We start from the raw sequence: 144,179 nt of genomic DNA, 5'->3' as shown, positions 1-144,179 counted from the left end.
AGCTGAGTGTGCAGCAGGGTTCAGCGCACACTCAGCTCTGCTTCATCTCCGGTGTAGCAGTGCTGAGTGCACAGCCAGCACTGCTACATCTCGGCATAGGAATGCATTGACCAGCATTGATTGGCTGAATGCTATAGCATTTGGCCAATCAACACTGGTTCTACCGGTGGAGGCGGAGTCTAAGAGCTGTCCACAGCAGTCTCCATTCTGGTTCGATCTTAGACTCCGCCTCCTCACAGACGAACCTCCGGCAGAACCAGCATTGATTGGCCGAATGCCATACAGAGTACGGCATTCGGCCAATCAACGCTGGTCAATGCATTCCTATGGGAAAAAGTCAGCTCCCTCATATCGCAAGCTGACAGGGATCCCGACGTAATACAGTGACTTGGGCATGTTAGATGCCCCCAGGCATGCTTCCCCTGCTTGTCCCAGTTGCATTCCAGAGGTGTTGGCATCAGTTCCTGGGGTGTCATAGTGGACTTGGTAACCCTCCTGAGACGGATTTGGGTTTCCCTCTAAACGAGTATTTATTCCCCATAGACTATAATGAGGTTCGATGTTCGATCGAACAGTCGAGTATTGTGCAGCTACTCGAATCGAACATTTCACTGTTCGCTCATCTCTAGTTAAGACCCTTATGTTCTTCACCCATAACTTGGGCTTGCATGGATAGATACCCAGGTAAGGATCCTTGGAGGGGTCATTAATTAGCAGCAGAAGTGATGCTGAAGATGTCACGTGTGGTGAGAATTAACCCCTGTGATGACATCATTAGTTCATGGTGATCTTCATGGTAACCACATGTGATGAGTAGCAAAGAGCAGAGAGACAAGGTGAGTAATATACTAATACTTTTCCCCTAGGCTTAAAAACAACATTTGTATTTGCTTATGAAATATTTTTTTTCAGTTTTTTTTCTAATTTCAGATTTAGCTCTACACGGGTCTAATTAAAGAAACAACCTTTATAGAGTCTTGATAGAGTCAAGTCTTTGGAGACTGTAACATGCAATATACAAGAGATTTAGGAGTGATGTTCAATTTTATCTGAACACAACACCATCTGTTCCTGCATGGTCTCTCCCACTGCCGCATACAGACACCGGCCCGTTGGCATGAAAAGTCTTTCACACATTGATGTAATTAATCAGCTTTGTGGATCATCATATACATATAACACAAATAAGCAGCTTAGTAAAAAGCAGACTGACGCAAGGAGTGAGTCACACAGTGCGACACAGGCCCAAAGGCAGGGGTATAGCTAGAGAGCAGTAATCTCCAATGTGTTGCTCTCCTGCTATTGTGAAACTACATCTTCCAGCATGCTTTGGCTGGTACAGTTTTATAAGATTATTATTATTATTATTATTCGCCACTATGATCTACTCCTTTAAAGGCATTGTCGCACTATAGACATTTTGGAACCCCTTCAGAAATTTTGAGAATGTGGACAACTTCCCCTGAGTGCATCATGTGAATAAAAAAAGTGATGTTTGGCCACCTTTCCATTTATTTCTCTGGTATCCACATAAAAGTGAATTTATCGCCATGTCTAGAGGAAGTTGTCCCACCTTTCTCCTGCAACAAAAAAAGCTGCGTTTCTGCAATGTGGGGTCCCAGCCTAAGGCTGGGGCCCCACGGGACGTAAACGCCGTGGCTTGCCAGTGACGGAAACGCTGTGGGAAAAATCACAGAGTTTTACAGTGCAAGAAAAGGGGATGGGATTCATGCGAACCCCATGCCCACTTTGCGGAATAAAACGCAGTGCGGGCACGCTGCGATTTTCAAAACCATTGCGGTTTTGAAAATCGCAGCATGTCAATTATATCTACGGAAACGCCGGCGGCTTTCCGATAGATATAATTGTAACAGAGAGTCCACGGAGGAAAACTCTGCAAATTTTCTGTTGAAAGCGCTGCAGAAAGAACTGCAGTGCGTTCACGTCGTGGTTCTTTACGCAGCGCTTTAGCGCTGCGATTACGGTCCGTGGGGCCTTAGCCTAAGGGAGCCTTCACACAGAGTAAACGCTCGCTCATTCTGAACGTAAAACTTGTTCAGAGTGAGCGGCGTTAAAACAAATCCCATTGATTTCTTTTTTTTGTAGATTGTGCCCCATATAGGAATCACAATGTACTTTTTTTTTCATTTAAGTATGTCTTTGTAGAATGGGAGGAAATGCACGCAAACGCGGGGAGAACATACAAACTCCTTGCAGATGTTGTTCCTGGCGGGATTCGAACCCAGGACTCCAGCGCTGCAAGGCTAACCACTGAGCCACCATGTTGCCCCCCTGATCCCATTGATTTATATGGGTGCAAGCATACGCGCGCTCCCCATTGAAATCAACATTGAAAGCAATAGGTAAAAAAGTCTCCCATTGATTTCAGTGGGGAGGTCACGTATGCAGGCACCCATAGAAATCAATTTGCTCTGCTTTAACGCCGCTCACTCTGAACGAGTTTTACATTCAGCATGAGCGAGCGTTTACTCTGTGTGAACGCTCCCTAAGGCTGAGGCCCTACGTTGCGGAAATACAGCTATTTTTGTTGCAGATTTTGTTGCGTCTTTTTGAGCCAAAGCCAGGAATGGTTACAAATGGAATCTGAAATATATAGGAAGCACTTATACTTCTAACTTCTGCTCAGTCTAACCTTGGCTTTGGCTTAAAAAAAGCTGTGTTTCCACAATGTGAGGCCTCAGCCTGAAGCTAATTTTTCAGCTTAGAACAAAACTATGAAATAATGTACTGTAGGTTACCCTTCTGACAGCTGACACCTTTAACTGGAAATAGATTACATTTGCAGCTTTACTGGGGTAGTTGTTGTGGGTTTAACATACACTTGGCATTTCACTTCCAATATTCCTTATCAGAATTCAGTTTCATGCTCTGTGCAGTTACAGCTATAAAGCCACATATTTTTCTCAGAATTGGTTCAATTTCATGCTTGGTGAGGGAATTAACCAACGCACTAGTCTCAGAGAAGTCTCGCTCTTCTTATAGCAAGTCAGTAATGGGATGATATTTTAGTGTGTTAAATATACAAAGAGATAGGTAATTAGACTGTGTAAGCCAAGGGTTTTGCTGTAGAGCCATGATCTCCAAACTGTGGCTCTCTAGCTGTTGCAATGGCTCCCAGCATTCAGGGAGCTGAAATTTTGCAATACAGGTTGTAAATCATTACTATAAAGGGAGAAAAGATATCAGATACAGTGGTCATGGTTGCTCACGTACCTTACTTGCCCACAAGAGGCTATTCTAATATGTCTAGGCACTGACACCTCATAAGCCCTCACAGATCCCGGAAAAGATAACCCTAGTCAGAATGCCAAAGACACTTGGTTACTAAGAGTTGCAGTGTACACATGTTAAAACTGAGCTACATGAGCAGGAGGTTCTGCCATCGTGGGCACATGGATATTGCATATATATGGGAATCATAAATGCAATAGTAACCTACATAATTAGGCAACCAGAGAGGTAGGGGCCCCATCAATTCAAATTGTTACACTTTACACTAGGAGTGATGGGATCCTCTAAGCCTATTCTTGAAAGTTCTAGTGGAGCCTGAAGTAATATAGTAGTATAGGATGCTGAGTTAGATGTGGCAGATGGGGCAATGGGGTAGTCAATATGAGTTTGTAGTGTAGTAAACCCGTGGTGTAATAGAACTGAATCAGAATGCAAAGGTTGACCTGTGGCACATCAGAGGTAAACCAGAGAAGTAGGAGTAGTAAAATAGCAGAGAGTAGCAAAATGGCTACGAGGAGTAGCAAAATACCAAGAGCATAATACCAAGAGGTAAAGTTGATCTGGTTCAGTGATGTAGCGGAGTGAGTGGAGACTGGAAATGAGGACTGGATTGCTGAATGCTGAAGATTGGCAACACTAGCAGAGCTGGCCACTGGACTATCAAGGAGGTTAAGAGGTATGTTGGGCAGACAACAAACCAGTCAACAAGAAGAGATGCAATCTGTATAATGTGGCAATATCCTGCCACCTGAGCTATGGTTTACAAAGTTTGATGCATAAAATCATCTGAGGGCACCCAAGGCTCCACCCAGCAGGTCATACAATGGGGCTGCTTTTTTGCAAAAGTCCTTTAGAAGTGCCTTTTATAGCTCATTAGTAGAGATGAGCGAGTAGTACTCGATCGAGTAGGTATTCAATCGAATACTACGGTATTCGAAATACTTACACTCGATCGAGTACTACTAGCTGTTCGAAGTTAAGATTCGATGCAGAACCAACATTGATTGGCAGAATGCTATACATTGCCAATCAACACTGGTTCTTCTCTTACCTTTAGAAGTCTTCTCCCTGTGCAGCGTCCCCGCGTCCTCTTCCGGCTCTGAATTCACTCTGCCAGGCATCGGGCCTGAGCAGAGCTGACTGTGCATTTCGAACCCTGAACATTTTAGTGTTCGCTCATCTCTACTCATTAGCCCCAGGAACAAACAGAGCTCACTGGTTTTGACACAGGCCACTGTTGAACATCCTGTAACTTTGTATCCATGTGCTGCACTCCTTCCCTAGATACTACCATGCCCAAGAGAGTCTATACTTTTACAGAGTAAATTATACTTCTTTGGTTTCAACTTCAACGTGGTCTTCTCCAGCCTTTTTATGTGTGCGACCACCCTGGGAGAACCGTACCGGAATCTGGACTGTCACGGTGACCTTATAGGCACCAGAACTCCCAGGAGAGGTGCACAGGGTAATAGGCAGAGTCAGTTAGATGTGATGCCAGTTGGAGTATTGAGACACTTGTTGGTCCCTGGGCTGAGATGGTGATGTGGGTGCCAGTGCTCCACTCCAACAAACAGCATTTGCCCAGGGCTTAGCTGCAAGAAAGGCAATGTCCAGGCCAGGATCAGTAGAAGTATTCACTGCTTTATTGTAACAGGCATCTGCTGGTTCACTTGTCCTGTAGCAGTGAGCTGTGGCACAGTGGCTTGTAGCTGGCCGACACCTTCTCATGTATTAGCAGAGAGTCTAAGATGTCTGCAGGTCCAGCTTCTGGAACTTCTGCAGGAGTTCAGTTACCTTGTAGAGGTAGGTGCAGGCTGCCAGGGTTATAGCTCTGCTTAGCCTGATATAATCCTGTCCTCTTACTGATGGTGATGGGGGCGCTGTCACACAGCTTCTCTGCCCTGCTGCTGCTGTGGCAATCCTCACAGCACCCAGTGTCTGAAACACAAGATGGCCACTGCCACACTTCTCCTTCCCTGGCTGCTTACAGGATACTACTTCCTCTCCCTGCTATGACTATTTCCTGTTCCAGCTACAGATCCACTCACTATAGTGTGTATTGCTATGGAGACCACAGCTCACTAGGACAAGTGAAACCAGAGAACAACAGCTTGAAAACATGTCACAAATGAATACATGAACATGGCAACATACAGTCCTATGAAAAAGTTTGGGCACCCCTATTAATTTTAATAATTTTTTGTTCTAAATATTTTGGTGTTTATAACAGCCATTTCAGTTTGATATATCTAATAACTGATGGACACAGTAATATTTCAGGATTGAAATGAGGTTTATTGTACTAACAGAAAATGTGCAATATGCATTAAACCAAAATTTGACCGGTGCAAAAGTATGGGCACCCTTATCATTTTATTGATTTGAATTCCCCTAACTACTTTTTACTGACTTACTGAAGCACAAAATTGGTTTTGTAACCTCAGTGAGCTTTGAACTTCATAGCCAGATGTATCCAATCATAAGAAAAGGTATTTAAGGTGGCCAATTGCAAGTTGATCTCCTATTTGAATCTCCTCTGAAGAGTGGCATCATGGGCTACTCAAAACAACTCTCAAATGATCTGAAAACAAAGATTGTTCAACATAGTTGTTCAGGGGAAGGATACAAAAAGTTGTCTCAGAGATTTAACCTGTCAGTTTCCACTGTGAGGAACATAGTAAGGAAATGGAAGACCACAGGGACAGTTCTTGTTAAGCCCAGAAGTGGCAGGCCAAGAAAAATATCAGAAAGGCAGAGAAGAAGAATGGTGAGAACAGTCAAGGACAATCCACAGACCACCTCCAAAGAGCTGCAGCATCATCTTGCTGCAGATGGTGTCACTGTGCATCGGTCAACTATACAGCGCACTTTGCACAAATAGAAGCTGTATGGGAGAGTGATGAGAAAGAAGCCGTTTCTGCACGTACGCCACAAATAGAGTTGCCTGAGGTATGAAAAAGCACATTTGGACAAGGCAGCTTCATTTTGGAAACAAAAATTGAGTTGTTTGGTTATAAAAAAAAAGGCGTTATGCATGGCGTCCAAAAAGAAACAGCATTCCAAGAAAAACACATGCTACCCACTGTAAAATTTGGTGGAGGTTCCATCATGCTTTGGGGCTGTGTGGCCAATGCTGGCATCGGGAATCTTGTTAAAGTTGAGAGTCGCATGGATTCCACTCAGTATCAGCAGATTCTTGAGAATAATGTTCAAGAATCAGTGACGAAGTTGAAGTTACGCCGGGGATGGATATTTCAGCAAGACAATGATCCAAAACACCGCTCCAAATCCTCAGGCATTCATGCAGAGGAACAATTACAATGTTCTGGAATGGCCATCCCAGTCCCCAGACCTGAATATCATTGAACATCTGTGGGATGATTTGAAGCGGGCTGTCCATGCTCGGCGACCATCTAACTTAACTGAACTTGAATTGTTTGTCCAAAATACCTTTATCCAGGATCCAGGAACTGATTAAAAGCTACAGGAAGCGACTAGAGGCTGTTATCTTTGCAAAAGGAGGATCTACTAAATATTAATGTCACTTTTCTGTTGAGGTGCCCATACTTTTGCACCGGTCAAATTTTGGTTTAATGCATATTGCGCATTTTCTGTTAGTACAATAAACCTCATTTCAATCCTGAAATATTACTGTGTCCATCAGTTATTAGATATATCAAACTGAAATGGCTGTTATAAACACCAAAATATTTAGAACTAAAAATGATTAAGATTAATAGGGGTGCCCAAACTTTTTCATAGGACTGTATACAAACAATAATAACATGTAAGGCACTTGTATGGCCAATTAACCATTAGTAACACCTGTGAGGGGGTTACATGTGCCACTCAAACATGGAGAAAAAGATGATGATGTCCGGCAGTTAGATCATTAAACATTCTTGGTTCAATTCTCTTAGGCACTGGTTCATCAGCCTCTGGAACATGGTTGTTCAGCCCAAACCATACTCCCACTGGCATGATGAAGGCATTTTTTGTTGATCCCACTCAATGACAGGTACTTGCCATTAACACTAGCTAAGTCCAACATAGAAAAGTATTGGGCCTAACCCAGGGCTGTCAGCAATTCTTCAATTCTCGGTTGATTGTAAACATCTTGAATAGTGCAGGCATGTCCACTCACACTGGGAAAGGTGGGCCTTTTCCACAGAACTTCCACCAGTATACACTTAGATGTGGCCAAAAACTCTTCCATTTCAATGGGCTTAAGGTCAGCAGATTCCATACACCATCAAGGTTCTTGTGGAATCTGTACATACTGGGCAGTGTGCACGTTTGCCACAATCTTCCCAGGGACGACATCACTTTGTGATCATTAAAATTCATCATGTGCACCATATGTAACCTCCTTGCACTGCACAACATATATATATTTTAACGTAGATTGTGAGCCCCACATAGAAATCCATGCAAACACGGGGAGAACATACAAACTCCTTGCAGATGGTTTTATGCCCTTGGCGGGATTTGAACACCAAGACTTCAGCGCAGCTAGGCTGCAGTGCTAACCACTGAGCCACTGTGTGGCTCCTCCCTGCACAATATATGTTCTAACATGTTCTCTGCAATCTCAAGCTGGCGCCTACTAACAAAGCAAGACTTGTAGCAAGTGAGTAACTTTTAAGGTGTGGTAGAAGGTATGTTTACTTCATCCACTGTCTATCTCCATTTGGGGCTCTGGTGTAAAAAGTTCCAGTTCTTTGTGCTTAATTCTGGTAGCATCAACCCATCCAACTCATTCAAGACATTCATCCATAGTTTTACTGGTACTGGTACTCCAAGGGTCTAAGGAAACTTCTACCACTACTTCACCCTAGGTACCTAGAGTTTGCTCCCACATTTAGATATAGTTAAGGGGGTATCGTCACTCCATAGGGAGAGAACACCATATAGGTGTGTGGAGTCTTATTAAGCCATGAGTGCTGCAAAGGAACATGAGAAGAATATGCAAATCTGACTTCCATGATGTAATTAGGATGCCAGTGCCTCAAGTATGCACACCAATAGAGGGCGCTGACTGAGAATGTGCAAGTCTTCCATGATGTAATTAGGAAGACAGAGTCTCAGTCAAGCAAGCCTATAGAGGGCGCTCCCTTTAACATCATGTCCAGATCAGTCCTCTCTGCGCCAAGCTGACGAGATGCAAGTACATCAAAACAGCTGTCCTTGGCTGAGAAGACTGTATCTGGTTAAATCCCAACATCATTGCAAACAAAGGCCTCTGAGAAGGTCGGCATGATGTTAAAGGGAGCGCGCTCTATAGGCTTGCTTAACTGAGACTCTGTCTTCCTAATTATATCATGGAAGACTTGCACATTCTCAGTCAGTGCCCTCTATTGGTGTGCATACTTGAGGCACTGGCATCCTAATTACATCATGGAAGTCAGATTTGCATATTCTTCCCACATTTAGATATATGCACAGATCACCCCCCCTTTCTGGATTAGCAAGTTGTTGGCTCCCTTTAAATTCAGCCACTGGGTGGTTCCCAATCATGTCACATTTTCTACGCACTGGATGAGCAACGGTGGTGAACTAAGACCCAGTATCAACTAGGCGAGAGTTTCTGGGAGTCTCCGGGTTTCCAGCCCCCTCACACAGTCAATAGTCACTATCATTTGGCTGCTGGCTTATTAATATTCACTGCACAGTGACATTACCTCAGTGTGAATACTAATGAGGAGGTTGCCATGAGATCTGTATATCTATATGTGCCAGGAAATCCTCTATGAATTTAAAGTTTACTTGATTGGGAGTAAAGAGAGACTGAACCTAGAACATGGTGCACACAAACATACAATGCTAAGACCCCACTGACTGAGGCACAAACTCCATTAATTTAAATAGTAGTAATTTTTCATTTACCTCTTGTCTTTTTATTTCTTTCCCTACATAATGTATTGGTATAAAGAGAAATATCTATATGTACCAGTACATAGTATATTTTTTATATATTTTTAAGCATACAATGTACTGGCACATATGTTTCTCTATATTCCAATACATTACATTGGGAATAAATAAGAAGTGTAGAGATAAGAGAAAAAAAATCCCATTGCAACTAATGGAGCTTCTGGGTCTTGCTTTGTTTAGACTAGTTGTGGCTCTCCATTGTTTGGGTCCATTGGGGGATCTGGGCAACAAAAAGACAAACTACTAAAACAGCATACAGGTGGATCCCATTGACTATAGTAGAATCCATTTGGAGTCCAGTGTTTGTAAACTGAAGGCGTCATTGGAAAAAATTCTCTGTACAGGACATTTTCCTTTGCTGATTTTCTTCAGACTCTGGCACAAAGTCTCCAATGGATACTACAATGCAGATGTGAACCTAGCCTCATGCAGTAGGGTGACAGTTTTGTATGCACTGTGATGTGGGTTTGAGCTCTGGCTAATATCTAGTAAAACAATAAAGATGTAAATAGATAGAGAGATCTACTCAGTGATTTACTGCCTGAAACGATTACTGTACATTTTCCTTTACTGGGTTACCCCTTTGTGAATTAACAATGACTAAGTGCAATAATAGAGCTGCTTCAAACAATTGTATGGATACAATAGATGGATAACAATATATCTTAAGAGTATATGAAAGACCCCTGTCATGTCAGTAAATTGAATGTATAATAGAATATTAAGGTATCATATAGAAAGTTCAGATGCAAAGACCGCAGAACAACTGACAGAAATGAGAAAAGAAGATGGGTTGATATAATGGGATTAGACTATAGGCTAGAAGCAATTGTATGTGGAGTTGCAAGACGCAATTGGGGTCAAATGGCATGGAAATGGATGTTTGATCAGAGCTGTACATTCCGAAAAGCAATTCATCATGTGCAATGTAATCGCATTTACTTAGAACAGTATCAAAGATAAACTCAATGTTTCAAGGTCAAACAGGTGAACTATAGCTCTTAAGCTTTTTGAAAGGCAACAATGGAGTTGTACAGGTGGAGCAGTGCTCACAACCAACCACAGCACCGGCCATAAGGCACAGTACCAGCTATAGTGCCCTCAGTGGCAGCAACGTTGCCTGAAGGAACAATAACATTTTAATGTTAGAAACAGTTCCCCTAGTGGCAGCCAAAGTGCTCCAGAGCCTGCAAAGTGGCGCCTAGTTTCAGTAACAGTGCTTCCAATGGCACTCAGTGCTTGAAACATGGTCTCCAGTAACAGCCTTATGTTTTTAGCCTTCACAAATGTAGTGACTGGAAAGCACATCACACAGGTGTGTACCTTTCATTTTGGTTGCACTTGGCCAGATGTCCCAGGATACCCAGCTTTTCAAAACAACATGATTTCACAATACTCTGTTTTTTGTATGTGTAGCCACTCAACGTAGCAGTCTGTATAAAAGGGAGTCTGTCAGCAGTAAGATGGTTATAAGGTTAATCGAGGTACCTTTTAGAGATTATTCTACAGTTTCCAAATATGCCTGTTTTTTACCAGTGCAATGACCGGCATGTAAATTATCAAGCTGATCTGTAAGGGTTGGACCCGCGGCAATCTAAAATTAATAACAATCTTAGGGCGGGTTCACACCTGCGCCCGATCTCCATTTTCAGGTTTCCACCTTCTGCCGACAGGAGATGGAAACCTGGCAGACAGTGTCTTGCTGTGAGCGCCTGTGAGCATTTTGTGCTCTCCGTGGTGAAACCATTTTTTTTTAACCGGACACAAAGTCGGGCATGCAAAAAAAACGGTTTTGCCGCGGAGAGCACAAAACGCTCACAGGTGCTCACAGCCAGACACTTTCCAAACCCATTGAAATGAATGGGTTTCAAAAGTGACTGCAGGTTTCCATCTCCTGTCCAGTTTTGGGTAGGAAACGGAAACCTGCATAACAGAGACTGGGGCGCAGATGTGAACCCGCCCTTTAGAATAGGCCATCATTTTTTTTTTTTAAATGGATAACCCCTTTAACCAAAACCAAATGAAGGGTACCCTTAGTTTACATCTGCGTTTGGTAATCTGTTTGGGAAGTCCGCATGGGGTCTGTGTGATCACAAAGTACTTTTCTGTCCACATGTTCCATGCGGACATCGGGCGGAGAGCACACGGACCCCATTATAGTCTGTGCTTGGATTGACAAACGCAGATGTGAACAATGGGTGAGGGTGAACACATCTATATCCCAGGGAATGAACTGACTTATGATTTCACTTTAATCTGGGACCACTGTTTATGATCTGCAAAGCATATTCCTGTAAAAATGAATGAAACTATAAAGAAACTCTTTATGTAAGCTTACACCCAGTGGACCACTTGCAGTTACAAATTTTACACCACGGAGTAAATGAATAAAAAAAATAAATCAGCCATGTAGCTTTGATATAGTCCATGGAAACAGAAGGCTTCACAGGTTGGATCCCTCCTTTAATCACCTTTAAATACAATGCTAAATACTTCTCTGATCTAGGCCTGTAAGTATATAAGGTATATTACAAGTTCAATCTTTTTGCCACTGCTGGATATAATGATTCTCTGCCGTTGTTAACTTTGGGCAGGCGATCCTTATCTATCTGCAGATATACTCTAATATGATAAATTACACACTTTCCAAGAGCTGCATATTGTGAAGGCACAAAGGTCGCAAATGTAGACAATGCTCTTGTTATTGAATCTCTTCTCTCGCATTCATAGCCCACACCATAAAATTGTTCAGTATCACACCAAAAGTGGTAAGTGCTGCAGAGAGTTCTGAATAGATCCCTAAGTAATGTCACAGCAGATTGAAGTCATATAAGGTAGTGTAGGTTTATTAAAATATTATCCATTCCAGAAATTGTAGTCTATAGTCCGTATATGGTATTGCATCTAGTCAGTATATACTGTATATTGCAAGTTTATGTATCCCTGGGCATTATTACCGGTAATTCTCTTTTTGTTTTGCACTCTGTCTATATTATAAAAATGAATTTCTGTCTGTCTGTCTGTTCTCTATTGCAAACCAAACGACTGTACCGATCTTCACCAAATTTGGTACAGAGCTACTTCAGGTATCCGGGAAGGTTTAAGATGAGACTCCAACTTGCTCGGACGTACCGTTGCTGAGATACAGCATTCCAAATACAATGCCCCCCCCTTAGCCAATACAAGCCTGCAAGTCTTTCACTCATATTCCAACTGCAATACACACGGTCACTCCACATGCACAATACAACACTGATATCCAAACTGAGATACACGCATCAGAGGATTAGATACACAGATCAGCACACAGTATCACACGCCATAGGATTAGATACACACATCTGCACACAGTACCACACATCTACACACAGTTCCACACGCTGTAGGATTAGATATGCGCCTCTTCACACAATACCACACAGGGGAGGATTAGATACGTGCGTCTGCACACAGTACCACATGACCGAGGGTTAGATATGCGCGTCTGTACACAGTTCCACACGCTGAAGGATTAGATACGTGTGTCTGCACAAAATACCACACAGGGGAGGATTAGATATGTACCTCTTCACACAATACCACACAGGGGAGGATTAGGTACGCACATCTGCACACAGTTCAACACGCTGGAGGATTAGATACGCATGTCTTCACATAGTACCACCGCCAGAGGATTAGATATATGCATCTACACACAGTACCACATGGGGGAGGATTAGATACGCGCATCTGCACACAGTACAACACGCCAGAGGATTGGATATGCACATCTGCACACAGTTCCACACGTCAGAGGATTAGAAATGCACGTCTGCACACAGTACCACATGCCGTAATATTAGATACGCGCATCTGCACACAGTTTCACAAGCTGGAGGATTAGATACGCGCGTCTGCACATAGTACCAAACGCCGTGGGATTGGATACATGTGTCTGCACACAGTATCACATGCCAGAGGATTGGATATGCGCATCTGTACACAGTTCCACACACCAGAGGATTAGATAAGTCTACACAGTACTACATGCCGTGGGTTTAGATACGCCCATCTGCTTACAGTTCCACATGCCAGAGGATTAGATACGCGCATCTGCACACAGTTGTACACGCCATAGGATTAGATACACGCATCTGCACACAGTACCACATGCCGTAGGATTAGATACGCGTGTCTACACACATTTCCACACACCTTAGGATTAGATAAGCACCTCTTCACACAATACCACACAGGGGAGGATTAGATACGTGCGTCTGCACACAGTACCACACTTTGGAGGATTAGATACATGCCTCTGCACACAGTACCACATGCCAGAGAATTAGATATGCATCTCAGCACACAGTACCACACGGGGGAGGATTACATACGCGATCTGCACACAGTACCACATGCCAGAGGATTAAATACATTCATCTTCACACAATACCACACACTCGAGTCAAGCTGCAATAGTAATGTATAGAATCTCCCATCAAATAGTGAAAAAAGAAAAAAAAAAAGCTTAAAAAAAATATAATAATAAAATAAATAAAAGTTCTAAATCACTCCTTTCCCTAGAATGCATATAAAAGTAGAAAATGACTGTGAAAAACATACACATTAAGTATCCCTGTGTCTGAAAGTGCCCGGTCTACTGAATATAGGTTATCTGCAGTGCTCCTGTTCCGTCGGGAAGGGGTTAATAGGAGCACTGCAGATCCCCTATATTCAGCCAGACTGAATTCCAAGTGGGGGAAAAAAAAGCAGTCCTCAAGCTCAGGGAAGGGGCAGACAGACAACCAAAACACCCCCGCCCCTTCCCCAGCATCTACTGCACTCAAAAACTCATTAAAAGCCATTTTAATTTTTGAAATTTTCCAGGAGCTGCTGCATTTCCCCCGCTCGACTTATACTCGAGTCAATAAGTTTTCCCAGTTTTTTGTGGTAAAATTAGGGGCCTCTGCTTATATTCGGGTCGGCTTATACTCGAGTATATACGGTAGATGTGATATACAGTATTTAATTTCTATTCACTTGGCACGACTGCAAGCTAACTACTAGTACATGTTTATACCCTGATCTAGTTGGGCACCTTCTTGTGTAGTCTTTCTCCTTTTTATCATCTGTCATATATTTATGTATTGATTAATAAAAATGTGTTTCAGACTTTATTGAATGTTCTGTGCACACTTTGTAAATTTCATTGCTCAGACATATTTCAGTTCAGTAACTCGGCCCTTTTTCAATTGATTCTATAAATCCAGTTGCTGTCCTCTGCATTGATCAGCTTGGGGGCTGCTGAACACCTTCTTAGTTTCCCTGTTTATATTTATGGATGCCAGGGATGATCATAATACCTTGTGGTCTGTGCTATGCTTTCTCAACTGTTAATATACATACTGGGATGCAATTATCCCAATTTTTTTGCGAAATTGAAAAATTTGGGATTTGTCTGAGTCAATAGAAAATGGTCACGGTGACATGCATTGCTGTAAATGAGTATATTTATGGGTTCTCTTCAGAGTATTTTTATTCGTGGGGAGGGTGGGTTTGATGGCTGCCGATCCTTTAACAAGCTCTTTGCAAAGGCATAACTACTGCTACGGCTGCTATGGGACTCACGACATCAGGGTACCGAACCTGACCACTTGCTATTTTCTTTTTTGGCAATATATTCACCTTCAGCCTGCAGGGGCACCATATATTATGCCCAAACAGTGAACATTGCGATGTGATGCTTTTAAGTGTTGAAATGCAATATTCAGGAGGAGGCGGAACACAAAGTGGAGGAAGCAGTGGGTAGAAGCATGGATGGGTAAGAGAATATTGTCTGTTACCTACTGAAATAATCCAGAATGGTTTAAAATTACTCTGTAGAGGCCAGTATGGGGTGTATATTGTGCATGTTGGCCTGTAAAGGAGGCACTTATTATATGGTGCTTGCAAAGGGGTAATATATTGTGTGAAGGGGCATTATATCATGAGTGGGCCAGAAAAGGGGGCATTATACTATGTGGAGGCCTGGAAAGGGGGTGTTGTTATACCATGTGGAGGCTAAGAAAGGGGGTGTTATGTCATGTGGCCCAGGGGCTCAGTCAAAATCTTGCTATGGTGTCTGGTCCTTCCTTATGAACTTATGCTCTTTTGCATCTGGCCAGATTTAGACTCAATACCTTAGGAAACCCCAAGGTCTTCTACTGGTTGCACAGAAACCTACAAGAGCTGATCTGAAATCTCTTCAGCAATCTTGGCCAGGTATTTAATGACTCGTACATATATGTGTGACATTTGTCATATACAACTATATTTAATGATGTAACATTATGGAAAGACGTAGCAAAAGCTTAATTTGTCATTATTTCTCCTGCACTTCCTATTTTTGATACATTGACCATAACCTTCAGTGTACCCCTAGTAGGTATCTGCACATCCCTCACATACTGCCAAACAGGTTGTATGTACTTATACATATCATATTGTAATATGGCAGGTTTTGTTTTTTTACTCTATTCTTATTAGTAAAGGACTGAGGTAACTCTGTGATAGTTCTATGACTTTTATGTGCAAGGCTGATTTGTAATACTCTCAAATACATTGTAAATTGTCCGCATTATACAACTGCATTTTATTGCCCCATTGTGTGGATCTATTCATTTGTCTCATTGAAAACACTCTCCAATTCATCTCTTTCAAAAAAAAAAAAGCTTTTTGATGTGTTGAATTAAGCCCTCCTGGGTAACACTGACATAGCAAGTCCATTGTCTCTGTGCACTTAACTGGAATTATTCAGATCTCTTCATAAAACATTTCTGTTTGTGTTGTATAGAAATAGCTGAGCGGATACGCTGCCATGTAAGTATACAAACAGAAGATACATTAACATATCCCAATGACAAAGAAAGGAAATCTGCTGTGTTCTCTATGTAAAATATCCTCACACATGTGCACATTCGAGTTTTAGCCCTCACCCGTGGTCTTAGTTTTAACTCCTTGCCCCCTCTGGCTCCTGATTTACAGTCCCTGCCATCTGTTGTGCTCCTTGTCCTGAGTCCCTACATTCTTCTGGTTCCTGGTTGCTTTTGTGCTCTTGATCCTGGGACCTGGTCCTGGCTTCTGGTTGTTCCTGTGATTCTAAGCCTGAATCCCTAAGCCATTTTCTATGTTCCTGGTTGTTTATATACTTCAGTCCCTGAGTCATGGTCTACTTAACTGCTTTCATGTTACTAGTCTGTCTTAGCCAGCTACTTGTGTTCCTTGTTCTGGACCAGAATCATAGCTGTAGGTCAAACAAAAGCAGAAGTCACACCCATGCCCTGGTGTCTGAGAGGACTCAATGACTCATAAGAAGTCACCAGCATAAATCGAGTCCTGGTTACATACAGATATTGCAGTAGGGCCCAGGAAACTACATCTTTTTTTGACTTGTAGGCCCACATACACGCTTTCCTTTGACAGGTCTTGACTACTGGGCTACCATGATTAGATTTTTGGCCCCACTTTCCTTCATGTTGCATAACGCTGGGAGGCATGGACTTCAAGCATCATAGAAAACTATGATTGTAATGGAATTGCTGAAAGATCAATTCCCCAGAATCTGCTGGTGAACCATGGGAGGAAGGGAACAACGAGACAGTGAGTCTTAAGCTGAATCCCCTGTCCCTGCCTACTTGTCTCACTGCCATATGTGGCAGAGGACAACTGGGCAGCAGTTAATTCTTACTATATAGGTGATAAACAGAACGCAGACAAGACAATCAACGGGGGGGGGGGGGGGTCAGCAGTACAGAATCAAAATCCAAGAAAATAGTCACAAGAAAAGCCAAAGGTCAGAAATTCAAATATAAACAGTAATAGTATAGAGCCAGCATGCACAGAAAGGAAAATAGTAAGCACTACAGTGAGGGTGGGAAAACCATATACAGAAAGAAAGAACCCACCTCAGACTTGATTGGACGGAGAGATGTCAATCACACAATTTAAGCTAAGATTAAATATTTGAGGAGCAGAGGGAAACAAATGTGCAAGAGATGGGTGTGGTGGAAAATCAATTCCAGAGGTGAGGAAATAGAGCAGTGTTCAGACAGAGAACAACAAGAAACTAAAGCAAGGAATCATAGCTGGACTCACCTCCTGAGCCGTAGCATGCAGCAAGGATGTTACAATGATACTAGGAGTCCTGCTCTTGGCATAAAGGACAGCCCAGTAAATCCAATGAACACATGGACCAAGTTTCACGGGTGAAACTTTGTCGTGTTAAGCTAGTCTTACTTGGCTAACAATAAATTCACTGATTAATTTGCTCAAGGTAGAAAGCTAGAAGAATTTTGGATCAATAAAGTATTAAAAAGATATGTAAAAGTTTGTTCCATATTGAAAATAGGAATGCATTTGGAAAGATAAGTTTTACCATCTGACTAAAACCACATAATTATATGTTCATGGTAATCTTTTATTGGGTTGTCTTTGAGGGTGACTCTGGTCAGACTCATTTTTATAATCTGGATGCCATGGTAACCATTCTTCTGACATATGCACATAACTTCCTTTAATTTATAGATGTGCTCTCAAGAGGGTTGTTGACTCAGGTAATGGTTTGCAAGAACTCTGGATCTTTGATCTTGTGCATCGCTACTCTAGTAATTAATATCTTCCACTATAAATGCAGCATTATGAGTGCCTGGCCATTACTTGTAGTGTACCTGCTTTAATTAGTCTGCCATGTAAAATTGCTCAAAGGCGTACATGTAACCCCCCACCCCACAGGTATAAATAGAAGGCAACACAAAGTGTTAATGTTTTTGAACTTTTACTTTTTTTTCACGTGGTATTTCTGATTTCATGCATGTCTAGATATTTTGAGATAGATACAGTCCTATGAAAAAGTTTGGGCACCCCTATTAATCTTAATCATTTTTTGTTCTAAATATTTTGGTGTTTGCAACAGCCATTTCAGTTTGATATATCTAATAACTGATGGACACAGTAATATTTCAGGATTGAAATGAGGTTTATTGTACTAACAGAAAATGTGCAATATGCATTAAACCAAAATTTGACCGGTGCAAAAGTATGGGCACCCTTATCATTTTATTGATTTGAATTCCCCTAACTACTTTTTACTGACTTACTGAAGCACAAAATTGGTTTTGTAACCTCAGTGAGCTTTGAACTTCATAGCCAGATGTATCCAATCATAAGAAAAGGTATTTAAGGTGGCCAATTGCAAGTTGATCTCCTATTTGAATCTCCTCTGAAGAGTGGCATCATGGGCTACTCAAAACAACTCTCAAATGATCTGAAAACAAAGATTGTTCAACATAGTTGTTCAGGGGAAGGATACAAAAAGTTGTCTCAGAGATTTAACCTGTCAGTTTCCACTGTGAGGAACATAGTAAGGAAATGGAAGACCACAGGGACAGTTCTTGTTAAGCCCAGAAGTGGCAGGCCAAGAAAAATATCAGAAAGGCAGAGAAGAAGAATGGTGAGAACAGTCAAGGACAATCCACAGACCACCTCCAAAGAGCTGCAGCATCATCTTGCTGCAGATGGTGTCACTGTGCATCGGTCAACTATACAGCGCACTTTGCACAAATAGAAGCTGTATGGGAGAGTGATGAGAAAGAAGCCGTTTCTGCACGTACGCCACAAATAGAGTTGCCTGAGGTATGAAAAAGCACATTTGGACAAGGCAGCTTCATTTTGGAAACAAAAATTGAGTTATTTGGTTATAAAAAAGGCGTTATGCATGGCGTCCAAAAAGAAACAGCATTCCAAGAAAAACACATTCTACCCACTGTAAAATTTGGTGGGGGTTCCATCATGCTTTGGGGCTGTGTGGCCAATGCCGGCATCAGGAATCTTGTTAAAGTTGAGAGTCGCATGGATTCCACTCAGTATCAGCAGATTCTTGAGAATAATGTTCAAGAATCAGTGACGAAGTTGAAATTACGCCGGGGATGGATATTTCAGCAAGACAATGATCCAAAACACCGCTCCAAATCCTCAGGCATTCATGCAGAGGAACAATTACAATGTTCTGGAATGGCCATCCCAGTCCCCAGACCTGAATATCATTGAACATCTGTGGGATGATTTGAAGCGGGCTGTCCATGCTCGGCGACCATCTAACTTAACTGAACTTGAATTGTTTGTCCAAAATACCTTTATCCAGGATCCAGGAACTGATTAAAAGCTACAGGAAGCGACTAGAGGCTGTTATCTTTGCAAAAGGAGGATCTACTAAATATTAATGTCACTTTTCTGTTGAGGTGCCCATACTTTTGCACCGGTCAAATTTTGGTTTAATGCATATTGCACATTTTCTGTTAGTACAATAAACCTCATTTCAATCCTGAAATATTACTGTGTCCATCAGTTATTAGATATATCAAACTGAAATGGCTGTTATAAACACCAAAATATTTAGAACTAAAAATGATTAAGATTAATAGGGGTGCCCAAACTTTTTCATAGGACTGTATATTTCTACAGACTGAATGACATCTGATGCAAAGTCTTGATGATATCAAGGGTCCATATATTTTGGGACATAAGGTCCTTTCACTGCCTCTGGATTGGTTCTTAAGTGAACATTCTTCTAACTTAAGCTATCATTACATGATGTGATAGATCATTTTGTAGGCTCTCTGCATCTTATACTGTCATTAGGTATGTCAAGAGTGATATGTCACACACAAAGGTTTTTAATATGGAATTTCTATTTATAGTCTCTATGCTATAGAATTCAGCTTCCAGCTTCCATCATGGTAAGTCATAGAAGCATGTACGTGTATTCATTGTAGCAACACTTAGCGTAATCACAAATCTAGCCATGTGTCATCACCAGGAGAGTAGTTTAAGATCCAAACACAGTAACCAGGAATATGGACTGAAGTGTAGACTAGGGTATCTCATTCTCAGGTAGTACCACAAATGTCAGGAACAACTTAGACAAACTAGAAACAGACTTATTGCAGCACAACGTGGCTTGAGGTGAAAAGCCACAAGAAAAAGGACAATGTCATGCCTATAGTAGCATGGGGGAATAGTACAACAATACACGGGTATATGTCATTTTTTGTTTGTGTAGCGGCCCCATAAGTGTTGCCCAGTTTTGCACTGGTATATTTTGTATGTCGTGTGTGTGTGTGTTCGTGTGTGTTCATAATCGTCATGTCATCTTGTGTATTTCAGTTTGGATATCAGTGAAAAATCTGCGATCAGTTGAAGACACCTGGAGTAAAGCTGTGTGAATGTGACCTTGTGTAACAGTGTCATCTATAGTGCCCTACCACTTTAAATATGACCTACAGCAGTGAAGAAAAATGGCTGGGTTGTTATGGAAGCCTTGGGGTAAAGCTCTGATGTGTGATACTTCATACTTCATACTGAGCTGTGCATCTAACTATTTTCTGCTGTGGCCGACTACGTGAAGCTTTAGCCTCAGGTATATATACACAAATAAAAAAACACTTGTGATACTCAAATTAACAAAACATAAAATAGAAAAATATACAAAAATATTTGATTGAATATAAATACAGAAAATACAATTACAGATCAAAAGACTAAATACAATACAGCAAAAAGGTGTATCCCAAAAGAAGGTGTTACACACCGAAACGCACGTCAGGGAGGTGTCAGCGGGCAACGGACTTAGGCATTACACTAGGTGGCAATATGGCTATGATTCTACATTAATTAGTATCTTTACTTATACCTATATGTTGTGTAGGTGGCACCTATTGCCTTTTGTTATACAGTGATTGCACCTGACCACTTGAGTGTGACTTCTATTTGTGAGCATCGGGTGTCTCACATGTACTTCTGTATACAGACATACTTTATATACCCTGGGCTTTCTTGTTAGTAGGTATAATTATATATTTGTAAAATTTTTGACGAATTTTATGATGCAATTTGCCAGTCCATATGCCTGTTTAGCCTGCTGTCGCCTGTCTGACTTCTTTTTGCTGTATTGAATTTAGTCTTTTGATCTTTATTTGTATTTTCTGTATTTATAGTCATTAAAATAGTCTTGTGAATTTTTCTAGTTTATGTTTTGTTACTTTGAGTACCACAGGTGCGTTTTTTGTTTGTGTATATATTCCCTCTTTTGGTATATACGTGGTACAATTTAAGGGTAGGAATTATTACTGATTGATCATTTGACCGTGCCACATTTAGGTTGAATTTTGTGAGGTCATTTCCATTGAATATGCCATATTGTTGTGTGTTCTTAGCCTAAGGTAGTAAAGCCAAATTGCAGTAGAAAAGAATTTGCAGTGAAGACTTGGAACAGAACTTCAGGATCAAAAGGTATCCATTAAATGGAGAAGCAACAATGCCAACAGCTCAGTTTAAGGGCTAAACGATAAAATTCCCTGCCAGAAGCCGCTGATATTGAAAGCTTAGGAGTCTAATATGTACTCTTTTACTATTATGTTCTAGGTAACATAACGTATCCAATGAGTTTATAAGTACTCTACAGTGTTTACTTATGGCAGACAGAATTTTATCATTTAACTGTATGTCTATAAAGGTTATTTTGACCTGTATTTAAAGACTGAGCTTGACTGTTACAGAAGATCAAGCAATATTGCACATAAGTCTAGACATAATTAGATAATGGCATTCAGGTTGTACAGTATATTCACTCAAGAGTTGGATTTATTTTTATTTTCCAAAATAACTTATTTGTCTTAAAGAGGTTGTCCCATCACAAGGATCCTATCTATGCTGCTTGTTAATGTGAATGTAAGGCTTTTCCTAAATACATTGCTTCAGCAAAACTGCTTTGTTTGTCCACTATCTTACTTTATTCAATTCATTGTTGACACATCCCTTGACTTATCTGGTCAAAAGCCAAGTGATGTATCTGCTGCTCTCAGGGGGGAGGGAGGAGGGGCTAAGTGCAGGGAGCGAGCCTGGAGAAGGGGGGGTAGTTTACCCTTAGGGGGGAAGGGGCCGCCAATACAGACCCGGCATCCGTTGTAATAGAGAGGCGGATGCCGGGGAGGGTTAGACGCTGCAACATCGCTACGCTCCTGCCCTGCATAAAGCCAGCAGCGGCAGGAGCGATGCTGCTATTCAGGAGGGGAGGGGGGGGGTCGGAGGAGCGGAATAGCAGCATCATGCAGGGCAGGAGTGTAACGATGTCGCCGGCACCTGTGCCGGCGTCTAACCCTCCCTCCCCCCCAAAGTGTAAACTACCCCCCCTCCTCCAGGCTTGCTCCCGTGCACTTAGCCCCTCCTCCCTCCCCCCTGAGAGCAGGCAGATACATCACTTGACTTTTGACCAGATAAGTCAAGGGATGTGTCAACAATTAATTGAATAAAGTAAGATAGAGCACTCCCAAAATCCGCCTCTCTATTACAGCGGATGCTGGGTCTGTATTGCATTGTGAAGGCTGTACATCCGATGCCTAGCTGCATCGGGAGCGCACACGCAGGGCCAGCGACATAGAAGCAACGTCTTCTCGCCGCTGGCTTTGCATATGTAACCCTGCCCACCAATGACGCAACAAAGCAGGAAGAAAGAACATTTTATAGCAGCGAAGACTGGTGAGTATTAGAGATGAGCGAACAGTGTTCTATCGAACACATGTTCGATCGGATATCAGGGTGTTCGCCATGTTCGAATCGAATCGAACACCGCGTGGTAAAGTGCGACAAAATTCGATTCCCCTCCCACCTTCCCTGGCGCCTTTTTTGCACCAATAACAGCGCAGGGGAGGTGGGACAGGAACTACGACACTGGGGGCATTGAAAAAAATTGGAAAAAGTCATTGGCTGCCGAAATCAGGTGACCTCCATTTTAGACGAATAGTGGATTTCAAATCCGGGTCATATGAGAATGTGAACTTTGTGACTATGAGACAGGGATAGCTGTACAGGCAGGGATAGCTAGGGATAACCTTTATTTAGGGGGGAATGTTATTAAAAATAACTTTTTGGGGCTCTATCGGGTGTGTAATTGTGATTTTTGTGAGATAAACTTTTTCCCATAGGGATGCATTGGCCAGTGCTGATTGGCCGAATTCCGTACTCTGGCCAATCAGTGCTGGCCAATGCATTCTATTAGCTTGATGAAGCAGAGAGTGCACAAGGGTTCAAGCGCACCCTCGGCTCTGATGTAGCAGAGCTGAGGCTGCACAAGGGTTCAAGCGCACCCTCAGCTCTGATGTAGGAGAGCCGAGGGTGCACTTGAACCCTTGTGCACCCTCGGCTCTGCTACATCAGAGCCGAGGGTGCGCTTGAACCCTTGTGCACACTCTGCTTCATCAAGCTAATAGAATGCATTGGCCAGCGCTGATTGGCCAATGCATTCTATTAGCCCGATGAAGTAGAGCTGAATGTGTGTGCTAAGCACACACATTCAGCTCTACTTCATCGGGCTAATAGAATGCATTGGCCAGCGCTGATTGGCCAGAGTACGGAATTCGGCCAATCAGCGCTGGCTCTGCTGGAGGAGGCGGAGTCTAAGATCGCTCCACACCAGTCTCCATTCAGGTCCGACCTTAGACTCCGCCTCCTCCAGCAGAGCCAGCGCTGATTGGCCGAATTCCGTACTCTGGCCAATCAGCACTGGCTAATGCATTGTATTGGCGTGATGAAGCAGTGCTGAATGTGTGTGCTTAGCACACACATTCAGCTCTACTTCATCGGGCTAATAGAATGCATTGGCCAGCGCTGATTGGCCAGAGTACGGAATTCGGCCAATCAGCGCTGGCTCTGCTGGAGGAGGCGGAGTCTAAGATCGCTCCACACCAGTCTCCATTCAGGTCCGACCTTAGACTCCGCCTCCTCCAGCAGAGCCAGCGCTGATTGGCCGAATTCCGTACTCTGGCCAATCAGCACTGGCTAATGCATTGTATTGGCGTGATGAAGCAGTGCTGAATGTGTGTGCTTAACACACACATTCAGCTCTACTTCATCGGGCTAATAGAATGCATTGGCCAATCAGCGCTGGCCAATGCATTCTATTAGCGTGAACTGAGTTTGCACAGGGGTTCTAGTGCACCCTCGGCTCTGCTACATCAGATTGCTACATCTGATGTAGCAGTGCCGAGTGTGCATCAGATGTGTAGTTGAGAAAAACTGACTCAGCACTGCTAAGTCTCTGCATTCGCATAGGAATGCATTGGCCAGCCTTCGGCCAATCAGCGCTGGCTCTGCCGGAGGAGGCGGAGTCTAAGGTCGGACCTGAATGGAGACTGGTGTGGAGCGATCTTAGACTCCGCCTCCTCCAGCAGAGCCAGCACTGATTGGTCGAGTTCCGTACTCTGGCCAATCAGCACTGGCCAATGCATTTCTATGGGGAAAAGTTAGCTTGCGAAAATCGCAAACTGACAGGGATTTCCATGAAATAAAGTGACTTTTATGCCCCCAGACATGCTTCCCCTGCTGTCCCAGTGTCATTCCAGGGTGTTGGTATCATTTCCTGGGGTGTCATAGTGGACTTGGTGACCCTCCAGACACGAATTTGGGTTTCCCCCTTAACGAGTTTATGTTCCCCATAGACTATAATGGGGTTCGAAACCCATTCGAACACTCGAACAGTGAGCGGCTGTTCGAATCGAATTTCGAACCTCGAACATTTTAGTGTTCGCTCATCTCTAGTGAGTATGCGACGTGGGAATACCCCTTTAAGTATTGTAGCTCAGTCTTATTCATGTGAGTACTGCAACACCAGATAAAGCCTTAGCAGAAGTCTGGCACTGATTTCCAGGGGGAAATGTATTTTTCTAAACTTATGCAATCACCTTAATGTTCCATCTGTAGATGGTGTTTCAGATTCTCATTACTATCCCAGAATCTACTTGGTAGTTGTCTCAGAAGTTTTATTTGTGTTCAGGATAAGATTAGGTTTTGAAAAATTTGAAGGATAACTGGTTGGAAATACTTTGCTGTTTGCCATGAACTAGAATGCTTATTAGAACTTAGTTTTCTGAATGATGGGGCAATTTCCTAACAGATATTTTGTTGTATGTTTAAGATGCTTAGAAGTTTGTGGTAGGAAATAGGGGTGCTTAGGAATTTGTAGCAGGATACAGAGGTTCTTAAAGGGATTTTATGTTTGGGAAAACTCATTTTTAACTAAACATATATTTACATAGCCTTTAGAAAGGCTATTCCAGACAAACTTTTCATTCATTAATCCTCCCAGCGAATTAACCCGCTTTTATGCTAATTAGCCAGCATGGAGCACCCGGAAGTTCACTGAGCACTGTCTGATGTGTGTAAACAGGGGGAAGTGAGAGCAGGGAAGGCTGATGAGTCATCATCATCATCATCATCAGCAGCAGCAGCCTCCCTGCTCTCACCTCGCCCTGTTTACATATAGCACACAGTGCTTAGTGAACTTCCAGAGTGCTCTGTGATGGCTAATTAGCATATCAATAAAAGCGGGTTAATTCAAAAACCACTGAGATGATTAACAAATGAAAGGTATGTATGGAATAGCCTTTCTAAAGGCTATGCAAATATATGCTTAGTTAAAAATGAGTTTTCCCAATGACAGAATCCCTTTTTTGATTAGCACAAGTTGGGGCAGTGGAAGTAAAGTTTTGGCTTAGTGGTGAACTCGATGCTACTCCTGGTGATAGGTTGTATCTGGCATTGCATGTTCACTCCATTAAAGTGAATGGAGCTGAGCTACAACACCTCACACAATTAACAGGAATGTGTGGTGCTGTATATGGAAGAAAGCACCCATGGTGAGTTCATACTATACACCCCCTTTAATCTGAATAGACATTCATTGTAGGAAGTTTAGTGGATGATGGCTTTCACTCATTTAAGTTTTCTCCCAGACAGACTCCAAGCTCTAGAGGGAAGAAATAGCTTGAAAGGCTCAATGCTTGTCACAATAGAATATCAGACTTGCCTTAAAGGGTTATTCTTATAGTTGGGTGAACATCTCAAGGTTCATTTGAGATTCAAGTGGTCGGTCCAAAGATTCATTTTGGGTCTTATAACCAAAACTTAAATTAGTTTAAAACATTGTGTATGACAATGTCAGGACTCCTAGGAACCCATCTATTCAATTTCGAGTTCTCTAAGGCAAACATAGCCGAAGTTATATTAAACTGAAAGTGGCACGTATGTCTATGGGAAAACAGATGGTAAGCAGTGGATACAAACTCCTAGTTTAATCATACATTGCACTGCCACTTGCTTTTACGGATTTTAACATTTAAAATGCTCAAAAATTAATCTTTTTTGGGAAAAGGTGTTCACCCAGGTTTTTTTTTTATACACACAAAGTTATTATATTACAAGGTTGTTATATTACAAAAGACGGGCAACCCCCCGCAAGCTACTGCAGAGGTTCCAGTCCTCCGCTTGAGCAACCCAGAAGCACCGAAGTGGGCAGCGCTAGAGGAGAGAGCTGCTAACCTCTGTGCATCGCCGCAGATACTCCGGCCCAACTCTTGACACAAGGTGTGACAATTTGCAGAATTTAAAGAAAAATTTAGGGCATATTATCAGTGTGCCAGCCAGTTGAAAAGTAATAAAGAACTGAGTGCAGAAAAAAATATACACAATGACTCCTTTATAGGTGCAAATGCAGCACCAAGTAGTGACAACTTACAGAATCTCAAGAAAAATTTGTGGCACTCCGTCAGAATAAGATAAGATAAGATAATCCTTTAATAGTCCCACATTGGGGAAAGTTCAGCATGTTACAGCAGCATAGTAATACAGATATAGGATAATACACAGTAATATAATACAGACGTAGGCACGCATATGCTGAGAAGAGAAGATATACTAGGAGTACATAGCAGCTAAGGAAAAACGGAAGAGAAAGAGGAAGACTTCATGGTCATCGTCATAATCATTAGTTCTCTGTGCGGAGTGATCTTCGCTTGGTCTGATGTAGATTATACAGCCTGGTCGCGGTTGGAAGGAAGGACCTGCGATAGCGCTCCTTCTCACACTAGACCTGCCAGGAATATCTAGACCTGCCAGCTGAAAAAGCAGAACAATCTTCCAAAAGGGATCATGATGAGGTAGAAGTTATTCTTCCTCTTTTCAGGCCCCCAAGTATAATAATCAGAGCCCCAGGGGAGGTGAGGGAACATAATAAACAGTGTTACTCACCTCTGCGGGATCCGATGTTAATTCTAGCAGTCTTCGGGCCTATATGGTAAAGTCTGAGATGTCACATGGTCTGGTATATTACCATATAGGTCCGAAGCCTGTGCTAGCAGTACCATACAGGCCCATAGCCTGTGGTAGCAGTAACAGCCTGTGAAGTCAGGCTGTATAATCAACACCAGGCTAAGCAGAGATCATTTCATATAGAAAGCTGAAAGATTCTCAAGTTATGATTTCCCTTCTACTATTTTTTACTTCTACCTTTACCATTTTATCTGTACTTACTGTCACTGTAATGCCTCTGCCATGGAGCTTTTGTATTTGTATTTTGTATTATTCCTGTATTATCTATGCTACTGTAACACACACTATTAAAGGATTCTCTTATCTTATCTTATTTTATCTTATTAAATTTGCCCCATCACCAGTAAAATCACTTCCAAATGTTTTTATCTTCTACAAGACCTGTCAGAGCCTGGACTCACCTGGACTCGCCAGTCTGACACTGGAGATTTATTTTTATGGCGTTTTATAGTTTTAAGTTTGGTGGCTTTTTACAATTCTCTAGATAAAGACATATGAGCATGGAGGAAATTATCTTTGCTGGAGAAATAATGAACACTAACAATACTCAAACTATAGTCACATCCTCCGGAGGGGTTACTCAGATTTCTAAATGATTTCAATATTTTTGTTTTCATGTCTTCTTATTAGAAAATGCCGAGGGCTTTGTATACGAGCAAATGATCATTATGAAGCTGGTAATCAAAAATCGCTGGGAACGGCAAAAGACCAAGTATTAGATATAAGAGGCTGACTGATGATATATCTGGAAAGAATGTACTATAAGACAGTGGTAATATTACCCCAATGTCACAGCTCATTGCTATAGCCATGTCCAATCAGTGCTGAAGGTCAGAGACATCCAACTACGTCTTATTCAATGTACTTTATCCATAGCTACAGAAAGTGCTTGTGTATGGGAGCTATAGGATATTTAGGCTGAGGCCGCACATGGCGGTGTGCTCGTAAAAAAGCACTCCTTCAATTATAATTATTCCATATGTATTATTATATATAATAGAATTATAAATATGGAATATATTGAGGCACATGCGGTTTAACACACCACTAGAATTCAGAGCACTTTTGGCTTTCCCATTCTGAGACCCCGATGAAGAGCTATTGGTGCCGGTACCGTAGCTCTTCATTGTCAGAAGGGCGTTTCTGACAGTCAGTCAGGAATGCCCTTTCTCACAGCAGTGTCTATAGCGCTGGACTGTGAGAGGAGGTGTTCTATACCACCCACCGATGATGTTGAGCGGTGAGGAACGCTCCCCCAATACTCTTCTATGGACGAATACTATTAGGAGGGGAGGGAGGCGTTCCTCCCTGCTCACACAGTACAGCGCAATAGGCGCTACTGTGAGGAAGGGTGTTCTTGACTGACTGTCAGAGAAGGCCTTCTGATGGTGAAGAGCTACGGTACCAGCACCGATAGCTCTTTACCCGGGGTACAGATCATGAAAGCCAATAGTGCACTGAATTCAGCGCACTGTCAGCTTTCTAGTGGTGTATTAAACCACATGTGTCCCAAATGGTGAAAGGTCCTCTTTAAATGGATTTTCCAGGGTTAATTATTGATGACCTTTCCTTAGGATAGGGGTCTGACATCCGGGATGCTCTTCCATCAACTGTTTAAAGAGGCAGCAGCATTCCGGTGAGAGCTTTGTCACATGACATGGCTCACGAGACACAAGCCATGTGGTCCATGAACACAATATCACATGGTTGCTGTAGCTTCAAAAAGCTGATCCATAGGGTTTCCAAGTGTGAGATCCCTTCTGACAAGCCCTCATTTAACAAGTCTCCCAAAAAACCTTTTAGGTTAGGGCCCTATTTGGCACAAACAGTTCCTGCAAAGAGAATGGTATTTTAGCGAATCTCACACGTACCGAATCTCACACATTGTAAAAAAATATCTGCAGTGAAAATGCTGCGATTTCTGAAACAGTTGCGTTTTTGGAAATCGCAACATGTCAATCATACCTACAGAAACACGGGTGGTTTCCTTAGAGGTATAACTGAAGCAGAAAGTTTGCAGAGGAAAACTGTGCAGATTTTCTGTGAAAAGCTTTTCCGCTGCGGTTTTTCCTCCATTGCTTTTTCAATGCAGCCCACTATATGGCTTGTATATTTTTATTTTTATTTTTTTAACAATCCTTTTTTTAACTTGAGGGCTCCCATAAAATAAGCCAACCACGGAGTATCTCACAAATGATCTGCTGGAATTAGTAAGAGAACTCAGCAGCAAGTGTTTAATCCCGCTACTGTATCCCCACAAGTAAAATGGAGCATAGAAAAGTTGCAATAAAAATCAATAGGCTGTACAAACTCAGAGTGCTTTAAAAAGAGACAATCTATGTAGCCATTACAGCTAATTGTGGAAATTCTAAATGAGAGAACTTCCCTTCTATTTAGACAATTTTTCCCGTCCCGTCACTGAGATTTCTAGCAATGGGATTGCCCTGTTATAGATAAATACATATGCTGTGTCCTCTCCCTTATGGTGGGCACAGGTAAGCACTATGATGGGGAGTACTACAGCACTCTCATTGTGAGTGCTTGGCCATATACAGTCCTATGAAAAAGTTTGGGCACCCCTATTAATCTTAATCATTTTTAGTTCTAAATATTTTGGTATTTGCAACAGCCATTTCAGTTTGATATATCTAATAACTGATGGACACAGTAATATTTCAGGATTGAAATGAGGTTTATTGTACTAACAGAAAATGTGCAATATGCATTAAACCAAAATTTGACCAGTGCAAAAGTATGGGCACCCTTATCATTTTATTGATTTGAATACTCCTAACTACTTTTTACTGACTTACTGAAGCACAAAATTGGTTTTGTAAGCTCACTGAGCTTTGAACTTCATAGCCAGATCTATCCAATCATGAGAAAAGGTATTTAAGGTGGCCAATTGCAAGTTGTTCTACTATTTGAATCTCCTCTGAAGAGTGGCATCATGGGCTACTCAAAACAACTCTCAAATGATCTGAAAACAAAGATTGTTCAACATAGTTGTTCAGGGGAAGGATACAAAAAGTTGTCTCAGAGATTTAACCTGTCAGTTTCCACTGTGAGGAACATAGTAAGGAAATGGAAGACCACAGGGACAGTTCTTGTTAAGCCCAGAAGTGGCAGGCCAAGAAAAATATCAGAAAGGCAGGGAAGAAGAATGGTGAGAAGAGTTAAGGACAATCCACAGACCACCTCCAAAGAGCTGCAGCATCATCTTGCTGCAGATGGTGTCACTGTGCATCAGTCAACAATACAGCGCACTTTGCACAAGGAGAAGCTGTATGGGAGAGTGATGAGAAAGAAGCCGTTTCTGCACGTACGCCACAAATAGAGTTGCCTGAGGGATGCAAAAGCACATTTGGAGAAGCCAACTTCATTTTGGAAACAAAGATTGAGTTGTTTGGTTATAAAAAAAGGCGTTATGCATGGCGTCCAAAAAGAAACAGCATTCCAAGAAAAACACTTGCTACCCACTGTAAAATTTGGTGGAGGTTCCATCATGCTTTGGGGCTGTGTGGCCAATGCCGGCACCGGGAATCTTGTTAAAGTTGAGGGTCGCATGGATTCCAGTCAGTATCAGCAGATTCTTGAGAATAATGTTCAAGAATCAGTGACGAAGTTGAAGTTACACCGGGGATGGAGATTTCAGCAATACAATGTCCAAACACCGCTCCAAATCGACTCAGGCATTCATGCAGAGGAACAATTACAATGTTCTGGAATGGCCTTCCCAGTCCCCAGACCTGAATATCATTGAACATCTGTGGGATGATTTGAAGCGGGCTGTCCATGCTCGGCGACCATCTAACTTAACTGAACTTGAATTGTTTGTCCAAAATCCCTTCATCCAGGATCCAGGAACTGATTAAAAGCTACAGGAAGCGACTAGAGGCTGTTATCTTTGCAAAAGGAGGATCTACTAAATATTAATGTCACTTTTCTGTTGAGGTGCCCATACTTTTGCACTGGTCAAATTTTGGTTTAATGCATATTACACATTCTCTGTTAGTACAATAAACCTCATTTCAATCCTGAAATATTACTGTGTCCATCAGTTATTAGTAGAGATGAGCGAACACTAAAATGTTCGAGGTTCGAAATTCGATTCGAACAGCCGCTCAATGTTCGTGTGTTCGAACCCCATTATAGTCTATGGGGAACAGATACTCGTTAAGGGGGAAACCCAAATCCGTGTCTGGAGGGTCACCAAGTCCACTATGACACCCCAGGAAATGATGCCAACACCTCTGGAATGACACTGGGACAGCAGGGGAAGCATGTCTGGGGGCATCTAACACACCAAAGACCCTCTATTACCCCAACATCACAGCCTAACAACTACACACTTTACACACTCAATACCACCTCTCTGACAGTAGGAAAACACCTTGAAACATGTGTATTTGGCACTTGCAGTGAGGAGAGCTTGTCACCAGCAGTGAATTTGGCCCTTGTAGTAAGTTGAGGTTGGCACCAACATTTGTTTTGAAAATCAGGGTGGATTGAGCCTCTAACCAGCAGAGTTGGGGCAAATTCATGGTGGAGGGAGCCTCTAAAAACCCCAGTTTGGACCAATTCATGGTGGAGGGAGCCTCTAAAAACCCCAGTTTGGACCAATTCATGGTGGAGGGAGCCTCTAAAAACCCCAGTTTGGACCAATTCATGATGGAGGGAGCCTCTAAACAGCCCAGTTTGGGAAATTCATGGTGGAGGGAGCCTCTAAAAACCCCCAGTTTGGACCAATTCATGGTGGAGGGAGCCTCTAAAAACCCCAGTTTGGACCAATTCATGGTGGAGGGAGCCTCTAAAAACCCCAGTTTGGACCAATTCATGGTGGAGGGAGCCTCTAAACAGCCCAGTTTGGGCAAATTCATGGTGGAGGGAGCCTCTAAAACCCCCAGTTTGGACCAATTCATGGTGGAGGGAGCCTCTAAAAACCCCAGTTTGGACCAATTCATGGTGGAGGGAGCCTCTAAAAACCCCAGTTTGGACCAATTCATGGTGGAGGGAGCCTCTAAAAACCCCAGTTTGGACCAATTCATGATGGAGGGAGCCTCTAAACAGCCCAGTTTGGGCAAATTCATGGTGGAGGGAGCCTCTAAAAACCCCCAGTTTGGACCAATTCATGGTAGAGGGAGCCTCTAAAAACCCCAGTTTGGACCAATTCATGGTGGAGGGAGCCTCTAAACAGCCCAGTTTGGGCAAATTCATGGTGGAGGGAGCCTCTAAACAGCCCAGTTTGGGCAAATTCATGGTGGAGGGAGCCTCTAAAAACCCCAGTTTGGACCAATTCATGGTGGAGGGAGACTCTAAAAACCCCAGTTTGGACCAATTCATGGTGGAGGGAGCCTCTAAAAACCCCAGTTTGGACCAATTCATGATGGAGGGAGCCTCTAAACAGCCCAGTTTAGGCAAATTCATGGTGGAGGGAGCCTCTAAAAACCCCAGTTTGGACCAATTCATGGTGGAGGGAGCCTCTAAAACCCCCAGTTTGGACCAATTCATGGTGGAGGGAGCCTCTAAAAACCCCAGTTTGGACCAATTCATGGTGGAGGGAGCCTCTAAAAACCCCAGTTTGGGCAAATTCATGGTGGAGGGAGCCTCTAAAAACCCCAGTTTGGACCAATTCATGGTGGAGGGAGCCTCTAAAAACCCCAGTTTGGACCAATTCATGGTGGAGGGAGCCTCTAAAAACCCCAGTTTGGACCAATTCATGGTGGAGGGAGCCTCTAACTAGCCCAGTTTGGGCAAATTCATGGTGGAGGGAACCTCTAAAAACCCCAGTTTGGATCAATTCATGGTGGATGGAGCCTCTAAAAACCCCAGTTTGGACCAATTCATGGTGGAGGGAGCCTCTAAAAACCCCAGTTTGGACCAATTCATGGTGGAGGGAGCCTATAAACAGCCCAGTTTGGACCAATTCATGGTGGAGGGAGCCTCTAAAAACCCCAGTTTGGACCAATTCATGGTGGAGGGAGCCTCTAAACAGCCCAGTTTGGGCAAATTCATGGTGGAGGGAGCCTCTAAACAGCCCAGTTTGGGCAAATTCATGGTGGAGGGAGCCTCTAAAAACCCCAGTTTGGACCAATTCATGGTGGAGGGAGCCTATAAACAGCCCAGTTTGGACCAATTCATGGTGGAGGGAGCCTCTAAAAACCCCAGTTTGGACCAATTCATGGTGGAGGGAGCCTCTAAACAGCCCAGTTTGGACCAATTCATGGTGGAGGGAGCCTCTAAAAACCCCAGTTTGGACCAATTCATGGTGGAGGGAGCCTCTAAACAGCCCAGTTTGGACCAATTCATGGTGGAGGGAGCCTCTAAAAACCCCAGTTTGGACCAATTCATGGTGGAGGGAGCCTCTAACCAGCAGAGTTGGTGGAAATCAGGGTGGAGGGAGCCTCTAACCAGCAGAGTTGTGGGAAAGCAGGGTGGAGGGAGCCTCTAACCAGCAGAGTTGGTGGAAATCAGGGTGGAGGGAGCCTCTAACCAGCAGAGTTGGGGGACATCAGGGTGGAGGGAGCCTAGTATTAGCAGAATTGTGCAACGCTTATGGTGGATGAGTATGAGGATGCGGAGGAATTGGAGAGGTTGAGTACAGACATGGAGTTTCATGTTGGGGTGCTTTACACAGGTGGGCACAAAAATGAAGGCTCTATCCAGTGGTGGTTCATTTTTATCAAAGTGAGCCGGTCGGCACTCTCAGCTGACAGACGGGTGCGCTTGTCAGTGATGATGCCACCGGCTGCACTGAACACCCTCTCAGATAGGACGCTGGCGGCAGGACAGGACAGCACCTCCAAGGCATATAGGGCAAGTTCAAGCCACAGGTCCAACTTTGACACCCAATACGTGTAGGGCGCAGAGGGGTCGGAGAGGACAGGGCTGTGGTTGGAAAGGTATTCCCGCAACATGCGCCTATACTTCTCACGCCTGGTGACACTAGGACCCTCCGTGGCGGCACTTTGGCGAGGGGGTGCCATCAAGGTGTCCCAGACCTTAGACAGTGTGCCCCTCGTTTGTGTGGACCGGTGAGAACTTGGTTGCCTACTGGAGGAACTGCCCTCCCTGCCGCCAACGTCACATGCTGGAAACATCTCCATCATATTCTGCACCAATTGCCTGTGGCAAGCATTGATGCGATTGGCCCTCCCCTCTACCGGAATAAAAGACGAGATGTTGTTTTTATACCGGGGGTCAAGGATAGCAAAGATCCAGTACTGGTTGTCCTCCATGATTTTGACAATACGCTTGTCGGTTGTAAAGCACCCCAACATAAACTCAGCCATGTCTGCCACAGTGTTAGTTGGCATGACTCCTCTGGCCCCACCGGAAAGTTCAATCTCCATTTCCTCCTCATCCTCCATGTCTACCCATCCGCGCTGCAACAATGGGACGATTCGAAGTTGCCCGGAAGCCTCCTGTATCACCATCACATCATCGGACAACTCTTCTTCCTCCTCCTCCTCCTCCTCCTCCTCCTCCTCCATTAAACGCAGTGAAGCGGACAGATGTGTGGACCTACTCTCCAGCTGTGACGGATCGGATGCTATCCCTAACTCCTCTGTGTGATCTGAGTTATCCCTGATGTCAATCAGGGATTCTCTCAGAACACACAAGAGCGGGATTGTAAGGCTCACCATCGCATCCTCAGAGCTCACCCTCCTTGTGGACTCCTCAAAGACCCGTAGGATGTCACAAAGGTCTCTCATCCATGGCCACTCATGGATGTGAAACTGAGGCAGCTGACTTTGTGGCACCCTAGGGTTTTGTAGCTGGTATTCCATCAAAGGTCTCTGCTGCTCAACCACTCTATTCAACATCTGAAACGTTGAGTTCCAGCGTGTGGGGACGTCGCACAAAAGCCGGTGTTGTGGCACATGCAGGCGTTGCTGGAGAGATTTTAAGCTAGCAGCGGCTACTGTCGACTTGCGAAAGTGGGCGCACATGCGCCGCACTTTCACCAGTAGCTCTGGAACATTGGGGTAGCTCTTTAGGAAACGTTGCACCACTAGGTTGAAGACGTGGGCCAGGCATGGAACATGTTGGAGTCCGGCAAGCTCCAGAGCTGCTACCAGGTTCCGGCCGTTATCACAAACGACCATGCCTGGGCCCAGGTGCAGCGGCTCAAACCATATTGCCGTCTCATCGAGGAGGGCATCCCTCACCTCGGAGGCAGTGTGCTTTCTGTCCCCCAAGCTGATCAGCTTCAGCACAGCCTGCTGACGTCTACCAACGCCAGTGCTGCAACGTTTCCAACTCGTAGCTGGGGTCAATCTAACAGCGGAGGAGGAGGCGGTGGCGGAGGAGGAGGCGGTGGCGGAGGAGGAGGCGGTAGAGGAGGAGGAGGGGGGTGTTCTTCTCGTGTCCCTGCCAGGAATGTTAGGCGGGGAGACGAGGTACACCGGGCCAGTTTGGGAAGCAGTCCCAGCCTCAACTACATTCACCCAGTGTGCCGTCAGTGAAATGTAGCATCCCTGTCCGCATGCACTTGTCCACGCGTCGGTGGTCAAGTGGACCTTTGTGCAAAGCGCGGAACTAAGGGCCCACCTGATGTTGAGTGACACGTGCTGGTGCAAGGCGGGGACGGCACACCGGGAGAAGTAGTGACGGCTAGGGACGGCATAGCGAGGTGCCGCAGTTGCCATCAGGTCCAGGAAGGCGGGAGTTTCAACAAGCCGGAACGCCAACATCTCCTGGGCCAGCAGTTTAGCGATGTTGGCGTTCAAGGCTTGCGCGTGTGGGTGGTTAGCAGTGTATTTCTGCTGCCGCTCCAATGTCTGAGAGATGGTGGGTTGTTGTAAAGAAGCGCCTGATGGTGCCTTTGATGGTGCAGGAGAAGGAGATAAGACAGGAACAGGGGAGGATGAGGGAGAAGTCAACAAAGTGGCGGAGGCAGATGAAGTGGTGTCCTGGCTTGTCCTCTGGAGTGCATCGCCAGCACAGTCAGCAGTGGCAGTGGCAGAGGCAGAGGCAGTGGCAGAGGCAGTGGCAGTGGCGTGAACAGCAGGCGGCCTTTGTCCTACCGTTGCTGCCTGCCACTGATTCCAGTGCTTGGATTCCAAATGACGGCGCATTGAAGTGGTGGACAGGTTGCTCTTCTCAGAGCCCCTAATCAATTTCGAGAGGCAAATTGTGCAGACAACACTATATCTGTCCTCGGCGCATTCCTTGAAAAAACTCCACACCTTCGAGAAACGTGCCCTCGAGGTGGGAGTTTTTCGGGGCTGGGTACGAACTGGAACATCTTGGGAGATTACGGGTGTGGCCTGGCTTCGCCTAAGCTGCTGACCTCTGCCTCTGCCTCTAGCTACCCTTTTTGGTGCTGCACCTGCCTCAACATCCACACTACTTTCCCCGCTTGACATCCCCCCTGTCCAGGTCGGGTCAGTGTCCTCATCATCCACCACTTCCTCTTCCAACTCCTGTCTCATCTCCTCCTCCCGCACAATGCGCCGGTCAACTGGATGCCCTGACGGCAACTGCGTCACATCATCGTCGATGAGGGTGGGTTGCTGGTCATCCACCACCAAATCGAACGGAGATGGAGGAGACTCTAGTGTTTGAGCATCTGGACACAGATGCTCCTCTGTTAGGTTCGTGGAATCGTGACGTGGAGAGGCAGGTTGAGGGACAATGAAAGGAGCGGAGAACAGCTCTGGGGAGCAGGGACAGTTGGGGTTATTGTTCTGTGAAGCTTGGGAATTTTGGGAGGAAGGAGGACAAGACTGTTGGGTAATAGGAGGAGAGGAGGCAGAGTCTGACTGGCTGCTGGACAATGTGCTGTAAGCGTTCTCTGACAGCCATTGCAAGACCTGTTCCTGGTTCTCGGGCCTACTAAGGTTTGTACCCTGGAGTTTAGTTAATGTGGCAAGCAACCCTGGCACTGTGGAGTGGCGCAATGCTTGCTGCCCCACAGGAGTAGGCACGGGACGCCCTGTGGCTTCACTGCTACCTTGCTCCCCAGAACCATTCCCCGACCTCGCCCACGGCCTCGTCCACGTCCCTTTCCGGGAGCCTTGCGCATTTTGAATTCCCAGTTAGAAATTGGCACTATATACCAGTAGCAAAAATTGTGGGTGCACGTAACCCCAATATATTCTTTGAATTCCCAGTCAGACAATGGCACTATATACCAGTAGCAAAAATTGTGGGTGCACGTAACCCCAATATATTCTTTGAATTCCCAGTCAATGGCACTATATACCAGTAGCAAGAAATGAGGGTATTTATAACCCCAATATATTCTTTGAATTCCCAGTCAGACAATGGCACTATATACCAGTAGCAAGAAATGAGGGTATTTATAACCCCAATATATTCTTTGAATTCCCAGTCAGACAATGGCACTATATACCAGTAGCAAGAAATGAGGGTATTTGTAACCCCAATATATTCTTTGAATTCCCAGTCAGACAATGGCACTATATACCAGTAGCAAAAATTGTGGGTGCACGTAACCCCAATATATTCTTTGAATTCCCAGTGAGACAATGGCACTATATACCAGTAGCAAAAATTGTGGGTGCACGTAACCCCAATATATTCTTTGAATTACCAGTCAGAAACTGGCACTATATGGCAGTAGCAAGAAATGAGGGTATTTGTAACCCCAATATATTCTTTGAATTCCCAGTCAGACAATGGCACTATATACCAGTAGCAAAAATTGTGGGTGCACGTAACCCCAATATATTCTTTGAATTCCCAGTCAGACAATGGCACTATATACCAGTAGCAAAAATTGTGGGTGCACGTAACCCCAATATATTCTTTGAATTCCCAGTGAGACAATGGCACTATATACCAGTAGCAAGAAATGAGGGTATTTATAACCCCAATATATTCTTTGAATTCCCAGTCAGACAATGGCACTATATACCAGTAGCAAGAAATGAGGGTATTTGTAACCCCAATATATTCTTTGAATTCCCAGTCAGACAATGGCACTATATACCAGTAGCAAAAATTGTGGGTGCACGTAACCCCAATATATTCTTTGAATTCCCAGTGAGACAATGGCACTATATACCAGTAGCAAAAATTGTGGGTGCACGTAACCCTAATATATTCTTTGAATTCCCAGTCAGACAATGGCACTATATACCAGTAGCAAGAAATGAGGGTATTTATAACCCCAATATATTCTTTGAATTCCCAGTCAGACAATGGCACTATATACCAGTAGCAAGAAATGAGGGTATTTGTAACCCCAATATATTCTTTGATTTCCCAGTCAGACAATGGCACTATATACCAGTATCAAGAAATGAGGGTATTTGTAACCCCAATATATTCTTTGAATTCCCAGTCAGACAATGGCACTATATACCAGTAGCAAAAATTGTGGGTGCACGTAACCCCAATATATTCTTTGAATTCCCAGTGAGACAATGGCACTATATACCAGTAGCAAAAATTGTGGGTGCACGTAACCCCAATATATTCTTTGAATTACCAGTCAGAAACTGGCACTATATGGCAGTAGCAAGAAATGAGGGTATTTGTAACCCCAATATATTCTTTGAATTCCCAGTCAGACAATGGCACTATATACCAGTAGCAAAAATTGTGGGTGCACGTAACCCCAATATATTCTTTGAATTCCCAGTGAGACAATGGCACTATATACCAGTAGCAAGAAATGAGGGTATTTATAACCCCAATATATTCTTTGAATTCCCAGTCAGACAATGGCACTATATACCAGTAGCAAGAAATGAGGGTATTTGTAACCCCAATATATTCTTTGAATTCCCAGTCAGACAATGGCACTATATACCAGTAGCAAAAATTGTGGGTGCACGTAACCCCAATATATTCTTTGAATTCCCAGTGAGACAATGGCACTATATACCAGTAGCAAAAATTGTGGGTGCACGTAACCCCAATATATTCTTTGAATTCCCAGTCAGACAATGGCACTATATACCAGTAGCAAAAATAGTGGGTGTATATAGCCCCAATTCTATTGCTAGGGGACTTGCAGGGTATTTCTGAGGTGAAGGTGGGGGGGCACACCGTTGGAACGGGGATTTGGGGTGTATATATGGGGTATACGGGAATACACTGTCAGTGTGTTCCATTCAGGATCCTGGGAAAGCTGGGTTGCGGCGATTGAGCCCGTCAGTGCCACGTTACACTGACAAGCTTCTCCCTGGAATTGAAGTTATATGTAAGCCCAATATATTCTTTGAATTCCCAGTGAGACAATGGCACTATATGGCAGTAGCAAAAATAGTGGGTGTATATAGCCCCAATTCTATTGCTAGGGGACTTTCAGGGTATTTCTGGGGTGAAGGTGGGGGGGCACACCGTTGGAACGGGTATCGGGGGTATATATCGGGTATACGGGAATACACTGACAGTGTGTTCCATTCAGGATCCTGGGAAAGCTGGGTTGCAGCGATTGAGCCCGTCAGTGCCACGTTACACTGACAAGCTTCTCCCTGGAATTTAGCTCTTATAAGAGCTGTTGGTTGTCTTCTCCTTCCTATCCTAGCCTGTCCCTGCCTACCCAGAATCTAACCCCTAGCTAACTGGACGGAAACCTCCGTCCCCGGTGAATTGCAAGCTCAGAATGACGCGAAGCTGGGCGTCGCTGTTCTTTTAAATTAGAGGTCACATGTTTTCGGCAGCCAATGGGTTTTGCCTACTTTTTTCAACGTCACCGGTGTCGTAGTTCCTGTCCCACCTACCCTGCGCTGTTATTGGAGCAAAAAAGGCGCCAGGGAAGGTGGGAGGGGAATCGAGTAATGGCGCACTTTACCACGCGGTGTTCGATTCGATTCGAACATGCCGAACAGCCTAATATCCGATCGAACATGAGTTCGATAGAACACTGTTCGCTCATCTCTAGTTATTAGATATATCAAAATGAAATGGCTGCTGCAAACACCAAAATATTTAGAACTAAAAATGATTAAGATTAATAGGGGTGCCCAAACTTTTTCATAGGACTGTATATATATATATATATATATATATATATATATATATATATACAGTACAGACCAAAAGTTAGGTCACACCTTCTCATTCAAACAGTTTTCTGTATTTTCATGACTATGAAAATTGTAGATTCACACTGAAGGCATCAAAACTATGAATTAACACATGTGGAATTATATACTTAACAAAAAAGTGTGAAACAACGGAAAATCTGTCTAATATTCTCGGTTCTTCAAAGTAGCCACTTTTTGCTTTGATTCCTGCTTTGCACACTCTTGGCATTCTCTTGATGAGCTTCAAGAGGTAGTCACCGGAAATGGTCTTCCAACAGTCTTTAAGGAGTTCCCAGAGATGCTTAGCACTTGTTGACCCTTTTGCCTTCACTCTGCTACCAGGAGACAAAATCAGGTGAAAAGCTACAGGTAAGGTTTAGCCAAGTGAAACACAATCCTTTGTCATACAGGTGTATACACAAATACCACAAAATCTTATTGTCTTAATATGACCCAATTATATTTCGAATAGAAATAAACAGAGAAAAGAAATGACTGAAGTAAGACTTGCCAGATGCTATCACAGGCTGAAGTCATTTAGATTTAGTAAGCAGAGGGGGAGGCACATGGCACATGGGGGAGGCACATGGCACATTAATCAAAGTCTTGTGCTGGTCTTTATAGGAAGGACACAGAGTATATGAATATATTAACTATTGTGGTGCCAGTATTTAAGGCTGGGGCCCCACATTGCAAAAACGTTGCGTTTTACAGTCCCTGCAAAGGGATTCTGGCTAATCTCATCCACACATTGCAGAAAAAAAATGCATTTCACTACGGGGGGCCTTAGCCTAAAGGTGATTTGTAAGACTTTAACCCCTTCAGAACGCAGCTTTTTTTTTTTTTTCATGGTGTTCATCAAGCAGGATAAATATTATGTTACCTTTGTTGTATGGGTTGTCATCATGCAATGATGGAGAGCATGTATTTTATTTCCATATGATAGAGCATTTTAAAATGGATCTGGTTTATGATGAGAGAGAGCTATCTGTAAATTCGGGCACTGATAGAAAGGTATCACTTGTATGTTGCACCAGCTCCTGAGCCAATGCTATCTCTACGCTGTACAATTAGGACATGGTGCTTTAAAGGGGTTGGCTGCTTTCAGGCCAATATTGAGAGATACATGTTAAGGTTTGCATAATAAAATGTACAATTTTCCAATATACTTTCTGTATCAATTCCTCACAGTTTTCTAGATCTCTGCTTGCTGTCATTCATTCTGATCACCTCTAGTGGATAAAGATCTGGCCATGGTCATGTGATTTACGGTCCATGGTCATGTGATGAGTAGAGATGAGCGAGTACTATTCAAAACTCCCGTTTTGAATAGCACGCACCCATAGGAATGAATGGATGCAGCCGGCATGCTGGGGGTTAAGCAGCTGGCCACTGGCAAAGTCTGCGTGCCGGCTGCTTCCATTCATTCTTATGGGTGTGTGCTATTCGAAACGGCCGTTTCGAATAATACTCGCTCATCTCTAGTGATGAGCACATAGGTGAACAGCTGATTACTAGGCAGATGTCTGATTACTGTGCTGTGACTGTGTACATAACAATATAAATTTGGTATCACTGTGATTGTATTGACCCATAGACTATAGATAACATGTCATTGTGGCTGCATAGTAAATGCAGAAGAGAAAAATAGCTTTTTTTTCGAATTTTCCCCATTCTTTTTTTTTATCATCTGGAATATTAAAACAACATTATGAAATACATTTTATGCCACAAAAAATAAACCCTCATAAGGCTCTGTAATGGTAAAATAAAAAAGTTATGGCTTTTGGAAGGAGGAAGAAGAAATAAGTTCTGGAAAACCCCTTCAGCCTGAGGATCCACGTGGTGGGAACGTAGTTTTTTTGTTGTTGCAGATTCTGCTGCGGTTTTCTGAGCCAAAGTCAAGATAGCACTGAGTAGAAAGTAGAAGTATAAGAGATTTCTATATAGTTCTCATTCCTTTCTCATTCTTGGCTTTGGCTCAAAAAAATGCAGCAAAATCAGTAACAAAAAAAGCTGCGTTTCTGTAATGTGAGGACTAAGCCTCAAAGAGGTGTATACATTTCCAACCATTTCATTTACATATAGTCAGGAGTAAATTCTACTTTTGTGTATATAAAGCACTATGTATGGTTAGATAGCAAACCCCCATTCACTTTCAGGACACTGAGAAAGGACAATAAAACAATTAGTGATAGTAAATTAGCAGACCAGCAATTACTGTGTCCTAGTGTCAGGCAATGACGCCTGCAGATAATCCTGTGTCTGTTCCACTACACGCATAGCATATGCTTCCAATCTATGACATCCCCAGAGAAGAAGCAATAGAGCTGATATACAGATGTGAATCCGGAAAAGCTCCATACACTCGGCCCTATATATCCACTGCTGTATTGTGGCATTATCTACACCTGAACGTGGGTTGACACATCAATGTTCCTCGTACCTTATTATTCAGTCCATCCACATTCACACACTACATACAGATAACCGAGGTTGTCAAGTGAATATAGGCTCAGATTTTTTTACATAATTTATCATGGTGGTTTCATAATCAGTTTTTTTATATAGGAATGCAGGAAAATTCATCATAGACATCACAATGCACTAAACAGTAAATGTCTGTCTGTGGTATGTCATTAGGAAAACCCCTGTACATATGTCCTGTACGGACCTTATAACAGAGAACCAAGAGCCAGAACTGCATCTGCAATTCAGTCAGGCACAAGTCTTTGTATGATATGGATACCTATTAATGTAAATGGCCAACATGTAATGCTACATTTCACATGCCGTGTCAACTGCAGGGGGAATGACTTACACTAGGTTCACATTAGGGTTCGCTTTCCCCAAGCGGACCCGAGGAACAGAAACCTAATCCGCTTAAAAGGCACTTACCTGCGGAAACCCATGGACCTCATAAACTAATGGGGTCCGCCAGGTTTTTGCCTGGTTACTACACAAACGTGCATGCAGGACTTTTCTTTCCACATTTTTTAAGCATATTTGGGGACAGAAACCCTGAATGGAGTATGAGTGCTAGTGTTAACCTAGCCTTACTTGTCACTGGTTTCATGATAAAATCATTTGCTTATCTGGGGTCTCAGAAGTGTTTTGAATGAGTTGGTCCATTTCAGACCACCCATTCCTGTAAGAATGGTCATTTACTGCTGTAACCCACAGTGATCAGCTTTAATTTGTGGGGACCCTGAAAGCAAGAAATGACTCCCCTGCAGTGCCACCTCCGTACAAAGAAAGCATTACATAGTTTCTATTTAAAAAAATATATAGGTGGGACCACCAGAGCGTTATGCGGGATTAATATTTTCACTGCTGTCCACCCTTTGGTTTTCCGCCTATATCCCCAGAAAAACTGCATAGGAGATGGCTTTCTGGTGGTCAGTTTAAAAACCCATTCGTTTGAATGGGTTTTTAAAGCAACCCGCCGGTGTCCGTATGCAGCCTCTCCGCAGTGAAACCATTTTTTTGCATGGACACAAAGTCGGGCATGCAGACCTTGTGTCTGTGCAAAAAAAATGGTTTCACTGCAGAGGAGCCGCATACGGACTCCGGCGGTTTGCTGTAAAGAAAACATTCAAATGAATGGGTTTTTAAACTGACCACCAGAAAACTGTCTCCTATGCAGTTTTTTTCCAGAGATTAAAGGGTGGAAAGAGGTGCAAGAGTGAACGCCCACTAAGGTGTCCTTGTGGCCACTCTCTACTGTGTACAACATGTGATCATCCAGTAAGGATGATCAAAGTTTTATAAAGGCAAACGATGGATATTTTGATAACTTTTTAATATGGTAATAAAGGATGAAAAGCTAACTTGTAAAGTAAATCTATACTGTTGGATGTGGATACTGAATTTGTGGTGTAGCCAACGAATTTCTGGTTTTACATAGTATTGTACACTAGCTTAGCTTACAAAAATAACATGGCATAGACGCTGCCTTACATGTTCAGCCCTGCTTCATTTGGTATACTAGAACAAAGGTACATTCATTTTTATAAATTGTTTCTTGGTTGAGAATACTTTCACGACATTCAAGTATAATAGATATATTAGGGTTGAATTTGGTATTTAATAATTTCTGTAGTTCATTGTGGTAATGTCATAAACCACCAGAACATTGTACCAAATGGCAAACTCAGCTCTACTCTATCTACACTCACCGGCCACTTTATTAGGTACACCTGTCCAACTGCTCGTTAACACTTAATTTCTAATCAGCCAATCACATGGCGGCAACTCAGTGCATTTAGGCATGTAGACATGGTCAAGACAATCTCCTGCAGTTCAAACCGAGCATCAGTATGGGGAAGAAAGGTGATTTGAGTGCCTTTGAACGTGGCATGGTTGTTGGTGCCAGAAGGGCTGGTCTGAGTATTTCAGAAACTGCTGATCTACTGGGATTTTCACGCACAACCATCTCTAGGGTTTACAGAGAATGGTCCGAAAAAGAAAAAACATCCAGTGAGCGGCAGTTCTGTGGGTGGAAATGCGTTGTTGATGCCAGAGGTCAGAGGAGAATGACCAGACTGGTTCGAGCTGATAGAAAGGCAACAGTGACTCAAATAGCCACCCGTTACAACCAAGGTAGCCAGAAGAGCATCTCTGAACGCACAGTATGTCCAACTTTGAGGCAGATGGGCTACAGCAGCAGAAGACCACACCGGGTGCCACTCCTTTCAGCTAAGAACAGGAAACTGAGGCTACAATTTGCACAAGCTCATCGAAATTGGACAATTGAAGATTGGAAAAACGTTGCCTGGTCTGATGAGTCTCGATTTCTGCTGCGACATTCGGATGGTAGGGTCAGAATTTGGCGTCAACAACATGAAAGCATGGATCCATCCTGCCTTGTATCAACGGTTCAGGCTGGTGGTGGTGGTGTCATGGTGTGGGGAATATTTTCTTGGCACTCTTTGGGCCCCTTGGTACCAATTGAGCATCGTTGCAACGCCAAAGCCTACCTGAGTATTGTTGCTGACCATGTCCATCCCTTTATGACCACAATGTACCCAACATCTGATGGCTACTTTCAGCAGGATAATGCGCCATGTCATAAAGCTGGAATCATCTCAGACTGGTTTCTTGAACATGACAATGAGTTCACTGTACTCCAATGGCCTCCACAGTCACCAGATCTCAATCCAATAGAGCATCTTTGGGATGTGGTGGAACGGGAGATTCGCATCATGGATGTGCAGCCGACAAATCTGCGGCAACTGTGTGATGCCATCATGTCAATATGGACCAAAATCTCTGAGGAATGCTTCCAGCACCTTGTTGAATCTATGCCACGAAGAATTGAGGCAGTTCTGAAGGGAAAAGGGGGTCCAACCCGTTACTAGCATAGTGTACCTAATAAAGTGGCCGGTGAGTGTATATCACATACATGGAACCATGAATGCATTCTTTACTATTGAGGTACAGCTGCAAACCAAAGCACTGTGTTGAGTTGAATTCAATCTTATGCAATGCAGATGTTAAAATCAACCAGTAGTGCTGCAAAAAGTCTGAGTGTAGCCCTTACCTAAAGGTGCGACACTTAGGGCTCATACACTGCTGAGCTCTGAACACATGATGCTGGTGAGCTACAGTATATGATCCAGCTAATAGCTGTTTGGCACAGGAGACGTGTGTGTGTGGTGTATGGAGGCTGTATATGTTGTGTGCAGCGCAGTACTTTGCATGTCATTTATCCCTCCATTCAGAGGATAGAAGCGGCGAAGACTTGGTCACTGTCTGTGGTGCTGAAACTGCTCTTAGTCACTGTAGACCAGGAACAGCATCTGGAGACAACTGAGCATCACTTCTAGCCACGTCTCATTTAGAGTACACAGCTCTCTCCAAGCAAACGGGACAGAAGCACAAAGGAAATGGTAAAGATTTCTATTATTTTCATGGATGTAGTGGAGTTGAATTTGTCATGTAGCTGTTTCTATTTGTGGCGATTGTCTAGTTAACATAGCGAGCAGGTTTATCCGCCATCCTATGTAAAATCTCAGAAGTTGTGCCAAATGACAAACTAATCTCTACTTCTTGTACAAAACCAGCACTGTAGATCTGTAGATTTGTGATGGCTTTACTTTCTATTATATTGCTTGTACATTCTTATGGATTTAAGAGGAAGACTGGCTAGTTAGCTAAATCTGTAACCTTGTACAATGAATATGTACATCCATTCATATAGATAGATAAACTCATGCTAGATAGATAGATAGATAGATAGATAGATAGATAGATAGATAGAGAGATAGATAGATAGATAGATAGATAGAGTTATTGAAACTTTTATTGATCTTTGCTTTGAATCTATATCAGCATCTATAGATCTACAAGTCTACTGCATCCAGGTTTCTTTAGATCCACAAGTCTTAAAGGAATATTTATATTTGGAGACAATGAATGGTCCCTTGAGTGAAATGGATTACTGGGGGCTTTACTATTCCTAGAACTCACAATTTATAGTTATAGGGCATCTATTGACATTAATATCTGGTTAGTGTATTTAAGGATTGGCTTTTATGTCTTTATCCTCAAGTTTCAGTTGCCCATCCACCAAACTGGGGTTCTAAAAGAGGGTTATGTAACTAAGAAACCGTTTAATACTCCATGGAGCAGGTTACAAGTTAAATTACTGATAGAATTTACATCTTTACAGAGTTTTTTTGAGATAAAATAGTGATCAAGAAGATGGGTCAACTAAAGAATATTACAGTGGTAGAGACCAGGGCACAATAGACTGCCAATGTATTAATATATGAATAGTAAGATGCCAGATGGACCTCTACAATGTGGGTAACATTATGTTTATGTTTCTGCACAGGGTTCTTGGATTTGATTGACGTTTCCTCCTCTTACTTTACACACTTTTAATCCTCATCCTAATCTCTCAGAAGGACCCTGTAAAGTAGAACCATGGATAACTACACACTAACCCTAGATGGGATGAATGACACCAGAATCAACCAGACACTGGACAATATGCCCCAGAATGCCCTAGAAGTCCAGGTAGTCACCATCTTCCTTGTTCTTCTGATCTGTGGAGTTGGCATAGCCGGAAATATCATGGTGGTGTTAGTAGTCCTAAGGACCAAACACATGATGACCCCAACAAACTGCTACCTGGTTAGCTTAGCTATTGCTGACCTAATTGTTCTACTTGCCGCGGGACTACCCAATATTTCAGAAGTGGTTGCCTCTTGGGTTTATGGCTATGTTGGCTGTCTGGTCATTACCTATCTACAATATCTTGGTATCAACATATCAGCTTGTTCTATTACTGCCTTCACTGTGGAAAGGTACATAGCTATCTGCCATTCCATAAAGGCTCAGTTTATCTGCACTGTATCTAGAGCCAAGAAAATCATAGCCTTTGTGTGGCTCTTCACCTCCATGTACTGTGTCATGTGGTTCTTTCTAGTGGATATCACAGAGGTGAAGTTCACAGATGGAGTTCAAGTTAACTGTGGCTACCGGGTGTCCAGGAACTTGTATACTCCTATATACTTTTTGGACTTCACCATTTTCTATGTAATACCTCTGATTCTGGCTACGGTTCTTTATGGCTTGATAGCACGGATCTTGTTTATGAACCCATTACCTTCTAACCCTCAGGATCTGAGCAGAATGAGCTCCAAACATCATGGGAAGCCCTATAATTCCATTAAGCTTTCATGCAAAGGCAACAAAAATACAATGAGTTCCCGAAAGCAAGTGAGTAGAATTTTATTGATCAATTACATATTCACTGAAGAGGTTTCAATGCCCATTGATGGCCAAAGATTGGTAGCAATGATTATACAGGGGTATAATTTTTTTTATAGGTTATAAAATCCATTTCCAACTGGGTTTATTGATTTTGTTTCAGTAGATGGGTACCATCATCTATGATGGTACACATGGTCCCCACAGTGAAGAAGAGCTGCAAAGAGCATCCCACTTTTTGCAGGACCTGGCATGGTACACACATAGCTCATTGATTTCAATGGGAGTTGTTATACTTAATTTCTTCTTTTAGGCCACTGCAGGGAAATTCAACGTCTGATTCCTTTCGGTTATACTGTAGTTTATTTTTAGTGGATACTTTTATCAAAAGTTGAAAGTTTCTTTAACTTAAACTTAGTGGAATAAATTTCCTCAACTACTGAAATGTGGAAAGTGGTTGAAGAGGACCTTCAAGATGACCTATGGTCTCTGGGAACAATGTATAGACAACATCCAGACTGTCAAAAGTACACACAAGACAGGAGGAACGCCCACTCTTTATATAATGAGAACATCTAGAGATCTTCAGGTTACTGGCCAGCCTTATAGTATGTTTTCTTTTCTGTTGGCGATTCGTCTGGATATTTATAATTCATAATAACATTTGTCCCCATCCTATCATATCCATTCATAGAGCGGTATGACCTTACTTGTGTCCCACACAGCAATATCCATAATGTAGATTAAACATGTGATCTACCACAACAACAAAAATAATAGAAACGTTACAAAGCACCAAACAAATGTAATCAAATCCAGTCAGGAGGACTGGTTACATATTATAGTACAGTCGTAATGATCTATATTCAACAGGAGATGACATCTGCCAAAGGAGACGCTCCACCAGAAACAGCTTCATAAATAATACGAAAAGAAATTGTTTTTGCTTTTCGGGTCATATAGGTAATGATTCCTAAAAGTGTGCGGATAACTTCAAGTGGAGAATTAGATAACTGCAGAAGATAACTGGTTGCTCATATTTTGGTCAACAGCTATCTCCTCAAGTTATATCTCTTGTCCTCCAATAGTTCAGTCAACAGCTATCCGTCCCAACTTCCTTTGGTCAACAGCTTTTTCACTGACTTTCTCATGAACAGGCCACTCTTGGCATTTACTATCAGTGGACAATCTGGTGGCCCCAAACATGTTGGACTGGTAGAGGATCCTGATGATCTTGGTGTTAGCCACTCATGTAAATCTCATGTGTCTTGTAATTTCATGAGCAGAAATCTGGTGCGGGAGCAGAGATCTGCCTCCTCCCCTGATGTATTACCCATGAATTACACACAGCACCCATAATCCTTTATGCTCTAACTAATAACGTTTCAGTAGCTTTTAGAAGCACTGGCTTTTTCTTTTTCTTTTCCGCATGTTGCAAATTGAGACGTGAATTAAGAGACAATCCTAAGAAAAGCAGGAGCAAGGTGATGCACATTTCACTTTCATTTCTGCTCTTTCTGCTTTTGTGCTAAATTTATAACTTATTTCTTATCTACAGGTAAGGGGATAAATGGTAGATCATTAGAGGTCCAACCTCTGATACACTCCCTGATTATGAGAATAGTGGTCCCTAGTAACCCCCCCCCCCATCTGAATGGAACAGCAGCTCTATTCAGCTCAAAGAGATTATTTTATTTTGCTAACTTACATAGCACCATCATATTCCGCAGCGCTTTACAGACATTATCAGTCACTGTCTTATATAGGGCTCACAATCTACATTTCCTATCAGTATGCCCTTGGAGTGTGGGAGGAAACCAGAGTACGAATATAACATTCTGTACAAGGAAATGGAGACACCCATTCATGTTTATCTATCTCTCCCTTCACTGTGACCACAAGTGTTGGGTAGGGAACCACTCTTTTTGAGATGGAGTTGGGACCTGCCTCTATTGGATATGGCTATAAATATACAACTGGGAATACCCCTTTAAAAGGTTGGTCTGTTTAAGTAAATCCCATATGTGCTAGAAGACTCTCCAAAAATAAGCAGATCTCAACCCAGGATGAGTGTCAGCACCTCCCTCGGCGCAATTATAAAAAAAAAAAAAATAGTGTAGACAACCCCTTTAACTTATCCATCTTTCGCTAGTCAGTCCTGACTTTGTTTTGATGAATAATTGTATTCTCCATAATGTAACAATTCTGGAGCACATTTTGTTACAACTCAGTGTTGTATATCCCTCTGTTATTCTTCCTAGAAATGTAGTCATGTGGGTTTATATACAACTAGAAAGCCAACAGTGCACTGAATTCAGGACTGGAGAACCCAGGACTGGAGATATCGGTGCCGTTACCGATCTCTGCCCACTGAACACCTCCTTCTGACATTACCTGTCATTAGCTCTGTATTGTCAGAGGGGGCGTTCCTTACCATCCAGCAATGATGCTAAGCTGTGAAGAACACCAATCAGTACTAGTCTATAGGGAATCTTAGTTCCAAATGGTGGGTGACCATCTTATAGATGGTCCAATGGACAGTTTAGTGGGGAGTTTGTGGTGAACTCTTTTGGACAGAGGAAAACTGTAATGGGTTACAAAGAACATAAGTGATATGTGTACAGTATAGGTCAATTATATGAAAACAATTCCAGAATTGTGAACTGGAAAAAAGATAATCACAATTCTAATAATGTTCACAAGCATTAAAAAATATCAATGATCTATCAAATATTTTTATGGACAGTGGAAAAAGTTCCCTCTCCCAAACTTTATGGACTGTCCAGAAATGTACAGACATTTGGCAACCATGCTTATGAGGTATCATGATTGTCTCTTATAAAGGTAATATGGATGACACTATTATTTAAGTATTGGGTACTGTATAGTGGGAGGGCCCATTATGAAGTAATTTGGCATGCTGTAGGTGGCATCATTATACAGGAACTACAACAGTGCTGAGTGGAATTGTGGTGCCACAATACTATACGTGGGTGCAGCATTATATAGTGTGGGGAATCACTCAGGTAGATGCTTGTAGCAGTGCAAGAAACAGGGACACAGACACTGGATTGCACACAAGTTCAGGCTTTGTAGGTTTGGTCTGGTAAGGTCAGCTCTGTCAGTGTGTTGTCACACTCCTAGTCTTCACACACAGACTAATGTCAGCCCTGGATTACCCAGCTGACCTCCCTGGTGTGGGTCTTACCATACACCTTTTAGGTGCCTGGCTTAAATATACCTGTCCTTCCAGACCACACCCTTCACTCTCTCACATACCCCCCTCAGTTCTGACCCCTTGGGGCGAACTCCAGCCACCAAACAATAAGTTCGGGACAAGGCATCCGCATTGCCTTGCAGTTTCCAGGCTCTGTGCTCCACTGTGAACCTAAAGTTCTGAAGTGACAAGAACCACCTAGTCACCCTGGCATTCTTGTCGTTGGTCCTGCTCATCCTAGTGAGGGGTGAGTGGTTGTTCACCAGTTGGAACTGCCTTCCAAGCAGGAAATAATACCTCAGGGCCTCTAATGCCCATTTTATGGCCAGGCACTCTTTCTCCACTATGCTGTGGTTCTTTTCTGCTGGCGTGAGTTTCCAGCTCAGGTAAGTGACTGGATGCTCTTCTCCATTCACCTCCTGAAACAGGACAGCTCCCAGACCTACATTTGATGCGTCTGTCTGGACCACAAACTCTCTGCTGAAGTTGGGCGTAATGAGGACAGGAGATCCACACAGGGCCACCTTTAGTGCCTGAAAAGCACTTTTTGCCTGTTCATTCCACTGCACCATAACGGATCTTTTACCCTTTAGAAGGTCCGTCAGGGGTTCAGATACCGTGGCAAATTTGGGTATAAACTGCCTGTAATTCCCAAGTATGCCCAGGAATGACCTAACTTGTTCTGGTGCTCAGAGGTCGAAGCCACTCCCAGATAGCATCGACCTTGTTGACCTGGGGTTTGATTATACCACGGCCGATCACATACCCCAAATAGCGTGTCTCCTCCATCCCCAATGCACACTTTTTGGGGTTGGCAGTCAGGCTGGCTGCTCTCAAAGAATCCACTACAGCTTGCACCTTGGCCAAATGACTCTCCCAGTCATTGCTGAAAATATTGATGTCATCCAGATATGCCGAGGCGTATTTTCTATGAGGTTTCAACACTATGTCCATTAACCGTTGGAATGTGGCTGGGGACCCATGGAGCCCGAATGGTAACACAACATAATAAAAAAGTTCCTCAGGGGTGATAAAGGCAGTCTTTTCTTTGGCACTATCTGTCAGGGGTACCTGCCAGTATCCATTAGTGAGATCAAGCGTAGAGAAGTACCGGCCCTCCCAGCCTCTCAGTAAGTTTGTTTACCCGTGGCATAGGGTACGCATTAAACTTAGACACCTCGTTTAGCTTTCTGGCTGCATATTGCAGCATTTTTATTGGCCGGGGGTATATCATGAGGTTAAAGTGTTTTGTGAAACATGTCTAGAATGTCAGTTGCATGCCCCCATGGTACATTTTCAAAGCGACCTGGTACCTCTGCCCGCTATTGAGGTGCCCTTTTAAAGAACTGCCATGGACTTGGTAGGGTTGGCCTTTTGCTGAGCAGCCAGCAATATGGACATATGCTTGGCCAAAAGTCGGTTGGTCTCTTGTTGCACTGCAATTGCCTATGTATGTCTCTACTGCTGATTAGCCAGTATCAGCTGTTTCACAATCTCCTCCATAGCTGTGGCTTTCTATTTCAGCTTGTGTATGTCACACTACACTTATGCCCACATCCGAAGCACCATATGTGGCGAATTGCTCACGTAGATGCTTGTAGCAGTGCAGGAAACAGGGACACAGACACTGGGTTGCACACAAGTTCAGGCTTTATTCACTCGCTGTGCAGTCACTGCTTTGGCAAAGGCACAAATAAACAAATACAAAAACCTTCTCGGCTGAGAACTAACTAAACATAGGACAACGTTAAAAGTATTACATACTGTAGTTAATTAGTTACATAGTAGATTAGGTTGCATAAAGACATCAGTCCATCAAGTTCAACCTATAACCCTACAATCCCCCTAGGGGCACATCACATTTAGTCATGTCTGATAATATAGATAGCATGCGTTCTAATTCTCTGCAAATTTCTTCAATTTTATTATCATTTGAATGTAAATATTTCTTATAGACTGCTTCATATATTAGCACTCTATGTTATCAGCCAGAGCTATATGGCTGAACGTCTATACATTGGAATAGCTAGATGGGAAAAGCCCTATGCATTGAAATAATTTCTCTCCCCACCCCCTTCTTATAAATGTGAATATTTTTGTGGCTCTTATATATAAGCAGTTGAAGTTTTAGCTTTTGAGATTATTTAAAGGACCGACGTCAGGGAACAGACAAGTGTTCACTGGGGATAAATCAAGAATGTTACTACTATCTGCCATACTGTGAGAACAGGCTGAATTAAGTAGAGTTTTTTTTTTTCCAGGCAGGCTGCCAGATGCACGACTTATTTGATATGTCGCAGAAGTAGGCACATTAGGAGCTCATTCCTGAATCTCTCTTTGTGTATTGTAGCTGAATACAATAATAGATAAGGCAATCCTCATCTAGTGTTTGCACACAGTAGAAGGGTTTGCTAGAAGCTTTAAAATATTGTGGTCAGATAGTGTCAGACTGGGGCTCCTTGAGCTAAAATATTCTGATGGCTCACCCTCCATCTTCCCTATGAAATAGACCTTAATAGTCTGTAAATTTCGTTGAATTCTGTTGGACTTGTGAATTCCATTTTGATTGCTTTAGAACCTGGGCCAATGGGAGGATCATCTGCTACTTTGGTGGGCTTGTCTGAATCTGGGGTATATATATATATATATATATGTATATATATATATATATATATATATATATGTACAAACACCAAAAATATAAAACTTCAAATAAATACAAAATTATCCTACATGGGAAAAAATTCAAAATACCCAAAACACCCTTTTTTGCCAATTAATGTCTTCCAAAAAAGATTAAAAAAAAAAAAAAAAAAAGCTATAAAAACATCATACAAGTACAACTTGCATGACAAAAATGATCTCTTACATAGCTCTATATAGAGAATATAGAAAAAGTTATGGATGTATGAATATGGAAGTGTATAGTTTTTATGTTTTAATACCTATAAGAAAACTATTAAAAGAATTCTAAGTGAATGTGGTAGCTCTGTGCTCTTATTGAAAAAAAAAAAAACCATCTTCCCATTGCAGAGAATGTTAAAGGGTGTTATTAAAAAGTACATTTTTTCCTGAAAAACAGAGCCCCTCATATGGCTTAAACATAATAAATAGATGAGATAAAAAAGGGGTTAAAAGGAGAGGCCTCCATTTGGGACCTTCAATAATCAGCTATTAAGAAAATCTATAAAGAGATCCCAGAACCAGAAGTGAAATACCTTATTTCCCCTGTAGAGGCGCTTCAGGAAAATGACTTCAGAGGTCATTAAAAAGGACCTTTCACCTCCTGGGGCACATGCGATATAATACACTGCTAGAAAGCTGACAGTGCGCTTAATTCAGTGCACTATCGGCTTTCAAGTTCTGTGCCCCCGGTGAAGAGCTATCAGTGCCGGTACCGTAGCTCTTCACTGTCAGAAGGGCATTTCTGACAGTCAGTAAGGAATGCCCTTCCTTACAGCAGAGTCTTTTGTGCTGTACTGTGAGAGAAGTGAGGAACGTCTCCCTCCCCTCCTGATAGTACTCATCCATAGACTAGTACTGGGGGGGAGTTCCTCACTGCTCAGCGTCATCGCTGGATGATAAGCGACGCCCCCTCTCACAGTACAGCGCTATAGACGCTGCTGTGGAGGATGTTCCTGACTGACTGTCAGAAAAGCACTTCTGACTGTGAAAAGCTATTGTACCGGCATGATAGCTCTTCACCGGGGGCACAGAACATGAAAGCCGATAATACGTTGAATTCAGCGCACTGTCAGCTTTCTAGCGGTATATAAAACTGCATGTGCCCCAGGAGGTGAAAGGTCCTCTTTAAAGATGATCTTGGCATTCTAGGCTTCTCTTTGCTTCGCTTGTGCCTATGACCAGATCTCTTAAATTTCATACACATGTAAGAAAACTTAGGAGTAGGGTTGAGCCGATCTTGAGATTTCAGGATCGATTTTAATATCCGATTTCCGATCATTTTCCAGCCGATCCTGATCGCGATTGTGAAATTTGCTCGAATGCCGATCAGAATTCGATCTTTTCCGATCCTGATCGCTCAACCCTAGTCAATGCTTCTCTATGGGAAAAGTCACTTTTAGGATTGAGCAGATCTTGAGATAACCTCCGATCTCGATCCCACTGGAAAAGATCAGGATCGGAATTCCGATCGCGATTGTGAAATTTACTCGATCGCTGTTCGGAATCCGATCTTTTCCAATCCCAATCGCTCAACTCTACTTAGGAGCTGAAAATAAAGAGGCATTTGAGGAGGACATTTTCAAGCCCCTGACTCCCGTGACTTTCCCTAGGTGATTAGGCTTTGTTAATGAGAACAATGAGTGGGGTGTCCGAATAAGCCACAGAATCTGCAGCAAGATTGAGCAGATACTTATTTCAATGACCTGCTTTGATATCTGTCTCCCAATGAAAACAATAGGAGGCAGAATCAGGATGGAATCTGGCGCCACTATGGGGGCGGAATGAGACCCCAAATCAGTGCCAGATTTCACTATGGGAACATAATAACCTAATAATCTGATTATCACTTCTCGGCCTCCTGCAATAAGCTGACATCTTCTATTCTTGTCTTCAGGCCATAACTATCTCTGGTAATAATTGTTCCCTGCTTTATAATTTCCATAAGTAGCAGATCTGGATCAGTCACTCGTGGTCGGCGTCTTCACAAACCTTGTTATAGTAAGTGGATTGATTGTTTCTGAGGAAATGATGTTGAGGAGTAAAGCGATTTCCTTTGGGGTGTAATGTTTCTCATTTATTCCTGAGTAAATAGAAATCTCCATTTAATATATCTTAATATATCTGTCTTCTGGAAACTCGGGTGACATCTAATGTGCTGTTCTTACACATATCTCTCAATATTTAAATCCACAATAGCACAGAAATGCCCTCAAAATTACACAAACCCCTTCTTATGTTAATATGACCTGTCCATACTTCTTTGTAGCCCAGTTCGGCTAACAGCCCCTAAAACACATGCGCGCTGGGTGCTATCCATTACTATTTTCACTGAGGTTGTCACCCTAAATTGCCATGTAGGATTCTAATAAAGCTGAAATTTTGCTGGACTTTCTTGTAAAGTGGACCTTGAAGAAGTAGGGTTTAGGTCCATTCAGTTTCTGACAGTTTGGGGCATTCCTGTTTGGGAAAGGGATGAGGCTTAAAATGTCGCCTGATTTGGGATTCAGAAGATGGTAAGAATTCACACAGATGTAGCAGAGCTGAATTATTCCTTGTACATCTCAGGGCCCCTTCACACGGCGTAAGCGCGCCGCTCATTTAGACACGTATACACGTGACCGAGCGCGGCGCTTCAAAACAGAGCCCATTGATTTCAATGGGAAGCGCGCGTATATTGGCATATACGCGCACTTCCTATTGAAATCAATGGGCTCTGTTTTGAAGCACCGCGCTCGGACAAGTGTATACATGTCTAAATGAACGGCGCGCTTACACCGTGTGAAGGGGCCCTCATAGTTACACTGTGTGGTCTTCAGTAATACGGGTAAATGGTTGATACATTTAGCCCGGCTACATAGACTGATTTGCTAACTTATCGAGTTATTACATTTTCTTTTGACTCTGGGAAAGCTGGGTGACTGATGATATTTTACAAAAACACTTTAAATTCCCCCTCCCACAATGTCTATATAACAGTCAGAAATGATTCAGAGATTTGATAGATTCCACAATGGTTCTTTATGCTTTTTACATGACTGCTTGGTATATTTAGAAATGTCAGCACTGCAGGGAAAATAGAAAGATGTGCCTGCAATTTTCCATGAAAAAAAAAAAAATCATCTGCCATTTGTAAAGTAACTGGAATGTGCGGCCATCATCACAAAATAACATTTCAGCCCTTCCTTAGAATACGACATGTGTGTCAGGCCAACCACTTATCCCACCTTGCTGTGTTCTTCTAACCAAATGTCAGTGGAATTGAATGTGCTACGAACAGGTGGGGGGCTCATATACAGCACATAGAAATTACATTTTGTAGCTTATTGATGGGCAGCTGTCCATATTTGACAGTTATGGTTTTATACGTAGATGTCATTTATTAATGTTTTTACATGTTGGTGCAAAAAATGTTTTAAAATATTATATATTTATATCAATGTTGTTTTTTTTACATTGTGCAGTAGTTTTAGGAAAGACGACATAGCTTTAGGGTGGAGGAGGCTCACATAGACTGGCAGATTTTCTATAACTTATTTCAGAAACAAGATATTCCATATCTACATAGCTTATAGATTCAGTTTTTCTAGAAGTAGCACTAGATTTTTTTTTTGTTCTGACACACAGATTGCCTTCAGATGTGCCAAATTTATTATGACACTTATAAAACACCAATCTTAATAAATCTGCCCCAAAGTGCCTCAAATTTATATGTAGATTATGGAATTCTATAAGTCAGTCTTAATAAAGGCCCCAATTGGCGCACCGAAAGAGTGATTTATGAAGAGGCATGAGTTATAATAAATATATTGGAATTGTTGCACATTTCCTGCAAGAAAGGGCCCCAAACGTGTGCCACAATACCGTATGTGCCCTCTATGCCAGCAAACTGATGTAGTGGGATTGATAAATTTCCCCTTTGTATATACATTATACATTACCTTACTTTTTCTAGTGTAATCCTGAGTTACAATCTATGTTGTACTCCAGAGCTACTCTATTCTACAATTGGTGTCACTGGGGCAGATTCACTAAGAATCAGCGCCACTTTTCTGGCATTAAAAAGTTGCAAACCATAGGTTTCATCTTTTTAATGCCATTTGCGACAAAACTAGTTGTAAGTCATATTTTAATGCCACTCTCGACCACTTTGCTCAAGGAGGGCGGGGTCTGTGGGGCCATCGGTGTAAATGACAACAGGTATAGATTTCTGCTAAGGTTCATGGCCTGGCTGACACATCCAATTCACGTAATCAAGCAAATTAACCAATGTCGCAAGGATCATCAAGACCGCATATAGTCTTGGTAAATCTGCCCCACTGTGTACATACATTACTTATGTTGTAGAACCCTATGTTACTTCATGTACTGTATTATTCTCTATACCTGTATTATAATGCTGGTAGAGTCACTGTGTACATATATTACATAACTTATCTTGTAATAATCTTGAGTTACAGCCTCTGTTATATTCTAGATCTGTACTCACTATTCTGCTACTAGAGTCATTGTGCACATACATTATGTAGAAGAGAACTGAACTTTACTGGACTTGTATGTACAATGAAAGACAAAGTTTGGCGAACAACATGTTACAGCATGGACTGTAATGACTTTAGTTACCCAAAGTAACACTCCAGTCCTCACAGGAGATACATCCATCCACACTCACAACCTCAGCTCTCCAATGCTTCATGATGCACAAGGCTGATTCCTTGGATGATATGGAGCAGACGGGGGCAACATACAGCTGGACCGCCGTACTTCAGAGCTGAACTCTGCGTATAAAATATTACTTATACAGTACTGTTCCTAAATTACAGTCTGCATTATGCTCCACATCCCCACCTTATGTTATTCACAGTCAGCAAGCTTAATTTTAGACTCGATATCTGAGAAGAGAGTGGTGCAATTTTTTTTTCTACAAACACATTACTCTGTAGTGTCTGGTTTAAAAAACTTACACCACCCCAACACATTTGTATCAGGTCTTTGTTTGCTTTATGTATTTGTATTAGAATATACAGTAATAATGACCTCCTCACATATCTCTCCTAAACTCTATTAATTTCAGATGTGTAATAAGGAGACATCAGGCATGACAGGATAGATATGAATGTCAGGCCTTATGCTATTTGTATTGCATTGCTGCCCTTATGTTCCTATAGCTGATTTTATTGTAGGCAAATCATAATGTACACATCCAGTAAGAGATACTATTGTTTGCACTTTCTAATTGGTGACATGGTCTTCTATGTGCTACATAGGGAACTGTATTTCGTCATTATAATACTGTCTTCATAGTGATGAATGAGACAACATTGACTCTATAGCCTATAGCTCAGCCCCGTGACACCCCTTGTCGATACTATTACGGCTAATAGTTTGAGAGATTTCCTAGTAACTGATTATTGGATACTGGGGCATTAGGGCATTTTGTTTCTCCTTCATGCATTAGTAGGCCAAGTTCAAGCATTTCCTAAGTGGGCCCTCACCCACACATTATTTAATGCCCACTTAGGTAGCCGCCACATAATGCCCCCATCCTTTCAGTCACCATTGATATATAGTACATACAAAAAAAAAAAAGTTGTACCTAACATACTTAACCCTATCCCCAAGGATCTGCCTGCGGGCTCAGGCTGTAAAAATGGCTGTAATGACCACATATCCCTGCATCAGACAGTAAGAACTGAAGCCTGAATGGTGGAGCATAGAGCAGATAGCACTATTTCCATCATTGCATTCAACTCAGTTTGCTTCCTGAAATGTGGGACTGTCCCACTCAATCCAATTTTGCTGAGGGGCTGTAATTATGTCTGCAGCTTGTAGCTTGGTCCTGGTGAGCAGGCTCCCTTGCATCGCACCTCGTAATCTTCCCATGCACCAATTGCTTAATCAGAAATTGACTCTTAGAAGTTCCAACTCCAGGGTTTCATTTCACTCTGGTCATCCGTCTTAGATCATGAATAAGACAATGGTGTGCTTATGGACCAGGACAAGGCTAGTAATGGTGATACATGCTGTACAGTGTTATAGCTGAGTACATTAGTGGTGGTAGGAGGTATCTTCATGTTAATATGGGACCCACTCATAAGAGGATTTTCCTAAACCATTGGGTGAAGCACTTTCTGGAGACACCAGAGACACAAGGGAATCCTAATCCCTCTCGCCTCCACCTTTCTCTTCTTGTCTTCCAGCATCACACAGCTGTTGATGAATCTCCTTCCTATTTGCACAATATTATGTAACTACAATTAAGAAGCTCCCAGCGCAGACCGCATCATGTGATCTGAGACTTGGACTGAATCTCATGAATAAATTGCATTTGTTTTGAGGCAGCTGTGTGGTTACTGTTCTTAGACTTTCATCTCAACCTCCTTAATGTGGAACTGTAAAATAATAAGCAGATTGTATAATCTAAGCCTCGTTCACTTCTGTGTCTCAGTTTACTAAAGTGGAGTGATCACATGAATATGGAGATAATCATTTGATTTGTCATATTCATTGTGTCCCTTTGGCTAAACAAAGGGATGACAGGTTTCATTTGGGCCCATGGTTTCCCAAGTCAGTGTCTGGTAGCTTAACCATATCCTGTTGAATTTTGGACTAAACAGTCAAGGCAGTGGAGCTGGTTGGCCGAACTTCCACTCCTCTATTTTTACACAGCTCAGCTCTGACTCCTGCTCCGACTTCTTCATTGACTCCGACTCAATCATAAATGGCTGATAACCGTGGTCAATCAGAAGCAGTAAAAATCCTCAAATTCTATAAAAAACTTGAAATAGTGAATGAATTCCTATGAAAGTAAATATGTAACAAATTACGCTTCTAATAAAAATGACTAGAGATGAGCGAGTAGTATTCGACGGTATTCTAAATACTCGTACTCGATCGAACACTACTAGCTGTTCGAAGTTAAGATTCGATGCAGAACCAGCATTGATTGGCAGAATGCTATACATTGCCAATCAACGCTGGTTCTTCTCTTACCTTTAGAAGTCTTCTCCCTGCGCAGCGTCCTCGCGTCCTCTTCCGGCGCTGCATTCACTCTGCTTAGGCATCGGGCCTGGGCAGAGCCGACTGCGCACGTCCGCGCTACAAGAAAATGGCCGCTTACACTGTAAGCGGCCATTTTCTTGTAGCGCGGGCATGCGCAGTCAGCTCTGCCTAGGCCCGATGCCTAGCAGAGTAAATTCAAGGCCGGAAGAGGACGTGGGGATGCTGCGCAGGGAGAAGAATCCAGCCTGACCCTCACTCATAGACTTGGTAAGTAGAATTTGATCGAATGTTGCGTACCCCTGAAATGAGCATTTCCCCCCATAGACTATAATGGGGTTCAAAACCCGTTCGAACAGTGTGCAGCTGTTCGAATCGGATTTCAAACCTCGAACATTTTAGTGTTCTCTCATCTCTAAAAATGACTAATAAGACAAATTTTATTTTAAGCCAGAGTTTGAGTCAGTAACTTTTTTCCGACTCTACTTCCACCTAAACTAGGTCTCAACTCTTGACGATGACAGAAGCTCTACTTACTATGTGACTACCTTATTCTCCTTATCTCCAGTTCTGAGACCATCCAGAAGCCCTTATAAATGTAGTAGAATTACATTCATAACATGTTATTTGCATCTTTTCAGAGAACTGTTGATAAACCCTTGTCTACTAGAAAAGTCATTTTTATTTTTAACCCCTATTACTTAGAGCACTTCCAAATATGTATATAATACTGTCAGGGTCTGGGGTTGCTAGGTGGGGTGGCATAGACATACAAGTCCAGTTTCTTTTAGTCCAAAACAAAGATAGAGTTTATTTTCACTCAAAAAGGTAGTGCCGCAACAAAAGGAAACAATACAAAAATAAATTCCTGCCCAGCTAAGGCTCTAACTAAACATAGAATAGGTTACCTCACCTAGAATAACAGAAATCCAAAAAGCCAGTAGAATCACTTAGGACACAGATCCAAAAATATGACCTCTCTGTTTGCTCTCCAGCCAAGCTCTGCCAAAGTGTTGCTGCTGGAGCAACTTCTTAAGCCTCCTTGACGAGGAGACTCTCTGCAGATGAGTCGCTGCCGAATCATCCCCAAAGTGTGGACTGGAGGGGGGTGGAATGACAGGTCCCACTACCAATCCTACCTGTCATTCCTAAAAATCCAGCCCAGTACTGAGCATTTACCAAAATTCTCAGCAGACGAAAGTTGTCTGCTGAGAACAAACATTCTTGGAGTTTTCGCATCTCACCCACCTGAGTAGTCTGGGTGAGATGTACACCCCCTCCATTACCTGACCAGCCATCGGCTTACAATACCCATTGGTAAATATTAACTTAGCCCAAGGACACTGCCCATAATCTGCTGATCATCAGAGAAGTAGGCCTGGATAGGAGTTATACAATATGGACATTTCAATGAAAACTGTATAATACTTATATTTCCCTGTGCACACATTACAGGTGGACTTTGGGGATCCTAGCAGAACTAAGCCCTGTGCCTATTTTATAGAGAGGGCCCCATATAATAGAAAGAGGTTGTCCAAAGTGGACAATCATTTTACATAGCAAGTTCATTTGGATTTAAGTTTACTGATTTTAGGGTTAAATACACTGATGATAACACATTGTTATATCACATATGATGTTGGTCTGAAGTTCATAATAGGCCCGTCTTAATATACATTCAAGCAGGAAGTTCAGATCATGACTTTAACCTTATTATGGCCCATGGTAACATACAGTTAAAGGTAACGCCCTCGCTACCTAATTGAAACCCATCAAAGTTACTCCGGCAAAGAGAATTCAATTTCTGTTTAACATCATTTTTCATTTCCAACATAATCACATTAATTGCTTTGAAGCTGAAATAGCTGAACATACGTCAACACATTTTATGGAAGGAATCGTGCGGAAACAATGTAGAACTCGCAGGTAGGCACGCTATACTGCAGTTAGGAAGAGGCAGGTGCTGTATCTCAGCTCATAGAGACACAAACCAAAGACTTGTGCCTTTCCAGCTCGCCTTATTAAAATGGCTCCATACATTTGAATTTATTTTGAAAACGTATTTTTTCAGGAGTACACACAGTATTTTCTCATGGACATAAATACACATGTGTATTAGACACAAGAGTGCTTGCTATTCACATACATTGGCCTTTAGTGTAGCATCTTGAGTTTTCAATATCAGTGCCAGTCACATTGCTCCATTTCAATACCAGTCTCAGCATCTCATACCAGTACCAGACCCATAACAATTCCGAGTCCATAGTTTCAATTCAGTACTAGCATCAGTGTCCAATAACATTATAACCAGAGGGCTCCATATAAGTACTAGCCTTGTTGTCCCATAATAATACCAATGTGTCCCATTTCAGTTCCAGCCTCACTGCTCCAAAACAAGACCAGTCACTAGTCTACCATGCTCTATGACAAAAAAACAAGCACTTGCCTAAAAGTTGTTTGGTTTTTAACACTGCTAGTAACATGGCCTATGGAAGTGCTTGTCACTTGCCTATAACTTTTTATTTTGAAGGCCTCTAAACTGCCAATATTATACCCAGAGCATGAAAAAACTGGGACGTGTCACTAAAAAAAAAAACATGTACAAGATGCATCTGAATGATAACCCTTCTCAAAAGAGAATAGGCTCCCAACAATCCCCAGACTACTGGACCAAAAGGTACCAAGCAGCCTAAGGGCCCCTTCACACGGCTGAAATGCACGCGTTTTTTGCACGTATTTTTACGCGTGTAAAAATGAAAACGTCGCGTTTACGTGACGTTTTAATAGACGGCGCGTAAACGCGGCGTTTTCTGTGCATCTTTTGACCGCGTAAACACGACGTTTTCAATTTTACACGCGTAAAAAAATGTGCAAAAAACGTGCACGTTTCAGCCGTGTGAAGGGGCCCTAAGGCTACAACTGCCTCCTGCCGGTGCACGGAGGCTACTTGCTTGGTTTTCTCAAGGGCTGCCACCCCAAGAGTTCTCCCAGTGCCTGCAACTATGTCCACCTCCACAAAAGTAGAGGTGAACCAAAAACTCAGGGAGTAGGGAACCTGATGGCCACACCATCCTACCCCTATATGACAGGAGAGACCCAAAAGGGTTATCTGCACCCCTTCATCCTAAAACTAGACACACAGTGATAAAAGGTGACAAAACAGTGATCACATACAAAAAATAATAAATAAGTGGATAGAGTGCCAGTCAAAGTCCAGTCTATGCACTGGATCTATAAAAATTACTCATGCTGGCAAGACCAGGCATAAGGGTGGGTGCTCTGAAAGTGTAAAAAGTGCAGTGTAATGTGCCGTCACTCAGTGAGCTCCCACCCCCAGTGAGTCAGGCACCCTGTGAGCCACCTTATTGCCAGGGCACATGTACTTAGAAGCCTTCAAAGCACTTCCTGGCAAAATTGCCTTGATCCCCATGGATCGTCAATCCCTGATGTTGTTTGCTGCCCTGTTCTGTTGGTTCCCTACAGTGGGCACCACACCCACGGGCAGAGCCATTTACTAGCCAGTACTTGCAAAGCAGTTAATCCAATAAGTGGTTCTCTGTTCCTACCTCCCCAGCTTTCTTGCCAAGTCCCACCAGTAGAGCTTGTCCTACCCCCTGGATAGGAGCCTGTGCTCACTGGTTCTGATAAGAACAGATACTACACTTGATCTTATCCAAAAGATCAAGAAACAGTAAACAGAAAGTACTTACCTTTCTTATAGTGCAAGTCTCTTGTGGCCTCCTTCCAATTGATGCTTGCCTACTTCTTTAAAGGCTGCAGCGACAATTGCCAGTCTCTTCTGGACTGTCACTAAGCAGTAATAGATCTTTTCCTTTATTGAATTATATATATGTATTGTGATGGTGACCAGTAAGAAACCCCTGTATAGTGTAGACAGGTCATAGAATCATTTCCAAGTGAGTATTATGCATATGGCTTTTAGGGGTATTTAGTGGGTGGCACCCCCTAGCATGGCATTATTAGGGCAATCCTATTCTAGTAATGAGTTCCTTTAATTACATTTTTCTCATTTTGGCCGTGGATGTTTTGCTTGGTATTTTTCACATTCACTGAACTAGTATTCGTAAGCTAAGATAGTATTAGACTATCACAAACATTAATATAATATGTGTATTTGAGATCTCGCCCATGCAGCAGGGCTATTTTTTTATCTGCTTGTTAACATGAACTGGGAAGAAACACACTGACATTTTGGCACTTTCAGCATAGATTATATTCAGTACATAAAACTATACAGTACAGTCTTTATTTTATAGTATTCAGTACTTCTATAATGAACTGTGAGGTTCAGGCAGCAGATACTTCTATGCCATTAAAGCTCACTTTCTGATGACTGTCGGAGACAGTGGCATACGAATAAAATAGGAAAATTCTTTGCTCATTTATTTTTTATCTGATTGTCTGAAGAGAGATGTTTTATTCGCTGTGGACACATTCATTAACAGCGGTTACTCTTCCACTGTAACCAACATCTCCCAGGAGTCTGACAATCTAATAGCCTTCCCACAAACAAGGCAATCAGGTCCTACAGGCGGCAGAGATTATTCTTATCATACAGGATGACTGCCGCTGTTGAAATTTATTTTCTTACATTTTTAGGAAATGCCAGTATTACAATAAAAATATAATACTAAAATGAATTCTAAAGATAATAATTACAGATTAAAAATAACAATACGCTTAGTAAAATAATAACCATAATTATAATAAGTGAATAATAATGTAACAACAACAACAAAGTCAAATTATTATCATAGCCACAGTAATTCTAGTAATAGAATAGTAACATTTTTACAACAATAATTATAATATTATTAGTTTACTAACAATAGTAATAATAAAATAACAACATTAGTAGGATAATAATAGAAATTCTAATACAATGTGAACAAGAATAAAACTATTATTTGTTGTTAATATTATTATTTGTGATATAATATTGTTATAATCATTATTTATATTATACTGCTGTAGTTTTTATAATTGTTTTTATTATTATGTTACATTATTAGTTATAATTTATTATTGTTAATGTTTCTCTTTCAATGTTTCATAGGATGATCTTTTACAGGATTAACAGGATTTCAGGGGACATTTTGTTCTGTGTTTCTAAAATATCAACACTATGAGGATTTGCAAATCCTGGTATATAACATATATAAAGGAACAAATAAATAAAATAAAGTCATAAATAGTTACCGTATATACTCGAGTATAAGCCGACCCGAATATAAGCCGAGACCCCTAATTTTACCACAAAAAACTGGGAAAACTTATTGACTCGAGTATAAGGCGAGAGGGGAATCCACCATTGCAGATAAGGAGTCTGTTCATGTGCATTGCAGCTTAGTAACTCCATGGGGATCATAGTAATAGCAGTTAACCGCATCATGTCCCTCACATTAACCCCCTGTGTGCCTCACATAAGAGTTACTGATATGTGGGACATATGGAGGTACTAATTAGGTATCTGCATAATTAAGGTCCTTCATTAGTACCCTCATGTGTCTCACATATTAGTAACCCTTATATAGGGCACATAAGGGTTAATATGAAGGACATGATGGGGTTAACTGCTATTAATGTGAGGCAAATGAAGTTACTGAAACTAAATGAATAACTCCAAATGCCTGACAGTAATAGGCAGAGTAACTAAAGGAAGGTCCCTGTTTGTCACTTTACTGCAGCTTCCTCTCCTCCATACAACAGACATCTCCCATAAGACACAATGTATCCTGGCCACTCATCTGCAGGGTAGATGCTAAATCCTAGTGTGCTAAAGGACCTCTGATGACGTCATGACCATGTGATTGGACTCTGGTGTGGGCGGAGCTACTAGGATTTAGACTTAACCTTATCTGCAGATGTTACATACCAGTGGCTACAGGACCTTTGATGACATCACAGTCACGTTACCTCATGACAAGCCAATCACAGAGCAGTAGCACTAAAGGACCTCCCCCTTCCATTTTTCTGTGCTCCGCGGACCCTGACTCATGTATAAGCCGAGTAGAGCTTTTTCAGCATCAAAAATGTGCTGAAAAAGTCGTCATATACTCGAGTATATACGGTGTGTATATATATATATATATATATATATATATATATATATATTTAGATGAAATTAGCAGTAAAAAAATTACTAAATATTTTATTTCTCGAAATATAATAAATAATAATAGGATAAGAAATGTTGAGCATCTTTTCAAAGAATACTACATTTCATAGTTCCTCTGTTATCCTCCTAGGTATTTATAAATTGATAACATAGGGAAACCTTACCCATAGAGGAGGTTTCCCTATATACTCTCACATTGTCCATTTAATGTTATCAGTGTTAATCTCAATGCTGAGCTGCCAATAGCAGTATGGTGACTTAGTGAAGCACTTGGGGTTCTGGTTTCAAATCCAAGCAAGGACAATATCTGCATGAAATTTGTATGTTCTTCCCATGTTTGTAGGTACTCTGATTTCTTCTCACACTCCAAAGACATAATGATAGATTGTGAGTCATACTTAATTAGTGAGTAATAATAGTTGATTATGAAGATAATCTGTTTTTCCTTAATCCTAACAGTAGCACAATTCGGGGTATTTCTGCCCCTGTGTGCTGGTAGGACAGGCAGAAGTTTTAATCAATATAATGAATATGCATGACTATGACAGGGTACAGAGATCTCCCCCCATGTGTTAATACAAGAGCACAATAAAAGCGTGATTTAGGGAGGGAAGCTTGTGCTGTTGTTAGGGATAAGGGAAAACAGATTATCTTCATAATCACCGATTCCCTTATGTCCTACCGGCAGCACAATGTGGGGCTTTAGCAACTAATCCCCTTAGGGAGGGTTTCCTCGCCTTGCAGAGTTCAACACAAAACGCCAAAAGGCGGTAACATCTGAAGCATGGCAGCTCCACCTGTTAACAAAGATAACAAAGATAAGTTGAGAAGACCAGGAGGCCGCAGAGTAAATCTGATACAAGGGCATAGCTGTATTCTCTTCCCAGGAGGTAGATGCAGCCCTAGTGGAATGGCCCCTAAGAAAATCAGGGGGAGTTAACCTCTGAACTGAAAAAGAGATCTTAATAGCCTCCCTAACCCTCCTGGAAATGGTAGACTTTGAAGCCCTAAGGCCCCTGAGCTTACCAAACATATTTAAAAGGTACTTTCAGACCTCCTGAAAGAATGGGTGCGATCAATATAGATGCAAAGGCACCTTACAAGATCCAAAGTGTAAAAAACTAACATGATATGGGGAAGAAATGTAACATAAGTACCCAGTGGTATATTCCCTGTAAGTAGGTCCAAATAAAGGGCTCTGTAATTCACTATGAAAACACTACCAAACACTAACAACTTGAATAGAGCACAAAGTAATCCAAAATTACAAACAATCTTTGTTTGATTTATTATATGTGAACTGAATAATAACATAAGATAAAAGGCATATGGCCTGGAGCTACCTACAAGTCTGTATAGAACTCATATGGAAGATCTCTATGCTACATAAACATGCAGAAAAGGGTCAAATAGTGACAGAAGGTGGTAAAAGGACATATATTAAATAAGTAAAAAAGACATACCCATAGTGGCAATGTGTCTACGTTACACCAGACAGAGTCGGACTAGCAGAGTCCCCCAGTTCTGTCACAGTATGTTGTCAACAGTTTCCATTAAAAGAATGGCAGCACCCATTTCTGATCTACCACTCCATTCAATCTAGGGTACAAAAGACCCCAGTTCTCGTAATCGTTAGGAGTCCCAGTGGTGAAACCCTCACCTATTAGCAAGTGACCCCTAATCCTTTAGAATACCCCTTTAAGCTTAGTTTAATAATTTCTAAGGCCCTTAAGTAGGAGAGCCCCTATAGGTACTAATGTCCCTAACAAGCATATATCTTTTTTAGGTCCCTGAGAACCATATTAATAAGCACAGACTGACATGTCTAAGTTCAAAGAGGGGTTACAAAATCTGAAAACTCTTTTAACCTTACTATATAAAATAATGTGCACATTTCCTTAATCCCTTGCAAGGATTTTTATTAATATTAGGTTTGTAAAGTGAATTGAGTACGGTACATTGCAGCAAGAGAACTGTGCGTGTCTGATGGGAGTGATACTTCACTGACTCATCTACACTGAAAGAAGATGTCTGTATAAGAGAGGAAGAGCTTAATGTAATTGCATCCAAGGCATCCTCCTTCCCTCAGATAAACCCATCTCTCCCTATTCACAGCACAGTGGCAGGCAATTGCTTCTTTCTGCTAGAATAACAGATGTGTGAAACGCGTGGTACCAGAATTGACTACATAGCCCACCTTCTGCCAATGCTTCATAAATTATCCATGTGATAAGTAGATGAATATTAAACAGCTCAGTTCTTTTCCCTGGTATAGTAGTTATCAAAGCTCAAAGAAAGTTTAACTTTAAACCTCAAGTGACATATACTTTTCTGTATGAGATATCTCACAATTGTTTCGTTCATCTGACGGGCAGGAAACAGATGTTACTGGATATATTCATTATATGGTAACTTTTCAGGTAGCCATGGAGTGAATCATAGAGATTATCACATCTGTGACCGCCATATGTGCTGTACAAGAGGGTCATGTAAAATAAGGACAGGGGGCAGTGAGGAGTCATTCTCTGGAGGACCTGGCATATCTGTAGTGTCCCACTGAGAACACTACATAAGTTAAGAAACACATTTACTAATAGTTGTGACATTTATGCAGCTGTGTTTGCTTAATGTGCATTTAATGTGTTCTGGACAGTTTTCCTGGTTTAGAACCAGGCATATTTTTCGGTTTTTCACGTGCATATGGTTTTGAGCACTAAGATTCTTTTTGTTTGGATAATTCAAATAATTTTTGCATGGTTTTATGGTAATAAATAGGGCATTAGTTTTATGTTTTTATTTTTGCACGTTTTCTTTATTTTAATATCAACATATTGTTGTGTCGCAACAGTGAGAATAGAATCTGTTACTTTATGTTATATATATTTTTTGTATTTTTATACCTTGTGCAGGGGCGTAACTACCGCAGAGGCAGCGGAGGCGGCTGCCACAGAACCCAGGCCATTAGGGGGCCCGGTGACAGCCACTACCGCTGCGTTTTTGTTTTTTTTTAATAGGCCGTTACGTGCCCTATTTACTTGCCAATCCTGGCAGGGCCGGGATTCCTAGTTACGTCACTGACCTTGTGCCTACCATAAGATCATTATAGAACTTTAGGGTGGGAGGGCATTGTAACATAATTTTTGGGATTTTTTTTTTGCTGATTTCCGCTGTAACTGGGGCTTATATAATAACAGCAGTTACAGGAGGAATGCACAATCCTGTTGCACTGTATTACTGTTCTTTAAGAACCAGCAGGTTATGCAGCTCCTGGTTATGTGAGATACAGTATGTGGTTAGGGAGCCACATCATGGTAATAAACAATCCCTACTGTTGTAACATCGGTTCCCTGCTTCTGCACAGTTTTATGCAGTTGCTTAACACTACAAGGACGTACAGGTTCATCTTTCCGGGGTAAGAGAGGACTGCCCAGACATATAAAATTAGCAGGCAGTCCAAAAGTTGTTAAAGGAGAAAACCATTTAGGCTGTGAACTAAGCACTTGGTATGACCCATGACTTAGGACCCTCTGGTGGTAGGAAGAAAGGAGTCTTCTCCTTCCTCAGATAGGAAGAGAAGGTGAGTATGTTCTCTCAAGTTATCGAGAACATGAAGAGACTGAGCTAAAGTTCCTGGTTAGGCTAAGATACAACCAAGCTCAGATACAGTGTACGTGTTGTTCTGCATCTAGGCAATGGGAGAAATCTCTGCTCAATTTTGTTGACATTGTGGTCAAGATAAGAAAGTTAAGAAAGTGAGGATAGTGATAAATGCACCTCAGAGCTACAAACCTGCTTTTTGCTTCAGATCAGACAGGACAACTCTTTTGGATCTACATCTTGAGCCAAGAGAATTGCAGACATTTTGCTAATTCAGAGATGAAAGGCAAACTATTAAAATGGAAAGCTACCCCAGCATGGGAGATGCAGACTATCACTGGAAAGTAACACATTAATGTAACACTCAGGAGGGCCAGGACTGATGTCATGGTTAATATGTCAGCTTGTAGAAAGGCCCTTGATCCCAAATGTGCAAAAAGCCTTTTTGATATCCCCCACTACCCTCCCCATGTGGTACCTGACAATGACAACAGACAACCAGGTCTCGGGGTAGTCGTTGCTTTTTTTTTTACTAGCAGGACACAGTAATACAAATGTACAGATGGAGTTATTCTTCACATACAATACCGTGATCCCTGCAGGTAGTGTCCAGTTAAGCAGGTGATGGAGCTTGGAGCAGGAATACTTTGGGCTTGATTAACTAGTAGTTGCTTGGGTAGTTAAACTTGGATATACTTGTAAAGATGGCCTGTATCCAGGGGGTTAGTCCTCAAAAAACTGGGTACACGTATGTAGAAGAGGAAATAGGGGTGTCGACAGCGGGAGACCCTCAAATTCTGTCAGACTAGCTATGGGCTCCATAAATATAGTTTTGTCCCAAAGACTACTTGCATAGAGATACATGCGGAGTTCCCAGATGTATGGATAACAGGTCAGTAGACTTTAGTACTTGCAGACTTGGAGCTTCAGAGGAAAACCCTCTTTGAGGAGAATCTTGAGCACAGAGGAAGTTGGTTGAAGTGCCCTGATGCTTGGCTCCCATTTTCAACTCCACATGTGTAGATCTCTTCACACCAAGCCCACAGGGTTTCCAACCCTCTCTAGGGAGGGCTGTAACTCAACTCCTCCTCCAGGCCAATCAAGGGAGCTTGATTGGTTCTGAAGGTCACCTGATCATACTGGACACTCCTTTACATTAGCACACTAGGATGATGCAATCACAGACATCAATTACAATGGAAAGTATAGGCAGGTGCAGTTCACAAAACATCCACAAGAGGGTGCATTAATAGACCCCCGTGTGTGCTGGCTCTTGTGAAATAGAAACATATGTTAAATATATAGGAAGGAATGGGGAGATACCTCCATACCATCTCAATCTGCAAGGACTATTAAAGGGAATGGGATGAGCAGTACCGGGACATTATATTAACACTGACCTCTAACCTCAGTGGATGCTCAGAGCTAAGGGCTGTTCCTCCAGCATCTGGAAGAAGTTGCTGTTTTATTCCCTGTTCTTCATCAGTAAATAATAAGTTATTTTGTTTGCAAAACTATCTCATTCCTGCACTTACCATTATGGACACTCCAACCACCATCAGACTCATGGAGGCTTTACTACTAGGACATGCCCTGAGGGAACACTACTACCACCATGAGAAAACCTGGAGGCCTTCTCAGCACTTCACAAATTTTGAAGGAGCACTGGAGGATCTTGCCATTGAGAAAAAAAGGCAACTACTACTCCTATCCTCCTTTTCTTCCTCCTAACAGGCTGCTGTACACCCAGTCATTTCATGGCATTGTTTTCAGTGGACACCATGATGACCCTCTTTAATTCTTCTTAGGTGGCACTGCATGGCATATTTCACAAAATAGAGCTGTGATCATCCTATGTTAGAGGGGACTCTTTGAGAATCTTGCACATGTACTTTAAGGCAGTAGTCTAACTGTCCAGTTGTGGCAGAGCGTGCTGGGGAGGGGAAGGGAAGGGAGGGGGGGGGGGGAGGGGTTGTAGATCTGAAACTGCTGGTGACCACTTCCTTTCCAGAACACTCTCTTTTTCCTGTTATTTTCCATAACTAAGCTTCTCCTAGTAACTTTGCAATTATATTGTTGAAAGAGAAAGAAAATGATATGCTTCCACTGATGATTCATCGTCTTGGGTGGCTTAGGGTCAAATATTATTTCGGCCAGCTTAGTTTGAGCACAAACAATTCATTTGCCTGGCGGTTACTGTTTATCTTGTAATTAGTAGAATTTATCTTGGAGCAGTCTTAAGCCATCGACTGTTTCTTTGGACCCCCTTCTGTTTAAATCCTTAAGTGGACTCATGTTGCGTTCTGTTTAGGGTCTGCCTGCTGCTTTCATTTCACTTGGTAAAGAGAAAAATCCCTCATTCTAAAAACTTCATGACCATGAAACTATCTATTAGCTGACCATGCCGCTCCATTATGGTAAACATGGGGAACTGCTTGTGTCCTTTCAGAAGATAGTTTAAATGGATCATCTGTTCCACTGTCTTATAAGAAGCCTTCAATTATTTTAATGCATGTGCTATCAATACATCTCAATTTTCTTGGCTGTCTTAGCAGAAATTTCCCCTACAGCAGAAATGATACCAGTCCTTGTAATGCAGAGCTAGAGATGATCTTAGACTGGATTTACATATGTCCAGTGACGCGGCGTATACGATCCAGGCTCCCATTGAAATCAATGGGAGCTTTTACGGTGCTCAAAGTCTCATACGCCGTATACGTGCCACATCACGCGGCACGTTACTCCGTGTGAATGGACCCTAATGGTACAGGAATGCTAGAAGGAAACTTATGCCAGAATTAATTCCATAGTTTTCTATGGGATCATTTCTGGCATCCAACACGACAGTTTTGACATTGGATGTCTCCCTCAGCTGAATAGAAAACCATTGCATGCAATGTTATTGGAGTCAGAGCTCAACATGCACAAAAACTGGTTGGGCACAAGTGGTATAACTGAATGTAACCTCAAGCAATTTTCCCCTTGAGTGATGTCCATACAGTCCTATGAAAAAGTTTGGGCACCCCTATTAATCTTAATCATTTTTAGTTCTAAATATTTTGGTGTTTGCAACAGCCATTTCAGTTTGATATATCTAATAACTGCTGGACACAGTAATATTTCAGGATTGAAATGAGGTTTATTGTACTAACAGAAAATGTGTAATATGCATTAATCCAAAATTTGACCGGCGCAAAAGTATGGGCGCCTCAACAGAAAAGTGACATTAATATTTAGTAGATCCTCCTTTTGCAAAGATAACAGCCTCTAGTCGCTTCCTGTAGCTTTTAATCAGTTCCTGGATCCTGGATGAAGGGATTTTGAACCATTCCTCTTTACAAAACAATTCAAGTTCAGTTAAGTTTGATGGTGGCCGAGCATGGACAGCCTGCTTCAAATCATCCCACAGATGTTCAATGATATTCAGGTCTGGGGACTGGGATGGCCATTCCAGAACATTGTAATTGTTCCTCTGAATGAATGCCTGAGTCGATTTGGAGCGGTGTTTTGGATCATTATCTTGCTGAAATATCCATCCCCGGCGTAACTTCAACTTCGTCACTGATTCTTGAACATTATTCTCAAGAATCTGCTGATACTGAGTGGAATCCATGCGACCGTCAACTTTAACAAGATTCCCGGTGCCGGCATTGGCCACACAGCCCCAAAGCATGATGGAAACTCCACCAAATTTTACAGTGGGTAGCAAGTGTTCTTTTTGGAATGCTGTTTTTTTTTGGATGCCATGCATAACACCTTTTTGTATGACCAAACAACTCAATCTTTGTTTCATCAGTCCACAGGATCTTCTTCCAAAATGAAGCTGGCTTGTCCATATGTGCTTTTACATACCTCAGGTGACTCTGTTTGTGGTGTGCTTGCAGAAACAGCTTCTTTCTCACCACTCTCCCATACAGCTTCTCCTTGTGCAAAGTGCGCTGTATTGTTGACCGATGCACAGTGACACCATCTGCAGCAAGATGATGCTGCAGCTCTTTGGAGGTGGTCTGTGGATTGTCCTTGACTGTTCTCACCATTCTTTTTCTCTGCCTTTCTGATATTTTTCTTGGCTTGCCACTTCTGGGCTTAACAAGAACTGTCCATGTGGTCTTCCATTTCCTTACTATGTTCCTCACAGTGGAAACTGAAAGGTTAAATCTCTGAGACAAGTTTTTGTATCCTTCCCCTGAACAACTATGTTGAACAATCTTTGTTTTCAGATCATTTGAGAGCGGGCTGTCCATGCTCGGCCACCATCAAACTTAACTGAACTTGAATTGTTTTGTAAAGAGGAATGGTCCAAAATACCTTCATCCAGGATCCAGGAACTGATTAAAAGCTACAGGAAGCGACTAGAGGCAAAAGGAGGATCTGCTAAATATTAATGTCACGTTTCTGTTGAGGTGCCCATACTTTTGCACCGGTCAAATTTTGGTTTAATGCATATTGCACATTTTCTGTTAGTACAATAAACCTTATTTCAATCCTGAAATATTACTGTGTCCATCAGTTATTAGATATATCAAACTGAAATGGCTGCTGCAAACACCAAAATATTTACAACTAAAAATAATTAAGATTAATAGGGGTGCCCAAACTTTTTCATAGGACTGTATGTCCTAATAGGAGAAGTCTTTATGAGACAAGTCCTTTAACCACTTCAGTACTGGGCCAATTTGTGGTCCAGCACCAGACACATTTTTGGGTGTTTTGTATGTTCCGTTTTGAGGGCTATAACATTTTTACCATTTGGGTTATTTAACTAATTTCTTTGGTTTTTTTTGGTGACACAAAATACTTTATTTTTATGTTGTTTTTATTTTTCAAGTGTTTACATTTTTTTTTATATCTAGGAAAATATAAACAAAAAAGGAGGGAAAATGTGTCTGTTTTTCACTTTTAATTTTCTTATTTAATAGCAGAAAGTACTAGTAAAAAACTTTATATGGCCCCATGGGACAGAAACGCTGCGATTTGCAAATCAAGGCGGAAACAATTGTGGTGTTTTACAGTAAGGGCAAAGTAATGCCCACTTTGCACTAAAAAACATGGTGCAGACATGCCACAATTTCCCACAACCTGTATTGGGTCTTGGGGGCTCCCCAGGACAGAGCTGGCCCTTCTGATCGACTTGTCGAGTGTATTCCTGTCTCTGGTTGATATACTGCTCCCCCAGCAGGCCACACCAAAGAAGACGGCTGATAGTACCACAGAGTTGAAAAAGGCCCTAAAAGTGGCCCCTGGACTCCAAAGGCCCTCAGCCTTCTGAGCAGGTAGAGCCTGCTGTGACCCTTTCTGTGCAGCGCATCCCGGTGATCAGCCCAGTCCAGCTTATTATTGAGGAGCACACCTAGGTACTTATAGGTCTTGACTATTTCAATGCCTGTTCCCTGGATGTCCACCGGATTCAGAGCATGTCACGCTTACAAAAGTCAACTACCATCTCCTAGGTCCTCCCAGCATTAATTCTGAGGTGGTTTCACTGGCACCATTCCACAAAGTCCCAGTTTAAAGAGGACCTCCTGATAATACACGTCTTTGGACGAGCACTGTGAGCAGAGGGAGGGAGTGTTCCTCCCTGCTCACACAGCACAGTGCGATAGGCGCTGCTGTGGAGAAGGACGTTCCTGACTAACTGTCAGAAACGCCCTTCTGACTGTAAAGCGCTACGGTACCGGGACCGATAGCGCTTTACCTGGGGAACAGATCGGGAAAGCTGATAGTGCACTGAATTCAGTGCACTGTTGGCTTTCCAGCAGTATATGGAACTGCCTGTGCCCAATCTGATGAAAGGTCCTCTTTAAGGCTGGGTTCACACGATGTATTTTGGCTCGTAATGTGGCACGTAGACGGCGCGGGAGCTTTTGCGGGCTGTATACGCTCCCATTGATTTCAATGGGAGCGTGGATCGTATACGCGGCACTATTTTGCGGCCATGATTTCTAGATGAGTTGTGCCTAAGGTCAGCAGTGCACAGTGTGAAGAGAAAAGGGACAAGAACTGTACCTTGTGGTTCCCCCGTATTACAGATCACAGTATCTGACAAACAGCCTCGGGCTTTCAGATACTGAGGTCGGGGTGCCCATATGATATATAAGCCACTTGCCAGCAATCCTACAAGCCAAAAGTAAAGAATATTAGTATATTTTTGAGCTGTGTGTTAGCATGTACTGGGAGTTGTTTTTTTTTCACAACACATGGAGAGTATGTAAGAAGAAATAAGCACTGCTTAATGAAGAAGAAATGGAATTTAATGGTCCATTCAGGGGTATGGGATAGTCTTTAGACCTTGACGTGTGGCACTGCCTATTACTGTAAATATGCATCTTGGAAATAAGTTACTGTAGCAGATGATTTAATATTCTATAAATAGATTGTACCCTCACATTCTGCAGATTCCGGCACACTCATAGCTGTGATTTTCCAATTAGGTTTTTAAGTGGTTGCTATGGGAAGTGGCTTCACCATGACCGTCCACACTAAGGAAAGAAATAAGGTCTGCAAGATCATTCATATTCACGAGCAGACAAATTGGGACAGAGGCCCCAGCCAGAAAACTTACAGCATATTCGTCCTTGCAAAGTGTATCTATACAGCAAAGCTCTTTATCAAGATTCAAGGACTTACACATTAACATGGATCTATCTATCTATCTATCTATCTATCTATCTTCTATCTATCTATCTATCTATCTATCTATCTATCTATCTATCTATCCATCCATCTATCATTCCATGAATTAGGATAAATGGAGATTAACTGCTGGTTCAATGGTTGTAAATGCATCATTAAATTCCTATTATTTTTACCCTATTAAATGGTCAATCCATTACCATTCAGATCAATATTATACTCCATTATCTTGGAAGGCTAGCATCGCTGTATTGCTCATGCATGACATTCGCTGGCCATTTGTATGCCATAGACAGTAACTAATTAATCAGGGTTAATGCACAAACGTTGTACTATGGACAGTTCACTGGCCCTAATTATTTTAGGCTTTTACACAGTTAGGACACTGACAGAAAATCACTTTGCTTGGATTGTCAATCTAGTATGTAAAATACGAGAGCGTTCTGTGTCAGTAAGCAGTCAGTATTTACTTGTCAGAAGAAAGAGGCTTTACAACTTCTTGGCTTTTAATTTGTTATCTTAGATCTGTACCAAAATATACCCAATATCTAGGGCAAATGCCCTATCTATTGATCTATAACCATGGCTTTGACTGATGGCAGTCTGATGCCTCCAAAAACCAAAGTACTTTGGAGATATTCTCCAGTAAAAGTAATACTTTGAAGCAAATCTACCCTGTAAGGGGAAGTTCATACTATGTTTATGAAGGCCCATTGCTCTTCATTATAGGATAATATTGACAATATCGATAGTAGTGTGATAGCTGGAGATGGACCTTCTTCCATCATGTTACTTTTTTAGTTGAAGAAAAAGTCCTGAATGTTTTTTTACATGTGGTTGAATGCATATAGATACCAGATGGAGGATGTTCTGTTTGCATCAGTTACTTAATGTCCATCACTCTCATCCAGTTGGAGAAGTCACGAAGAGATCGGAGTGATGGGATGATGTGTAGGGTTCTTTGCAGTCAAGTGGTAGAGCCACATTATGTGGTCAAACTGCTAGGTAGAACCAGATGGTCAAGTTCCAAAGATTAAATTCCAAGGCTGTTGCAGAGTTCTTCCATTTTTTGTAAGAAACTTCCATACTCTGTCTATGCATGATCTGTGGGTTGGTGTAGCCTCTTGCTGCTAGAAGGCTATTTGGAGGAACAAACATCTATTGAAGTCAAGCAAGCAAGGAGGCATGCAAACAACTTACAGAGAGGAGAGGGCCCAGACATCAGCTGGTTCAGGGCACTCTCTGCAACAACGGAAGAGCGTCGCTTAATGATTCAGCCCAGAGATAGCACAGTTATGAGTGGCATTAAGGAGTTAATATAATGTATAGGAAGTGTATTATACTCATCTGTGAAAGTGAACCCGACCCCAAATTGAGGTCCCATTCAAGTCTAAGGACTGATACGCATGAAAATGACATCTATGACGAATCTAACATTCTTTAAAAACTGAGGTACATATAAAATTTTCATGGTTGCATCAATTACAAAACAAAAAAAACTTGTCCATGCTATTAGACACATTAAAATCAATGTGTTCCCAAAATGGCCATTTGATGGACGTTGCAAAAACAGTTTAGACAGGCGTTTTTCACTGTCGCCATGACTAAGGGACATTACTGCATTACCCATAAACAATGCTGGGAGCTGCACAGTTTGGCCAACAGTTGACTTCTGTCAATCTAAAATTGATGGCCGACCTTAAGGATAGTCCATCATATTTTAAAAACTGGATTACCCCTTTTATACAGCATTTAGGAAGAGTGCATTGCTATTAGTAATTCCATGTGTGGGGTTTATGTAACATCTTTGCCTGTCCAGGCTTTGACGTCATCATCCGGCCGCATACAGCGGCGCAGGAGACGTGTTCGGCTGTGATTTCTTCTTTTGGGTTCTTCTCACATTGTCTGAAAACTATCCTATTTTCTCACCTTGGTAATTGATTTCCCACCACACCCGTCTCCTTCACCTTCATTTCCCTCTGCTCCTCTAATAGTTAATTTTGGCCTTGCCCTGTGATTGACAACCTGCCTTCCTATCAAGTCCAGGGCGGGTTCTTCCTCCCTATTTATTCTTGGCTCACATTCACATTGGTGTTTGCTATTGCCTTGTGCGTGCTGTCTTTTCTCTTGCTGTTTATTCTTGTATTCTGATTCGTGACCTCTGGCTTTTCCTATTGACTACTCTTTTGGATATCGATTTTGACACTGCATTGCTCGACTGTTACTGACCCCTGGCTAGCTGACCTCCCTTGTTGTTGTTTTTCTTGTCCATGTTTTGTGTGCCACGTATTTAGGAAAGGTTTTGTCGTCCAGTTGTCCCCTATTACCTAGGATAGGACCAGCAAGCAGGAAGGGACAGTGGGGGTTTCAGACCAGGGCTCACTGTCTCTTGTGCCCCTCTCCCCCAGGGTTCATCTATAGCACTGGAGAACTGCTGTCTGGCACTTCCCTAACAGTTTAAAGGTTAATATAATTCACAAAAAAGTTATATCAAAATTAGATCTAGCTATGGCCAGATGTAGAAGGCAATTTTGGATTTTTTTTTTGTTCTGGTCTGAATTACATTGATGTGTTATCTAGAATTTGATGCCTATGCCCTTGTTCACACCGTAACTCACTGCTCAGATATCACCCTGGTTGATATCCAAATATTTTATGGCTCTGTGAGTTTAAGCCATATTATGGCTGTATGCATGAGGCCCATACCTAAAAGCTATGAAAAGACAATGACAATAGTTAAAGCTGTAATATAGAATTATAATAAAAATAGGGGCTTATAGTTTTAAAGGAAGTAGAAACTACTCTTCTGTTTAACCCCTTCCCGACATGCGCCGTAATAGTACGGCGCATGTCGGGTCTGTAACTATGGCGACCGCCCGGGAGCCGGGCGGCCGCCATAGCCGCCGGGTGTCTACTGCTTTAAGCAGTAGACAACCGGCTCTAATGCCTCCGATCGGTCCCCGGACCAATCGGAGGCATTAACCCCTCCAGCGCCGTGATCAAAGGCGCCGGAGGCGCCATTTTCCCGGCGACGCATGGGCGCCGCCATTTTGTCCGGGATCGCCGGCTCCTGGAGCATGCTCCAGGGCCGACGTCATGTTGCCATGACAGCCGGGAGCCTGTACAAGGCTCCCAGGCTTGTCTGCAAATTGTCTCTTTTGCAGGCTGGTCTATGCAGCCTGCAAAAGAGAGGATGATTTTTTACAATGCATTGCAATGCATTAGCATTGTAATGCATTGCATTAATGATCAGACCCCCTGGGGTTCAACACCCCTAGGGGGTTTAATAAATGCAAAAAAAAAAATTAAAAAAAAGTAAAAAAAAAAATATAAAAAAATATAAAACGTATTAAAAGTTCAAATCACCCCCTTTCCCTAGAACACATATAAAAGTAGTTAAAAACTGTGAAACATATACATGTTAGGTATCCCCGCATCCGAAATCGCCCGCTCTACAAATCTATCAAAATATTTTTCCTGTTCGGTAAACGCCGTAGCGGTAAAAATAGTCAAAATTGCCAAACCGCCGTTTTTTCACTGTTTTGATTCTGATAAAAATTTGAATAAAAAGTGATCAAAGCAATAACATTTCCCGAAAATGGTAGAACTAAAAAGTACACCCGGCCCCGCAAAAAAAGACGCCCTATGCATCCCGGTACACTTACGTATAAAAAAGTTACGGCCATCGGAATATGGCGACTTTTAGAAAAAAATATTTTTAACACAGTTTTGGAATTTTTTAAGGGGTCAAAATGTAAATAAAACCATATAAATTTGGTATCCCTGGAACCGTACCGAAACACAGAATATAGGTGACATGTCATTTTGGCTGCACAGTGAACGCCGTAAAACCAAAGCCCGTAAGAAAGTCGCAGAAATGCATTTTTTCTTCAAATCCACCCCATTCTGAATTTTTTTCCTGCTTCCCAGTACATTATATCGAATAATTAATGGTGGCATCATGAAGAAAAATTTGTCCCGCAAACATTAAGACCTCATATGGCTCTGGGAGCGGAGAAATAAAAAAGTTATGGGGTTTAGAATGAGGGGAGTCAAAAACGAAAAACGAAAATCAAAAAATGCCATCGGCGGGAAGGGGTTAAGATACTTAGAAACTAAAGATATAATTATGTAGGATAATTTTTCATATCTGCTTATTGAAGGTTATCTGCTTTTTTATAATCCTTTTTTTGTTAAAAGGGTACCCAAAAAAAAGTTAATCACAGGTTTCTGGGGTTACCACAGAGACAGTCATTTCTAATCCATGAGACAACAGAGCAACAAGCGTTCAGTTCTTCATAACTTCCCCCACAGATGATTGTATTATTATACAGTACAGTTAATAGACTGTCATTGTAATACACAGAAACTGTATGTTGGGTCTTTCAGAGAAAGAAATCCTCATTGTAGCTGCTCCCGCAACCCCCCCCCCCTCTCCCCCGTGGTGGCTGAGGTCCTGATTGGTGGACCAAACTATGAAATCAGAATTACCTGCATATTGTTTTGTAAACTAAGCAGATATGTAGTTATAGGTAAGCAGCATGGTGGTCTTGCTGCGCTGGAGTCCTTGGGTCGAACCTGACCAAGGCCAACATCTGCAACAAGTATGTTCTCTCCATGTTTGTGTGGGTTTCTTCTGGTGTGTACTACAGTTTGTTCCCACTCTCCGAAGACATACTGACATACTGATAGGAAATTTAGATTGTGAGCCCTATATGGGACAGTGACCAGCAATGTCTGTAAAGCGCTGCGGAATATGTTGGCATTATAAAAGTAAGAAAAATAAATAAGTGATATGTATATGGGAAAATACAAGGATATAGTTAATATACAGCATGTTCTTTGCGTGCTTTAACAGGGGATATGTATGATCTGCACTGTATACGATATACATGAAGATATGGTTGCACAGAACCCTTACTACAAATGCATACAAATCTATAAGAAAACTGTAACTTAATCCAATTCATGTATCACTGTAGGGGAATCCTGGTGAATGAAAAGCAATTGCCTGCCCCCAGCATTTGTTAGAATATATTTATTTCCGTCATGAAGTAAAGCAATTTATTACTCATACAAACTAGTGGCACGAAGCCCATGGATAAGGAAAATGTTCTGAGGGAATGGAAGCCTTTCGGCATTGTTAGGTATCAAGTATTTTACAACTACAGTTGTCAATGGCATCTGTTTTTCATACGAGGTTCTGCAGGGGCTACACCTATCGTTCCAGCTTCAACTCCATTGTGAACAAGTTCCATTTTCTCTGTATACTAGGGTAGCTTCAGAGCCCATCATTTAGTTTTTCTTTCCCAGCAGATTAGACAATAGTCAGTGTTGTACTGCAATACCTTGGGACCAACAAAGTAAATGATCTGGAGAACCAATCATTAATCTACGGCCACTTTACATACTATCTGATAGATATAATTGATATATAGATAAGGGTACATTTACGTATATCATTTACATCAGGCTAGGTTCATACATGCACCTGCTCTACGTTTGTGGTTTCCATCCAGAATCCGCTTAAAACATGTGGAGAGAAATTTTCTCTTCACATTTTTTGGGCGGAAACCAGGTAGAAATCTGGCGGACCCATTATAGTCTATGGGATCTGCAGGTAACTGCTTTTTAAGTAGAGTGGGTTTCCATTCCAAGAATGGAAACCTGAATGCAGTTGTGAACCTAGCATAAGTTGTCACCGGGCTTTTTTTTTTAAACAAATTTCGACTCCAAAACTACAAGTTGTCATCAGATGTCATTAGTTTTTACCATGATGGTTCACAATGCATGATGGGCTGCCAAGGCCAACAGAGCAGAGGAATTCAACTATTTTTTTAGAAAAGGTCTGTTGACTGGGATCAACCTTTAAGTAAAGGTTCGAGCTGAACAGCAGCTGAACACGTCCAATATTTACAGTATTTTTAAGACAAAAAGATGGAACTGACTGTAAGATGCACCCCTGGTAGAGACAAGAAAAATTAAGATTTTGTTTTCTGGGGGTTTGTTTTATGTTGTTGTTATTATGTGGCATTTGGCAACTACAGAATTAAAAAAAAATGTTGAAAAAGACCACATCAACATGGAAGAAACAATGGGTTATATAAATTATTGTAAATCCTACTAATATTATAATTTGGATGTTTGTGTGTTTGGATGTTTGTGTGTTTGTTCCTCAATCACGCAAAAACGGCTGAATGGATTTGGATGAAATTTGGAACATAGATAGTTTGTAACCTCAATTAAAACATAGGCTACTATATATCAACAGTAAATAACATGGCTTCACTAATGTTATGAATTTATGTTCACATACTATATTACACTGCTCTTATCTCAGCTTCTGATAAAGCCAGGGCTGTTATCTCTCTGTGTAAACACACGCTAACCCTCCGTGGATTGTGTACATGCATTTGCATATTATCTGATCTGCTCCAGGCAACATACTGACACACTAACACGGGCAAACACCTTCAATCCAAATTGGTAGTTTGAAAATTTTAAATATGCCTGGAAAAAGAAAATCAAATTTATTGCAAACAACGAGAGTCAACGAGTCAACAGAGTTCTTCTCAAGTGGAGCTGAGGAGGATCATCAACGCCAAGAAGACATGCATTATATGGCGTCCCAGCCAGCTGCTGAGATACTGGAACAATCACAGGCACGGTGCGAGATACAAGTTCAGCAGCAGGCCAGCTTGACAGCTGTCAAAACGCCAGAGCAGGCAATCATCAACACCAACATCACGCTCATTATATGGCATCCCAGCAAGCTGCTGAGATGCCAGAATGATCACAGGCACTGCATGAGGAAGAAGTTCAGCAGTAGGAAAGCTTAAGAGCTGCCGAAACGCTGGAGCAGGCAAACCATCAACGGCAGCAAATTGCTGAATATAAGTGGATCATCGACGCCAACAACCCGCAGACGAAGTCACGGTTAGAGGGTAGTACAGATATAAATACAATTGCTTGTATATATATATTGTAGGTAGGTAAATCAGTTGAATTGTGACTGGATAGTAGATGTGTAAGAACTCTTATAAATAGGTTATGAGTACCGAAAATATTTGTAGACTGTGTCAACGTAGTACTTCTTAAAGGTGAGCAATTAATACATACAAGTACTTGAAAAACTGTTGAAATTTCTATAAATGGGTAGGTAGGATGATGGGTAGGTGAGATCTCTTGGAAATTTGAAAGTATACAATATCTTGTAGGTAGTAGGTATTAAAGTAGACCCCTACTTTGTAAATGGGTATGAATAGATGAGATCTCTTGATGATGACAAATGTATATGGTATCTGGCATATGATAGACGTGCAGATTCTGGTAAATTAATATGACCTCTTAGAAATGATAAAAATCATACATTATCTCACTTTGGCATGGATGGGTGGGACTGCTTCAGTACAATAGATGGTGGTGGAGAGTCATGATTTTTCGTACATAGTTGTTGAGTATGAACACTGCTAGAGTTGGAAGTACTAATTGGGTACGGTATCATCCTTTCTATAATCTTTGGAATTGATGAGGTCAAACTGAAGTATCTATCTAAGGAAACTACTTCACCAGCTGAAACTCCCTTCTGGTTGATAGGCAGTATAATAGATCTTTATTCAAATTGGTAGAGACCTAATTACGACACAGCAATGAATTTTAAAGAGCCTTCTAAAGAAAGATGGTTAATTGACTACAAGGCAAAGCGCAATCTGGATCCAATTAAGGGGGATATGATTAAGATTCGACTATTCACATTCTCAATAGAGTAGACAGTAGCCCTATTTGAAAGTAATTTGGTGGAAAATGTGTACATTAGAAGAGCTTCACATTTACACAACATTATACAATTAGTCAAACTGATTACATTTGCAATCTTATCACGCTGAAAAATACTTCATAAAATGCAAAGCAATAATCTTTATGGTGATCCAACAAAGCCCACACTTATACATACAGAGACAAGCTTGTAATTCTGTATGTGACTACGTAATAGTTTGGATTATGGAGATATGGAAATAGTCCATAGTAGTAATAGGGTTCAGTCTTCTAGCTTCGATCCACACAAAAGTATACGCCAAATGAGATATCTCCTGATTCTTGGTCCCATATTAAACCAGAAAGATGTGCATGATCAGCCAATCTCATAGTCAACATCAATTCTTTTGGTTAACTAGCAAGTATATAGATTTATATACTCTGATGAACAAAGGGGTAACAATGTTTAGAACTTTTGGCTTTCAAGTTCCATATCTCACTATCCACTACAGCTTCGAACCTGAGACTACCATCATTTTATAGAAAATCATCTTGGCTATTTCATACATAAATTTGAATTGCAACACATTTGCATATGATTCGTTATGCAGATTCTCTTCATGTCTCAATCGAAATCTGATACCAGATCTCTTCTACATGTTCCTAATGTTGGTGCATACTGGTCGACGCACTTGGGTACAAATACAACTTTATCTTCATCTTTATCCACAAGTTTGATTGTGTTCAATACCTCTACTTCATTATCATTGAAACATTTCTTTGTTAATCTCAACGTATGCTTTGGGTCATTGTCCTGCTGGAACACCATTTTGTCCTTTTTATACCCATAGTACTCGAGTGTATGAAGTAACTCATCTTATAGGATACTCACACATAGCTCAGCACTGAGACCACCATTGATCCTGGTCAAGTATCTAACAGCTCTGTCTGTGAAACAACCCCATATCATCAGACTTCCTCCGATCCATTAGTCCCCTTTTCCCTTGTTTCTTCCAGAGCCATTTTCACCCATCAGAGCCCAGTCTATTGACTTGAATCTCATCTCTCCAAATCATCTGTTTCCAATCTTCCACTGTCACTTTTCGTACTTTTTTTGCAAACTCAAGCTGATGCTTCTTATGACAATATTAAAGTTGAGGCTTTTTCTCCTTTTTTTGGGCAACCATTTCAGAGTTGCGTAATGCATGGTGCAAGATGTTGCATATATGTCTGCAATCTCACTCTTACGAATCATATGAGCTTCCTCCACTGCTGTGTTTGTTGCATTAGAACAGATAAACTTTGTGATGAGCCAATTTATTGTCTACGATATTTTGCCTGGACGACCACCTTTAGACTTTTGAATGGATGATCAGATTTCATTACATATTCTTCCAACTGTTCTGGCACTCTTATGATGGAGTTTGGCAATTTTCTTGGACAAGAAACCACTATCGATGAGCTAGAGGATGCTGTTTGTCTTCTCTTGGGAAATCTTCTTCATGGCTAATTCTCGATTTGAACCAGTGATTTTTGCTTGGGAATCAACATAACACCACACTGAGCTATTAGGGAATGTATATATGACAAGAATCTGCATGACTAATCATATGCTAAATAGTTTCAAGTCAAATGTATGTATAAGATGGTCAAGAAGATTGTCTATAAAATGATGATAGTCTCACGTTCATAGCTGTAGTGGATGGGGAGATATGGAGCCTGGAATTCACCATTACCATTAGTTACCATTTTCCTATTAATTGTATAGGTATGAAATACTAAATACTACCTAGAGGTATCAAACATGAATGTATTGCATGGAGATGAGTGAATTGGTTTATAATGAATAAACTTCAAAGTGAATTTTGCAAAAAATTTAAGTCAGCCATTTTAACAATGACAGCTTGAAAGACAAAAAGTCTCAGGTTACTGCTGACTAACCATAGACCCATAGGTATTATAGATATCTGATCCCCTGACAAAGCCATATCGGCAAAACACACATTGGGGTGCGTAAGGTCCCATTATGATTTACTAAAAGAGCTTTTTTCCTGCGGGTCTACTTTGGTGATGTTTGGAACTTGACTAGGTTTTCTTGTGCTTTACTATTAGACTCTGCCTTGTCCATTACTATGCACACACTTGGTCACTTTTCTTTACTGCTATCTTTTTCAGAATGGTTGATTCTCTATATATCCACCATATATGTACCTGTTACATAATAGACCCTGCAGCCCAATTATATGGCTTTGATTGAGGGATTTATGGTTTATATTTTTACAATCATGCTATATTGAGACATTGTCTCTTGAATAATTTAGAGCAGCATTGTATGTTTATTTGTACCCTGCACCAATATGATTCATGTACCTTCCACATTGTTTCTCTGGTAGTTTTGGTTCCCCTGTCTTATATGTAATTCATTTGTATTCATTTTTGTTACTCTATTTTCTTATTTTTATTAATTATTTCTAATAAACTTTATTCATTTATGAATTTATGTCTTTTTGACAACATTTTTTGCATTTTATAGTTGAAATTCAGTATTTGTGCCTTTGTTTGTTTGCATTGTTTTTTCTCCCATTTGTACACTGCTGCCCCTAAGGATATGTTCACACGGAGTTTTTTGCAGGCGGATTTTGACGTGGAATCCGCCTCAAAATCCGCCTGCAAAAATGACTCCCATTGACTTCAATGGGAACCATTCGCTTTTTTTTGCTGCTAGCTAGTAGTGGAAAAAAGAAGCGAGATGCCCTATCTTGCCGCGGACTCCATGGCTGATTTAGCCACGGCGTCCACTACTTGAGACATGCTCCTGTTTAGGCCCATTCATTCAGACTTAATCAGTAGCAGAATTTTATTGTTTGTTTGTTTGTTTTTTATTTGTTTTTGGTCATTGTTTTCTTTCTGCTCTTTTTTCAGACCCGCTTGCTGGACTTAGATTTGGTTGACTAGGCTGATGAACAGAGTCAGCATTTTTTTTAATCAAATGGTCGATGAGGGTCATGTAATATTGTTGTATTGTAATAAAGTAATTTTTTTAATGTCTGTTTTTTGTATCCTTTTTGCCTATTGGCTTAGTAATGGCCACTCTCTGATTGACAGGGTCCATTACAAAGTGGTGGCTTAGTGTTAGCTGTCAAAGAGGCTAACTGTAACCCCCGGTATAACTTTGGAACCCATTGAAAGAGCCAGGTCCAATATTTGACCACCTAGTGATGGTTGGGTACTAGGACAGCTGCAGGCTAATGGTATTAGTCTATTTAGCAGCTAACATTAGGAATGATGTTGTCAATTAAAGATAAACCATTATTAAGCAAAACACACAGACAATAAATATTTTTTTAATTGAAATAAAACACCCTCTAAACAACACTCATTGACCTTTTTATTAAAAATAAATAAGTCACCATCACCATTCATTGAGGTAGTTCAACAAATCCAACGGAGTGCAATAAAGTCTGTAGAGACCCTAGAGCAGGGGTAGGGAGTTTTGGCTTTCTGGCTTCTGTGAAACTACAAGTCCCAACAGTCTCTATTCCCTTCCATGGGAGTTCCAAAAACAGCAGAGCAAGTATGCATGCTGGGAGTCGTAGTTTTGCAATAGCTGGAGAGCCAAGGTTCCCTAGCCCTAGCCAGGGGTGAACCTGGGCTTTCTGCCGCCTGAAGCGGATGTCAGAAAGCCCCCCCTGAGGAGGGGGCAGAGCGGAGGGGGCGGGGTCACAAGAAAGGGGTGGGGCCGAGCGGAAGGGGCAGGATCGAACGGAAAGGGGGCGGGGCCGAACAGAGCGAGCGGCGTTCACAGGCAGAGAGCAGGCAGGGAGAGGACCTGCTCTCTGCCTGAGTGTGAGGGGCAGCAGCTTGAATAGGGTTCCTGACTATTGCAGACATTGTGGCAGTGAACCATGTTAGAATTTGCTGATCTATAGGTTTATTGTTCAATCAAAGAAAAAAATGACATGATATTATGAGATTGCACAAAGTAGCTTTAGGGGTGAGGGGTCCATAAATTTGATGAGGTTCATGATTTCAGAGTCAAATGTTTTGCAGCCACATCTAGTGTGAGGTTGGTCTGTTTTCTAATGCTGAAGCTCCCAGCCAGACTTAAACAACCAGGCACGTTATCCTGTTTTGAGCTAGTTGTGCATGGTGTGGATATACTGGTGTCTTGCCTTACCGTAAGTGGCAAGTGGTGGCATTTTTGTGGATGCATGAGTGCAAATGAGTTACTTCACTCCTGTGTAGCCTAGTGTGATTAGTGAGCTGGGAAGGAGAGAAGAAGTGGAGTTTCCTTTTATGATTGCAACTGGGTCATGTGTATGTGTGTGTGTGCTGAGTAAGGTGGACAGATACCCAGAATTGGTATACAGTGAGTGGATATAGCTGTGCGTGTGACCCTGATCCCTGACACAGTATAATAGTATTATGTGGTTGATGAACGCCAACATTTTTGGGTTCTGGTTAAGTTTGAAACTTTTGGAAAATTTGTGTCAAATAAAGTTCAATCCAAACCAGTTTGCTCATTTTTGTTTTTCACACAGGCAGCTTCAGGGTTAAGGGGCAAGCTATTGTGGAACACAACTTATAACCCCTGAAGGGATGTTATTCAGAAGCCATTTCCAGTCCAGTTTTTAAGCCCCTAGATATGAAAGTGACTCAACCTTTTATGGAGATTTATGTTTTAAGCTGTTACCCATTTAAAGAGGACCTTTCACCACTTTTGGGCACATGCAGTGTTATATACTGCCAGAAAGCCGACAGTAAGCTCTTTACACCGGGCACAGATCGGGAAAGCCGACAGTGTGCTGAATTCAGCTTTCCAGCAGTATATAAAACTGCATGTGCCCAAAAGTGGTGAAAGGTCCTCTTTAACCACCTTGACCCTGATAGAAAAATCTTGTGCTATAAATTTAGAATAGGATTCAATGCATACCACAGTCTTTATGGTGTTAATATTTTTCAATATTACTCCAGTATGGCATACAGACTATAGAAGTTATTAATATTCTGCTCCAGTAGAAGACTTCATATTCTGAACAGGTTTCCTGTTTTTATTTTTGCTGCTGATGTTCTCATATAAGCGTTTCTCTTGCAAATGAGCTTTTTGATATCTTATAAGTTGATAGTCTACAAAGAAATGTTTTCCCGTATCCCATCCTCCTGGTATATGCCTAAACAAGTACATCAATTTCTGATCTGAGGAGGCAATGTTTTTCTCTGCTCCTGCTGTAGACAAGTTCAGAACACAACATAAACAGCTTATCATATATTTTCACTGCTCACATATACTAATAAAGAGTTAGTGTATTTTCTACAAAAATGAAGGTCAGTCTGTTTTATTGTGACTAGAGAGAATCCAGATTCTTAAAAAGCTTCATTGGTCAGTAGGCTTAGACAAGCTCAAACCACTTTAGGTAAAGCTGTGTACACAGGTCATGTACTATGGCACAAATAATCCCAATAGTTCTACATTTCAAACCCATAGACCCTCTTTTGCCACCATATAGTGCCTCTTTGAAGCCCCTATTCTCCCCTAGAAATTATGCATATAAAGGCAGGCTCAGACTAGCCAATCAGGGTACCAGTGAATCCCCGATGTGCACCAAATGTCTTCTAGGAGCCCTAGGCAGTGGAGGTCTGGTAATGGCCCCTATTAACTTGCCAATCCCTGCTCCTGCGCACTACAGTCTTCCTTTTCAGCCTCCAGGGGTCCCTGTGCATCACACATTATGTTATCACAACATGATGTGCAGTGCACAGGGCCCATTGATCACTATGATCACTATGGGGCATTATAGTGCTTGGAGGGAGGACACTATTTTGTGTGGAAGCCACTCTGGGACATTATTCTGTCACTGGGATCTTTGGCATGAATGGGGGGGGGGGTGCTTTCAGAACATTGTTGGGTCCATTGAACCTTTAACCCACCCTAGTGGTAGGTAAGGAATGCAACTTACCACTTGCTCTTTAAACATCACTGAGCACATTGGCCATTATATTATACATAGGAGCATATTATATGTGGGAGCTACTATATCTGGAGGTATTGGCAGGCTCACACTAGCCAATCAGGGTACCAGTGGATCCCCGATGTGCACCAAATGCCTTCTAGGAGCCCTAGGCAGTGGAGGTCTGGTAATGGCCCCTATTAACTTGCCAATCCCTGCTCCTGCGCACTACAGTCTTCCTTTTCAGCCTCCAGGGGTCCCCGTGCATCACACATTATGTCATCATAACATGATGTGCAGTGCACAGGGCCCATTGAAGGCTGAAGAGGAAAGAGGAGGCCGCTAGGATTGGTAAATTGGTAAATTAATGTAGCCAGTTAAAAATACATCCATATTACAGAACCAGGTAGAAGTGGCACCCTGACCTGGTTCTGCTACAGGTAGAGCAGGAAGTCACATCATCCTGCTCTACCCCTCCAGGCTTGTACACCACAGGCTAAATTGAGCCGTGTGAGACAAGGGGCAAGTATGGGTGCTCACTGTTTTCACTCTGGTCCCTCCCTCTTTTTGCTGCGCTAAAAATGAACAGTACTGGGGAGCAGATGGGTAGGTAAGGGACTAATACTGCTATAAGGGGGACCTATAATGGGCTTCACTCTTCCCTCATATAGTATGGGGACCAGTAATGGGGCCATTATATTGTGTGGGGGCAGTGATGGAGGCTATTATCCTGAAGGGGGGATATTTAGGTGTGTGGGGCATTGGGGGGGAAATTAAAGAGGTTGCACAAGTTGCATTTTTTTAATGGTCTATCCCCAGGCCACAAAAACCTGATTGTAGGGGAGCGACACATGGCCCCTTCACCAATAAGCTGTACAGAGCTGCTTAAGGTGCCTGTCCGATACACAATTACGTGCTGGAAGCAGAAAGCTCCCCACAATAAGATTGTGGATTCCAAGCGATTGCCATGGCAGCCAGGAGGGAATCTGGTGCACGGCCTCCTGACTGCCTATGCATAGTTCCAATGGGTGCTGCTGTGCGATGGACATTGCATAGGGAATCTGAGATCCCAGCTTCAAGTCCCCTTGTAGGACATGTAAAAAAAAAAAATACAGTAAAAACACACAAAAATAAACAGATAATAAAAAGTAAAAAAACCCTTTATATTTAAAAATATGTAATGTGAACAAAAATAAACAATAACTAATAACTACCCTTTATTTCCTGTCCATGAGCAAATGTTTAACTCCGTTACACATATTTTCCCCTAATTCCAGTATTGTAATTTTATGTGCCAATGTTTTATGTGATACAGTATCAAATATCTACAGCATTACCCAGGTCCAGTCTAGAACTTAATTCCTTATGAAAGCTGATCAGATTAGTCTGACAGGTCCGATCCCTTATAGACCCCCATGCTGATATTTTATATTTTATATATCACTGAGATACTCCACGAGAGCATCCCATCAAATAATTTTCTCAAAACAGGGCTTAAACTTAACAGTCTATAGTTTCCAGACTCACTTTTAGAACCATTTTGAATATGGCCTTTTTGCTCTTATTTAATCTTCCCAATCTCCATGAAATGGTCCATTCCATTGCAATGCCATTGTGACATAATCAATAAAAAGCACTAGACAGTATATATGTAAATCAATGTTAAACTCCATTGTATTGTTGTTAATTACAGTATTCATTAAAGGTTTTCCCACTGAGAACATTAGTTATGCACAGGATAGGAGATAAATGATCACTGGGGTCACCACTGATCACTAGAATGGCCCTCTGTCCCATAGACTTTGAATTGAATTGGTAGTGTGCATGCCCGACTGTCATTCCATTCAAACTCTTTCTCACTGCCAACATCAGTGAGGATGAACAGGGTACCTACACAATGCAGAATGCATGATCACCTGGCCAACCCAGTTAAAGGTGCTGCATTTAAAGCTAATGAATGCCTTTATGCCTTTATATATAATACACTTTATACCTTTATATATAAATTGTAGTGGACTGCCCTTGTGTTTTGTGCAATCAGATTTTAATCGTTTGCTTTCAGCAACCATCCTAGCTGTTTTAAATCTCTTCTATCGTCAAACTTCACTATGATCACTATGGGACATTATACTGCTTGGAGGGAGCACACTATTTTGTGTGCAGGCCACTCTAGGACATTATTCTGTCACTGGGATCTTTGGCATGAATGGAGGGGGGGAGGGGTGCTTTCTGAACATTGTTGGGTCCATGGACCCTTTAACCCACCCCAGTGGTAAGTAAGGAATGCAACTTACCACTTGGTCTTTAAACATCACTGAGCACATTGGCCATTATATTATACATAGGAGCATATTATATGTTGGAGCTACTATATCTGGAGGTATTGGGGGAGCCATTATATTATGTTTGGGGTCATTATATGTGAAGGCACTGTGGGGCCATTATATTACACATGGAGCACTCTGGGAGTCATTATAATAAATGTGGTGGCCATTATAACACATATGAGGCTCTGAAGAGGCTATTCTATTACACATGGGGGCACTGAAGGGAACATTCTTCTGAGTGTGGGGGTCATTACACTACATGCGAAGGCACTGAGGATGCTATTACATAACTGTTGATGAAAGCTCCAAATGAATCCTTATTTTGTTAACATTTATAAGTGATCACTACTTTGGGGGGCACTTGGTTGAGATGTTTACTTCTTAGAGACTACATTGCTTGAAAAGGTTGAGAAACACTGCTATAAGCTATTCATTCCTGGATCATTTTGAGAGTCTGTCGTTGCCTATTACTCCCATTTGGAGTCACCTAAATGTTATCTGGGGAGTCAATCAATGAACTAGTTAAATTGAAATTGAATTGGTGGGATTGAGGAGGGATGTTATGTGACATTGTGCCATTGGCTAGCTCTTTCTTTGGGATAGTATGTGATATTTTGGCATTACCATAGGACCATCAAAATCATTTAATGTGATTATGTAAGCTGGTTTGAATGGTAAATAAAAGCCACTAATGAAAGCCACCGCCTACCCTTTGTACTCATTAGAAGATCATTGAATGCTGTCTTTTATTTTGTCTATTGATAGTCCGACCACACAAAGGGTCATACTTCATGTTAATACTTCTGCCCTGGCCAGTTACAATATTTGCAAAAATATTCTAGCAACTGCCTTATCTGTTGCTCCATATACAAAGGACACAGTCTCAACTCCTCGGCCGTGGTTATTATACGCCAGTAATTAAGCTCTTCCTTAGTACACAGTGAACAATGTGAAATGTAAGCACACAGTCAGATCCTCATAAAAGTCTCAGGAAGATGAAGAGCGTTCACAGCAGTTCATCAATAATGGCAGATGTTTAGCTCCACTCTTCTTTGTTAGTAGATTCTATGAAAAGAATAAACTCTTATGTGACTTGGCTCCAGCAAGGAAGATGCCAAGATTTTCTTGGCTGCAAAACATCTCAAGGGTCTCCCTAGCTGAAGGCATATTACTTATATACAGTGTTTTGCACGACACTCATCCATTTAATAAGAACTCAACCCCATACTGTAATTGAATGCAGTAAGATCCGTTAAAAATTTGATCAGACAAAGCTCAGGTAATATTAACCTTTAGACCTTCTTTGTCTTATATAGGTTGTCCAGTTAATAAAATCCACTTTTATCTATCATTTTAGAGAATTCTCACATAATTGAGAGGGTTACTTATTCAGACAGGACAGAGGTTACAAGAATGTCTTTTGCTCTGGAACAACTTCATAATTCTGCATTTTACAAACAATCCATGAGTGCAATGCTCAATTCTACCTGTAGGGGCACTGCAGAGAAACCATTACTGCCATCTTCCTGCTCGGAATGCAGCTGAATGCCGAGACTTTATGATCTGCGTCTTGTCTGCAGACCATTGTAATAAGTAAGAATTGTTCAAAGTCGAGAACCCCTTTAATAAACACACAAATAACTGTCCTCAACATTTTACACTGTAACCGTCTTCCTTACTTACTGAAAAATAGTTGCAATCCTTAAAGAGATCCTATCTTAAAGGGACGCTGCTGCCGAAGATGGAGGTGGCACTGGAGAGAGTTCACTCACAGAATTGGGGACACCCCCAGTGCTGTTTGAGCACTGGGGCCCGCGCCCAGTGCTGCGAGAGCTAATTTGCATACTGAGAAAATCCGGGATTGTAGGCGAACGGTGGCGCAGAGATGACGAAAGGTAGGAGAGGAATAGCCTTTCTTAAGGCTATTCCAACGTGGTACTTAGAAAAAATTGTGAGTGGTAGGATCCCTTTAAAGCAGCTGTCAAAGTGAACAATTTCACTGGAGGTCACATTCTGAAGTGAGTTCTTGCTAAATTTTTGATGATAAAGTAGATTGTGACTGTAGTTCCTCCTAAAAATAATTTCAAGGCTTTGAGAAAAGATTGAACTAATGATAATATGAAGCAATGAAGGGGGAGCCACTAGGTATTTGGGGCTTTTGTTCTATTTATCTAGATTAGTGGTTCTCAATCTTACTAAAGCCGCGACCCATTAACCCCTTCCCGCCGATGGCACTTTTTGACTTCCTGACCAAGCTCGATTTTTCAAAACTGACATGTGTCACTTTATGTGGCAATAACTTTGGAACGCTTTAACTTACCAAGGTGATTTTAAGATTGTTTTTTCATAACACATTGTACTTCATGTTAGTGGTAAATTTTGGTTGATATGTTTTGTGTTTAATTGTAAAAAAATTGGAAATTTGGTGGAAATTTTGAAAAATATGCATTTTATAAAGTTTGAAATGATGTACATTACATACAGATAGTCAGACCGCCAAAATTATATCATAAATCTCATGTCCCAGATCTCCGCTTTATGTCGGCATCAAACTTTAGTCACCCTTTTAATTTTTACGGACATTATAAGATTTACAAGTGAAACAACAATATTCAAAATTGTCAAGAAATTTCCAAAACCCATTTTTTAAAGGGCCTAATCCAGTTATGAAAGAGTTTTGAAAGACCCTTGTATTAAAGCCCCCCATAAATCACCCCATTTTCAAAACTGCACCCCTTAAATAAGCCAAAACAACATATACCTAGTAATTTAACCCTATAAGTGCTTAACAGGAATTAATACAAAATGGAGGTGAAATTTTCAAATTTGAATTTATTTTACTAATATTTTCGTTTAGCCCTAGAATTTGCACATTCACAAGGGGTTAAAGGAGAAAACGCATCCCACAATTTGTTAGGCAAGTTCTCCCGACTACCATAGTACCCCACTTGTGGGTGTAAACTAATATATGGACGCACAGCGAGACGCAGGAGGGAAGGCGCGCCAAAGAGCTTTTAGAGGGCAGATCTGGCTGTGATCAGTTTCAGGAACCATGTCGCATTTACAAAGCCCTTGAGGTGTCAAAACAGTGGAAACCTCTAGAAAGTGACCCCACTTTGAAAACCGCACCCCTCAAAGAATTTATCAAGTGATGTAGTGAGCATTAGTAACCCCGAAGTGAATATGTAAGCTGTGCGGAGTAAATTGGGTACACCAAATCCCATTCTATTTTCCCACCAGCTCCTATGACGCGGATGGGGAAGAGGGGCATTCTGGGGGATCAGCGCTGCTGTATTATCTCTCATAAGCTCTAAATATGGGGTGTCCCCTGAAAACGCTCGCACCGCTTACACATTTCCTTCTAGTCGCAGCCACTTATGTCCTAATGATTTGGCGACTTTTAGGGTTTTTGTCTTCATATTGTACAAGCTAGATTTTTATTTTTATCTTCTGGCAATGTGGCCATATGAGGGCTTGGTGTTTGCGGTATTAGATGTACTTTTCAATGCCACCATTTTGGGGCCTGTAACTTATTGACTACATTTTATTAACTCTTTCTGGGTGGGATGTAAAAGGAAACATCAATTCTGGCATTGCTTTTTAGCATTTATTTTTTTTCCCATACAGCGTACACTATAAGTAACATGTTACCTTTATTCTGCGGGTCGGTACGGTTACGGCGATACCTCATTTATATGATTTTTTAATGCGTTGCTATTTGTGCAGAATAGAATTCAATTCAGGGAAAAAAATCTATTGTTTTTGCATCGCCATCTTCTGAAAGGCATAACGTTTTTATTTTTCGCTAGACAGAGCTGGTTGAGGGCTTATTTTTTGCGGGAAGACCTCTTCTTTTTATTGGTACCATTTTGGTTTTCACCTGACCATTTGATTACTTTTTATTGAACATTTTGTAAGGGAAAGGTGGTGAATAATCATTATTTTGTGCGGTTTTCTACGTTTTTTTTTTACGACATTCGCCGTTCGGGTTAAATAATGTTTTAATTTTATTGTTCAGGTTATTACGGACGCGGCTATACCAAATATGTAATGTTTTTTTCTATTTTTCTTTATTTTACATAATAAAACATTTTATATGGGGAAAAAGGGATTTTTGGGGCTTTATTTATTTATAATTTATTTTAAACTTATTTAAACTTTTTTATTTTGACTTTTTTTTCACTTTTTTTTTCTGTCCCCAGGGGTGATTGAAGCAGTGATCGGCTGATCACTGCTTCAATAGAGATACGCTGCAATACACGTGTTACACGTGTATTGCAGAGTATAGGAAGCTGTCAGCCTGTGTGGACGCACAGGCTGACAGCTTCATTTACGGCAGGATCGGCCAGGCGCGAGGACGGGGTAAGTGAAGGGGCAGACCCAGGGTCACTGATCAGACCCCGGGCTGCCCCCTACGAACACCGGCACCCCCCGAAACCGGCGCGGGGGGTGCCGATCGGCACCATATGACATTGTAACCCCGGAGGTGCCGGTGGTCATGTTGATCACCGGCATCTCAGGGGTTAACACCCGCGATCGGACCCGGTTCCGACCGCGGGTGTTACGGGGCATTGTCAGCCGTGTATTACGGCTGTCACCCGCTGTGCATGGTGCGCACACAGTTTCTGCGTGCGCACCATGCATCCGCAGTAATAGTACGGCGGTTTGCGGGAAGCCCTTCCCTGCAGCGCCGTACTATTACGGCGAATGTCGGGAAGGGGTTAATATAGTTCTTCATGTTGTGGTGACCCCAACCATAAAATTATTTTCCTTGCTGTTTCATAATTGTAATTTTGCTACTGTTATAAATCGTAATGTAAATATCTGATATGCAGGAGGTATTTTAATTGTTACAAAAAATTTTCTGCAGTAGTTGATGATTTTACAGTACCCGATTTTGCATTTACCTAGTAATTATAATTCATAGTTTAATTTCCCGATCCAGCTGCCCCAGTTTAACCTGGGGGCAACTAGAGGGGGACATTAAACCTTTTCCGAAATTTACAGATAAAGTGTCCACCTGAAAACTAATAATCACTGGCCATGAAGTGTTTTTTTCCTGCCTTAGACAAGGAGAAGGGATGTTTGGTAATATGCCAGTAGCATTTGTGATTTAAATCTTTCTTGAGAAATGTGACTCAAAGACTTGACCACTCTTTGTTTGTATTCAAATGTTTTTATTGATGATAGCAATAAAAGCTAAGTTTTAGATTTATCAGAGTCTTCCGTTATTATGTTCAGTGAACATTAAACCATGGGGCAACTAGAGAGGGTCATTAATGTCCAGCTGCCCCCAGTTTAATGTCCCCTCCATCTGCCCCTAGTTTAATGTCCCCCTCATATGCCCACAGTATATTGTCTGCCCTGTAGCTGCCCCCACAGTTTAATGCTGGTCTTAAGCTGCAAAAGTTTAACACAAAAAAACACCTTTCCTTACTCGCCTGGAAAATGCAATGTTTTATCATAGATTTTCAGTGCATGACTGTCCACGTAATACATGGATTGTCCAAGTCTACCATAGTGGAAATCACTGAAACTCTGACTCTGACCGCTTTGTGATGCTTGTAAACTTTTGACTATTAGAGCAATAGTCAATATCTTGCTGTATTTGACCAACTCTCTGACTGACCCACTGAAGTCAGTTTGTTTCTGCAAAAATAATGGACCAAACAATAGATATTGACACCCATGACTTAGAAGCTCGTTATATTACACCTAATTATCATAGCTTCCAAGGTCCATTATCAGGCTTCCATGCTAACAGTTCCCTGGTATGTTGTAAGAATTAAATACATAATTGTTTTTTTTTCTAGGACTGATTAGATTTGCATCTTAAATTATAACAAATGGACTCCTGAGATGCAGTAGCAGAGAACAGAGATAAAACTGGAATCCATTAATTATAACTTACAGATAATTGTCATTTTAGTTATAGGTTTTATATATTAATTAGATTTTTAAAAAGTCAATGAAGATGTTCATCATGTAGCATTGTAGGCTTGCTAAGAAATAGGATCATTAGCTGTAATATCCTGTAGTTTTCCTTACTAGAGATGAGTGAACACTGTTTGATCGAATAGATATTCGATCGAATATCAGGCCATTCGAAGGGATTCGATTCCAATCGAATACCATGAGGCAAACGCACTAAAAATTCGTATCCCCTCCCACCTTCCCTGGCGCTTTTTTTGCACCAATAACTGCGCAGGGGAGGTGGGACAGGAACTGTGACAACGGAGGCATCGAAAAAAAATCGGAAAAAGTAATTGGCTGGCTAAATCAGGTGACCTCCAATTTATACGAATGGTGGATTTAACAATTGGTTAATTTGAGACTGTGAACTATGTGACTGTGAGACAGGGACAGATCTACAGGCAGGGTTAGCTAGGGATTACCTTTATTTAGGTGGGAATGTTACTCACCCAGCTCTTTGGGGCTCTATCTGGTCAGGATCCCTGTCAGCTTGCGATATGCGTGAGCTGACTTTTTCCCATAGGAATGCATTGACCAGCATTGATTGTCTGAATGCCATACAGAGTACAGCATTCGGCCAATCAACGCTGGTTCTGCCGGAGGCTCGTCTGTGAGGAGGCAGAGTCTAAGATCGGACCAGAATGGAGACTGCTGTGGACCGATCTTAGACTCCACCTCCTCCGGCAGAACCAGAATAATAGGGATCCCGACGTAATACAGAGACTTGGGCATGTTAGATGCCCTCAGACATGCTTCCCCTGCTTTCCCAGTTGCATTCCAGGGTGTTGGCATAATTTCCTGGAGTGTCATAGTGGACTTGGTGACTCTCCTGTCGAAGAGTGTGATCCCCTGAAAAGAGCATTTTTCCCCCATAGTCGAATATTGAGGGGCTATTCGAAACGAATATCGAATATCGAATATTTTACTGTTCGCTAATCTCTATTCCTTACCAGTGTCATAGTTATGGGGTAAGAAGTAGCAATTGCACCCAGTCTAACACCATTATAACTGCTATATAGTATTGTTACAGATTGTTGTCAATCTCTGACTCTGACCAATATCAAGAACAGCCATTGTGTCCAGTTAAGTGCCTGCTGTCAGTATTATTCTTGTATTTTGAATATGTGAAAATTTGTTGTTCCATTCTCCTTCTGCTGACCCAGTTCAACATAGGTTATGGCCTTGTTCTGGGCCTTTTGTATATGCATCCAATGCATGCTAAAGGATATTAAGCTACTTAAAGTGACTCTTCAGTTTAGAAATAACATTTTAAAAGTGGTATATGGAAAAAAAATAAAAATTATATATATACACAGAGCCCTAACAGCATCTACCTGAGCGATTCCCCACATATATATATATATATATATATATATATATATATATATATATATATATATATATATATATGAGATTTCCAAATACTGGTGTACATGTTGGCAGAGGAGCTGGCTCATGTAGGACAAGATGCACACCCCTTTATAAATGAGAGCGCTCCTCCACCAGGTCATGCTGAAATCTAGAACAGCTTATAGGTAGTATCAGTTCATTTGCACTAGTAAACTGACTGAAATAATCTTACGTGTGTATCAGATCTCCTATGCCATTTTCTCCTTCATGAAAGAGGCTTATGCAGCTCAAACAAAAATGCAAGTTGCGACTCAACTGAAATTTGAAATTTTTTTTAATTTGCAACAGAAATCTGACAAACTCACTAAAGGCTAGTTCACACGTAGTTTTTTGGTCTGGATTTTGATGCGGAATCCGCGTCAAAATCTGGGTCAAAAAAACACCTCCCATTGAATTCAATGGGAGCTGGTCATTTCATTTTACTGCTCATGGAAAAAAGAAGCGACCTTTCCTATGTTGATGTGGAGTCTGCATCAAGACAATCCCTCTGGACAAGGTCCATTCATTTGGGCCTAATCCAGAGCAGAAAGCTGTGACTGCCGGAAGCGGTGGCAGGCGCATTTTGGTCTGGTTTCCGACGCAGCTTCCCAAAACACTATGCGTGAACTAACCCTAGCAGATCTGCACCACACTATATTTGAGTTTGAGACACTTCTCTGCTCTCAGAATGGTCAGTACTGTTTACATAAGTAATGCTGGTCATTCCAGGAAAAGAGGGAATGTCTAAGTCTTCTGATGCTCTATGTGCACTAGAACATGAGCAGACAACTAGCCATAACAAGGTCAGCATGATGTTAAAGGGAGCGCCCTCTATTGGATGTCTTGACTGAGACTCTGTCTTTCTAATTACATCATGGAAGATAGACTTGCACATTCTCAGTCAGCACCCTCTATTGGTGTGCATACTTGAGGCACTGGCTTCCTAATTACATCATGGAAGTCAGATTTGTATATTCTTCCCATGTTCCTTTGCAGAGGAGCGCTCATGGCTTAAAAGACTCCACACACTTATATGGTGGTCTCTCCTTATGGAGTGACGATATCCCCTCAACCAAGTGCTGATCTACTATATGATGTAGCAAGTTCATCGGTGTTCTTTTTTTTTCTTGTTTGTCAGCTAATCCCTGGAATGGTTACACAAGGTAGTGATTAGTATCAGACACTCTTATGCACACACTGGCGTAACTATAGGGGTCGCAGTGGGTGCAGCTATTGACAAGGCCCCACAGAGGGCCCCTAAGGTCAACCTCCACTCTCTAGTACTCCTAAATTTATGACCTTAGCCCTATGGTGAGATGGAAGGAGAAGATTTATGATATACAGCTTTCCAGTTCAGAAATAAGAAAATTAGACTTTTATTGTCGAAAAAAAGCAGCTGGTCAGCCGCATATAGTCAATAAGAAATTCTGTGGGGAAGGCTGTGGCACCACAGGGGGTATGATTATTATGTGAGGGAAACCAACATGGGATTGGAATAATGGGAAGCTTGTGTGCGCAAACATATTGTGAGAAAGTCTCCATGGTATACTCTTCTATATATTATACTACAAAGTCTAATGAAGCAATAAATAATCACCGTATGTAGAATTTATCATGTTCATTAATATACTATTGAAAAGGCTAAAGTTTCATCAATGAAAACAGTTAAAAAATACACACAAAAGGGAAGAAGGTTGTGGCTGCCACACAAATGGACTAATGATATAATAGTAATACAATTAATAAACATGATAATATTTGTGGTATGGTACATATGGTACATGGTCAGCAAGCCAAGGGTCAAAGCCAGAGAGACAAAGCAGTACAAAATCGTAATCCAAAGAGTAGTGACAAGAGAAGCCAATGGTCAGAGGTCAGTAATACAATAGTAACAGGAAGAGGAGCTTAGCAGGGACAAATTTTAAGGACAGAGTCACAATAGCCAGCACACCTGTGTCGGCTGATGACCTATGTATAGGAAGGCCAGGACAACCCTAGGCTTGATTGCAAGACATGCTGTGAATCACACAGGCAAGGCTAGAATTAACTATTTGATGAACAGAGGAAAACATGGTGCAGGAGATGGGTGTGGTGGAAATTCAATTACAGAGGATAGATAATAGAGCAGTGTTCACACAGTGCAAAGAAAAACTCTAAGCAAAGAATCAAAATGAACGCTCCTCGTGCACCGCAGCTTGCAAGCGGAGGGTGGTGCAGAGACCCGAACAGGTAGAGACGTTACAAAGGATTAGTAGCTGCAACCTCCAAGTCTCCACAGTAGTCTGGTCCCAGATAGAAAAGGACAGGGAAATGTATAGATGAGATACAACCAATAGTTGTGTGAAGGGGCATCAATGCCTGAGCCTTAAGTTCTGACCCTGTATGCTCATTTGTTCAATATGTCATCATTCCATGTAAATGGCCTTTAAAATAGCCTATCCAAAACAGCGGAGCGCAGAAAGAGTGTTCCAGATCATATTACTTTCTATACCTCATCCCATCTTACAGTGTGCCTTTTAAGTGTGTGTTCATATCTTAAAACTACATTGTTTTCAGCTCTATAATTCTTTGCCTATTAAGTAATTGTAGTCAGAGCATCAGTTTTCTAAGGGAGGTGCCACGTGATGCTCCCTATAGCTGTACTCTAGGATGAAACCGATGTTACTTTTACAAGTAAGTGAAACACTGACTATGGACTTTGCCATGCAGCCAGAGGGAAGTTAGGAGCTTACTGTATACCGTGTGTTGACACAGTAAACTCAATCACAAGCCAGAATGCAATAACCTCCTAAGCCCCACTAATGGTGACTGGACGCAAACATGATGGTATCATCTAACTGCATTGTAGAAAAAGGATATTCTTTCCCACTACTATATTGATATATTATATATCTTTCCCCTCTCCATGCAGTGCTCATAAGCTGTTTGGTCGCAGGCCAGTGCTTATCTGACAATTCTTGGGGGAAAAAACAATAATGGTTGTCAGAGTCACAAAAAGCCAGTGGGCGACCAAAGTGGTATAACTTAAAACTCAGTGGAGGAAGTCAATTCCCTTTGGTCACCAGTAGAGATGAGCAAGTAGTACGAGTGTACTACGGTATTCGAAATACTTGTACTCGATCGAATACTACTAGCTTTTTCGAAGTTAAGATTTGATGCAGAACCAGCGTTGATTGGCAGAATGCTATACATTGCCAATCAACGATAGTTCTTCTCTTACCTTTAGAAGTCTTCTCCCTGCGCAGCGTTCCCGCATCCTCTTCTGGCTCTGCATTCACTCTGTTTAGGCATCGGGCCTGGGCAGAGCCGACTGCGCATGTCCGCACTACAAGAAAATGGCCGCTTACACTGTAAGCAGCCATTTTCTTGTAGCGCGGGCATGCGCAGTCGGCTCTGCCTAGGCCCGATGCCTAGCAGAGTGAATTCAAGGCCGGAAGAGGACGCGGGGACGCTGCGCAGGGAGAAGAATCCAGCCTGACCTTCACTGTTGGACTTGGTAAGTAGAATTTGATCGAATGTTGCGTACACCTAAAACGAGCATTTCCCCTCTAGACTATAATGGGGTTCGAAACCCGTTCAAACAGTCGAACAGTGTGTGGCTGTTCGAATCGGATTTCGAACCTCGAACATTTTAGTGTTTGCTCATCTCTAGTCACCAGATATCTGACATGTTGTCACAGAAGGGTCGGGAACAGCTTACTTCAAGTCAAGAGAAAATATGGAAGTGGCACTCATCATAAGGGCTAGTTCACACGTAGGCAAAGGGGCGGATTTTGACAGCGGATTTCGCTTCAAAATCCGCCCCTTTACAATGGTGGTCTATGTAGACCACCGGGCTTTTTTTTTCCGCTAGCGGCGGGCTGCCGCTAGTGGAGAAAAGAAAGGACATGCCCTTTCTTCAGGCGGAAGCCGCGCGGGCTCAGCCGCGTGGCTTCCACCCCCGGCAGCTCCCTCCTATGTCAGCTCATTCATTTGAACCGACAGCGGAGGGGAAAGCCGTGACCGCGATGGTCACGGCAGGCGGGTTTTGACAAGAGAGAGACGCGGCTCACCGCGTCTCTCTTGGTGTCAAACCCGCGCGGGCAGTTCACGTGTGTACTGACCCTAGACCAATTCATATGATAAATGTATCAATATCAAAAAGTATTCAAACATAATAAAAAAATCACATAGAAAAGATAAATCCGATGAAACAATACAAAATGGCATCAGAAAGATAGCGGATGCCGGTATATAAATTCTAAAGGTGAGAAACATACAGTAGGTCATCTATTGAGTAACATCCTATCCTACTAATATTATAAATGTGAAAGTTTGTGTGTTTGGATGTTTGTGAGTTTGGATGTTTGTTCCTCAATCACGCTAAAATGCCTGGACGGATTTGCGTGCAATTTTCCACAAACATAGTTTTCCCTCAGGATTGAGTCGCAGGCTGCTTTTGGTGCCACTAAACAACATGGCTTCGTAGCAGGAGACTCACAAAAGCAGGACTCCTAGCCCCAGCTATAGACTCACACACACTGCCTGGCATTTCCTGCCTCAACCTGCCTGCACACTCCTTACTGTCACCTCAGGAGTAGCCCTCACTCTACTCACTCACATTTACATATAGCTTTCCACTATACATACACAATACAACACATCACATTGTAATTACATGTATCTCCTATCACTGCTATATACAGTACCTGATACATATATACTCCTGTACACAGGCTGTATATACTATATAATTACATGTATCTCCTATCACTGCTATATACAGTACCTGATACATATATACTCCTGTACACAGGCTGTATATACTATATAATTACATGTATCTCCTATCACTGCTATATACAGTACCTGATACATATATACTCCTGTACACAGGTTGTATATACTATATAATTACATGTATCTCCTATCACTGCTATATACAGTACCTGATACATATATACTCCTGTACACAGGCTGTATATACTATATAATTACATGTATCTCCTATCACTGCTATATACAGTTGCTATATACAGCACCTGATACATATATACCCCTGTACACAGGCTGTATATACTATATAATTACATGTATCTCCTATCACTGCTATATACAGTACCTGATACATATATACTCCTGTACACAGGCTGTATATACTATATATTACATGTATTACCTATCACTGCTATATACAGTACCTGATACATATATACTCCTGTACACAGGCTGTATATACTATATAATTACATGTATCTCCTATCACTGCTATATACAGTACCTGATACATATACTCCTGTACACAGGCTGTATATACTATATAATTACATGTATCTCCTATCACTGCTATATACAGTACCTGATACATATATACTCCTGTACACAGGCTGTATATACTATATAATTACATGTATCTCCTATCACTGCTATATACAGTACCTGATACATATATACTCCTGTACACAGGCTGTATATACTATATATTACATGTATTACCTATCACTGCTATATACAGTACCTGATACATATATACTCCTGTACACAGGCTGTATATACTATATAATTACATGTATCTCCTATCACTGCTATATACAGTACCTGATACATATATACTCCTGTACACAGGCTGTATATACTATATAATTACATGTATCTCCTATCACTGCTATATACAGTACCTGATACATATATACTCCTGTACACAGGTTGTATATACTATATAATTACATGTATCTCCTATCACTGCTATATACAGTACCTGATACATATATACTCCTGTACACAGGTTGTATATACTATATAATTACATGTATCTCCTATCACTGCTATATACAGTACCTGATACATATATACTCCTGTACACAGGCTGTATATACTATATAATTACATGTATCTCCTATCACTGCTATATACAGTTGCTATATACAGTACCTGATACATATATACCCCTGTACACAGGCTGTATATACTATATAATTACATGTATCTCCTATCACTGCTATATACAGTACCTGATACATATATACTCCTGTACACAGGCTGTATATACTATATATTACATGTATTACCTATCACTGCTATATACAGTACCTGATACATATATACTCCTGTACACAGGCTGTATATACTATATAATTACATGTATCTCCTATCACTGCTATATACAGTACCTGATACATATATACTCCTGTACACAGGCTGTATATACTATATAATTACATGTATCTCCTATCACTGCTATATACAGTACCTGATACATATATACTCCTGTACACAGGCTGTATATACTATATAATTACATGTATCTCCTATCACTGCTATATACAGTACCTGATACATATATACTCCTGTAGACAGGCTGTATATACTATATATTACATGTATTACCTATCACTGCTATATACAGTACCTGATACATATATACTCCTGTACACAGGCTGTATATACTATATAATTACATGTATCTCCTATCACTGCCATATACAGTACCTGATACATATATACTCCTGTACACAGGCTGTATATACTATATAATTACATGTATCTCCTATCACTGCTATATACAGTACCTGATACATATATACTCCTGTACACAGGTTGTATATACTATATAATTACATGTATCTCCTATCACTGCTATATACAGTACCTGATACATATATACTCCTGTACACAGGCTGTATATACTATATAATTACATGTATCTCCTATCACTGCTATATACAGTTGCTATATACAGTACCTGATACATATATACCCCTGTACACAGGCTGTATATACTATATAATTACATGTATTACCTATCACTGCTATATACAGTGCCTGATACATATATACTCCTGTACACAGGCTGTATATACTATATAATTACATGTATCTCCTATCACTGCTATATACAGTACCTGATACATATATACTCCTGTACACAGGCTGTATATACTATATATTACATGTATCTCCTATCACTGCTATATACAGTACCTGATACATATATACTCCTGTACACAGGCTGTATATACTATATATTACATGTATTACCTATCACTGCTATATACAGTACCTGATACATATATACTCCTGTACACAGGCTGTATATACTATATAATTACATGTATCTCCTATCACTGCTATATACAGTACCTGATACATATATACCCCTGTACACAGACTGTATATACTATATAATTACATGTATCTCCTATCACTGCTATATACAGTACCTGATACATATATACCCCTGTACACAGGCTGTATATACTATATAATTACATGTATCTCCTATCACTGCTATATACAGTACCTGATACATATATACTCCTGTACACAGGCTGTATATACTATATAATTACATGTATCTCCTATCACTGCTATATACAGTACCTGATACATATATACCCCTGTACACAGGCTGTATATACTATATAATTACATGTATTACCTATCACTGCTATATACAGTGCCTGATACATATATACTCCTGTACACAGGCTGTATATACTATATAATTACATGTATCTCCTATCACTGCTATATACAGTACCTGATACATATATACTCCTGTACACAGGCTGTATATACTATATAATTACATGTATCTCCTATCACTGCTATATACAGTACCTGATACATATATACTCCTGTACACAGGTTGTATATACTATATAATTACATGTATCTCCTATCACTGCTATATACAGTACCTGATACATATATACTCCTGTACACAGGTTGTATATACTATATAATTACATGTATCTCCTATCACTGCTATATACAGTACCTGATACATATATACTCCTGTACACAGGCTGTATATACTATATAATTACATGTATCTCCTATCACTGCTATATACAGTACCTGATACATATATACCCCTGTACACAGACTGTATATACTATATAATTACATGTATCTCCTATCACTGCTATATACAGTACCTGATACATATATACTCCTGTACACAGGCTGTATAACACATCACATTGTCTGTATCACAACATACACAATATAACACATCAAATCACATTTGCTAGCCCACCAAACTTTTTAAAGCATTTAAAAGAACAGCGACACCCAGCTTCGCGTCATTCTGAGCTTGCAATTCACCGGGGACGGAGGTTTCCGTCCAGTTAGCTAGGGGTTAGATTCTGGGTAGGCAGGGACAGGCTAGGATAGGAAGGAGAAGACAACCAACAGCTCTTATAAGAGCTAAATTCCAGGGAGAAGCTTGTCAGTGTAACGTGGCACTGACGGGCTCAATCGCCGCAACCCAGCTTTCCGCGGATCCTGAATGGAATACACTGACAGTGTATTCCCGTATACCCGATATATACCCCCGATACCCATTCCAATGGTGTGCCCCCCCACCTTCACCCCAGAAATACCCTGCAAGTCCCCTAGCAATAGAATTGGGGCTATATACACCCACTATTTTTGCTACTGCCATATAGTGCCATTGTCTCACTGGGAATTCAAAGAATATATTGGGCTTACATATAACTTCAATTCCAGGGAGAAGCTTGTCAGTGTAACGTGGCACTGACGGGCTCAATCGCCGCAACCCAGCTTTCCCAGGATCCTGAATGGAACACACTGACAGTGTATTCCCGTATACCCCATATATACACCCCAAATCCCCGTTCCAACGGTGTGCCCCCCCCACCTTCACCTCAGAAATACCCTGCAAGTCCCCTAGCAATAGAATTGGGGCTATATACACCCACTATTTTTGCTACTGGTATATAGTGACATTGTCTGACTGGGAATTCAAAGAATATATTGGGGTTACGTGCACCCACAATTTTTGCTACTGGTATATAGTGCCATTGTCTCACTGGGAATTCAAAGAATATATTGGGGTTACGTGCACCCACAATTTTTGCTACTGGTATATAGTGCCATTGTCTGACTGGGAATTCAAAGAATATATTGGGGTTATAAATACCCTCATTTCTGGCTACTGGTATATAGTGCCATTGTCTCACTGGGAATTCAAAGAATATATTGGGGTTATAAATACCCTCATTTCTTGCTACTGGTATATAGTGCCATTGTCTGACTGGGAATTCAAAGAATATATTGGGGTTACAAATACCCTCATTTCTTGCTACTGCCATATAGTGCCAGTTTCTGACTGGGAATTCAAAGAATATATTGGGGTTACGTGCACCCACAATTTTTGCTACTGGTATATAGTGCCATTGTCTGACTGGGAATTCAAAGAATATATTGGGGTTACAAATACCCTCATTTCTTGCTACTGCCATATAGTGCCAGTTTCTGACTGGGAATTCAAAGAATATATTGGGGTTACAAATACCCTCATTTCTTGCTACTGCCATATAGTGCCAGTTTCTGACTGGTAATTCAAAGAATATATTGGGGTTACGTGCACCCACAATTTTTGCTACTGGTATATAGTGCCATTGTCTGACTGGGAATTCAAAGAATATATTGGGGTTACAAATACCCTCATTTCTTGCTACTGGTATATAGTGCCATTGTCTGACTGGGAATTCAAAGAATATATTGGGGTTACAAATACCCTCATTTCTTGCTACTGCCATATAGTGCCAGTTTCTGACTGGGAATTCAAAGAATATATTGGGGTTACGTGCACCCACAATTTTTGCTACTGGTATATAGTGCCATTGTCTGACTGGAAATTCAAAGAATATATTGGGGTTACAAATACCCTCATTTCTTGCTACTGCCATATAGTGCCAGTTTCTGACTGGGAATTCAAAGAATATATTGGGGTTACAAATACCCTCATTTCTTGCTACTGCCATATAGTGCCAGTTTCTGACTGGTAATTCAAAGAATATATTGGGGTTACGTGCACCCACAATTTTTGCTACTGGTATATAGTGCCATTGTCTGACTGGGAATTCAAAGAATATATTGGGGTTACAAATACCCTCATTTCTTGCTACTGGTATATAGTGCCATTCTCTGACTGGGAATTCAAAGAATATATTGGGGTGACAAATACCCTCATTTCTTGCTACTGGTATATAGTGCCATTGTCTGACTGGGAATTCAAAGAATATATTGGGGTTACGTGCACCCACAATTTTTGCTACTGGTATATAGTGCCATTGTCTGACTGGGAATTCAAAGAATATATTGGGGTTACAAATACCCTCATTTCTTGCTACTGCCATATAGTGCCAGTTTCTGACTGGTAATTCAAAGAATATATTGGGGTTATAAATACCCTCATTTCTTGCTACTGGTATATAGTGCCATTGTCTCACTGGGAATTCAAAGAATATATTGGGGTTACGTGCACCCACAATTTTTGCTACTGGTATATAGTGCCATTGTCTGACTGGGAATTCAAAGAATATATTGGGGTTACAAATACCCTCATTTCTTGCTACTGCCATATAGTGCCAGTTTCTGACTGGTAATTCAAAGAATATATTGGGGTTATAAATACCCTCATCTCTTGCTACTGGTATATAGTGCCATTGTCTGACTGGGAATTCAAAGAATATATTGGGGTTATAAATATCCTCATTTCTTGCTACTGGTATATAGTGCCATTGTCTGACTGGGAATTCAAAGAATATATTGGGGTTACAAATACCCTCATTTCTTGCTACTGCCATATAGTGCCAGTTTCTGACTGGGAATTCAAAGAATATATTGGGGTTACGTGCACCCACAATTTTTGCTACTGGTATATAGTGCCATTGTCTGACTGGGAATTCAAAGAATATATTGGGGTTACAAATACCCTCATTTCTTGCTACTGCCATATAGTGCCAGTTTCTGACTGGGAATTCAAAGAATATATTGGGGCTACAAATACCCTCATTTCTTGCTACTGCCATATAGTGCCAGTTTCTGACTGGTAATTCAAAGAATATATTGGGGTTACGTGCACCCACAATTTTTGCTACTGGTATATAGTGCCATTGTCTGACTGGGAATTCAAAGAATATATTGGGGTTACGTGCACCCACAATTTTTGCTACTGGTATATAGTGCCATTGTCTGACTGGGAATTCAAAGAATATATTGGGGTTACAAATACCCTCATTTCTTGCTACTGCCATATAGTGCCAGTTTCTGACTGGTAATTCAAAGAATATATTGGGGTTATAAATACCCTCATCTCTTGCTACTGGTATGTAGTGCCATTGTCTGACTGGGAATTCAAAGAATATATTGGGGTTATAAATATCCTCATTTCTTGCTACTGGTATATAGTGCCATTGTCTGACTGGGAATTCAAAGAATATATTGGGGTTACAAATACCCTCATTTCTTGCTACTGCCATATAGTGCCAGTTTCTGACTGGGAATTCAAAGAATATATTGGGGTTACGTGCACCCACAATTTTTGCTACTGGTATATAGTGCCATTGTCTGACTGGGAATTCAAAGAATATATTGGGGTTACAAATACCCTCATTTCTTGCTACTGCCATATAGTGCCAGTTTCTGACTGGGAATTCAAAGAATATATTGGGGTTACAAATACCCTCATTTCTTGCTACTGCCATATAGTGCCAGTTTCTGACTGGTAATTCAAAGAATATATTGGGGTTACGTGCACCCACAATTTTTGCTACTGGTATATAGTGCCATTGTCTGACTGGGAATTCAAAGAATATATTGGGGTTACAAATATCCTCATTTCTTGCTACTGGTATATAGTGCCATTGTCTGACTGGGAATTCAAAGAATATATTGGGGTTACAAATACCCTCATTTCTTGCTACTGGTATATAGTGCCATTGTCTGACTGGGAATTCAAAGAATATATTGGGGTTACGTGTAGAGATGAGCGAACAGTGTTCTATCGAACTCATGTTCGATCGGATATTAGGCTGTTCGGCATGTTCGAATCGAATCGAACACCGCGTGGTAAAGTGCGCCATTACTCGATTCCCCTCCCACCTTCCCTGGCGCCTTTTTTGCTCCAATAACAGCACAGGGTAGGTGGGACAGGAACTACGACACCGGTGACGTTGAAAAAAGTAGGCAAAACCCATTGGCTGCCGAAAACATGTGACCTCTAATTTAAAAGAACAGCGCCGCCCAGCTTCGCGTCATTCTGAGCTTGCAATTCACCGAGGACGGAGGTTTCCGTCCAGTTAGCTAGGGGTTAGATTCTGGGTAGGCAGGGACAGGCTAGGATAGGAAGGAGAAGACAACCAACAGCTCTTATAAGAGCTAAATTCCAGGGAGAAGCTTGTCAGTGTAACGTGGCACTGACGGGCTCAATCGCCGCAACCCAGCTTTCCCAGGATCCTGAATGGAATACACTGTCAGTGTATTCCCGTATACCCGATATATACCCCCGATACCCGTTCCAACGGTGTGCCCCCCCACCTTCACCCCAGAAATACCCTGCAAGTCCCCTAGCAATAGGATTGGGGCTATATACACCCACTATTTTTGCTACTGCCATATAGTGCCATTGTCTCACTGGGAATTCAAAGAATATATTGGGCTTACATATAACTTCAATTCCAGGGAGAAGCTTGTCAGTGTAACGTGGCACTGACGGGCTCAATCGCCGCAACCCAGCTTTCCCAGGATCCTGAATGGAACACACTGACAGTGTATTCCCGTATACCCCATATATACACCCCAAATCCCCGTTCCAATGGTGTGCCCCCCCACCTTCACCTCAGAAATACCCTGCAAGTCCCCTAGCAATAGAATTGGGGCTATATACACCCACAATTTTTGCTACTGGTATATAGTGCCATTGTCTGACTGGGAATTCAAAGAATATATTGGGGTGACGTGCACCCACAATTTTTGCTACTGCTATACAGTGCCATTGTCTCACTGGGAATTCAAAGAATATATGGGGGTTATGTGCACCCACAATTTTTAATACTGGTATACAGTGCCATTGTCTGACTGGGAATTCAAAGAATATATGGGGGTTACGTGCACCCACAATTTTTAATACTGCTATACAGTGCCATTGTCTGACTGGGAATTCAAAGAATATATGGGGGTTACGTGCACCCACAATTTTTAATACTGCTATACAGTTCCTTTGTCTCACTGGGAATTCAAAGAATATATGGGGGTTATGTGCACCCACAATTTTTAATACTGGTATACAGTGCCATTGTCTGACTGGGAATTCAAATAATATATGGGGGTTACGTGCACCCACAATTTTTAATACTGCTATACAGTTCCTTTGTCTCACTGGGAATTCAAAGAATATATGGGGGTTATGTGCACCCACAATTTTTAATACTGGTATACAGTGCCATTGTCTGACTGGGAATTCAAAGAATATATGGGGGTTATGTGCACCCACAATTTTTAATACTGGTATACAGTGCCATTGTCTGACTGGGAATTCAAAGAATATATTGGGGTTATGTGCACCCACAATTTTTACTACTGGTATATAGTGCCATTGTCTGACTGGGAATTCAAAGAATATATGGGGGTTATGTGCACCCACAATTTTTAATACTGGTATACAGTGCCATTGTCTGACTGGGAATTCAAAGAATATATGGGGGTTATGTGCACCCACAATTTTTAATACTGGTATACAGTGCCATTGTCTGACTGGGAATTCAAAGAATATATGGGGGTTATGTGCACCCACAATTTTTACTACTGGTATACAGTGCCATTGTCTGACTGGGAATTCAAAGAATATATTGGGGTGACGTGCACCCACAATTTTTGCTACTGCTATACAGTTCCATTGTCTCACTGGGAATTCAAAGAATATATGGGGGTTATGTGCACCCACAATTTTTAATACTGGTATACAGTGCCATTGTCTGACTGGGAATTCAAAGAATATATGGGGGTTATGTGCACCCACAATTTTTAATACTGGTATACAGTGCCATTGTCTGACTGGGAATTCAAAGAATATATTGGGGTTATGTGCACCCACAATTTTTACTACTGGTATATAGTGCCATTATCTGACTGGGAATTCAAAGAATATATGGGGGTTATGTGCACCCACAATTTTTAATACTGCTATACAGTTCCTTTGTCTCACTGGGAATTCAAAGAATATATGGGGGTTATGTGCACCCACAATTTTTAATACTGGTATACAGTGCCATTGTCTGACTGGGAATTCAAAGAATATATGGGGGTTATGTGCACCCACAATTTTTAATACTGGTATACAGTGCCATTGTCTGACTGGGAATTCAAAGAATATATTGGGGTTATGTGCACCCACAATTTTTACTACTGGTATATAGTGCCATTGTCTGACTGGGAATTCAAAGAATATATGGGGGTTATGTGCACCCACAATTTTTAATACTGGTATACAGTGCCATTGTCTGACTGGGAATTCAAAGAATATATGGGGGTTATGTGCACCCACAATTTTTACTACTGGTATACAGTGCCATTGTCTGACTGGGAATTCAAAGAATATATTGGGGTGACGTGCACCCACAATTTTTGCTACTGCTATACAGTTCCATTGTCTCACTGGGAATTCAAAGAATATATGGGGGTTATGTGCACCCACAATTTTTAATACTGGTATACAGTGCCATTGTCTGACTGGGAATTCAAAGAATATATGGGGGTTATGTGCACCCACAATTTTTAATACTGGTATATAGTGCCATTGTCTGACTGGGAATTCAAAGAATATATGGGGGTTACGTGCACCCACAATTTTTAATACTGGTATACAGTGCCATTGTCTGACTGGGAATTCAAAGAATATATGGGGGTTATGTGCACCCACAATTTTTAATACTGCTATACAGTTCCTTTGTCTGACTGGGAATTCAAAGAATATATGGGGGTTATGTGCACCCACAATTTTTAATACTGGTATACAGTGCCATTGTCTGACTGGGAATTCAAAGAATATATGGGGGTTACGTGCACCCACAATTTTTAATACTGCTATACAGTGCCATTGTCTGACTGGGAATTCAAAGAATATATGGGGGTTACGTGCACCCACAATTTTTAATACTGCTATACAGTTCCTTTGTCTCACTGGGAATTCAAAGAATATATGGGGGTTATGTGCACCCACAATTTTTAATACTGGTATACAGTGCCATTGTCTGACTGGGAATTCAAAGAATATATGGGGGTTACGTGCACCCACAATTTTTAATACTGCTATACAGTTCCTTTGTCTCACTGGGAATTCAAAGAATATATGGGGGTTATGTGCACCCACAATTTTTAATACTGGTATACAGTGCCATTGTCTGACTGGGAATTCAAAGAATATATTGGGGTTATGTGCACCCACAATTTTTACTACTGGTATATAGTGCCATTGTCTGACTGGGAATTCAAAGAATATATGGGGGTTATGTGCACCCACAATTTTTAATACTGCTATACAGTGCCATTGTCTGACTGGGAATTCAAAGAATATATGGGGGTTATGTGCACCCACAATTTTTAATACTGGTATACAGTGCCATTGTCTGACTGGGAATTCAAAGAATATATGGGGGTTATGTGCACCCACAATTTTTACTACTGGTATACAGTGCCATTGTCTGACTGGGAATTCAAAGAATATATTGGGGTGACGTGCACCCACAATTTTTGCTACTGCTATACAGTTCCATTGTCTCACTGGGAATTCAAAGAATATATGGGGGTTATGTGCACCCACAATTTTTAATACTGGTATACAGTGCCATTGTCTGACTGGGAATTCAAAGAATATATTGGGGTTATGTGCACCCACAATTTTTACTACTGGTATATAGTGCCATTGTCTGACTGGGAATTCAAAAAATATATGGGGGTTATGTGCACCCACAATTTTTAATACTGCTATACAGTTCCTTTGTCTCACTGGGAATTCAAAGAATATATGGGGGTTACGTGCACCCACAATTTTTGCTACTGCTATACAGTTCCATTGTCTCACTGGGAATTCAAAGAATATATGGGGGTTATGTGCACCCACAATTTTTAATACTGGTATACAGTGCCATTGTCTGACTGGGAATTCAAAGAATATATGGGGGTTACGTGCACCCACAATTTTTAATACTGCTATACAGTGCCATTGTCTGACTGGGAATTCAAAGAATATATGGGGGTTATGTGCACCCACAATTTTTAATACTGGTATACAGTGCCATTGTCTCACTGGGAATTCCACAAATAATTTGGGGATTCATTCACCCTACATCTCAGGCTCTTGCCATATTCACCCAGGTTGTCAGTGCTGCACCAGCTCGTTCCCAGACAGCTCGGCCCGAAAAACGCGTTACCTATATAGAGGATTTGGACAATGAAGACAACATGTTCTAAATCTAATGTCTGCACCTTCTCCAGAATTAAAATAAAGGCAGCGTTTAACTTTCAAATAGCACTGCACAAAGGAAGAGCTTATCAGCTTGTCTCATGACATGCTACTGAAAAGTTTCATTTGTGTATCTTAATGTAAATATAGTTGTATAAGCTTTTTGGGTTTTAGGCACTGCCAAGTTATTTATTACCACCCGCTCCCTTATAATGATGATGACACCAAAGTCACTGTGGGTGTTCAGAGCTCACAGCTTTGGGTGACATTTGTCTTGCTCTCTGTCGGTACCAGCTGTCTTTTTGGATACCGTAAAGTTATGTTGACTTTATTAACAGCTATAGAAGCTTTAGCCAGGTTGTGACGGTGTGTAACCCTAACAACACTAAGTGGGATACACATTAATAGTCAGTCTATGTACGCTAAACGTATCACTGAAGTAATTTTTTTTCCCTCTCCCCTAATATAAGAAAGGAACAGACATTAGACCTAGACCGGGGTTCGAGGCTTGAAAAAATCCAGTATTATTTGTTCTTCATGATGTGAAATATGTGTTGAAAAGCAACCCAAGATGAAGTCAGCCATGTGTGCCAGTGTGTTACTTGGCATGCCTTTGCTGGCCCCAACTGTAAGGGTCACTCTCCATTTCCTCCATTTTCCACTCCCCTTCACACCATTTGTGGTGAAGCAATGGGATGCACTGAAGTGCACCCTCTAGCCTCGTGTGGGATAGGGACATCAGATGCCACTCCAACCCCCTCGTCTTCCTCCGCCAGCCAATGGTGCGAAGATGAGAGGAGTGTGCTCTGAATGTTTTCTGCCTAGCAGAGGCTAGTTCTCACTTACGAAAATGGCCCCACTTTGACCTGTATATCAGGCACAATGGTGTAGGTTTCAAAGAAACATGGCACCAACAAGTTGGAAAACGTGGGCCATGCGTGGACCGTGTTTGAGTCTGGCAAGCTCCAGATCTGCTACCAGGTTCCAGCCATTATCACAGGCGCAAAAATGCCAGGCCCCAGGTGTAGCAGGGAAAAAAAAATGCCATCTCAGCCAGGATGGCATCCCTGACCTCGGAGGCACTGTGCTGTCTGTCCCCCAAGCTGATCAGTTTCAGCACGGCCTACTGACATCTCCCCATGCCAGTGTTACAGTGTTTTCCGCTAGTAGCTGGGGTGGAGGTTGCAGCTTCGTAGGGTTTCAGTCTACTCCTGCCATGAATTTTGGCCTGGGAGAGGAGATAGGCCACCCCAGTTTGCACCCGGGGAACAGACTCCACCACATTCACCCTGCCTGTCATTAAAGATAAGCACTGCAGCATCCCTGACCACAGGCGCTTGTCCATGTGTCGGTGGTCAAGTGGACCTTGCAGCAAAGCGCAGAGCTCTGGGCCCGACTGATGTTATGGGACACATGCAGGCGCAAGGCAGAGACAGCACACCAAGAGAAGTAGTAACGGCTAGGCCCAGCATAGGGAGGTGCCCCAGCTGCCATCTGCTGACGGAAGGCCTGGGTCTCCAGAAGCATAAACAAACACCAACATCTCCAGGGCCAGCAGTTTATCGATGAGGCTGTTACAGGCTTGGGCATGGGGGTGGGTTGTATTGTACTTCTGCCTGCAATGAAAAGCTTGGGAAATGTGGAGTGGCTGGGAAGAGGCGCATGATGGTGCAGGCCAAAAGGGCGCATGAGGGTGAACTCCCCAATGTGTCAGAGATAGGTGTGTAGGTGTCCTTGCATCATATACTTGCACCATATTTGGCTTTGGAAGTTAATTTTGTGCCAAAAAGTGGTTAAGACAGCGATCCCTCAGCTACTCCCGTTACACTGTCTATTGAAGTTACCATCTGTGGAAGTGGACCACCATTTCTAAGATCCCAAAGGAAGCAGGCAAGAGATGTGCAGTTCAGAAAAAAAGATGAGAAAATAAGTTTAGGCTGTAGAGCACAGAGGGATCGGAGAGGACAGAGCTGGTGTCGGCCAGGTATTCCCACAACATGCGCCTATACTTGTCCCTCCTGGTGACACTAGGCCCCTGAGTGGCAGTAATTTGTCCAGGGGGGCCATTAACGTGTTCCAGACCTAGGAATAAGTCTTCCAACAGGGTAGAGTTTTGCATGCCTTTGCTTCTACCCACTGTTTTTGCTGCTTAGCTTCCCTCCACATCTACTCTGCTTTCACCCCTAAACATCACCCCAGTTTATGCCTTTGCTTCTACCCAGGTTTTTTGTTGATTTAGCTTCCCTCTACATCTACACTGCTTTAGCCCCTAGACATCACCCCTGTCCATGTGGGGTCGGTGGCCTCGTCATCCACCAACTCCTCTTCCAATTGCGCACTGCCCCCTTACTGCAAACCGCACATGACCACAGCTTGCCTTGATGGCAACTGTGTCTCATGATCCCCACTTAGGTCCAGACAAGTCGGTGGCGGGTCCAAAACCCCAAAATTGGAAGGAAATGGCAGATGCTGCAGTATTTCTAACACCTGTTCCTGGTGCTCGGGCCTGGTCTGTGTTGTACCCTGCACCCTGCTTAACGCATCTGCCATATCCGAAGTTGTGCTGAGCGCATGCTAATGTTTCGTGTCCAGTGCAATGGATGGGATGGGATTTCACATAAGTCTGCCACCCATGGCCACTCATGGTTGAGCAACTGAGGGAGTTGACTTTGACGAACCCGAGGGTTTTGGAGTTGGAACTACATCAAAGGTCTGTGCTGCTCACACACTCTGCTCAACACATGATATGTTTAGTGCCAGCAGTGTGGAGACGTCGCACAACAGCCGTTGTTCCAGCAGGTACAGGCGTTGTAGGAGTGCATAGAGGCTAGCAGCGGCAACTATACACTTTAAAAACTATCCGCACAAGCGCCACACTTTCACCAGTAGCTCAGGAACATTGGGGTACCTTTTTCAAAAGATTAGCAGCAATGAGTTAAAAACGTGGCCCAGGCATGGAATATGTTGCAGGCTGCCAAGCTACAGAGCCAATCCCAGGTTATGGCCATTATCACACATGACAACATGCCTGGGCCCAGGTGCAGTGGCAAAAACCACATTGCCGTCTCATCGAGGATGGCATGACTCACTTTGTAGGCAGTGTGCTGTCTGGCCCCCAAGCTGATGAGCTTCAGCACGGCCCGCTGACGTCTCCCCACACCAGTGTTGCAGCGTTTCCAGCTCGTAGCTGGGGTCAATTTAACAGCGGAGGAGGGTGGTGTTTCAGCCCTCCTCCCAGGAATGTTGTGTGGGGAGACAAGTCAGGCCACCACATTTTGCGACCCGGTCCACGCCTCAACTACATTCAACCACTGTGCCCAAATTGAAAGGTAGCGTCCCTGTCCGCATGCACTTGTCCATTCGTAACTGGTCACATGGAACTTTAGGGCTAAGCGCTGAATTTAGGGACCGCCTCATGTTTGGGGGAAAGTGCTGGTGTGGACGGCACAGTGCGGTGGCGCAGTAGACACTCTGCCCAAAAAGGGCAGAGTGTCCCCCAGCCGGGATTCCAACATCTCCTGGGCCAGATTTCTTGAGATGAGGCCGTTGAAGCCTTGGGCATGTGGGTGGGTTGCGCTGTACTTTAGCATGAAATGAAAGGCTTGGGAGATGGGGAGTTGCTGGGAAGAGGCGCATGATGGCGCGGGCAAAAGGAGAAATGGCAGGAAAAGGTGAGGATAAGGGTGAACTCCCCAAAGTGTCAGAGGCAGATGTGGAGGTGTCCTGGCTCCTGGTCTGGACTGCAGCGCCAGCCCTGTCAACAGTGGAAGAGGCAGTGGCCGCCAGGCCAAACGACGATTATCCTGCGCTTGCTCTCACCCACTGAGCCCAGGGCTTGCCTTCCAAATGATGGCACCCGCAAGAGGTGGTGAGATTCCTCTCCGCAGATCTCCAAACCATCTTGGACTTGCAAATTGCACTAAATTTGTCATGTAACTGACATGTATATGATGAGTCTATCCATTGTCTGTTCATTTTGGTGAAAGTCAGCCTGTCAGCTGACAGACAGCTGTGCTTGTCAGTGATGATGTCACCGGCTGCTTGTACCCCCAGTTTTTGCTGCTTAGCTTGCCTCCACATCCACACTGCTTTTGCCCCTACACATCACCCCTATCCATGCCTGTGCCTCTAGCCATAAGTCTGCCACCCATGGAAACTCATGGTGCAGAAAGTGAGGGAGCTGACTCTGAGGAACCCTTGGGTTTTGTAGCTGGTACTCCATCAAAGGTCTCTGCTGCTCACACACCCTGCTGAACATACGGTATCTAGGGTTAGAGCGTGTGGTGACCTCGCACAACAGTAGGTGCTTCAGGCAGATGTAGGCCTTGCTGGAGTGTATTGCGGCTAGCTCCAGGTACTGTAGACTTGGGAAAGTGGGTGTCCAAGTGCCGCACTTTCACCCTTAGCTCAGCTAATTTGGGGTATGTTTTTAAAAATCATTGCACCACTACATTGAACATGTGGGCCAGGCATGGAACGTGTTGGAGGCTGGCAAGCTCCAGAGCCCTCCAACAAGCTAAAAAACCTGGCCCCAGGGGCAGCGGGGATAAACAAATTGCCATCTCATCCAGGATGGCATCCCTGACCTCAGAGGCAGTGTGCTGTCCGTCTCCCAAGCTGATGAGCTTCAGCCCAGCCTGCTGACGTCTCCCCACACCAGTGTTGCAGCGTTTTCAGCTCGTAGCTGGGGTAAATCTAACAGCGGAGGAGGAGGAGGGTGGTGTTTCAGCCCTCCTCCCAGGAATGTTTTGTGGGGAAACAAGTCAGGAAAATTCTTGAAACGGGAGAGTTTTGCATCTTTGCCCTTGCTGCCTATGGACATCCCTTTGCCTCTAGCCACCATTTTCCCTGCTTTGCTTGCCTCCACATCCACACTGCTTTTGCCCCTAGACATCACCCCAGTCCATGCCTTAGCTTGTACCCCCAGTTTTTCCTGCTTAGCTTGCCTCCACATCCACACTGCTTTTGCCCCTAGACATCACCCCAGTCCATGCCTTAGCTTGTACCCCCAGTTTTTCCTGCTTAGCTTGCCTCCACATCCACACTGCTTTTGCCCCTAGACATCACCCCAGTCCATGCCTTAGCTTGTACCCCCAGTTTTTCCTGCTTAGCTTGCCTCCACATCCACACTGCTTTTGCCCCTAGACATCATCCCTATCCATGCCTCTTCCCCTAGCCATAACTCTGCCACCCCTGGAAACTCATGGTGCAGAAACTTTGGTTGCTGACTTTGAGGAACCCTTGGGTTTTGTAGATGGAACTCCATCAAAGGTCTGTGCAGCTCACACACCCTGCTCAAGATATGGTATTGTAGGGTTTCAGCGTGTGTGAATGACGGACAACAGCCTGTGTTTGGACAGATGTAGGCCTTGCTAGAGTGTTTTTAGGCTAGCAGCGACTCCTGTGCACTTGCAAAAGTGGGCGCACAAGCGCCGCATTTTCAACAGTAGCTTCGGTACATTTGGGTATGTTTTTAAAAAACTTTGCACCACTAGGTTAGACGTGGGCCAAACATGGAACGTGTTGGAGGCTGGCAAGCTCCAGAGCCGCTACCAGGTTCCAGCCATTATCACAGGCGTAAAAATGCCAGGCCCCAGGTGTAGCAGGGAAAAAAAAATGCCATCTCAGCCAGGATGGCATCCCTGACCTCGGAGGCACTGTGCTGTCTGTCCCCCAAGCTGATGAGCTTCAGCACCGCCTGCTGACGTCTCCCCACACCAGTGTTTTAGCGTTTGCCGCTAGTAGCTGTGGTGGAGGTTGCAGCGTCGTAGGGTTTCAGTCTACTCCTGCCATGAATTTTGGCCTGGGAGAGGAGATAGGCCACCCCAGTTTGCACCCGGGGAACAGACTCCACCACATTCACCCTGCCTGTCATTAAAGATAAGCACTGCAGCATCCCTGACCACAGGCGCTTGTCCAAGTGTCGGTGGTCAAGTGGACCTTGCAGCAAAGCGCGGAACTAAGGGCCCACCTGATGTTGAGTGACACGTGCTGGTGCAAGGCGGGGACGCCACACCGGGAGAAGTTGAGACGGCTAGGGACGGCATAGTGAGGTGCCACAGTTGCCATCAGGTCCGGGAAGGCGGGAGTTTCAACAAGCCGGAACGCCAACCTCTCCTGGGCCAGCAGTTTAGCGATGTTGGCGTTCTAGGCTTGCGTGGGTGGGTGGTTAGCAGTGTATTTCTGCCGGCGCTCCAATGTCTGAGAGATGGTGGGTTGTTGTAAAGAAGCGCCTGATGGTGCCTTTGATGGTGCAGGAGAAGGAGATAAGACAGAAACAGGGGAGGATGAGGGAGAAGTCAACAAAGTGGCGGAGGCAGATGAAGTGATGTCCTGGCTCGTCCTCTGGAGTGCATCGCCAGCACTGTGAGCAGAGGCAGTGGCATGAACGGCGGGCGACGTTTGTCCTGCCGTTGCTGCCTGCCACTGATTCCATTGCTTGGATTCCAAATGACGGTGCATTGAAGTGGTGGACAGGTTGCTCTTCTCAGGGCCCCTACTCGATTTCGAGAGGCAAATTGTGTAGACGACACTATATCTGTCCTCGGCGCATTCCTTGAAAAAACTCTACACCTTCAAGAAACGTGCCCTCGATGGGGGAGTTTTTCTGGGCTGGGTACAAAAGGGAACATCTTCGGACATTCCGGGTCTGGCCTGGCTTCGGCAAAGCAGCTGACCTCTGCCTCTGGACATGTCTCTGCCTCTAGCTACCCTTTTTGGTGCTGCACCTGCCTCAACATCCACACTACTTTCCCAGCTTGACATCTGCCTTGTCCAGGTGGGGTCGGTGTCCTCGTCGTCCACCACCTCCTCTTCCAACTCCTGTCTCGCCTCCTCCTCCTGCACAATGCGCATGTCAACTGGCTGCCCTGACAGCAACTGCGTCTCATCGTCGTCGATGAGGGTGGGTTGCTGGTCATCCGCCACCAAATCGACCGGAGATGGAATGGAGGAGACTCTAGTGTTTGAGCATCTGGACACAGATACTCGTCTGTTAGGTCCGTGGAATCGCGAAATGGAGGGGCAGGTTGCGGTACAGTCAAAGGAAGGGAGAACAGCTCTGGGGAGCAGGGACAGTTGGGGTTATTGTTCTGAGAAGATTGGGAATTTTGGGTGGAAGGAGGACAAGACTGTTGGGTAAGAGGAGGTAGAGGCTGACTGGCTGGTGGACAATGTGCTTTAAGCGTTATCCGACAGCCATTGCAAGACCTGTTCCTGGTTCTCGGGCCTACTAATCTTTGTACCATTCAGCCTAGTTAATGTGGAACTTTTGTGCAAAGCGCAGAACTTAGGGCCCGCCTGATGTTAAGGGACACACGCTGGTACAAGGCTCAACTCACCCTAAGTGCCAAAAACACTGCTGGTGCAAGGCTCTACTCATGCCAAGGGCCTCAATCTCTGCTGGTAGCTCAGCTTAAGGTCATGTAACTTTGTTTGGAAGGGCTCATGTTAAGGGCTAGAAAAGTGAATTTTGGAAGGTCTTACCACATCACACACACACACACACACACACACACACACACACACACTCAAAATGACAGTTAAGGGTGAGGGCTTTTGGAATTCCCATTGCCTATTCCATTTGTGGTTGTCATGGGGAACGTGATTTAAAGGGGTGGTTGTTACTGTTTGTTGAGCTTAAATTGGGGTTTGTGTCCATCCATTTGGGGAGTAAAGAAGGTTTCCAGGTATTTTCCCACTTTGATAGAGGTTTTTTTGAATGTGGAAAGTGTGTAGTTGTTAGGCAGTGATGTTGGGGTAATAGAGGGTCTTTGGTGTGTTAGATGCCCCCAGGCATGCTTCCCCTGCTGTCCCAGTGTCATTCCAGAGGTGTTGGCATCATTTCCTGGGGTGTCATAGTGGACTTGGTGACCCTCCAGACACGGATTTGGGTTTCCCCCTTAACGAGTATCTGTTCCCCATAGACTATAATGGGGTTCGAAACCCGTTCGAACACACGAACATTGAGCGGCTGTTCGAATCGAATTTCGAACCTCGAACATTTTAGTGTTCGCTCATCTCTAGTTACGTGCACCCACAATTTTTTCTACTGGTATATAGTGCCATTGTCTGACTGGGAATTCAAAGAATATATTGGGGTTACAAATACCCTCATTTCTTGCTACTGCCATATAGTGCCAGTTTCTGACTGGTAATTCAAAGAATATATTGGGGTTACGTGCACCCACAATTTTTGCTACTGGTATATAGTGCCATTGTCTGACTGGGAATTCAAAGAATATATTGGGGTTACAAATACCCTCATTTCTTGCTACTGGTATATAGTGCCATTGTCTGACTGGGAATTCAAAGAATATATTGGGGTTACGTGCACCCACAATTTTTGCTACTGGTATATAGTGCCATTGTCTGACTGGGAATTCAAAGAATATATTGGGGTTACAAATACCCTCATTTCTTGCTACTGCCATATAGTGCCAGTTTCTGACTGGTAATTCAAAGAATATATTGGGGTTATAAATACCCTCATTTCTTGCTACTGGTATATAGTGCCATTGTCTGACTGGGAATTCAAAGAATATATTGGGGTTACAAATACCCTCATTTCTTGCTACTGCCATATAGTGCCAGTTTCTGACTGGTAATTCAAAGAATATATTGGGGTTACGTGCACCCACAATTTTTGCTACTGGTATATAGTGTCAATTTCTAACTGGGAATTCAAAATGCGCAAGGCTCCCGGAAAGGGACGTGGACGAGGCCGTGGGCGAGGTCGGGGGAATGGTTCTGGGGAGCAAGGTAGCAGTGAAGCCACAGGGCGTCCCGTGCCTACTCCTGTGGGGCAGCAAGCATTGCGCCACTCCACAGTGCCAGGGTTGCTTGCCACATTAACTAAACTGCAGGGTACAAACCTTAGTAGGCCCGAGAACCAGGAACAGGTCTTGCAATGACTGTCAGAGAACGCTTACAGCACATTGTCCAGCAGCCAGTCAGACTCTGCCTCCTCTCCTCCTATTACCCAACAGTCTTGTCCTCCTTCCTCCCAAAATTCCCAAGCTTCACAGAACAATAATCCCAACTGTCCCTGCTCCCCAGAGCTGTTCTCCGCTCCTTTCATTGTCCCTCAACCTGCCTCTCCACGTCACGATTCCACGAACCTAACAGAGGAGCATCTGTGTCCAGATGCTCAAACACTAGAGTCTCCTCCATCTCCGTTCGATTTGGTGGTGGATGACCAGCAACCCACCCTCATCGACGATGATGTGATGCAGTTGCCGTCAGGGCATCCAGTTGACCGGCGCATTGTGCGGGAGGAGGAGATGAGACAGGAGTTGGAAGAGGAAGTGGTGGATGATGAGGACACTGTCCCGACCTGGACAGGGGGGATGTCAAGCGGGGAAAGTAGTGTGGATGTTGAGGCAAGTGCAGCACCAAAAAGGGTAGCTAGAGGCAGAGGTCAGCAGCTTAGGCGAAGCCAGGCCACACCCGGAATCTCCCAAGATGTTCCAGTTCGTACCCAGCCCCGAAAAACTCCCACCTCGAGGGCACGTTTCTCGAAGGTGTGGAGTTTTTTCAAGGAATGCGCCGAGGACAGATATAGTGTTGTCTGCACAATTTGCCTCTCGAAATTGATTAGGGGCTCTGAGAAGAGCAACCTGTCCACCACTTCAATGCGCCGTCATTTGGAATCCAAGCACTGGAATCAGTGGCAGGCAGCAACGGCAGGACAAAGGCCGCCTGCTGTTCACGCCACTGCCACTGCCTCTGCCACTGCCTCTGCCTCTGCCACTGCCACTGCTGACTGTGCTGGCGATGCACTCCAGAGGACGAGCCAGGACACCACTTCATCTGCCTCCGCCACTTTGTTGACTTCTCCCTCATCCTCCCCTGTTCCTGTCTTATCTCCTTCTCCTGCACCATCAAAGGCACCATCAGGCGCTTCTTTACAACAACCCACCATCTCTCAGACATTGGAGCGGCAGCAGAAATACACTGCTAACCACCCACACGCGCAAGCCTTGAACGCCAACATCGCTAAACTGCTGGCCCAGGAGATGTTGGCGTTCCGGCTTGTTGAAACTCCCGCCTTCCTGGACCTGATGGCAACTGCGGCACCTCGCTATGCCGTCCCTAGCCGTCACTACTTCTCCCGGTGTGCCGTCCCCGCCTTGCACCAGCACGTGTCACTCAACCTCAGGCAGGCCCTTAGTTCCACGCTTTGCACAAAGGTCCACTTGACCACCGACGCGTGGACAAGTGCATGCGGACAGGGACGCTACATTTCACTGACGGCACACTGGGTGAATGTAGTTGAGGCTGGGACTGCTTCCCAAACTGGCCCGGTGTACCTCGTCTCCCCGCCTAACATTCCTGGCAGGGACACGAGAAGAACACCCTCCGCTGTTAGATTGACCCCAGCTACGAGTTGGAAACGTTGCAGCACTGGCGTTGGTAGACGTCAGCAGGCTGTGCTGAAGCTGATCAGCTTGGGGGACAGACAGCACACTGCCTCCGAGGTGAGGGATGCCCTCCTCGATGAGACGGCAATATGGTTTGAGCCGCTGCACCTGGGCCCAGGCATGGTCGTTTGTGATAACGGCCGGAACCTGGTAGCAGCTCTGGAGCTTGCCGGACTCCAACATGGTCCATGCCTGGCCCACGTCTTCAACCTAGTGGTGCAATGTTTCCTAAAGAGCTACCCCAATGTTCCAGAGCTACTGGTGAAAGTGCGGCGCATGTGCGCCCACTTTCGCAAGTCGACAGTAGCCGCTGCTAGCTTAAAATCTCTCCAGCAACGCCTGCATGTGCCACAACACCGGCTTTTGTGCGACGTCCCCACACGCTGGAACTCAACGTTTCAGATGTTGAATAGAGTGGTTGAGCAGCAGAGACCTTTGATGGAATACCAGCTACAAAACCCTAGGGTGCCACAAAGTCAGCTGCCTCAGTTTCACATCCATGAGTGGCCATGGATGAGAGACCTTTGTGACATCCTACGGGTCTTTGAGGAGTCCACAAGGAGGGTGAGCTCTGAGGATGCGATGGTGAGCCTTACAATCCCGCTCTTGTGTGTTCTGAGAGAATCCCTGATTGACATCAGGGATAACTCAGATCACACAGAGGAGTTAGGGATAGCATCCGATCCGTCACAGCTGGAGAGTAGGTCCACACATCTGTCCGCTTCACTGCGTTTAATGGAGGAGGAGGAGGAGGAAGAAGAGTTGTCCGATGATGTGATGGTGATACAGGAGGCTTCCGGGCAACTTCGAATCGTCCCATTGTTGCAGCGCGGATGGGTAGACATGGAGGATGAGGAGGAAATGGAGATTGAACTTTCCGGTGGGGCCAGAGGAGTCATGCCAACTAACACTGTGGCAGACATGGCTGAGTTCATGTTGGGGTGCTTTACAACCGACAAGCGTATTGTCAAAATCATGGAGGACAACCAGTACTGGATCTTTGCTATCCTTGACCCCCGGTATAAAAACAACATCTCGTCTTTTATTCCGGTAGAGGGGAGGGCCAATCGCATCAATGCTTGCCACAGGCAATTGGTGCAGAATTTGATGGAGATGTTTCCAGCATGTGACGTTGGCGGCAGGGAGGGCAGTTCCTCCAGTAGGCAACCAAGTTCTCACCAGTCCACACAAACGAGGGGCACACTGTCTAAGGTCTGGGACACCTTGATGGCACCCCCTCGCCAAAGTGCCGCCACGGAGGGTCCTAGTGTCACCAGGCGTGAGAAGTATAGGCGCATGTTGCGGGAATACCTTTCCGACCACAGCCCTGTCCTCTCCGACCCCTCTGCGCCCTACACGTATTGGGTGTCGAAGTTGGACCTGTGGCTTGAACTTGCCCTATATGCCTTGGAGGTGCTGTCCTGTCCTGCCGCCAGCGTCCTATCTGAGAGGGTGTTCAGTGCAGCCGGTGGCATCATCACTGACAAGCGCACCCGTCTGTCAGCTGAGAGTGCCGACCGGCTCACTTTGATAAAAATGAACCACCACTGGATAGAGCCTTCATTTTTGTGCCCACCTGTGTAAAGCACCCCAACATGAAACTCCATGTCTGTACTCAACCTCTCCAATTCCTCCGCATCCTCATACTCATCCACCATAAGCGTTGCACAATTCTGCTAATACTAGGCTCCCGCCACCCTGATTTCCCCCAACTCTGCTGGTTAGAGGCTCCCTCCACCCTGATTTCCACCAACTCTGCTGGTTAGAGGCTCCCTCCACCATGAATTGGTCCAAACTGGGCTGTTTAGAGGCTCCCTCCACCATGAATTGGTCCAAACTGGGGTTTTTAGAGGCTCCCTCCACCATGAATTGGTTCAAACTGGGCTGTTTAGAGGCTCCCTCCACCATGAATTGGTCCAAACTGGGGTTTTTAGAGGCTCCCTCCACCATGAATTGGTCCAAACTGGGCTGTTTAGAGGCTCCCTCCACCATGAATTGGTCCAAACTGGGGTTTTTAGAGGCTCCCTCCACCATGAATTGGTCCAAACTGGGCTGTTTAGAGGCTCCCTCCACCATGAATTGGTCCAAACTGGGGTTTTTAGAGGCTCCCTCCACCATGAATTGGTCCAAACTGGGGTTTTTTAGAGGCTCCCTCCACCATGAATTTGCCCAAACTGGGCTGTTTAGAGGCTCCCTCCACCATGAATTTGCCCAAACTGGGCTGTTTAGAGGCTCCCTCCACCATGAATTTGCCCAAACTGGGGTTTTTAGAGGCTCCCTCCACCATGAATTGGTCCAAACTGGGATGTTTAGAGGCTCCCTCCACCATGAATTGGTCCAAACTGGGGTTTTTAGAGGCTCCCTCCACCATGAATTGGTCCAAACTGGGGTTTTTAGAGGCTCCCTCCACCATGAATTTGCCCAAACTGGGCTGTTTAGAGGCTTCCTCCACCATGAATTTGCCCAAACTGAGCTGTTTAGAGGCTCCCTCCACCATGAATTGGTCCAAACTGGGGTTTTTAGAGGCTCCCTCCACCATGAATTGGTCCAAACTGGGGGGTTTTAGAGGCTCCCTCCACCATGAATTTGCCCAAACTGGGCTGTTTAGAGGCTCCCTCCATCATGAATTGGTCCAAACTGGGGTTTTTAGAGGCTCCCTCCACCATGAATTGGTCCAAACTTGGGTTTTTAGAGGCTCCCTCCACCATGAATTGGTCCAAACTGTTGGTTTTTAGAGGCTCCCTCCACCATGAATTTGCCCAAACTGGGCTGTTTAGAGGCTCCCTCCACCATGAATTTTCCCAAACTGGGCTGTTTAGAGGCTCCCTCCACCATGAATTGGTCCAAACTGGGGTTTTTAGAGGCTCCCTCCACCATGAATTGTTCCAAACTGGGGGTTTTTAGAGGCTCCCTCCACCATGAATTTGCCCAAACTGGGCTGTTTAGAGTCTCCCTCCACCATGAATTGGTCCAAACTGGGGTTTTTAGAGGCTCCCTCCACCATGAATTGGTCCAAACTGGGGTTTTTAGAGGCTCCCTCCACCATGAATTGGTCCAAACTGTTGGTTTTTAGAGGCTCCCTCCACCATGAATTTGCCCAAACTCTGCTGGTTAGAGGCTCAATCCACCCTGATTTTCAAAACAAATGTTGGTGCCAACCTCAACTTACTACAAGGGCCAAATTCACTGCTGGTGACAAGCTCTCCTCACTGCAAGTGCCAAATACACATGTTTCAAGGTGTTTTCCTACTGTCAGAGAGGTGGTATTGAGTGTGTAAAGTGTGTAGTTGTTAGGCTGTGATGTTGGGGTAATAGAGGGTCTTTGGTGTGTTAGATGCCCCCAGACATGCTTCCCCTGCTGTCCCAGTGTCATTCCAGAGGTGTTGGCATCATTTCCTGGGGTGTCATAGTGGACTTGGTGACCCTCCAGACACGGATTTGGGTTTCCCCCTTAACGAGTATCTGTTCCCCATAGACTATAATGGGGTTCGAAACCCGTTCGAACACACGAACATTGAGCGGCTGTTCGAATCGAATTTCGAACCTCGAACATTTTAGTGTTCGCTCATCTCTAGTTATAGGTACATGGGCATGTCTTTTTTTTAGGGCCATTTATGAATATTTGGTGTCAACACTTGTAAAGAATCAAGGCAAGATCGATGAATTACACCAATTCTGGTCTTCAATAACTAGATCTGGTATTTTGATGAAGGTAACTTACAAAATTCTATCTTTTCATCAGATCTAACATTTCGGACATCCTCTAACAATCCTAAATCAGTTTGTGGTAACCTCCCAAGCTACTCCTAACATGAGCTAGCCGGGTGTATATCATGTAGCTCTCTGGCTATACATGGGATTTAGAGCTCTTTATCATTGTATACTGTTCTATACTGGAAACTATTAACAATGTAAATGTTTCTACATGTGGTGAGACTTGTCCACCATGACAGATTCCCTTTTATCCTAGCATCCTACCTATTGTGATCTACAGGGATTCTGACATTTAGCAATGTGCTAAAAAGCTATAATTGTGCCACATCTGTGACATTATAGCCGCTATCTGTCTGTTGATAAAAGGCTCTCTTTGTCCGTATGAGGCTAAAATAAGTCATTTCACTAGAGACTTTTAAAAGCCCACTCTCTAGAAGTCGTGACTTCCACTTTCTCAACTCCAAGTATTTTCAGGACAGCAGCAGATGTCTGTGTATTAATGTAATTACCACTGCCAAATAGTAACAAGTGAAAGACAAATACCTGTGAATACAGTATATGGCATTGTTTATCTAAACTGGGTCACACAGAGAAGAGGAACATTATCTGCAGACATACAGTATCTCCAGCAGTAAGAGACAATTAGTCTGCCATTTTCTTCTTCTAATGTAGAATCAAAGAAGTATTACATGCTGATACAGGGAGAGGAAACAAAGCCGAGACCATGAAATCATATGGGAAAGTATTTATATCATAAGCAGAGGAGGCAGCAGTTGGTGGCACCCTGGGTAGTCCCGTAGGACAAAATTATACAACGAGCTTCCAAATAGAAGAGAACATGAATCCTTCTCCTGTAATAAATAGAGCTTTGGCACATTTAGAAAACTGCAAGTCTTCCTTCAAAAAAAAAAGGAATGTTCTGTAATTGAAAAGTCTTTCCACGGAATAAAATAGTAAAATATTCCTTTATAACCTTGATAACCTAAACAACCAGTTCTGTTGGAACACAGATGAAAGGAGATAGGAGGAGAAGTTAGCTACTTTCCCCTATTCATAACACTGTCGAACCATAATGTCCAGCATTCCACATTTTTTGAGATTTTTATATAAATTCTCATTTTATACATTACAACTAAAAAAGGAAAGCTTTGGTCTGACACATCCAAGGCCAAGGAGACCTTTGTTCACAACCACCCTATTATCTTTTATTCTTTACAGACATAGTTCTATGTAGGAAGTCTTTGTACAGCGACAGTGATAGGAAGTTTTTCAGAGTTTGATAGATAGCCAGTGAGAGTAAATATGAGGATGGTGAAAGATGTTCAGGTGATTGAATGACAAAAATATTAGTCTAGGGAGGAAGAGAAGACCGCTACTTCTTGTCCCAGAAACTGAGGGATGGAAATCTGGAGCAATCAGAATCCGGCGCAAGAAAACGCCTCTCATTGAATTCAATGGGTTCCTTTTTCTGCGAGAATTTGTTGCCGCTTGCGGAAAAAAGAAGCGACTTGCCCCTTCTTGAGCCGAAATCTGCAGCTGAATCAGCCGCAGACGTCTGCAGCGCGACACGCCCTCCCAACTAGGCCCATTTATTTGGGCCTAATGCAGAGCGGAATGCCGCGACTGGATACCAGTGCACTGTATGCACTGCACTGGTATCCAGCCGCGGCTAGCCGTTTTTTGGACCGGATACTGAGGCGGCTTCCTCTTCAAAATCCGACCCAAAAAAACCTCGTCTGAACCGAGCCTTAGAGTTACAGAAAATGGCTGCTTAAGGTTAAGGCCCCAAGGGACATCCTGCAACAAAAAAGTGTCACAGGAAAAACTGCAGCGGCAATGAATCGTGGGTCTTCCTGCAGTGGTTTAGACAGAAAGGTCACAAAGTTTTCCTCTGTGGATTTTCTGTTAGAATTATACCTATGAGGAAACTGCCGACGTTTCTTTAGGTATAATTGACATGTTGCGATTTCAAAAGGTACTCCAGTGTTGAAAATTGAGGCTTGTCCACACCACGGTTTTTACAGCACATGAGCATGGGATACACTAGAATCCCGTTCACTTTGCCCTCACTGTAAAACGCTGTGATTTTTCCCATGGTGTTTCCGCCCCGAGCAAATCACGGTGTTTCCGTCCCGTGGGGCCCCGACCTAAAGATGATCTGTAACCAAACAGAAAATGCTAAACGCCATACATCATTTGATTCTTGCAGTGCCCCTGAATGAGTTGGTGTTCTTCTTATCAAAATCCATCCACTTGTTCAAAAGATGAATGAAAAGATGGAAACCTCTGGAAGGTTATATATGAATTCGCTCTGGTTCTAAGTGCGTGAGGGAACCATTTTAGTTTCTCAGAGACATATGAAAGGTTCCTGCCCACTTGGAGAATCAGACCTAGTGTACATTAAATCTTCCATATTTTTTTTGAATGGGTAATTGAATTTAAAAAAGAAAAACGCCAAATTCATTGAGAGAATCCAATGATGCGTCATTTATGATTTTGTATTTTGTGACATCCTTTTTAATATTATAAACAGCTGTACTAATCTGTGTATAATATTGCAGCCCATCCCTATTGAGGTACATGGGGCTAAACTGAAATACCAATTGCAAACTGTGGAGAGGTGTGGCGCTGTTTTTAGTTTTACTTTACTACTAACACTGACAGTATTACAGTATTGCTCATAACTTGCCAGTTGCTTTTATCTGACCACATTCATGTTTTCTCTACCAGGTCACCAAGATGTTGGCAGTGGTAGTGATACTGTTTGCTCTCCTCTGGATGCCCTATCGGACCCTGGTGGTGGTGAATTCGTTCATGGATCCCCCCTACCTCAATGTTTGGTTCCTCCTTTTCTGCAGATTGTGCATCTACCTTAACAGCGCCATTAACCCTATCATCTACAACCTTATGTCACAGAAGTTTCGGGCTGCTTTCAAGAATCTGTGCAAATGTGAACCAAAAAGGACAGAAAAGGCTGCCAAGTACAATGTGCCTGTCTACTACAGTGTCATGAAAGACAGTTCCCATGATAGTCCTGATCATGATCTCACAGTCCAGGAAGACCTCAATGGTTTTCCATCAAAAAAGGTCAACTTTCCAGAGAAGTGTATAGATACATCCACAACATACAGTGTTGCATGATTTCTCTTGTTCTATTTTATGCATTAGTGTGTTTAACGTATTGAAAACTGAATTCTACAATCAGATGAAAAGAATTCACTTACACACTAGTGTCCGCCATATGTGAATTACCAGTTCATTCCTCAAAGCAAACTCCCAGAATTCATTCACATTAGTGTTTCATTTTAGTTCAGGGGAATAACTACAGTGGTGCAGAGATAGCTGTGAATAAAGGGCCCCCCTCTACCACAAGTATTGTAATTGGCACATGGTACTTGGGGCACAGTTAACACATTTGTACCAGGGCCCAGAAACTTTACTAAAGACTACATATGCATATAAAGGCTATGGTTAGGGATAGGCTTAAGGTCAAGGTTAAGTTTAGGGTTATTCTTATTCATTATCAAATACCCAGATGATTAAATGGTTTCTCCTACAGTTTTATAAACTTGACAGGAAGCAGATGAAAGTATGGAAACAATACACATAGCTCACCTATGTTACCCCTCTCTTGCAATGTCTGGTCACTGAGCAGTCTAGTCCTTGGGTCCCAATCCTACTAGACCATAAGTGATGACATTACGGTCATGGCACTCAGGATCAGCCAAGACACAATGTATTCATGCCTAAGTAAATACTTAGGCCAGTGATTGGCTAAGTGGTCATGCAAGCCATGAATATGACGTCACCACTTCTGCAATGGAGGGGCACTTGGAAAGGTGAGTTATGATATTTTTTTGTAATTTACCTCATTATCTTATTATTTATCTGCTCCATGACAAGATTTAAAAACTATTGGACCCCCCCCCCCCCCCGATGGTTGTTTCTACTCTGTGTAGCTGTTGCTACTATTGTACATGAAAAAAATGAAATGGAAATACTATATAACTAATCTGGAATTGGCGACAAACAATTCAGGTATTTGATGCATTTTCTATTCACAGGATGAATATTATCTTACTACTTTAGTATATCATCATCATCATCATCATCATCATCATCATTATCATCATCATCATCAGTATATTATTTGTGTTCTATACTTTTTAGTATACAGGTATATCTGGGTGGAGGTTTTATTTATTTCTTTAAAGGGGCTTTCCAATTTTTTCGCTTTGTTATTGAAAATTTCTTATGAGAAAGTCCATTTAAACCAGAGTACGAAAAATGCTAAAGTACACAAAATCCCTGTGTACTGTACGTACTATGTATAAGTGAAGAGAAATCGGTAAAAAATTAGAAAACAAAGAATATTTTTGCTGCATACTGTCTTTAAGGGTCCATTCACACGGAGTAACGTGCTGCGTGATGTGGCACGTATACGGCGTGTGAGACTTTGCGTGCCATAAAAGCTCCCATTGATTTCAATTGGAGCCTGGATCGTATACGCGGCGTTATTTTGCAGCTGCAAAATCACGGCTGCAAAATAACACCGCGTATACGATCCAGGCTCCCATTGAAATCATTGGGAGCTTTTACGGTGCGCAAAGTCTCACACGCCGTATACATGCCACATCCCGCGGCACGTTACACCATGTGAACTTAGCCTAAGAGTTAAGAAGCAGAATCTCTTGTTCCTTCAAAGTGCTTTCTATGGGAGACATTATAGCTCCTAATCTCCACTTTTACACACTATACTATTGAATTTTGCAAATTTTGTGAAAACGCTAATATTAACCAACCATTTAGTTACTATTTAAACTTTTTTTTAACCTAATTGTGGCTAATTTACCCAGATTAGGGAAATACTACTTTACAGGTTCTTATACATTAATTGTACACCTTGAACACTCTAAAGAGTCCCCTGATGATACTATTACAAAGGGTGTCCACTATCAGCTGTTATTCCCTGGGCAAGCTACTATTTACGCTAAGGCCCCACATTGCGGAAAAGCTCTTTTTTTTTGCTGCAGATTTTGTTGTGATTTTTTGAGCCAAAGCCAGGAGTGGATTGAGCAGAAGGGAAAAGTATAAGAACTTTCTTTATATACCCATTCCTTTTGTAGCCATTGTTGGCTTTGGCTCAAAAAAACACAACAAAAAAAGCTGCGTTTCTACAAGTGGGGCCTTAGCCTAAGTCTTCAATTCCATATCAGTGAATTTTTATTATTAAGTTCTTTATGTATATAGCGATATCATATTCTGCAGCGCTTTATTGCTTCACCTAACAGAGGGGGTCTTTATCAGGGGGCCTTTACTATTACCTCTATATGCTTTAAAATGCTTAAAGGCTGTTTGACATGGACAAGAGCAAGGTCAATTATCGGGTACAAGTGATCTCTGCTAATTGCTCTGTCTGAGTCTGATGTCAGACAATGTCACTGCACTCCATACTGTGCTCAGCAGGGCTTTTACTTTAGTAAAACATTGGTTGTTTCTGGATTATTCCTTGTTACCGCCTTTATGGTTTTCTGAGTTACTGCATGACTAGGAATGTAAAACAGCCCATAACTGAGAACACTGGGGACCCAGGCCCAGAGTGTGGCTACAGAACTGCAGAAGACATTGTCTGGCACCTGCCTAATTGCTCATTGTCAGTTAATTGCATCCTATATGTCTTTTATGCAAGATTATTGGCAGTATATTGCCCTTTGTATATAGAGGTGAAGGAATAGAGGAATGATCTAATATACACGTGGACAAAATTGTTGCTACCCCTCGTTTAATGAAAGAAAAACCCACAATGGTCAAGAAATAACGTGAATCTGACAAATGTAATAATAACCAAACTACATGTTGACAAGCCACAAAGCTTCTGGGAGAATATCCTATGGACAGATGAGACAAAAATCAAACTTTTTGGCAAGGCTTTATGTTCACAGATGGAAAAATAAAGCATATGTTGAAAAGAACACTGTCCCTACTGTGAAACATAGAGGAGGCTCTGTTATGTTCTGGGGCTGCTTTGCTACGACTGGCACAGGGTGTCTTGAATCTGTGCAGGGTACAATGAAATCTCAAGACGATCAAGGGATTCTCGAGCGAAATGTGCTGCCCAGTGTCAGAAAGCTTGGTCTCAGTTGCAGGTCATGGGTCTTGCAATAGGATAATGACCCAAAACACACAGCTAAAAACACCCAAGAATGGCTAAGAGGAGAACATTGGACTATTCTGAATTGGCCTTCTATGAGCCCTGATCTAAATCCTATTAAGCATCTTTGGAAGGAGCTGAAACATGCCGTCTGGAAAAAGCACCCTTCAAACCTGAGACAACTGGAGCAGTTTGCTCATGAGGAGTGGCCAAAATACCTGCTGAGAGGTGCAGAAGTCTCATTGGCAGTTGCAGGAATCGTTTCACTGCAGGGATTGCCTCAAAATGTTGTGCAATAAATATTAAGTTAAGGGAATCATCATTTCTGTCCAGGCTTGTTTCACGACTTTTATTTTTTGTTAATTCTGTTGAAGCTAAAAACAATGTCTGACTTTCATTTGTTCATTTTCAGAGAATTTTTATTTATTACTTTTGTAGATTCAAGTTATTTCTGTGACCATTGTGGGTTTTTCTTCCATTAAACAAGACGCACTAAACAATTTTGTCCACATGTGTAATTGTTTTTCTACTATTCACTTTACAGTTGTAAAATGACTCTAATGTAGACAACTGTTTTAAGATAATATGGTAGAGTTTCTTTCATTGAAAAAAAAACCTGGAACAGATGTCTATAGCAACCAAAGTTTTCTCCCTACTGCCCCATTGTATAGAGTATTAAACCTATAAGCAAGCTTCACATACACAGTGAAATGCATTACATATATTTCGTTCGGTCCTTTTCTGAACCATTCATTATCATTACAACTTCATTGTAAATAATTTGTAAATAAAGTTTTCAACTTGTAAAAGGGATATATAAATATATTGTAACTTTAATATTCTGTTTGTATATGGAGTGATGTATATCATATGTGAATCTATCATCTACTATGATCCATCTGAAATTTTGGCGCTAAATACCTGCCTCTCAATAGTGTACCCTTCGTCCAAACCTGTCACATGATCATGGCGCCAGATATATCTGTGCATCGTTGTTGATTACATGGCAGAATTAATTCTAAAACATTACAGTACAGTGCATTGCTTATGGATGGTAACACATGTCTATCCATAGGCAAGAACCATGGGGATTAACACATGCCAACCAGGTAGAGAAGACATCTTAAGCCATTTTTGTTAAACCTATTCAATCAAATTTTTATACTCAGTCAGAATTTGGACAGGTGTATTGTCAAGGAAGTTTTTTCTTTTTATCTGTAGCCAATGCGTAAACGGCGGTTTATTATTTATTGCTACAGAACAAGTGTCAGTTTCTAGTTTATTGCTACAAGAGGAAATGACACTTTTTTGTTTGGTTCTATGGAGTTTGTGTTTGGGACCTGCTCAAGATTAATGTCTATTATGGTCGGCTGGTGCTTATCTTGGCTGGTATCTACTCTGGATGATGTACGTATTCTACATGATGTCTACTCTGGGTGTGTCTAATCTGGTAAGTGTCTACTTCATATAGTAAATACTCTGAGTGGTGTCTATTCTGAATGGTTTCTAGGTATGGGGATACAAAAAAAAAAAAAAGATGACACCCTCATAGAGAAATACATAAAAAAGTAGGTACTGGTTGGCCCTCTAGGTAAGGACTCACCTTGTCTAGTTGTGCTAATGGATAAGTTCAACATTAGGCATGCTTATGGGAGACAGACCCGGTATCTTGCTGGTATGATAGTTAACTGCCCAGTAAAAATAAAATTAGAGGTAGGGATCCTTTTTTTTTTTTTTGCACATGTGACTCAAAAGGAAAATGGACCAGATGCTGCACCAGGAGGTAATGGAAAAAAACTAATTCTGAAGCAATGATGGGCTGATAAAATTCAACTGGTGATATTTTATTGGGATGAAGCATTTTGTGTGTATACTACCCCTCTATTGGATCAGTTTTAGATGATGTCAACTCTTGACAGTATCAGTTTTGGATTATATTTGTATTGCTTATGCCTACTCTGAATGGTGTCAACTATTGATTGTATCTATATTGGAAAATCTCTGTTTTAGTAATGGCTACTTTGGATGATATCTATTCTCAGTGGCTTCTACACTGAACATGGTTCCAATTTTTGAATCAATGACTTGTTGAAAAACTTACATTTTCCATAAAGTTATTAAGTTGTTAATATACTTTAAGTGTTTGACTCAAGGGAGTGCATGAAGTTTACAAAGACAATAATCAAGTCCATTATTTATATCAAATTATATTGGAAATAATTTGTAAATAAAGAAAATACATTATAAGTCCTGTGTAAGTGTGATCATTTAACATAGACAACTCAGAAGTATCTGAGTAGTAGTAAATGAGAAAACCAGTTTGTAACAGACACATACAAACATTTCTGCTTCTAATGAAACAAAAACTTAAGGTTCATCTTGGATGGACCTCTAAAATGGTCTGCACTATGCGTAACATGAGGTAAAACGATAAAGCAGGAGGATCGCATGGTCGGCGTAACCTAGGTTCCCTTTTGGCATAATTATCTGACAACTTCTGGACAAAAAAGACACAGTGATGATGTCATAGGCAGTAAATTTGATAATGTACAGAAAAAAGAGCCATTTTGTGAGATGATAGCAAATGCCAGAACAGTGTTAGTGAAAAAAACACCACTATTGTTATACTTCTACAGAATTATAGAAGTAGATTCTAAAGCACAGATTAGTTAGATTTCATTAATATAGATAGATAGATAGATAGATAGATAGATAGATAGATAGATAGATAGATAGATAGATAGATGCTCATGGGTGGAGGGGAAAAGTTGCACAATACTAACAGTCTCGAAACACAACAAGACTATGTGCTAGTAAGAGACACAACAAGGCCAGGTGCTAATACTGACAGCACCCCATCTGTGATGGCCCAGTTCCAAAACCTGGTGGGACCACCTACTTTTTCTGGTTCCTCATTACTGGATCACACAATTGTTGAATATGGACAATAAAAGAAGTTTTGCCTTTAGATAATTTTAATAAATCTGTTCCATTGTCCCTTCATGGCTCGTATACTAAATTTGGTGATTCACTGCTTTCTAATTAAAAATGATAGGATATGCTGCTCATTACCAGGAAGTGTCTTCACAGTTCAGCTGTTCTTATGTGACCCTGTTGAACTTTCAGCAACCAGTTTGGCCTTGCACTGCCACAGCTGCAAAACTTCAGTAAACTGGAATTCCAAATTGCACATACTGGAGCATCTGTATGAACTGCTGAATGTGGTGAATGATTACTGCATGAAGCAGACCACAAAGAAAATCTATTATTTTGAAAACCACCATTGAAGACTGATGAGGGAAATGTGTCACATTCTGAAGCCCTTTGAAGAGGCCACCAAATTTGTCAGCAGGGACAAATGCACCATCAGTAATGTCATCCCTTTAATATGTATGTTACTGGAAACACACTCATGCAAAGAGGAATGGAAAAAGAAAAGTAGATTCAACTACTTGGTTAATTTCGATGAACTGAGGCTGTTGGGGATCCACACAAAAAATCTACCATTGCTTCTTCCAATACTTATAACATGTTGGTGCAGCATATTCTCCTATAAAGATATACTGTTTTAGCAGATTTTTATTTTAAATAAAGCTAATTCCTCCCTTATCAATTGACAGTCCGCCATAATTTTTTCTTCAAATTCTGCAGTTGTTACAACTGCAACACCATGTTGGTGGCCTATCTGCTCTCAGACTGACAAAAATGTTGGTAGGTTTTCAACTTTCTAGGTCTCTCTAGGACCTTCATCAGGTGGGATGTCAGTGCTACAGGTCTGTAGTCATTGTAGTCCATTGGGTTGGGTTTCTTTGGGACTGGTACCACACAAGATGTTTTCCACAGTTGAGGTACCACTCCCAGCTTTAGACTCATATTGTACATGTGCGTAATAATACCACACAGCTGGTCTCCGCACATTTTAAGAACTCTTGCGCTTATACCATCGGGTCCTCCGGCCTTGTCTGCTTTAATCCTCTTGATTTCCCGACACACCAGAGACTCCTTGAGGATCAGACAGTCGGATTGCAATTTACTGCCAGTCGGTGGGGGTTGGGTCTTGGTGTGTGAGGGGAGGGGGGTTGCTTGTGAGGGGGGAGTTGGTTTGGAGTCGAATCTATTGAAGAATAGATTAAGCTCATTAAGCCACTTCTTGTCACCTTCTATCTGATGAGCTGCCTTTTGTTTGTGTCCGGATATCACCTTCAGACTGTCCCAGACCTTTGAGACTCTACCCTCCCCCATCTGTAGTTCCATCTTCCGCCTGTAGTTGGCTTTCTCTTCTCTGATCAATTGTCTCAGCTGTTTCTGCACCTCCCCCAGGGCATTTTTGTCCCCAGACCTAAAGATTTTTTTTTTTCTGCTTGAGGAGGGTTTTAATTTCAGAGTTGATCCATGGTTTGTTATTGGAGAAACACCTCACCTTTCTAGTTGGTACCGTGCTGTCCATGTAGAAATTAATGTTAGTTAGTGGCATAATTTATAAATTAGTGGCATAGCACCCGTACACCAAAATAGTAATTTACGCCAGTCAGGAACTGACATAGCTTTTCTGTGTAACACGTGCCAGAAAACTGTCGGAAGCTATAATAAATATATATTGGCCAAGGCTTCCCTGGCCTGTCTCACTTTCCGCCCACATTGGTGGAAAGTGGCTGGCATAGCATAGAACAGGTGATGTGCACTACTGTATGCTTTTCAATGGAGCAGAATATTTTCAGGCTAGAACACATACAGTACATATTATAGATGACAGCCAGCAGCTGTCCCAAGCGGGCCCCCGCTACAATAGGGTCCTATTGTTAAAGTGTCCATGAATACAATGATGAAGCAGGGAGAGGTCCACTCTCTGCACCATTCAGCCCCTGCCTCCTGCTCCTGGTGTCTTGGGAGCAGCAGACATGATGTAGTGATGTCAATTACATTTCACACTGAAGCCTCCGGGAGCAGAGAAAGAAGAGAACAGGAGAATGGGGGAAAGGTGAATATTAGTTATTTTTTTGTTTGCTTGCATTTCTTTGTTTGGTATATACTGTGGAGACAACTGAAGGGGGCACCTGAAACAGTGGAGGCAACCAGGACAAAGAAACTGTGGGGGCAACCAGGAGGGGGAAATGAAACTCTTGAGAGTAACCTGGAGGGGGACATAAAACTGTGGGGGCCACAAGCAGGGAGACATGAAACCTTGGGGGCAACCTGGAGGGAGACATATAACTGTAGGGGCAACCTGTGGTGAGAAATAAAACTGTGGACCAGGAGGGGTAAATGAAACCGAAGGGCTACTGGTGAGGACAAGTTAATGTGTGATGCCACTTTAGGAACATTATATTGTGTGAGGAACACCAAGGGTCATTATTCTATATGGGGCAACGGTAAGGCATTATAGCTTGGGTGGCTCAGGTATGTCTAAGTGGTGGTGATGGGGGTCCCATTTATAAAACAATTTCACTGAGCCCACCAATGTGTTAATGGCTCTGACGTTAAGCAGACCATACTAAGAGCTGAATGCTGTTTCACTGATGGTGCTCAGTGCATCTACAAGCAAGCAAATAAGATATATAAATCCAAGAAATCTGCAATATTCTCACGTATAATCGATCAGCAGGCTTCATTTTCAGTGTTTGATAGCAGGTAGAGCAGTAGGGTATACGCACAGAAATCAGTGAGAGGCCACTGGCTGGCTTCTGTGTGTATACCCTGCATAATGTTGGCCCAAGCAATTGGCTAGTTTGTCACACCCTAATGTGCCATGGTCCTCATAGACAACACAACCCAACATACTATGCAGTAACAGGCACTGTGTTACCTCTTCATTGCTGAGCCGTAATGCTTCTTCGTTGCTTTGAAGCAGAAGACAGCAGTCTGGTTATGACAGATAATTACAGCAAGACAAAATTTAATCAGACTCCAGCAGATGACAAAATTGCTGAAATTACTTACAATGTAAATTGCAGCTTGCACATTTTTTACACTTCATATCCTTCTTTTGATACTAAGATGAATTCTAAATTAGCATTACTAACCGTTCTTACAACTTCCTTGTACTATGGCTGCATCTACAGTAATCTACTAAACCGGACATTTCTTAAAAATATCCCATTGCAGTTCATAAAGGAAAAAGGGTGACCTTATACATCCTTTATTGCCATCCCAGGCAGTAGTATATCTGTTTTAAATGGCAGTCCACATCACTGCTTTGGGACCTATTGGGAGTAGGGGTCTGAACTGCTCTCGTTTCAAGCCTAAATGCCGCCATTGAGTTATTTGTAAGAGTTGATACTCTCAGAATGACATAGACTACTAGTTGGTTAACCAATTATTTTCAGAAATAGCTCTCAAATATACCAGATCTGGCAAGACAGTCCCGGTTTTTCACTGGTGTCTCGCTTATGGTTTGTCCTGCTATGCCCCTGAGGGTCCGCTAATTCCCCTGAAGTGTTTTGCTGTTATCAAACTTTGCAATCAACTGGATCTTATTTCAGGTTAGGGTAAAGGCTAAATGGTAGAGGCTAAATCCTAGTGGGATAAAGGATTTTGGATGATGTCATGACCATGTGATCAGACTCTTGTGTGGGTGGAGCTATTCTGGATACTACAGGACAGTGTGATGCCACAAAGAAAGAGGAAGCCCCTGGGAATGAAGACTAATGAAAGATAAAGAGGAGAGAAGAAACAGCATGTGTGAGCAAGAGGGGGGAACTGGGGGCAGATGTAATGGTCAATTAAACTGAAGGCAAAGGGGCAATTAAACTGGGGGCAGATAAAGGGGGACATTAAACTGGTGGCCAATGAAGAGGGACATTAAACTGGTGGTAGATGTGCGGGGGTAATTAAACTGGGGCAGATGAAGGGGCATTAAGCTGGTGACAGATGAAGGGGGACATTAAGCTTCTGGCAGA

General features: G+C 42.3%; 1 protein-coding gene across 1 annotated transcript; it reads left to right on the top strand.

The window, feature by feature from the left end:
• Positions 1-46,095: 46,095 nt before the first annotated feature.
• Positions 46,096-134,355, top strand: LOC142208521 (thyrotropin-releasing hormone receptor-like). The gene is made up of 3 exons (XM_075277089.1): positions 46,096-46,258; positions 47,206-48,095; positions 133,863-134,355. Exons 2-3 carry the CDS (start codon positions 47,298-47,300, stop codon positions 134,271-134,273), a joined length of 1,209 nt encoding a protein of 402 aa, XP_075133190.1. The 5' UTR covers positions 46,096-46,258; positions 47,206-47,297; the 3' UTR covers positions 134,274-134,355.
• The last annotated feature ends 9,824 nt before the right edge of the window (positions 134,356-144,179 follow it).

The sequence above is a fragment of the Leptodactylus fuscus genome, chromosome 6 (assembly GCF_031893055.1).
Source record: "Leptodactylus fuscus isolate aLepFus1 chromosome 6, aLepFus1.hap2, whole genome shotgun sequence".
NCBI classification, from domain to species: Eukaryota; Metazoa; Chordata; class Amphibia; order Anura; family Leptodactylidae; genus Leptodactylus; species Leptodactylus fuscus.
This window is presented reverse-complemented; position numbering and strand designations above follow the sequence as displayed.

Bases quoted from the DNA above. Each gene is read 5' to 3' on its own strand.
- LOC142208521 (XM_075277089.1), top strand. From the start codon at position 47,298: ATGGATAACTACACACTAACCCTAGATGGGATGAATGACACCAGAATC. The intron at 48,096-133,862 runs GTGAGTAGAATT...TTTCTCTACCAG, and splicing joins CAATGAGTTCCCGAAAGCAA to GTCACCAAGATGTTGGCAGT.